The sequence below is a fragment of the Sminthopsis crassicaudata genome, chromosome 3 (genome assembly GCF_048593235.1).
Source record: "Sminthopsis crassicaudata isolate SCR6 chromosome 3, ASM4859323v1, whole genome shotgun sequence".
Classification (NCBI taxonomy): Eukaryota; Metazoa; Chordata; class Mammalia; order Dasyuromorphia; family Dasyuridae; genus Sminthopsis; species Sminthopsis crassicaudata.
In genome coordinates, this window is record NC_133619.1 from 473640924 (window position 1) to 473761896 (window position 120973).

At 35.0% G+C, this 120973-nt stretch overlaps 2 protein-coding genes across 11 annotated transcripts; one reads left to right on the forward strand and one right to left on the reverse strand.

Annotated features, from left to right (window-relative positions):
• The first annotated feature begins 215 nt into the window (after window positions 1-215).
• N4BP2L1 (NEDD4 binding protein 2 like 1) lies at window positions 216-27557 on the forward strand. Of its 3 annotated transcripts, XM_074303520.1 has the most exons (5): window positions 216-642; window positions 21832-21959; window positions 22252-22340; window positions 24571-24647; window positions 25926-27557. In XM_074303520.1, exons 1-5 carry the CDS (start codon window positions 353-355, stop codon window positions 26179-26181), a joined length of 840 nt encoding a protein of 279 aa, XP_074159621.1. In that variant the 5' UTR covers window positions 216-352; the 3' UTR covers window positions 26182-27557. The 3 variants fall into 3 exon arrangements, with proteins under 3 accessions (XP_074159621.1, XP_074159622.1, XP_074159623.1); XM_074303522.1 differs by lacking the exon at window positions 24571-24647 and having other exon boundaries at window positions 351-642; XM_074303521.1 differs by lacking the exons at window positions 22252-22340; window positions 24571-24647 and having other exon boundaries at window positions 349-642.
• An 11758-nt stretch (window positions 27558-39315) lies between these two features.
• On the reverse strand, window positions 39316-112718 carry BRCA2 (BRCA2 DNA repair associated). Of its 8 annotated transcripts, none has more exons than XM_074303525.1 (26): window positions 111997-112708; window positions 110167-110418; window positions 103099-103213; window positions 101759-101808; window positions 101610-101650; window positions 101202-101313; window positions 99272-99321; window positions 94621-94735; window positions 91707-92810; window positions 84385-89253; window positions 79435-79527; window positions 77629-77698; window positions 75118-75551; window positions 74473-74654; window positions 72058-72245; window positions 60637-60807; window positions 59758-60115; window positions 59091-59246; window positions 58111-58255; window positions 52227-52348; window positions 46492-46693; window positions 46099-46262; window positions 45861-45999; window positions 44113-44357; window positions 42872-43012; window positions 39316-40137 (listed from the first exon to the last, which is right to left on the reverse strand). In XM_074303525.1, the coding sequence occupies exons 1-26, from the start codon at window positions 112040-112042 to the stop codon at window positions 39724-39726; spliced, it is 9978 nt and encodes a 3325-aa protein (XP_074159626.1). In that variant the 5' UTR covers window positions 112043-112708; the 3' UTR covers window positions 39316-39723. The 8 variants fall into 8 exon arrangements, with proteins under 8 accessions (XP_074159626.1, XP_074159624.1, XP_074159627.1 ...); XM_074303523.1 differs by having other exon boundaries at window positions 79435-79530; XM_074303526.1 differs by lacking the exon at window positions 79435-79527.
• Window positions 112719-120973: the final 8255 nt, after the last annotated feature.

Genomic DNA, 120973 nt, shown 5'->3' on the forward strand with positions numbered 1-120973 from the left:
GATTCTGGGCAAGTCCTTTAACTTTTCTGAGCTTCATTTTCCTCTTCTATAAATTGGAATAAAAAGTTTCAAGCGATACAAAGTATTTATTCGGTACTTGCAGGGCTAAGCACCCGGGTATAGAAGGAAAGGCCAAAGATCGTCACTGTCTTCCAGGAGATTACAGTTTAACTGGGGGATAAAAAGCCGTGGGAGTCTGTGGGATTAATCGAGAGAACTACTACGAGTAAAGCGCTCGGCCCCAGTGGGCTCCTCGGAACGCGTGGAACCCTCGGCGGGGGGTCTTTCCTCCAGGAGTGGGAGGGGGGGCAGGAGGAGGAGGAGCCCGGCCGCTGCGCCCGCCCCCCGTCACATGGCCGAGAAGCCACAACAACAACAGCAGCTGCAGCAGCAGCAGCAGCATTACCAGCGGCGGCGGCCCCCGCAGAAAGCGCGGCTCAGGTACAGGGGGCCCTCGTGGGCCCCGTCTGCCCTCCCCATGGAGGAGAGTTTTCTTCACTCCTTTAGCAGCTTGAGCCTGCAGCCGCCGCCGCCCCCGCAGCCGGCGCCCCCTCGCCGCAGACCCCCGCGTCGGGGCAGCTTCAGGAAGCACCTCTACCTCCTGCGCGGCCTCCCGGGCTCGGGGAAGAGCACGCTGGCCAGGTAATAGGAGCTGCTGGGCCTGGCGAGGGGAGCCCCGGCTAACCCTCACGAGCCCCCTGTCACTCCGGTGCGCGCCCCTGCAGCTCCGCGCGCGCTGGAGCTGGGGTTCGGGGGACGCTGCGGGCCCGGCCCCCACCTTGCTTCCTGAGCGTCTCCCCTACCCCAGGGAAGTGGGGGATTGGGGGGGGGGGCGGAGGGCGGGGGAAGTGAAGGGGGAACTAGTCCTGCTGGTGCGCACTCTTCTTGGAGCGTCCCGTGGGGGTGGACCGGGGAGGAGGCCCAAGCTGAAAGGGGGGATAGAAGGGAGGGAGGACCCCCCCCCTCCGCAGGGCGAGGGACGTAGCCCCCGGAGATTCCACGGGCGAAAAAGCAGGTGGCCTAACGACTGTGGCCTTCATTTCTAAGGCCGGCAGGTTTGCAGGTCCACCCCCTTCGGGAAGGGGCGGCTGGCCACTCGAGTCCGAGGGGCTGCACTGGGCACACGTGAGCACCGCAGCCTCTAAGGTTTTCTCTTGACCCAGGCAGAAGTATTTATGAAGTGCACCACGCGGCCAGTGCTTATCTTTAGTCACATAGTCTTTTTGGAGCTTGTTTTCTCACCTGTAAAATTGGGATATATTACCGATTTTTGCAGGATTGCAGTGAGGGCTGAAAAAATAATAATAAAAGTGCCAGAAAACACCTAAAAACTGTCTTGCTCTGTAATTTGGAGTTACTGTTTTAAAATTCGGTGCCCCTACACCCACACAAGGAAGCATACAGGAGAAGCAGAAAATTGGAGGAATTTTAAGGCTTTCTGTTTACCTTCTTCGTCCCTCTGCTCTCTTCGGGGTCACCACCCAGTGACCAAATCCACTGGCTTCTCAAAACTCCTGCTTCCACCTTGACCTTTACAGCATTTGATCTTTTGCACACACCCAGGCCTTGTTATCTCTTTCCTGGACTTCCTTTTTTCTGTTACCTTCTGATTTTCCTGCTATTTCACCCCAAAGGGCTCTTTCTACACTCTCTCGGCAACTTCATCCACTTTCATGGGATTGTTATCCCTTCTAAGCAAATGACTCCCAAATCTACATCCTCAAAGAGCCTCATCTTAGCCCTCTGCTCTGCTCCTCATTTCTGGATGTCTCCCCTTCCTTTTGTATTTCCAATTGCCAGCCAGCTATCTTTACATCCATCCACTACCTCAAAAAAATCCAGTAGGGAACATTAACAAATCTCTCTGAACTGCCTCAATTCCGTTAATTACACAGCTGATCTCCTAATACTCCTGAAATCTTGGCCCCTCCGTCATACTATGCTGAATGGGTCAAATCCTGTTGCTTCTACTCCATTCCCACTGTCTTACCTGTAGTTTAGGCATTTTATCTTCTTGATTTTATTTCATATTCTGTGCTCCCACTACAACACAAGGTGGTATGCCAAAAAATAAAGTAGAAGATCTGTAGAAGACTTCACTGGTTTCCTTCTTTGTCTCTTCACTAAAACTGTTCTTTCCAACTTACTAATAATTTACTAGTCTTTCAGAACTCTGTTTCCTCCACTGCTAGAGCAATCTTTTTTATGAACGGGGTCAGTCTGATCATGGCACTCTCTTTGGCTTTACAGTGCCTACTTACATACAGTTAATGGGTCCCCAATCAAATTCCAGTCTGTCTTGTTAGCCTTATTTCACAGTGTTTTCTAATAGTCTCTCTCATTTCACCCTCCTGCCTGCAAAAGATTCCCTTCTCCTTTCTGAGATATCCTTATCCCCAAGTGTCATGTTCCCCACAAGAATATACTCAAGATTGCTTTCAAAAGTAATTCTTCCCTCCCTGAATCTCTTAGATCTCTTTTTTATTTCTCCCATGTCTTCGATTATATCTGTGCATGTCTCAGATTTTCGTTAGAATGTAATTCATTTGAGGGTAAGAGCCTTTTTTTTTTTTTTCATGTTTTAGTCTCCTGCATCTAGTTTAGCACCTTTGCATATAGAATATTCTAATAAACAGTTGTGGGCTGTAAAGGGAAGACATTTATGAATCAAGTGGTCAAGTAAACCTTCTATCCCATTATCTGTTTTAACTAGATAATAGTACAGTCAAGTACTAAATCATGGTAAACAGAACAGTGTCCCAGAGATTGAGCATGTGATGTCCTTTGAGCATCAGTGAACAGGAACAGGATAGGACTGGAATTGGGATGTCCTGTCAATTTTCATTAAAATTCTGGTTCACCTAGAAGCCTTTAAAACAAAAACATTATAATTGAACAGATTTAATGGCATTGGTGATTCAGATATAGTCATAATGGCTTTATCCCAAGAACACTGGATGCTTAGTTCCCGCTTGGCTGAGTGACCAGCTGTGTGACTTTGAACATGTTTCTTCATCCATAAAACAAGGATTTATATTAAATGTTTTTATCAGGACTTTTCTGGTTCTAAATTTCTATTTTATAAGAGACTGTGATTCAAATAATTTCTAGTCCCCTTCACTATTACTTAGAGGTAAAGTTAAGAGTTGCAGAAATAGGACTACAGGCTCTTTTAACATCTTGATGGTTTGAAGGGACACTGGTCCATTTGTAATCCTTATGAAATGTGGATTGGGGGGGAAGTAAAGGGGAAAGAATCCAAGATCTTCTGAATTTAGCTCAAAGAATTTTAATTATGGAGATGGACCTCTAGCATGACTATTTTTTTAAACTCCCAATTACTTCATTTTACAAATGAGTAGACTGAGGCCCAGCTTTGATTGCTTATCCAGAATGACAGCTAATTAATGATACAGCACAGCTAGTACTAGAATGCAGTGTTCTAATTCCTCAGAAAGCATCAGATCAGGAAACTGATCTCCAGGGAGAGTAAGTGTATGCCTAAGATCACGGTTTTATAAAAGTATCAGAGATCATATCTTTACCCAGGCCCCTCTGGCTCCCAAATTAGTACTTTTTTCCATTGAACCAAAATTCTTCTTAGTGAAGTAGTTTTGTCATTTAACACCATACTGCCTCTTGGTACAAATAAACCTAGAAATAGAAAAAGGCAGCTCAACTAGGGAGAACTAGACACAAGATAATGATTTGTGGCCAGTCTTGAAGGTACAATTGTAGGGGAAATCACTTTTGCTAAATTTGGTCATGTCTCATTTAGAAGATCAGTTTAGTTAATGGGAATAGAGACAAATTCTGAGACAGCAAAGAATCCTGAGAAAGAAAAGGCTTCTGAAGAGGGTCAGGTTCCCACTTTTGTGTACTATATTTTTATAGTCTGAAATGATTGAAAAATGGGTAAAATTCCTATTTAAATTCTAGGGATGTTGTTTAAGTCAATTGAAGTAGAAACTTGCCAGAGAAAACTTTCATCGTTGTTTCCATGTATTGAAAAGTGTAAGTAACTCATTTAGGGAGAGACTTTCAGAGAAGTATCCACAAATCAGGAAAAGTTGCTAAAAGAGAAAGAAGGAAAGTGTTTAGATTTTGGGGGGGGCATTTGTAACTTGAGGTGTGGGTCTTTATATGTGAAGATTACCTTTCTGAGATTCATCTTCCTTGGGGGATGTATTTGGAGTTTGTCCCATAGGTGAGAAAGAGATAAAGTATGTTAAACATTTTGGTAACCTTTAAGCTAGGTGTAAATACAAGCTTTTATGATGATAATTGTTATTGTTAATTCTCTTTTACAAACCTTTGAGTCTTTGTGATGGAGCAACCAAGAGGACTAGTTTTGGAGCCTGCACTCAGCGATATCCCTGAGTTCTTCTTGTCTGAGAGGTCTTCCTAGGCCTTCTCATGCTCCTTGTTCTTCTTTGCTATACTATGTATGTTCCCTTTTATGTTTCCTTCTTTTTCCTCTTTTCAAACATTCAGACCAATCAATCCTCTTTCATCACAGGACCTCTGTTTTTCTTATTTAAACTCCCTCAATAGCCTTTGAAGACATTAAGTTTTTAAGGGACATAGTTCTTTTTTCTTTTAGAATGGTAGCATATGTCATCATATATTTTCCAACTTCTCAAATGAATTAATCTTTCTGGGTTTCTTTGGACTCTTGTGTTTGTATTTCAGAATTTCTTTTCAACTCTGTTGTGGTCATCAGAATTACTTGTAAGTCTTCTCTTCCATTTTTCCTCCTATAGGATTATATTCAACTATTCAGGGTAAATTTAACTCTTGGTTGTAAGCCTATCTATTTTTGTCCTTTGGAATATTCTATTCAGGAGCTCTCATTTTTTTAGTCAATGCTGCCAGGCCTTTTGTGATCTCCATTGTAGTTCTTAGTACTTGAACCAGTTTATTTTGGAAGCTTGCAGCATTTTTTTCTTTGACAAGGGTACTGTGGATTTTGGTTATTACATTTCTGGAACTTTGGCTTTTAGAGTACCTTTTGGGAGGTGATTGGTGGATTCTTTTGTTGTTTTGCCCTCTGTTTCTAACAGAATAGGGCAGTTTTAATTTAGGATTTCTTGAAAACCATACTATTCAGAGATCACACCGATTCTTAAATAATCTCTCCACATCTTCTTTCTCATGCTTTCTTCTATTTTTCCAGTCTTTTGATTTTGTTTTAATATTTCTTGCTATTTTATGGACTCACTGATATCTATTTGGCTTTTCCCACTTTTTAAGGAATTCTGTTTCTTAGAGAAGTTTATCATTTTTAAAATTTTAAGTCACTTATTTTTTCAGTTCTTTCCTCTATAATCTTTATTTCATTTTAAATTTCTTCTTGATATTCAAGTACTCCTTGTGAAAAAAACATTTTTTTCTATTTGAATCTGCACCTGCAGTTGTTATCAAATTAGATTTGCAATGATTTCTTACACTGATATACTTTTTAAAGTATTAATTCTCTAGTCAGTCCAAATTGGGCCAGGGCAGAGCTTCACTCTCCCTTCAGTTTTGAATTAGGATTATTTGTCCTGCTTGGTCTTCATCTGGCTCTCTTGGGTCCTTGTGCTCACTTAAAACTCCAGGCACTTAGTGACATTTTTCCTCCCAACTTCTCTCCCTAACTCCTTCAAAGTATTGAATGTTCAGGGCTTTTTCTGGAATCCCGGAACATAGTGTTAGACCTCAGAACCATTGAACCCAGGACTTTTCTTTTTCCTTTTTAAAAAAATAGTTTTTCATTGGATTTTTTGGATAAATATTCAGTTTGGTTTAGAATTGCTGGAATAGTTATGTGGGACTTACTTGGTTGGGCTCTTTCTCTCCACTTCTCCTTTCTTTTCTGCTGTTCTTGCCATAGAGGATAATTTCAAAGGCTCATAAAACTTATAGGTCTGGAGCTGGGAGGGACTTGGGAAGTTCTAACTCCCTCATTTTACAGCTGAGAAAACTGAGGTCCAGAGAGGTCAAACACCTTGTCCTAGGTCACATAGGTTATACGTGACATATCGGAAACCCAATTTCTCTGACATGAGTCAGAGCTCCTCTTAGTGGGAAGATGAAAATGAGAATTTTTGGAAACATTACAGCCAGGCACAGAGAATATGTAACAGTGATGGGGTCAGCTTTCCAGGATCTACTGGGGTACTTTTTTTTTCTTTCTCAATATCTCTATTTCTTTCTCTCCTCAGCTTTTATTTTGCTATTTTTTTTTTTTTCTGTCAAGGAGCATAATCTTTGGACCATGAAGGATAAAAGTGGCTAATAGAGAAGTCAAACAGTATATAAGTGAGGACATAATTAAGAACACCCATGCCCTTGATGAGCTTATGTCACCTGGTCCACATGATCTACTTCCAGGGAACTGAAAGAATGGATGGATATAATTGCTGAGCCTCTGTCAGTGAAGGTTGAAAGAATGTGGAAAATGGGAGAGGTACTGCAGGTTGGGGAAGGATATGTGTTTCTGAACATGGAATCTGCAAACTATAGGCCAATGAGCTTGATTTTGATTCCTGGCAGAACTGTTCAGGCTCACATGAGAGAACATATTTGAAAGAAAGAGCTTTTTAAAATGCTATATTAAGTCATCTACTGGAGAAGGAAATGGCAAACCACTCCAGTATCTTTGCCAAGAAAACCCCATGGACATTAAGGTCCATGGGTACATGAAGAGTTGGACACAACTGAACTACTTAAGAAATAAAATGTCATTAGTGTTGTTATTAACAACAAATACTCATGGTGACAGGTGTATATGGTCCTGGCAGTGGACTGAGTCTGCTTTCCATTGATCAGCCTGTAGGTTAGACCTTTGGTGATGAATTCTTGAGCCATGGCAACCAATGAAACAACTACAACAAAAATACAAAATGGTCTTCAGTCCTGTGGTGGGACTCCCACTTTTCTTTCTGCCATGATGAAGGCAGAAGTAAAGGATCTGAGGTGCTAAGAATTACTTCATTTTTAGGCTGTCTTTAAACTTAAAATTAGATTCTTGTGCTTTAAATGTGTTGCCTTGGGACTGTTAGACTGTAAGCCCATTGAGGATAGGCCCTGACTTCCTTAGGCTTCATTTTCTTATTTATAAAATAAGGGGGTTGACTAGATGGTTTCTGAGGTACTTTCCATCTCTAAATAAATGATCTTTTTATTCTAAATATGATAGCTAATTACTAAGTCAAGACAAATATTTATTACATAATTACTATGTCCTAAGCCCCATGCTAAGTGATGAGGATACAAAGAAAATTTTTGCTTTCAAGGAACTCACAGTCTAATGGGGGGACACAACATGCAAACAACTGTATAAACATCATAAAAATAATAGTTTATCACATATAAGAAAATATCTTATAGAATATGTTATATTAGAAAATGACTCATTAATAATGGGAGCCATTTGTGAATCAACTATCTGTGTAGTCAGACCTTGTCTTACTATAACAAAGATAAAAAAATTTGTACAAAGCTAAGAGAATAAGTATGAGAAAGTGATGCCATTTAAATGTTATTGGTGATCAAAAATTGGGATATGAGTGGAAGGAAGGAATAAACACTTATCAAGATAATTTCTTTTAAGTTTAGAGACTCAAAGTTCCTAAAATGCTTTAGTCAGCAAACACTTGCCAAATGGAGATCTATGGTAGCCAAGGGCAACACTGGGTTTTGTATATAAACTTGTTTGTGAAATCTTAGAGAGAAGGATGGCAAAGGATTCTAAGTATTATCACCTTGTTAAACCAGTTGAGAGAAAGCTTGCAAAGAGACCCAATATAAGAAAATCATCCTGAGGAAGTTTAAGGATGACTCATCCAGGAGGATAACAAAAGAAAGAAAAGGGCTGCAAAGAATTTCAGTTCATTGGGTTTGTCAATCCAAATTTGATAAATGCCGATTAACACAAATTTTCCATATGCGAAGGACAGGAAAAAAAAAACCAATATATGAAACTACAAATCTCATGTATTTAAAGGGATTTTATGTATATGTTTAAATGGGGAAGTAGTGGTAATATATTTTTTCTGCTAAGTTTTTTATTGCAAATTCTTTTCACCATCTATGACCATGGAGCTGTAGCCAGCACATTTGTATTCTATCTCTGTGTTCCTGAACTTAGAGAGAAGTAGAAATAGTACTAAATGGTGGGTTTTGTAGGCACCAAATAATGTTATTTAGGAGAGCACCAAATGTTGGGGCTTGATCATGAGAAGAATTTACCAGCCTTTCTCTTTGGCAAAAGTAGGTTTATTTAGGAGGTTGTAGACAAAAATGAGGGATACAATAGACAACAGGAGTGGTAAATGTGAAATAGAACATATAGTTAGCAAGAAAAGTATTTTAATAATTAATGATGGAAAAAATAAATTCCTAAATGGAGCTCACAGTTATCTAGGAGAAAAGGTGTTCCCCATGAACAGTTGGGCATGCCCTTAGGTGGCAGGCTAAATCCTAAAAGGGACTTGGTACCCTAAAAGAGTTAGTTAGCTATAAAGAGGAGAGACACCATAAGTGGTTGGGGGTGGGGATAAGAGGCAAGACACCACATAGCATAGGGTAAGACACCTTGAGCCAGAGTGAGGTGGCGGACTGACTCAGAGAAGTGCAGCAAAGATGGCATGGACCACAAGCAGATTTATAGGGAAATCTAAGTTCAGGGATCTGACTGGGGTTTCTGACAAGACATTGCTGGGTTGCCCATGATCTCTACAGAGAGTGAGTGGGTTTGAAAGAACTGGGATTTCTGACTGGATGACCTCCATGAGGTTGGGACCTCGAAGCTAAACTGATATGTATGAGAGCCTTTTCCCTGCTGCCGAAGGGAACAATTCCATCAAAATTCCAGTTTCTGCCAACCACAGTCATCCAGGACCTCATCAGTTCTAAAGAGCAAAGACAGTTAAAGCAGTTAGATCAGAATAAGTGTGCCTAAAGGAGATTAAGTTGGGCACTGAAGACCAACTTACAAAGTATAAAAATCTTGAAATTTATGCCACACACAAAAAAAGATGACCGAGAGGACAACTACCAATCAAAAGACCAATATTTTCCCACTAGAAGAAAACAAGCAGACTTTCATAATTAATAATCAATGTAGATCACATCTATGCCATTATTTAGTTGACTGAAGACAGGATCTCACTGTGCCTTCTGTTATCTAAAAAACAACAACAAACCTTAAATAAAACAAAATGCTGCTGTTTCTTTTCTAGTAAGATATTTCCCATGCATACATCAAAATTATGCAAAATTCTTTGAAAGAAATAATCAACAGAGAAGACATTTTTGATCATTAATAACAGATTAAGTGTATAAAACAAGGAGACTTTTTTTTTTTAAAGTGTGAAACATTTTTATGGATAGTCAATTCAGATTTCAAGTTGAAGAAAAATTCCCTTGCAGAGGTCTCTCAAGATTTTTCTGTTCTTGAATATTTGCATCAAACCCCAGGATACTACTACTGGTTGAATAAGATCCATAACCATGAAAAAGATTTTGGATTAATAAACCTATGCAAAAAAAATCCCAAATGGATTAAAATTTATGTGTATGTATCTGTCTGTTCTTTTCCATCCTCCTTCCTTCCTTCCTTCCTTCCTTCCTTCCTTCCTTCCTTCCTTCCTTCCTTCCTTCCTTCCTTCCTTCCTTCCTTCCTTCCTTCCTTCCTTCCTTCCTTCCTTCCTTCCTTCCTTCTTTTATTTCTTCCTCCCTTCTTCCCTCTCTCCCTTCCTTTCCTTCCTTCTATCTTTTTTTTCTATTTTTCCTCAAATTCTCTCAGAAACAAAGGCCTATCTTTTAAATACCAGTATTCTGTGGCTGGTGTTGTACAACTGCAAATAATGAGTATCTCTCTGAGGGCAGTAGAGGATATAAACATACTGCATTGCATAATAAATGCGTGACTATGAAGAAGTACAAGATGTTTTATCATCAAAGAAATTATACAGTAAAAAGAAGATGAGAGCAAGATGTAACTCAAAAGCTCATATTCTCTACCAGCAACTTTGTAATATCAAGAGAAAGTTTAAAAAAAAAAAAGATATCAAGGGGGAAAAAAGCAATTTAGATGAATCTCCTATCATGAACTTAAGTGGGGACATGAAGAAGAATTTCATGGGCAGTGATGGGCAGTTGTGGATGAGTTGTTAATTGCAAAATCTACATTGATAAGTTCAAAGAACCACTTATAGTATTTGAATGTTAAAGGAATGCTTAGTGAACATCTAGAAAAGAAGACATAATTGCAAAAACCAATAAAGGCTCATTTAAGAATAGGTCATGCAAGACTGATATTGCCTTTCCCTTTTTGTTTTCAATGTTACTATACTGGTAGACCAGAAACATGCTAAAAATAAACATGAATTTTATAAAGTATTTGACCAAGTCTCCCTTGTTATTCTTGTGGATAAGCTGGAGATATGTAGCCTAGAGGATACAATTAAGTGGATTCACAAATGGTTGAATGTTAGAACTCAAAGTGTTCATAAATGGTTGGTTATCATATTTGTTGGGTTCTCTTAGAATTCCTGGGTTCTGTGGTTGGCTTTGTGCTATTTTACATTTTTATCAGTGACTTAGATAAAAATAAGTGCATGACATACTCAACAGATTGGTAGGTGATACAGTGCAAGGAAGGAAAGCTAATACATAGGATGACATTCAGAATCCGAAAAGATTGATGGGTATGAACATTGGACCAAATCTAATGGTTTGAAATTCAGTAAGGATAAATGTAAAGTCTTACACCTTGTGTCAGAAAATTAACTTTACAAATCTAGAATGGGGAAGGTATTGTTTCAACAATATTCATGGAAAAGATCTAGGTTTAATATGAGTGACCAGTGTGATATAGTAGCCAAAAAACTCTCATATTAGTCCACATTAGAAGAGGCACAATCACATTTTACTTTGATAAGTTGGATACCATCTGAAGTAGCAAAGTCAAACTAGAATTGAAATAGGGGTTCATAATCCAGTAAGCCCTTCAGGCTTAACTTAAACTTATTAACTTAATTTAAAACTTAAAATTATCTGTTTTATTATATTTTTATTTTGTTAAATATTTCCCAGTTACATCTTAATCTGGCTTGGGCTACAAAGGCTGCATCTTTGACACCTTTACCCACAAGTAGACAAACAGTTGGAAAGGATCTTGAGATCATGTCATAGAAGGATCTTTTGAAGGAATTAAGGAATGTTTAGTTTACAGGAGACTCAGAAGAAACATGGGAGTTGTCTTGACATAAACAAATCTAATCATCTGCCACGTAACAATCCTTTAAATACTTGTAGATATTTAAATTTGTTCTGCTTGATCCCAGAGGCCAGAATTAGGAGCAATATGGGGAAGAAGGTGCAGAGGCAGACTTCAGCTTAAGAGAATCATAAACTTTCAAATAGTTAGAGCAGTCTCAAAGAATATAGATTACCTTGGGAGATAGCAGGTTCTTACCTAACTTATTAGATATTTTAAAGCTAGAACTAGATGATCACTTGTTGGACTTGTAGTTGAAGGAATTGTTTGGATACAAGTTCACCTGTTTGTTTTTTTTGGAATAAGCATCCCTTCCATGAACTAATGACTATTTTTCATTGCATTGAAGTTTGTAAAGGATGTATTTACTATTTCTGCTTTTTACAGGTAAAAAAAATCTCTGGTCAATTCTGTGAGTTCCATATAGTGCTAAGAAATATGTATGTTCTTTGAATTTCCTTTTAGAAGACTCCATAAGTCTGTTAGCTCTTGTTTTACTAGCAGTTTGTTTATTTTTATCTTTTTCTCAGACTTTTCCATAATTGAAATTAATATTGAATTGCGTGCCTTTCTGTATATTCTTTTAGTACAGTTGATGTTTTCATTATACATTTAGATATTAAGGCATTTCAAGTGAATAAGTTTAATATTGATAGTGATTTGTTACCTATAGTTCCTTTCAGCATAATGTAGTTTTCTTATTTAGCATTCTTTATTTTTTAAATGTTTGTTTTTTCTTTGTCACATAGCATGATTACAGTTCCTGCTTTTTTTGGCTTCAATTGATGTGTAGTAAATTTTTTCCCACTAGCTCCTCAGTTCTATTCTTTGCATGCCTTTGTTTTTTAATGTGTTTCAAGAAACACATTGTGTGGGGTTTTATTTTCTTCAAATCCTCCTGACTCCAGAGCAGGTGCTCTATCCATTGTGCCATCTAGGTGCCCCTAGAGTTTTATTTTCTTAATCAATCTTTCACTGTTTTTCATTTTATTGGATTATTTAATCCATTCACATTTCAAATTATAAATTAGGTTTACATTTTCTTTCATTTGTCTTTAATATTGTTTTTCTTCCTCAAGTTGTAATTTTTCCCCTTCTGCATAGTACTATGCCTATTCATTTACATTAGTTTAAATCTTTTTTTTTTTTTTTTTTTTGAGGTAGCTCTCTTCTTCCTGGCTGCCTTTCTCCTCACTTCCCCTGCCTCCCTATCTATCATCCCTTTGTTTTTGAAGTTTTGTTTTAAGTTCTTTTCTTTTTTGCTTTTATCTGATTATTTCATTCACCTTTTTTCTCCTCAGTCATGTAGAATTCCTCTCTTCTTTCATTTGTCCTTTATATTAGTTTTTTTAAATTTAATTTTCTGCTCTTTCTTTCCAGAAAGGGTTTCTTTCCCTCACTTCATTATACTCCCTTTTCTGTCTACTCTAGACCCTCATTTTTTTTGTTTATAGCCCCAAAACTTATCTAGCCCCCATAGGCTTCATGGAGAAGTTGGCGATTGTACTGGATCTGGAAGGAAATGAGATTCTAAGAGGAGGTGAGGAGGAAGTGCATCCCAAGCATGGGGGACAGCCAGTGCAAAGAGATGGGAAATGGATTGCTGGATATGAGGAACAGTAAGAAGGTGAGTGTGGACTATTGGATGCTGGAGAATAATGTATAATAAGGTCAGAAAGTTTGGTCATGTGGTTCAGAGATTTGAATGTCAGAGGACTTTATTTTCCCTTCTAGAAGTAATAGGGATATGTTAAAGTTTGAATAGGGAGTAAAATGCTTCAGGGAGTTTGTTTAGCAGTTGTCTAGAAGACTGGATTGAATAGAGCAAGACCAGTTAGGTCAACAAACACTTATTAAATGCCTACTATGTGCCAGGTACTGTGTTAAACTCTAGGGAAACAAAAGAGGCAAAAAGTAGGACTTTCAAAGAGCTCAAAAGTAAGCTACTATTTATATGCATATGGAAGAATTTGTTAGAAGTTTTACCCCACTCAAGGAATTTACAATTGAAGGCAGTAAATCACATACTCTAGGGAATACATAAAGATTAATTAGTAGGTTAAATGCTATTGATGATGCTGAGTGACACAGCCTAATTATAGTTTTTAACATTGGACCTCTAGCGTGGTGACCTGAATTGAACAAGTTAAATCAGGGGTGGGGAACCTTCTTTCTGCCAAGGGCCATTTGGATATTTATAATACTGTTTGAGGGCCTTACAAAATTATCAACTTATGGACCTCAAGCAGCAGGAGGTTGTTATATATAGTTTTCAGCTCATCACCTGCCATTCTCTTCGCAAATGAGTCTTACAGGTCCCATGGGCTGGACGTTCCCCACTTCTGAGCTTAATTAAGGAGTTTCCAGGTTTCTTTCATGCCCCTGCTCTGCTCTCACCAATTTCCTATTTATTTATTTTTCGTTCATTCTTCCTTTCTAAGGCTCTATGTGTTAGTGAATGATGCTATCAAGATAGGTTTGGGTTAGTGAGTATACTTCTTTTTGGTGGGGCATCCATCCATTCATTGGCCTCTGTTATTCACCTTTATATTTTCTGTGGTTTAGTTATCTTGTTTTCTCATTTCTTCCTTTCCCCCTTCTCTTCTTTTCTTCTTGTTTAAAAGTTTCTGAATATGAATAAACAGTTTTGATATATAGAGTTCTGGTGATTTGTTGTCATTGAAAATACATGGTAGACTCCTATTCCTGAACAAAAGGGAAATTAATCAATATGTAGTGTTCTGCTGTAAGGCCAGTTGTAAGATAAAATTGAACCACGACTGAAGTTTTATTAAGATTCCCTCAGAGATGTTCAGTTGTGTCTTATTAGACAGATGCTGTAGCAAACTTCAGTCCCCAAACATTGTCCTACTGGAGATTTATAATCTAGTATTTCAACCCTTCCTCATATAATTTCAACGAAACCTTCTATAAGATTCAGTCATGTATTTCTTGCATTGTCTCTTTCTCTTCATTCCTATTTCTAGCCCCTTCTTCAGATTTATGCCAGATTAATATAAATCCATAATATTTAGAACTTGAAGAAAACAATTAAACTAATCTAACTCGCTCATACAAATGAGGAAATTGAGGTGAAACAACTAGTACAGAGCGCTATTTTTCTGGGGCTTCTGTTTGTCTCAGTTTGCTCATCTCTAAAACAGGGATTATGGCAGCAGCACCTGCTTCCCAGGACCAAAAGAGAGAATTGTAGAATGCTTAGCACAGTGCCTGGCACATAGTATACAACATCTGTTAGCTATTATTAATGTAGTCATGTTTGCATCAGTCCTCCCCTCATCTCCTGGTATCTGTTGGATACAGTCCAAACTTCTTAGCCTTGCACTCAGCCTCCCCACACAGTCTGTTGTCATGCTACCTTTCCAGATGTACTTAGTCCTTCTGTAGCTTAGATTTAATTTAAAAAAGAAAAAGACTACAGAAGTGATAAATGTGGGTGTTTGGGTACACAAAGAACTTATTTGTGATTCAGTAGAAAACTGACCTGAATGACCAGGTTGGGGGGAGGGGGAGATATTTCTGGAAGTGCCAGAGAGCAGGGAAGAGGAGGCTGGCCTCCATTCTCCTCTTCTTCCTTATTGCCTCGTCCTTGCAGGAAGATTCCTAAATGAAGGGAAAGTATTGGAGATGGAGAAGGAATTGCATCTAGAGGAAGTTGATTCTGTGACTAAGTGGAGTTAAAATCACCATATTTAAGTAAACTATATAATATCTCTATATTTCTCTACCTACTTTTGAGCAAACTACAGTTTTAGGGACAGCGTTAACTTTCTTGTCAATAGATGTAATTATAGTGAAGTCTTCAGTGTCCAGTTGTCTAAGAAAAAAAAATTTCCATTTAATAATTCACTTACACTTAGCTTTATTTTTTCCCATGGCTTTTTGTTCTTTGAGTGTAGAAACCACACTAATAATGACAGTCATTTCTTTCTCTGCCTCCATTTATTTCTTCCCAGAAGCTGGAAGTCTGCCCACCTGGCTGGCCCGAACCAGCTCTTTTTCTTATGCTTTGTACTTCTCTGGTAAATATTGTGTAAAAAAAAATCAGGAGTCTTTATCCTGCCTTCCTTCTTTTCTGTTTAGTTCCCAATAGAAAGAGTCCTCTTCTTCAGGAACCATCAGTGGGCCTCTCACCACCTGAGTTGAAGAAGGCATGAGATCAGCAGTGATTTCACATGATGAAGAGTTTGAGCAGTCCCTGCATGGCTTGCTTTTCTCAGCTTATTTTGACCACTTCCCTTCTCCCATGGGTTGCAGAAAAACAGAAAGACTGGACTGCTTCTAAAATGCTTAATACCAAACCTGCTAATAAGTTTTATAGACTTTTCCCTGCTGTGTGTGTACCTTACCTGATTGGGAATCTTTGTTTTTTCCTATTTTTGCTTTGCTTTCAATTTGCTCTCCTTTGAAAGGCCAAAATACAGCAAATCGAGCAGTGAAAAATACTAATGTTTTATATAAATTTTTTTCTATTACTCTAGGTACATTTGCAAGTAGAGGATAACTAGATCATGGGGTAAACAGAATTTTCCCAAATTTAATGCATGTTTTGAACTTTAATGCCTATCTGATAATGATTACTTATAAACACTGATGAATAGGAATGAGGAGTTCAAAAAGAAATCGAGATTATGTGGAGAGAAAGTATTGTCTGACTTTTGTTACTATAGAATCTAATCTTAATAAAACTGAAAATAAAAAGTCTTATACTTACATTTTTGGGACACAGTATGTGCTTAATTTAAGCATTAGTCTTAAATTTACATATTATGTTATCTTAGGTGACAATGTTTTATTAATAGGCACTATTTAACCAAAGTAGGCAAGCTATAAAGTGGTTTAGATATCTCATATTCTTTTATAGTTCAGAGACTACAAATATTTGCCAAATTAAGAAAATGGCAAACATTGCAGTTACTGCAGTTGAAAAGAGCTGTTTTGAAGAATTTTAAATCATATTTGCCAATCATAGTTTTAATTAGTTGTGTCAACATTGTACAAATGAAAAATAGGCTTGCCTCAGCAAAATTTAATGAGTACAGGCTTTACAATCTAAATTCATCTGGAATAGAGTACTTACCCCTATCTTAGCTAGGTGGCAGGAGTCAGGAAGACCTGAATTCAAATTGAGCCTCAGATAGTCTAGCAATGAGAACCCAGGGTAGTCACTTATCCTGACTGCCTCAATTGTAAAATGGGGATAATAACAACACTTACCTCACAGGGTTCTTATGAGGGTCAAATGAGATATTTATAAGGCACTAAGCTTGGTGACTGACACATAGCTATATAAATGTTAGCTATTATTAAGTATCTCATTTAGATTGGTACAGTAGTCATAGCATACTTTACTGAGGAATTCTGATGTATTCTTGGAGAAGGTTTGAGATGGATTGATCAGTGTATATATGTGACAGACACTTCACTTTGTGGCCTTACAGATCAGAGAAACTTAAAGGTCATCTGGCCCAGGATCTTCATTTTTATAGAGGAGGAAGCTAAGACCTTGGTATTTAAAACCAACTAGAGGCAGAAAATCTAGTTTTCCTTAAATAGGATGGCTTTTGTCAGCAAGACAAGCGAGATTATTTTTATTTTAGCTTTTAATATATCTCATTTTTATCCCTATTTTCTTTAAATCTGACTAGGTTTGAGGAGGGAGGTGTCCAAAAAATATAGGGCAACATTAAATAAATGCTTGTTTATATTAATGTGCTGAGTTTTGCTGATTACTCACTCTTGAATCACAAGTCCATAAATGATATTTAAATTTAAACCAGTTCTACAGTTGTTTTGAGTATCCAGATCACTTGAGATCAGGAACAAACAGTTTAAATATAAAGTGCCTTGTCTCTTGGATCACAAATCTAGAGTTGGAACAGTCAGAAGTCATTTAGTTTAACTTTCATATGAGGTCATAGGACGGGGGCAGAAGTGAGGGGGGGATTGTTTGTCCAAGATCAGATAAGTAAATAAGTAGAAGAGCCAACATTTGAACCTGTGTTCTCTGTCTCCAATTGTCAACAGTCATTTATTAAGGACCTGCCATGTGCCAGACATTGGGTATTCTAAAAACTAAGAACAGAACAAGCCTTATTAAGAATTTACAATCCAATAGCCTCCAGAGCCAGTGGTGTGTGTTTACTTTAACCAAATTGCCTGTTTAATGAGGATGGGTGAAATTTGGGGTCTCTGCTTTCCGCTACCTCGACTCTTCTGTTTGGAACAAACGGAGAGAAACTTTCAAGTCAGGCAACCACCTTAGTTCAGATTCCACCTCTGAAGTAACTTTGGCCAAGTAGCCCAAGCTCCTGGCCTTTCTCTTCCTTCTCCAAGACTCCAGGGTTGGATTAGATGACTCAGGAGATCCCTGCTAACTCCAGGCCCCTCTGGCCTCAGACCTAATATCTTCCCCCAACCACCCGACTCCCTTTCCCTCTGCTCCTACTTTGATCTGTTTCAGCCCCATTATTAGTCTCTGTTTATAAGAAATTATAATAAAATAAAGATCCATATGAGTGGAGACTGGAGAGATGAAAACCTAATGGGGTAAAAGGTTTTATGCAGGGCTCTCTGAGAGGCTTGAAATCAAGTTGGTGCCAGTGATTCTGCTCCAAAGACATGAGAAAGGGGCTAATGTGCAGGTCAGTGTTATGGCTGGTATCAGAGAAAGACATGATTGTTACAAAGACCTCTAAGTATAGAACCAGAAGACTTGGGGTCATATTTGCCTCCATTTCTTTCCATGTAAAATGATAAGGTTAAAGAAGCTGATTTCTAGAAGATTCCCCCCCCCCAACAACAAAACTCTCCTATTCTTCCACAAATATGGGTGCTTGTATTGTTTTTTTTTTTTTTTTTTTTTGAGTTGGGGTTAAGTGACTTGCCCCCAAGGTCACACAGCTAGGAAGTGTTAAGTGTCTGAGGCCAGATTTGAATTCAGGTCCTCCTGACTCCAGGTCTGGTGCTCTATCCACACAGAGCCATCTAGCAGCCCCTGCCTTTCTTTACTCAAAAATGCTACTCTCTTAGAATATTTCCACATTCAAATGAAATGTTATTTTTCTTTTCTTTTTTTAAAGTAATATCTTTTTATTTTCAAAATATATGCAGATAGTTTTTAACATTCAGCCTTGCAAAACCTTGTGTTCCAAATTTTTTTCCTTCTCTTCTCCTTTCCCCTCCCCCAGACAGCAAGCAGTCCAATATATGCATAACTTCTCTCTATATATTTCCCCAGTTATCATGCTGCACAAGAAACATCAAATTAAAAAATGAGAAACAAAAAACAAGCAACAACAAAAAAGGTGAAAATACTGTGTTGTGATCCATAATGAATCAGTTTTTAAAGAAATGGGACTAAAGGCAGGCCACCCAACAAAATAGTTAATAAATAAAGATTTATTAAGTATCTCCTAAATGTTAGGCACTGTGTTGAAGAAAGGCCACCAGGAATGAAGGGTCCAGGAACTGAAGGCTAGGAAATACTTTGTAACTTGAGGGCTTTGTCTTTACAGATAATAGTAATAAACATTCTGTCTCTGATAACTCAAACAGATAAAATGTGTGTAAATTAATTGGCCAACCAAACTACATAAAGTTGTACAAGCAGATCTTTTTTCTTAATCATAGAATTTTTCCTTCAAGATCAGCAGTGTTTTTTCTAAGAAATGAGCGAGGCTACAAATCAAACAGAAATGTGCTTTGAACAGCCTTTTTCTAGGAGAATCTTTTCTCCCCAGGGACAACAGAAGAGTTCATAAAAAATAAGAGCTTACATAATTTACAAAGCATTCCTCCTACAAGTCTGTCAATTAGGTACCTATAGTATTATTAGCCCCATTAAAACATTAAAACAGGCTTAGGGAAATCATGATTTGCCCAAGATTGTTTAGATATTAAATGGCAGAACAAACATTTTAACATAGTACCTTGACCAAATCCAGTGTTGTTTTTCTACTTTACAGTGCTATTAGCATGATACCTGAAAAGAACAAGAAGCAGAATGAATATTTCCATGATCACAAAGTTCAGTTCCAAAGGATTGACAGAGATTGGAGTGTCCTTGAGAAAGTAATCACAAGAGAAAATGGGGAAGATCTAGTTCAAAAATCAGAAAAGCAATCAAGATTAATTAGCAGTTTTCAATGTCCAAGATATTTTAAAAAAAATTTTTTTTTTTTACACTAGTCATTTCAGTAAATGTCCAAACTAAAAAAAATGACTGGGTATGCAGCCTTTCACAGTTGTACCTACCTTTCTAAGATGAGGGTAGTATGTTTTATCATTTACCATCTGTTCACCAAGGATAATTTTTTAAAGATTCAGTAGCAGGTCAATAATACTTATCTTACAGATTTCAAATCCAGGACTATAAAGCAAATGTGGACGTTGACTGCCAAGGTGCTTCAAAAGTACATAGACAAGTGATAATTTAACAAGCTATAGAACAAGTAGATTGATCCATGAAAGTCAATATGGCATTTGCTACTGTAACCACCATTGAAATGATCTTCAGGCATAGACAGTTTATTAATCAATATTTCATTTATTTCAAGACTTGGAAAATAAACCTAGTTCCAATGTGAGGTTTTTTTGTTTGTTTGTTTGTTTTTAGTTTAAATCATGTGAACTCTGAAAAAGTATCTGGAATAACTGTCAGCCTTGGGAGATAGTTTGCTAATAGCATAGGCTTAAATCAAACCAAATAATAATAATGAAATAGAAAGCTTAAGAATAAAACCTAGTTTCAGCAACCCTCCTTTATGCATCTTCCTTTCTTTCTCACCCACTCTTTATCTTCAAAGAGTTCAACCAAGTCATGTGCTTGAGCTTCCTGGAGAGAGTTCTTATTAAAGGAGCAGGCACTGCTTGCTTCCATTTCTCTTTATCACATGGTGCCCTCACTTGATTTGTAATAAGGTAAAGGTTTAAAGTAAATAAATACTTGAGGCAAATTTAGAAGAACACTTCACTTTTCTTCAAGTAATTCAGCGTATTTCCTCCTGCCACATATAGGATCTCAAAAATTAATGTTCCCTTTCCTGCTTGTGCCTTCCTTGGACAGGACAAAACTGGCTTCAGAAGGAGCCTAGGCTGAGGGACAGGACTGTTTGCCTCAGTGCAGCTGCCAGAGTCGTGTGCCACATGCCCTTGGCTAATACTTTGGGAGGCATGGGACCAATATACTATTCCAAATATGGCCGTGTGTATTGAACCCAGGGTTCTTGAATAGAGATTTTCCAAGATGTAGGAAATATAACCTGGGTATTTCTGGTGGAAAATTCTGTATTTTAAAATACAGAAACTTTCTCTATTGTTCCCTTCCAGTAAATAGGAGCAGATAAATGCTGCATAGATTGAATTTAAACAGAAATATAGGAAAGCAATGGCGGGAAAAACAATGGAGAAAAGATCCAATAACTATTGAGTCCCAATTTTCCCACTCATAAAATGGGAATAAGAATTGTAATTTCTATGCTTCCAAGGTGTAAGGTCCAGATTAGAAAATTTACATAAATACTTAAAAACCTTGAATCACTCTATGACCAGTAATTATGAATAAGCCTTCTTTCAGAGGAGGGACAGAGAAAGGGGAGAATCTGCCTCCCTGCTTTCCATCAGTGCTGTACTTAAGGTCCTGTCAGGTTCTTCACCTTGAGAGTGTCCTTGGCTTATCCACTAGCCAGCCAGAGTGTCTGAAACCCTCTGTTTCTCACACTTTGCCCTAAATTATTCTATGCTATTGGCAGCATTATTGTAGCATAATAAGACTGTCAGATTTGTGCTTGAATTCTGGCTTGAGGCACTGACGAAGTCCTTTTAACTTGTTGTAAACTGTTTATCTGCACAGTGGGTTAATACTACTTATAATACCTACAGAATTGTTGTGAGGAAAGAAAGCCCTTTGTGAACCTTAACCCCTGCATAATTCGCAGGGGCGAGGCACTACCTCCTTATTAACATTAACACCTGATCAGAGTAGTCCCAGGAGAGAGCAGGTCTCTTAAGAAGATGGGAGACAGGGAAGGTAAGTGTGGTCTGGGAATGGGGGGAGTGGGTAGCAAGGGTGTACCAACAAAAGGTGCAGAGTCTGGGGGATTCCTGAGAAGGAAATCCAAAGTAGAGCCAGTGGACAACAGCTCTTAGACCAGAATGAGCAAGCTATCAAGTGTCTCATGGGACAGAGAGAGGGAGTGGTAGGAATCAGTGTACTAAAAAGAGAAATAAAAAAATGTCCCAAAGAGAACTTTTCCTGACTCAGCTGTACTTGGCCTGCCCCAAGTGGGATATGTCCCAGGAACCCTGACCCTTTCCTGCCTTATTCTGAGATGCCAGTACTTTCCCATTTTAATTGAATTTTAATCATTCAAAAATCTGGGAACTGCAGTCTTGTTACAGAATCATGCACTGTTAGGATGTTCAGAGCTGGAAGGGGACTTTAGGGGGCCATCAAGATGGAAACTTCCCCAGAGGGAAACCCTTCTGTTGTGACTGTGCCTAGGATGAAAAGCAATCCATGTCCTCCCCTTATTTTCCAGACAGCTGAAACATGACTTTCCCAGGGCCTTGATCTTCAGTACAGATGACTTTTTCTTCAAGGAAGATGGTACTTACGAATTCAACCCAGATGTCCTAGAGGAAGCTCATGACTGGAACCAGAAAAGAGGTGATGAAAGCCTCCTAGGCTCCTGGGAGGCCCCCAAGTGTTTTGCATGCCAGGCAAGGAAGGGCAGCAGCTCCACTCACTGTCTCCCAGAGCGGCTCCCAGCCGACTTGTTCCTGTGGCCTCTAGGAAGAAGGGATCTCTATCTAATACAGACCAGGGTTACAAGAGAGGGCATTCAGGCTGTATAATGGCAATGTCCAAGAGTAAACAAAAATGAACCCTGTGGATGTCACTTGCCCCTTCCACTGTTTGTTGCATGTTGTTTACTGTTGTGTAACATGTTGTGTTGCAGCAAGGAAAGCAATGAGGAATGGCATATCCCCAATTATAATTGATAATACCAACCTTCACGCCTGGGAGATGAAGCCCTATGCAGTCATGGTAGGAAGAAGTATCATTCTGAATTTTCAGTTATAGACATTGGTGGGAAAGTGGAAACATTCATTCTTTCCTCTCTTCTTGATCTTCCGCTTCCATCTATTGGCAGCAACGGCCCTTCTCCTTCCTGGGAGCAAAGGGGCTGAGGCTTCATTTTGCCGCTTGCCTTGGCTGTTCTGTGGCTGAAATTTTCTGAAAATGACACCTCCCCAGCTGTTACTCTGTCCCTAGGAGATGACAGTATGACAATTTTCAAATCCTTCCTTGTTCCTGTTCTGAATTCTTTGCAGATTCTCTGTTTTGGGCCAATCTATTTGGAGGGGACACTGTGGTTCTCCCAGAAACAGAGGTTGCTGGGTCAGATGACTTAAAGGGAGAGGTGTTTGTTTGATCTCTTTCATATTTCAGTACAGACCAATTTAATTCTTTAGTAAGCCAGGGCTTTGGGTCCTATGCATGCATGCCTGCTTCTTTGCAAGTTCAAACCCCACAGAATTTTTGAGTCAAAATTAAACTGGAACAAATGCTATGATCTTATCTGTGTGATATGTATTTTGTAAACATATTCAAGTGCCTAAATTCACTTCTCAAATATCCATATTAATTATGGTGGGAAAGAATAACATGGATAATTCCAAATAATTTTCCTTTTGACTTTGGAATGAACTTTTTTTATTAATAAAACAAATCTTCTTTGTATTGATATTAAACAATTTTTCTTCCTTTCTTTTCCTCCATACATCTACTGATAGTGGGGGAAGGCATTCAGAAGCTCTTGGGGCACCAGGGAGAGGACAGACTGGCATATAACATTTACTAGCTGTGATCTCCACATGGGTAATCATGCATTGACTATCTCCAAAAAGAGACTCATTCTATTCTAATTCATTTGATTACATATTTGATTCCCATCACAAATACAAGACTCATCTATATCATATTATTATTTTTCTTTTGGCAAAGCATTAAACCCAGGTCTGCAGCATTCCTTGCTTTCTTTTCTCATTGTTTTTCATGGGTTCAGGTTATAGTGTTTGGTGGTTGGTTGAGGGAGGGTAGTCTATGCTGGCTAGTTCTAAAATGAAAAAAGAATGAGCAAGGAATATAGGGTACATGGGGAAAAGCAAAACTCAGAATTAAGAGTCTAGAAAGAACAGATTTTTGTGGAAGGAGTTTGAACTGGTCTTATTTTTAAGATTTTTGGATATCTTCAATCTTTTTTCCTTAGGATTCATTCAACAGTTATTTATGACTTTACAAGAATTAGGTGCTTTCTAGATTACCTTAATTAAATAACCCTCAAGTTATGGGAATGAATATTACATTTGAAGGAAAGGAAAATGAAAATTTGGATACCAGGCTAGTAAACAGGGAAGAAAGTGGACAAGATGTGAAGCACGAATATGTATGAATGGACATTGTTTAAAGGAATAAAGAAAATGTCTTGATTGGAAAGGGGGAAAAGTGACTCATGTTCCATTGTACTGAATAGCAGGAAGAGTTTCTTCTAGGGAAGAATGCCCAGGTAGGTTAAATGGAAATTACTATACTAAGCTTTGTTCCTAAACTGGGAAGAGGATGACCTTTCTGTGGATTCTAAGTGCCTCTGAGAGAGTTCATACTCATTGATAAGTATTCTATAACAATATAATGAAAAAGTAAAACAATACTCTGTATTCAGATGCTACAGAGAAGTTTTTTGTGTTTTACTCTAACCTTAGAAAAACAAAAAAATCTCAACTATCAAAAACATACCTAACATTCTCACTTCCTAAATGAAGGTCATGCTAGGTGACCTAGAGTAATTATAGAAGTGAATTTAAAGATCATTTAGTAATTCCGGATGTCTTTGGATAGGACTACATTTGCCAAAATAGATCCACATAGAGTAAGCTTTTACACCTTCTCTTCAAACATTGCAGAGGGATTTTATGGACTTTCTCCATCACATTTTTCTGTAAACTCTTAATACTAATAAGTCTTTTAAAAAAATGAATGTAAAGAACTCCTTTCTCAGGAACATAATATGAAATTTGAAAACATTATAAAAAGAGAATCAACTCTAGATACTGTGAAGTTATTAGCTAAATCAAGATATGATCAAGGGTTGTGAATTACCAGCAATATAAGAGAGTTTTAGAAAAGTTACAGAATAAATGTTAAGTGGCTAAATAAATAATATCAAACACATGCCTGTGTCCTCAGTGGTTTTTGCATTTTCTTTTAAAATCAGGCACTTGAAAATAACTATGAAGTTATATTCCGAGAACCTGAGACTTGTTGGAAATTCAATGTTCAAGAGTTAGCAAGGTACTTTTTTCCTTTAGTACTTCTTACCAAGTATATGTCTTGCAGTTTTCAATTATTTCAAAATGAAACAAGACTCTTTAAATGACAGAAATGATAATTCTTGAAAGTGGCTCTTAAATGATGAGTTTTAGATTTTTCAGCCTCTTGTCTAGAACTGGGTTAGAACTGGGTATCTCAGCAAAGTCTGATTCTTTTGATGATTATTGATTTCAAGGTTTGTCTTTGTTTACTAAAAGGTTTAATATAAATAAATGTTTGTTAAAGAACCAGAAAAAAACAGAAGTCTAATGAAGGGGAATGGCTAAGCAAAATGTGGTGGTATATATAGTGCAATATTATTGCACTGCAAGAAATGATGTGCATAAAAGACACAGAAGCTTGGGAAGACTATAGTAGCAGTTTTGGAAACACTTTTTTCCATTGTTTCCCTCTCCTCCCTCCATTGCTTTCCTAACTAGATTTCTGTTTAAAGTCATTTTGTGCAGCACTTAACTGCTCCCACTTAGTGGAATTGACAGAATCAAGGAACCCAAAATGGAAAAATAGTATATAGAAATGGAAAACACAAAAACAATTGAAACTAAGTACTGTGCAGTTATATGACCAAACTTAGTTCAAAAGAGATATGAGAATGTACCTTCATCCAGTCTTTGAAGAGAGGAGGGATTATAGGTCAGTTGAAGTTTTAAGTAGTCTTGTTGAACTGCATTTTTCATCCTTTCTTTGAGGGGTGAAAGGCTATCTGAGGGAGTTGGGCGAAATAAAAGGTCATTTAAAAATCAGTAAATAAAACAAACTCTGAGAAAAAAAAATCTTGTTAAAAGGGGAAATGTAAACTGTAGAAAACACACAAGCAGGTCATTTTAAAACAGTGTTCTGGAAGTGGGATTGTACATTTGTGTTTTAAAACATCCCTTAGGTAAAAAAAGATAGCTAACCTGATACTAGCTCTCATGGGAGGACTCCAATATAATAATACTTACTCTAAACTATGATTATTAATATGAAATGCTTGATGAGATCCAATGATCATCCTTGAGTATGAGAAATTTTCACTTCAATCCAAATATATGGTGCCCTTTTTGCTTCTGCTTCCTTGCACTGATGTGCAAGGCAAGAGGAAGACAAGGTTCCAGGGCAACTTAAGGGTCAGATTTTACATTTTCCCAATTAACTCTGGGAATAAGAATTATACAATTGAATCATCACACTTTTTAGCATAAGAAAATAGTCTTGACATGTTGCTGTAATTAAATTATTTCTATCTTTTCAATGCAGAAGAAACACACATGGAGTCCCAAGAGAAAAAATACATCGAATGAAAGAACAGTATGAACATGATGTGACCTTTCACAGTGTGCTTCATTCCGAAAAACCAAGCCGATTGAACAGAAGCCAGGACAGGCACATGGCGCCTTTCAACAATGCAGGATATTGGAACACCTACTCAGGGTTTCCAAACCGGAGAGTTCCCAGAGGCTTCCCAAGTGACAGCTACTTTAACAGAAGGGGGGGTTACCATAATGGATATTAAGAGTTCTATATTTTATCTTTTTGACTGTTTTAAATTTTCCTAAATCAGTTTTTACTTCAAAATTTTGTATTTTATTATCTGTTTAGTTTGTCAGAGTTCTAATGTAATTCCAAGGTAAATAATTGAATTGGGGATGTCTTTGTGCCTAAGTCATTATTATCATCAAAAGGAATGTATTAAGTGACCACATGTACTGAGGGCCTGTGTACACTGACTAAACAGGTACAGTCCCTTCCTCTGAGAATGAAATTGCGGGTGAAAATAGATAATAAGAATGTGCTCAGGTGTAGAGGACACGTGTGGCCATGTGATTAAATCAAACTGTACCAGTTCATAATGTGTTTCTATGATGGATATTTGAACATTAGTGCAACTGGTTTGTTTCTCTGTAATAGATATGGATTTATTTTTTTCACCTGATATATTTGACTTTAGGACACTTAATGCATGTCTTGTATTGTGCAGTGGGGAGTGTCCATCTCATTTTAGATTGTCCCATTGCATATGTTGTTTTAGTTAAGATATATGTGCTAGGGAGTGTATGAGTTGTGACCAAAAAGGGGATATTTTTCTTTTAAAACAAATGTAGCAAAATTTATATATCCAAACAAGTGTTCTTCCCTTGAAAATAGTCACTTTAAGGAAGATTAAATCCAACATTGCTATCATTCCAAAATATTTGGAAAGGAAACTAATTATATTAAATAATGAAATCACAGCCATAACTCCTTTTTGATCACCTCCTCTGCCCCCCCCCATCCATTGGTTTGCAAGAGCTTTAGACCACACTAGAATATAGCTAAAAGCTAACTGCACTTTAAAAGTATCTTTAGGTTTGTATAGAAACATTGTTTCTAGTTTACCAGAAACAGATCAAATTTTGGGCAACTCAGTTAACTAAGCATCAGTCATAAACTAGGTGGCTAAAAAAACATAATATCAAGACCATAGCATCATTAATATGGTAGCAATGGGACCATGCACAATATCCAAGAACAGCGTATCTTGGAAATGTCCCTTTATCTAGTTAAATCATGGAAAAGCATCCGCTAACAAGTACTGTTTCCTTAGTGCGAATTAATTAGAATTTTTTTCCCTTGTTACCTTTTCACTTTAGATAGTGATAAACCATCATCACATATAGCTTTCCATTTGCTCTTGGCTAATGTAGGATTGTTCTCTATAGGCTATATTTTCTAGTGTTTTGTAACCTCTAATTTTTAAAGTGTTTTGGACAATGGTGCTTTAAGTGGTTCTTTACTGTATGTTGTATTTATATGAATTTAACAAAGCAAATATTGAATGTAAACTATGTTTTCTGGATATGACATTCTATTTTCTTACATGGTATCAATATACATCAGTACTTAAGAACACTAATGATTATCTACTTCCTTCACTGCCCAAAATTAAAACAGTCAGTCCTCTTTGAATTAACTGTGGCAAAAAACAAACGCCTCCCATCTCAAACATACACACACACTTTGTTGATGAACTGGCCCTGTTCATTAGTCTCTTTAAATTCAGCTAGGCTGATTTTGAGATGAAAGACATTCAGTCTACTGCCAAGCCCAGGTTATGGCCACAATGCAACTATAATATGTTAGTCTAAGTCAAAAAAAAATTCCTTATTTCACTTTTTTTTTTTAGTCCTCCTGCTACTTGAGGCAGGCTGGCAAGCAAATGAAAGTGATATTTGCTCTATAAAATTTTCTCCAGTAATTTACATAAAGACATTGGAAAGACTGAGATATTAATTAGCATTCCATAATCTGGCAACATTTAACATTCACTTTATTGTAATCTTAATGCTCACTTCCAGCATAAAGATATATTTTTCTAAGTTGGTATTTCCTTTTTTTAACAGGAAGATCCCATAGATTTTGACAGATGTTGCTGTTCAAATTTGGGCCAAAGGATAACAGGCTTAAATTTAAAGTGTTATCATAATTTTACTAAACTGTAAGAGTAAACTTAGTCAAAAAACATCAGTCATGTGCTTATTATGTATCAGGCACAGTACTAAGCACTAGTGATAAGAAACAAAATTTTGTTTAAAAATCCCTGTTCTCAAGCCTGTATATAAATGGGAAGTAGGACCCACTTCTCTTTCCAGTCTTTTAAACCTTATTTTCCTTCACATGTAGCGATTTAAATACCAAACCGAAAAGGTTGTAAAGGTAATAGGGAGCCACTGGAGTTGATGAGAAAGGAGGGAACACAGAGCTATGCATTAAGGAAATTGCTCTACTGTGTGGAAGACAAAATTGCAGAATGAGGTAGAGAGACCAAAGAAGCTAGTGTAATAATTCATGCAAGAATAAAAGGTCTAAACTGGGTGGCTGTGTGAGTGGCATTCCAAAAACACTGTGAAGATTTGACTATTGATTGGATATGGGGTGAGCAAAAGGAGATCCAGGTTGTGAACTTAGATGAATGAAAGATGATGGTGTTCTTGATAAGAAAAGGGAAATTTGGGAACAGGCTTGGGTTTTCAAGAGAAAGATAATTTTTTTGAAAAGGAGAATAGGCAATTGGAAATAGTTGGAATAAAGCTGGGTTTAAAGTTCAGGGAGCTGTTTGCACAGAGATACCAAAAGAATGAATGGGAACTGATTAAGTCACCCAGTGAGTCTGTACAAAGAAAAAAGGGCAGGACAGAGCCTCTGGATGTACTCACTGCTAGTCAACATAATATGGATAATGAATCAATAGAAAACCTAGGAGCAATTGGAAAGTTAAGAAAACCAAGAGGGGAATGTAGGAGGAATATAGTCAGGAGTGCCAGACTGCTGAGAGATCATGGTCTGTTTTACTGTTATGATACATGAGCCTCCTGCCAGTGGCTGCTAGAGGTTACTCAGACCTATAGACTGTATTTCTTCATGTGAGAGGGTAACAATGATACAAGGAAACTGAGAAGCCATTGCATTGTCTGACCTCTCTCCTCTTCCCTCTGCCTCCAATTTATTTCATTCCCAGTCCACAAGAAACACCTGAGTCAGCAAAGGCTGCCCTGCAACTCCCTCAAGTGTCACAATCCACAGCTGTGGAGGCTGTTGGAGAATTGACCTGCCCCTTCACCCAGGCATGGTCCTTAACATTTTATTCTAGTCTTTATATTCACCATACAGGGGATCAATTCTTATGGAGAAATCTGCCCATCACTGTCCCCACCACCATGAAGTGCCACCAACTGCCATGATGAGTAGGTCAATCTGTAGGCATTCTCCAGATCCTAGTCCTTGAAAGCATCATAGAGGGGGTTGCACTTATGGGGATGTGACTAGGACTTTTCTTGCAGGGTTATAGGCCTGCAAAGCTGCTAAAGGATTAGAAAAGAAAATTCTTATCTTTAATATCCTTGATAGTCTCAAATGTTTCAACATCAATAGAAATGACTTCAGAAGATGCAGTACCATCTGCTTGGCTGCTGTTTCCCAGAGACCACTAGACCTTTCCATCTGACTTGCAACTGAAACCTCATATATGATATCTTTCCCATTAGAACATGAACCTGAGAGTAGATCTTTCTTTCTCTATCTCCAGCACTTATTCATTTGTAAATTAAATTAAAAGGTCTGAAATCATTAAATTTGGTAATTAAAAGCAATTTCATTTGAAATCCAAAGCTAAACTATAAGGAATTGGGCAAGAAGTGGAGGCACCAAGTGTAGACAAAATTTTTCAAGGCCTTTGGCTGAGTATGAGAGGAGAGATAAAACATATAAGATTAATGGAGATCACTCAATAAGCACCTCTATGTGTTAGGCATTGATCTAGGTATTGGGGAAAAAAATAAAAGTGAAGGAAATAAACGTTATTTGAGAATTTTTTAAGGGTGGGAGAGATGGGGCATTTTTGGAGACAGCAGGAGAGGAACACAAAAAGGGAAAAACATACCTTTATTTCTTGTGCAGCAAGTTTTGGACAGAATCCTCTCAAAAACTCTTGAGGGGTCACTATAGAGCAGCCCGATGAAGTGATTTTGGAGACCTCCCCAACATTCAGTAGCCTCCTTAATAATAATTCTATGGAAAGAGAGAGTGATGTCTAGCCCTAATCTAAATATAAAAATATTTGAGTGCTTTTTCTTACTCTTCCCCATCCCTACCTCAAGCAGTCCTGTGCTATCTAAAATCACTATAGTACTGGCTTCCCCTCCTAATTTTCTTAAACCTTATCCTTTTCATACACTTTAGGATTTAGTGACATTGGCCTCCTAACACAGGAGACACTCCCTTTTCTGACAACAAATATATTCACTGACTGTTGCCCATAATTGGATGCTCTCTCTTCCTCATCTGCACTTTCTGGCTTCCACAGGTCAAATCCTGCTTTCTGCAAGAAGTCTTTTCAAGTCCTTAATTTTAGTGTCTTTCCTTTGAAACTGAAGCTGTTCGAGTGGTCTAGTGGCTATAAGAGAGTTATTAAGAATTTCCTTTAAATCAGCCGCAGGTTTTAGGAGTGAAAGAATTCACTCATTCCCAAAATATTAACTGCAAAATGAAAGTTTATTGTTAGATAGAAATCAGTTTGCCCAGAGACTGACTTCTATAGTGACAGATCTATGGAAAATGGAGTTTTGCACTAAGAATATAGTTCCCAATGGACAGAAGGTTCTGGCAGTAAAGGGAGCTACTGAGGTCCATCTGCAAAGAACTTTAGTTGATGGAAGCTATTATATTGAGTGTTATATATATTGGGACAGCCTGGATCAGAATTAACAACACTTCAAAGGGATGCTTTTTGACCAGGATTTGTAATTGAACCAAAGGCTCTGGCATCCTGGAAAGACATTAACTTATCTAGGGAGGATATACCTCAGCCAGGAGGGGCTGAGAATCTGAAAGGGATCACAGATCAATAGGAAATAGTTTCTTAAAGGGACCACAACCTGTTTCAAAATGACCCTAGTTTATCATGCATATTTTTTTCTTTCTTTTTTTAAATTAATTTTATAATTATAATTTTTTTTGACAGTACATATATATGAATAAATTTTTTTATAACATTATCCCTTGTATTCATTTTTCCAGATTTTCCCCTCCCTCCCTCTACTCCCTCCCCTAGATGACAGGCAATCCCATACATTTTACATGTGTTACAGTATAACCTAGATACAATATATGTATGTAAATCCAATTTTCTTGTTGCACATTAAGTATTGGATTCCAAAGATATAAGTAACCTGGGTAGATAGACAGTAGTGCTAATATTTTACATTCGATTCCCAGTGTTCCTTCTCTGGGTGTAGTTGTTTCTGTCCATCATTGATCAGCTGGAAGTGAGTTGGATCTTCTTTATGTTGAAGATATCCACTTCCATCAGAATACATCCTCATACAGCATTGAAGTGTACAGCGATCTTCTGGTTCTATTCATTTCACTCAGCATCAGTTGATGTAAGTCTCTCCAAGCCTCTCTGTATTCCTCCTGCTGGTCATTTCTTACAGAGCAATAATATTCCATAACATTCATATACCATAATTTACCCAACCATTCTCCAATTGATGGCCATCCATTCATCTTCCAGTTTCTAGCCACTACAAAAAGGGCTGCCACAAACATTTTGGCACATACAGGTCCCTTTCCCTTCTTTAGTATTTCCTTGGGATATAAGCCCAGTAGTAGTATGGCTGGGTCAAAGGGTATGCACAGTTTGATAACTTTTGGGGCATAATTCCAGATTTCTCTCCAGAATGGTTGGATTCTTTCACAGCTCCATCAACAATGCATCAGTGTCCCAGTTTTCCCACATCCCCTCCAACATTCATCGTTATTTGTTCCTGTCATCTTAGCCAATCTGACAGGTGTGTAGTGGTATCTCAGAGTTGTCTTAATTTGCATTTCTCTGATCAGTAGTGATTTGGAACACTCTTTCATATGAGTGGAAATAGTTTCAATTTCATCATCTGAGAATTGTCTGTTCATATCCTTTGACCATTTATTAGGATCAATTCTCTATATATTTAGGAAATGAGACCTTTATCAGAACCTTTATTTTTAAAAATATTTTCCCAATTTGTTACTTCCCTTCTAATCTTGTTTGCATTAGTTTTGTTTGTACAGAAACCTTTTAGTTTGATGTAATCAAAATCTTCTATTTTGTGATCAATAATGATCTCTAGTTCTCCTCTAGTCATAAATTCCTTCCTCCTCCACAAGTCTGAGAGGTAGACTATCCTCTATTCCTCTAATCTATTTATGATCTCATTCTTTATGCCTAAATCATGGACTCATTTTGATCTTATCTTGGTATATGGTGTTAAGTGTGGATCCATATCTAATTTCTGCCATCATATTTTTTTTTTGTATGTGCTATTTGTATATTCTCTCTCCCATTAAAATGTGAGCTCTTTGAATGCAGAGAAAATAATTTGCCATCCTTTGTATCTTTGGCATGAAGTGGCTGCTTAACAACATCTCCTGGCTCTCCTCCCACAGACCATTCCTCAATCTCTTTTGCTGGATCTTCCTTCAGATCACTTTGTCTAATTGTAGGTATCCTTCAGTATTCTATCCTGGGCCCTCTTCTCCCGTGCCAGAAAATTGAGCAGCTTCCATTTAAATTGTCTTAGGAAGATTCTGAAGGTCACCGGGGATAAGATTCTAGACACTAAGGTCCTTTGTTAAGCTGAATTGCTAAGCATTTAAACTCTACTGCAGAGAGTGCAACTTCAGTAGAGTGGTCTTGTTTGAATGCCAAACAGACATTTGCCTAGAAGAGTATTTACTCATGTGGTGATCAGAAGAAGTGAAATAAGGATACTCTGCTTTCTTAACACTTTACTCCTTACCATATAGTCTTAGATTCAATGACACTCCATCTCCTGGATCTGGGCATTTTCTCTAGCTAGTCCCCAAGTCTGGAACACTCTCTCCCCTCAGCTTTAAATATTGACTTCTGTGGCTTCCTTTAGTCTTAATTAAAATCCCTTCTACAGAAAGCCTTTCCCAACTTGTCTTAATTCTAATACTTTCCTTTTTAAATTATTTCTTATTTTGCCTGCATTCAGTTTACTTGTACTTATTTGCTTTGTTGTTTCCCCCCATTGGAATGTGAGCTCCTTGAGGGTAGGGACTGTCCTGGGCAATTTTTTGTATTCCCACTGCTTAACACAGAGCCTGAGGTAATGTAGTGCTTAATAAATGCTTATCAGCTAATAAATGCCAGCTGACTATCCTTCCTGTTTAGATGATAAAAATTTTAACTTCTTTATTCCCTGCATTAACCCTCCCCCCAATTTCCTTAATGGACTTATCTATCAAAGTGTGAATGATACTGGGCACTGAAACGTCTCAAGCATGCTTATTAATTACCCCACACAAATGTTTAATTGGCATTAGGGGCTTGAATCCCAGTTTTGCCACTGGATTAAATTGCTTCAGTTCTTAAACCCCTCATCAATAAAATGGCTGGGAGTGGGTTGGTGGTGATGGTGATGGGGAGTGCAAGAAGGAGAGGAGGGATTTAGACTTTGTATATAAATAAAGACTGCTTCTAGATCCATGAACTGTGAAATGTTTTGGGGCAGGAAAGCCCTTAAATCATCCCTGCACAAGAAAAACAAGGCAGAGGTAGACCACCTGTGAAAGAGGACAATATTTCTCATTTCTAGGGTCACCTTTTCCTGCTGGAAAGTGGAGTGCGTCTCCTGTCCTCTTGGACCCCTTGTCCATTTTAACCTTTCTGCCAAAACCTGAGTTTGGGTGGGTCTACCAGCCAAGGGCTGTCCTGCAGCACTTGGACTGAGTCTGTCCCATAACAAACAAAGGGTTGCCATGCAATTTCCTCTTTTTATCCTTTCTGTTGCTCCAATCCCAATCCCTTCTGTTACCCCTTCAAATGGCTCTTTTTGTAAGGTTAACTCACTTTTACAATAATAGCTTCCCCTTATGTACTGCTTTAATAATTTTCTTCACAACCTTGTGAATTAGGTGGCATATTTATCCTAAACTGGGTCCTGCCTGAGGTCACTCGGTTAGCAGATGTCAGGTGTTGAGTTAGGACTGAAATCTAAGGACCTGCTGACTGACTCCAGATCCAGTGCTCGTTTATTTTCTATTCTGTACATCCTGTTGACATTGTTTTAGTTATTTGTAGACAGGGAAGGGTGCTCAACAATATTTTTTGATTACCATTTACATGATATGACTACCTAATTATTAGATGGCACAATAACAATTTTGCATTCCACTAAATGACTATTGACTTTTGCAATAAATTTTATGTTTTATGGCTACTAATGACTTTTAAATGCTTTTAGTGAATAGGGAGCAGCAGGATATATCTTGATTTTGCTCCACTCTCATAAACACTTTCCTTTGCAAATCTGCCACTTCACTCTCAAATATGCCAACTCCTTTCTAAAAATCTGTTGTTGCTTTGAGATTTCTCTCTATCCTAGATTTTCTCAGGAAGAGCAGCTTTTTCTGAAGCTTCTGGCAAACTTCACAGATAATTGAGATGATCTCAGCACCGCCCTTTCATCCCCTGGGTTTTTTTTTTTTTTTTTTTTTTTCTTTCAGTCTCAGTACCCTTAGCAAGAACATAAGTTATAGTGAAAATGGACTAAATTGAAACTTAGATTAGGCTTCAAAACCTGGCCTTTCTCTAGCTATAAGTACCTCACACAAGTTAATTCAACTTTCTAGTTCTCAGTTGTCCTATCTGTAAAATAAAAACAACACACCTAGTCTCAGGGGTTTGAGGAAAGTATTCGTAATCTTAAGATACAACAAAAATGTGGATTATTATTCTTTGAAATCTAGGAACAAACTGGGTCCAAAGTAAATTAGGCTATGAAAAATTTTAACAAAGGAAAAATAAAATCCATAAAACAAAGATGTTCAAGATTGAAAAGGAAACTCCAAAACTCTGAAAAATTCTTAAAGGAGAAAACCTCCTTCCACTCTGCCTCCGTGAGGGGACTCCACCCCAAGCACAAAGTTTCATCTTTGTTTTCTGGGTGGGGAACGGCTCAGTCCTGAAACCCATAGAATTCAATTCAAATTCTAACCCTGGTTAAAACCCAGCCAGGAGCCAACCTGGGACCACCTATAAGCCCCCTTCAGCTTGTAGCCAAAGCCCCCTATTATAAAAGAGCCAGTCTGGAGCCCTCTCTTTGCAGAGGTCCCAAACATGGCAGCCTTACACCTGGCACCAAGGATCTCTGCCCACTGGAACCCTAGTTCCGGTGCCTTCTTATCTCTACCTTCAACTTTACTAACTAGACTTTCATTTTACTTCCAAACCTCACAATAAACCTTTTATCAATCTAGGTTTTCAGGTCTGTAAATTTCTTTACAGGGGACTCTTGCACCACTACTAGACCTCATTTAACTCTGTATCCTTGTGCCAAATCCAAAGAGGTTGAGGGCAGCTCTATTTGATTCCCTGTACCCTGAACCTGCCACTAGACCTCAATTAAACCCTAATTTCATAACCCCAATTCTAGACCTTATCAAAAATCACAAGCACCAACAGAAAAGAACATAATAATAATAATACTTTTAAAAGTTAAAGTACAAGATAGTTAATCATAACTGCGGATAACACCCTCTGAAGAGTAGCAACATGACAATGGGGTAACTTCCAGTCAGTCATGCAGGAACATAAACTTGTTGCCATCAACTCAGCTCACATATCTCAAACGGAAAGATCTGTTTGAATACTAACACTAAGATTAGCTGTGAGATCTAGGGCAAGTCACTCAAACTTTACAATCTTCAACTTCTCTAACTGCAAAATGGGGATAAAATGCCAGTGCAATCTAGAAGGCTCATTATAAAGCTCAAACATGAAAACATGCATAAATCACTTTTCAAAGGGTGGAATTTAGGAATCAGGTCTATTATTTCACTGATAAAAGGAACTCCCAAGTGAGATTTCCTCTAGCAAGGCTGATAAAGAGTTTCTCCTAGTAAGCCCTAGAGGGCATTGAGAAATAAAATTACTTGCCAAGGCCACAAAATCAGCATGGTCTTTCTAAGCCTCAAGTCTACATCTTTATGCAATACCCCACAATGGCCTCTTAAGCCTTAAAAGAACTATAAGATGCCAGTTACTGTTTACTAAAATACCAAAGTTATTCCAAGAATTTGAATTTTTTTTTTACTTAATATTTTAAAGTATTATTTAAAAGCAAGCCATGCTATGAACACCTGGTACAAGAAAAACAATAAAATCATAAAGTTGCCAAATTCTTTCCATGACTTACTTCTCCTTACTATGAAGAACTTAACCTATGAGATTAATAAAAACTCATAAATCTAATCAGGGCTGCCCTTTAAGTTAGTTGTCTTGAAATCCATTCTCCTTTGTGAGAAGGTAATGATTTAAATTAAAAGGGTTTTGCCATCTAGGTCCTGTGAAAACATCAAAGGATGAAATGAGTACAGTGGGTAATAATGTGAAAAACCTGAAAAGCAGGATCTGCTGGAAAGAGATAAACATAAAGGATTAGGTTGTAAATAATCTAAGATGATACTAAATTTAATGGCTTCTTTTCCATCCTTATCCTTTTTGGGTTCTCTGAAGATTGACACTATTGATCTCCCATTTTCCTTTTGAGATTTTCACAACATTGATGTCTCCTGGGTTTTTTCTTTTTTTATTATACTTTTTTATATACAAAACATATGTATTTTGACCCTTGCAAAAACTTCTTTTTCAACTTTCCCCTCTTTCCCTCCACCCCCTCCCCTAGATGGCAGGTAGTCCTCCTGGGGTTTTTTGTACCTGTTTGATGATCCTCAATCTTCACTTATAACTTTGATGAGGTGCAAAATAAAGAGAAAGAGATCCCCTAACAGCAATGGAATCCCCTTGGCCAGTGGCAGGCTTTGCAAAAGAATTTGTAAACCCCCAATGAATACAAGCACGAGGTTTGTGGCAGAAAATGGGATTTAATTACACTAAGAAGCCTTGCTTTACACTTGCTAGGAAGACAGACTTAGTGGATAAGGAATATAATAAAGGTGGGTTACACTGAGAAGAAAATATCTTCAGCAGTAGGCAAGGTCCTGTTTAGGACATCTGTAGAGATTCAGGGTTCAGAGTCACCTTTTATTTAGCCTTCTGAGCCTTTTCAGGGTTTTCCCAGGTCCTGAGCTGGGAGTAACTGCCCAGGAACTAATCTCCAATTCAAGAGAGGGTGATGATTATGTCCTGGTGAAGATCTCCAATTGAATGAGACCATTTAACTTGGAAAGAGTGTAGTCTGGGAAAGGTGTGCTTTTCCCAGGGAAGAGCCTGAGACCCCCAATCACCCTTCTGTCACAGATTTAAAGGGCCACAGTTTCAGGGCCCCCCAGAAAGGTTAAAGGGGTCACAATTTACATCAATTTCATCTAGGCATTGCCCACAAAATTATGGGTGTCCCCGAGATTCTGTTCTGGATATTCTCTCCACTATCACCTTTTGACAATCTGGAAGTCTATTGATCTTTTCTCAGATTAATGATTTTAAATGATTGAAACAAGATCATAGTTATCAAAATATTCTTAAATACAAGTTCATGGATCTCAGATTAAGAAATTTAACCCTACTTACCATCTAGTTTAGGAATCTCATCAACTCCTGGATTCAATTAGCATTTCTATCTAGATAATTCTTCTCCTAGCCAAAGCCTATTACCTCCCCTTCCCCATAGCAACTATTCCAAAAAGTGTCTTCACTAATTTCCTGTCCTACTGTATCCCATCACCAAATGTCTATTAGAAATCTGGAACCCAATGTAAATTCAACATTTCCAAAATTTAATTATAATCTTTTCCAAACCCTCCCTTCTCCAGAACTTTCCCATTACTATCAAGCATACCAACACCCTCTCCCAGTCAGTCATCACCCTCAGCCTGTTGTCATCAGCACAACCCACATATCTCATTTTTTTGTCAAATCTTGCCATTTTTACCATCCTGTCTCTTGTACACATTCACCCCTCTCTACTCACACAGCTGCCATCCTTGTCCAGGCCCTTAGCACCACACATCTGCACAATTACAATAACCTTATGGGTGTACTGTCTTGAGTCTCTTTATTCCAATCTGCCCTCCCTCCTCTCAACTGCTAAGTATTAAGCCAGCCTGCCATCTTCCACTCTCCATCCACATCCTCAAGTCCAGCACACTTTATTTCTAAAAGCAAATAAAAGACCTCTTTGTTTTTTGTGGATCTTCACAAACTGGCCTTTCCTACCTTTCATTTCCCTTCCACTTCATTCCTTCCAAGTATTCATGGCTCCTTGCTGTTCCAAGCCTATGACACTCCTGACTGGGGCATTTCACCTGCAGCTCTCTTTCTCACCTCGGCCTCTCATCTTTCCTAGTTTCCTTCAAATCTATGATCTTCCTCTTTGTGACCTTTAGGGGCTTTTTATCATGCCTGGAATACTTTCCTTTCTTCGCCTTCACCTCCCGATTTTCTTAAAGACTAAGTGATATCTGACTTTCTGCAAGAAGTCTTTCCTGAACTCCAATGTTACCTTACATGTGAGATTATCTCCCTTTTATTCAGTATATTTGTCTATAAATTACACATAATTCTTTGGATGTTATCTCCCCCATCGGAATGTGAATTCTTTGAGGGCAGAAGCCATGCTTTTGCCTTTCTTTGTATTCTTGGTGGTTGTCACATTGTTTAACATATAATAAAAACATTTATTGGTAATGATACCTGGCTTAGTAATCAATTTCTTTAAAAATTGAAATTTTAAATTTAAGCAATAGAATATTAATTTTTGATATTATAATTAAGTTCAATTGACAGAAGGATTAAGCTGCTGTATGCTGTTATTTCTGCAGTCAGAATGCTGATGAATAAAAATTTATTTGTAAAGAAAACCCTGTTGTAACACTAACTTGCTTCAAATTCAACAACTGAAATTGGATAGTTTAAAAACAACTATAACTTCTCCCACCCCATCCCATAAAAGTATCAATACATGCATCAAAGAAATGATTGCTAAGAGGGTAATGTTTCTCAGAATAAATATTAAGAACTTATGTCAACAGAGGTTAAAAAATCATCTCTTATTGTAAAAAGAGGCTCATTAAATAGGTTTATAACAAATAACAATATAACTGGTAATAATAGCAATAACAACATAAAATAAAAAGCAGGGAAAACATGTAAACAGTGGAAAAAATACAACTATTTTAATTTAAAGCACTTTTCTCCATTAAGTAAATACATACATACATACATACATACATACTTATGAATACTTATAGAATCTTGAAAATAAGACAATTTCCTCCCATTTCACATTATTATATTTAAATTTTTAAAAAAATACATATATACAAGTACAAATTATGCAAGTCTTTACAAAATAGAATCGGAAATAAAGGATGTGATATTACTTCTTTTCTCTTTTGTTTTTTGTCACTTTGAGCTTTTCTGATAAAACTTATTTCATTTTACTTAGCAATCGTAATTTCTTCAATAATGGTTTAAGAAATATTTCCCATATCTATCAATTTTAGGACAATTCTCTGCTGGTGGATCTATGAATTTTTAGTAATTATTTACTTAATTTTATTCAGGTGAATTAGACAAAAGGGCTTGTGTATTTATCAATGCCAGTTCTTCATCGGCAATCAAATCATTTTCTACCATATTTGTTCCACTTAATGTTTTTAATGTTGTCATTGGAGGAGAATTCAATTTATTTTTCTTAATGGGCTTGCTGTAGTTGTTGCTACAGCTCCGTGGTGGCTGAAATGCTTTCTGTGCAGCTGGAGAAACAAAAGTACAAATTGGGCTAATTGGTGGAGGTAAAGGCAGTCTACTGAAGAAATCCAATGATCTTCTCTTTTTGCAGATTTTGGGGTCATCCATTTTTCCGTTTCCTTTACAGTCTGATGTTGGGGTTATTTTGTCTGAGCTAGTGGTAAGACCAGAATTCTCTTCAGGACAGCGATGACTTGGTTCACTATGAAAAGTGGTTATCTAATAGGAAGCAAAAATTCAACAGAAAAAGAATAACCCTAAGCCAAATAAATGCTTTAATAACATGTCATATTATTTAATACCTGTAAATATCAATTAATTCTTTCAGAAGGAAATATTTTAAAATAAAGGTGTTTTATAATAACATTAAAAAAAAAAAAAAAAAAAAGGGACAAAGACAGACCCAGGGAAGAAAAAAAGTAAAAATTTACAGGTTTAAATAAAGACAATGGACTTGTAAAAAATAGTGAAGACAGTATATTCAAACAACCATAACACTGTCTTGAATTATAATTCTAAAAAACACTATTGCAATGTAAAATTCCAAATAAAACTAGTTTATACTGTAAGGGAAGACGAAAAAGTCATTCCTTAAAATAACAGAACTGAAAGTAACTTAAAAATAGGTACCCCCACACAAAACATTAACTGACTTTCTATCCCTTAGCAAATAAGTGCTCACCACTCTGGATCTATTTGAGGATTCTTGGTGATAAGAAATTTACTACCTTATTAGGCAGGACTTTAAATATTTAGCTCATTGCCATTGTGGATGAAGTTCCCACATACTCAACAAATGCACTATTACTAACATCTGTCTTTTAATTCAAGTTTTTTCTACTGGAGGCAAGCAGAATTAATCTTAAAATCCACTTCCACTTGGCAACCTTTCAAGTATTTCAAGATAATTCTTCTTCTTCTTCTCTCTACCTACCCAATATTTTTTTACCTACTCCCTACCCAATATTTTCGTCTTTGGGTTCACCTCTAGTTCCTTTAACTAAGTTTGATATAGCAAAATTTTGAATCCTTTCACCATCCTACTGCCACACTCCTCCCAGCTGGGTAATCTTTGGGGGAAAAAAGTAACCACAGACTCTAACCAAGCAAAATACTTCATAGGGGGCCTAACCAGGACAGAGAATAAAGGTTACTCATCATATTTCTATTAATGTATTTTAGGCTCTTTTAACATAAAATTGACTTTTGGTAAACTCTGAGTCAAGTAAGATATTTAGATGCTTTCATCTAACCCGATTGACCACAACTGTCATAACCTATCTTGCATTGTTAATTATTTTGAACCTGTATGCAAGAACCATATGCACTAAATTTCATCATTTTGTAGTCTGACATAATTCTAGTCAAATATTTTTATATCCTAGGCATTGAAATCTGTCAAATACCCAGCATTGCTATTATTGGGATTATATCCCAAAGAAATACTAAAGAGTGGAAAGGGACCTGTATGTGCCAAAATGTTTGTGGCAGCTCTTTTTGTTGTAGCTAGAAACTGGAAGTTGAATGGATGTCCATCAATTGGAGAATGGTTGGGTAAATTGTGGTATATGAAGGTTATGGAATATTATTGCTCTGTAAGAAATGACCAGCAGGAGGAATACAGAGAGGCTTGGAGAGACTTAAATCAACTGTTGCTGAGTGAAATGAGCAGAACCAGAAGATCACTGTATACTTCAACAGCAATACTGTATGAGGATGTATTCTGATGGAAGTGGAAATCTTCAACATAAAGAAGATCCAACTCACTTCCAGTTGATCAATGATGGACAGAAATAACTATACCCAGAGAAGGAACACTGGGAAGCGAATGTAAATTGTTAGCACTACTGTCTATCTACCCAGGTTACTTATACCTTCGGAAGCTAATAATTAATGTGCAACAAGAAAATGGTATTTACACACATATATTGTATCTAGGTTATATTGTAACACATGTAAAATGTATGGGATTGCCTGCCATCGGGGGGAGGGAGTGGAGGGAGGGAAGGGATAATTTGGAAAAATGAAAAAAAAAAAAAAAAAAAAAGAAATCTGTCAAATACTAGCTATTTCTCCTAGCTTCAGTTCATCTACAAATATGACAATACAATCAACATGCCCAATAGAACCCTGTGTCACTCTCACTAGACACCTCCTCTTAGATCTATATCAGTTTATTCAATGACATTGAGTATGACTTTTGAGTCAACCAATCAATGAACTTCTAAATCCATTTCAATGTACTGATTTGTTTACACCACTTCATCTTGTCCCTGAGGATATCATTAAGATTCTGTCCAATGCTTTGAAGACTTCCAGGTATAATCACAGTATTAAGAAGAGCCTAGAATTCTATAGCACTTTAAAGTCTGTAAAGTGCTTTATATAATTTGATCTCTTTCAATCCTCATAAGAACCTTGAAATGCTGGTACTATGATTAGACCTATTTTATAGATGAGGAAACAGAGGAAATTAAGCAACTTGCACAATATGTCCCGTGTGAAGCAGGATCTTCCTACTTTCAAGACCAGTACTCTGTCCACTACACCACCTGCCATTTCCCTGAGTGACTAATAAAGGAACTGTGTTAAAAGTAATTTCAATTATTTTAAGATAGTAGCATGTTATTTCCTTAATGAAATGTAAGTTCTTTGAAGGAACTGTTTTGTTGAATGTCTTATCTATTCTTAAGGCCAGCAAAGTCCCTGCACACAGCAGGCTCTTAACAAATGGTCAACTACTAAACTGAATTCTGGAATTAGAGACTCAGCCTGCAAAGGCAGACTCCAAAAATAGTTTTGTGGTTGTTATTAAACAGTAAAACACCCATATTCCAGATTTCCTTTGCCTGATACTGTAATTCATTCTTAAATGATACTGAAATAAAAACTTGCATTTATTACTAAACATCACATAGTCACTTTGCACACGCTCTTAGTAATACCAACTTACCACATGCCCCAGGCCAAGTTTTGTTTGAGGGGATGGTGAGTCTAAATTATATTCCTTGATTGCATTTGGTTGTTTAGAATTATGTACGTTGTGTAGATGAGTAAGTTTACTTTCTGCATCATTGCAAAACAGGTCAATATTCTAAAATGACAAATTGATAAAAGCTTTGTGAAATGAAAACTCACAACAAAAAATTTATAAATTTAGAACTGAAAAGAGACTTATGAGGTGATCTGTCTGATGCTGACCTCTTCACAATCACTCTTTTCAAAGTATATTTAGGAACTAGAATCAAAGGATGAACTGAAAAAGGAGGGCCTGAAGAAATGATGGCAGCCCTAAAAACACTAAAACATACTTCAACATAGATAGGACCTACCAATGGTGGCAGATCTGAAGTCCAAGATAATCAAAGTATCTACACAAACAAAAGAAGTGTGGGAGAGAAAGAGACAGACAAAAATCCACTCTTTACTTCTTTAACTAAATGGTAGAGACTTGCCATCCTTCATTTAGATAATACAAAAAAATATGACATAGATTTAGGTAGAATATACTCCTATTCTACTAGTACAGGGTACAGTGAGGATAATTTCCTCATTCTTCTATTTAGAACCACAAACATTAAAATACCTGGGCAAAGAGTATAAAATATTGGAAATGAATCTTAAATACAAATATATAGATTACATATACTCTTGGACAATTCATAGTAGGCACCACAGCCATGTGTTGCTTCTATTCAATATGAATTGTGTCCAACTCTTCAGGACCATCCCATTTGTAGTTTTCTTGGCAAAGATACTGGAATGGTTTTCCATTTCCTTCTCCAGTTTACTTTACAGATGAAGAAACTGAGGCAAATAGAGCTAAGTGTCTTGCCCAAGGTCACACAGCTAGGATGTCTCTGAGGATGGATTTGAACTCATCTTTTCTTGACTCCAGGGCCAGTGTTCTAACCACTAAATCACAGGTGCCACTGCAGTAACAGTTGGATTGAATTCAATCTAGGTGGCACTTCAGTTTATGAGTTAAACTGAATTTCTGGTGTTTAACCTATATAGTTCATTCACTGTCTTCCTTCTTGTGGTTTCCCTTAATTAAGTTAAGCAATGTAAAGGTCACTTTCTTTTTCCTTAGCATTACTCATTGATCCTGAACAAAGAACTTTTATTTTAAAAAAAGTCTCTTGCTATTTTTTCTACTTTAAGATCTATAGTTATAATAAGAAGCAATTTTACCTCAACAGAACTTTTCAAATTGTTGAATATCTCTTGAAAATGACTTTCCTTTGGACTAGCAGAAAACGAAGAAAATTCTCCAGCAAATAAGGTAGGAATTCCTGATCTGGACTCTGTTCTCCACTGAAGGTTGCTTGCAGCTATCAATGTATTCACTTTAATAACATCCTCATTAAGGTCTATCCAGAACTTTATTGCTAGTAAATTATAATATTCATCTGACAAGTACACCAAAGGTGCAACACCTGGAATGTTTTTAAAAGAAAGAATATATTTACCAGTTATATAGGACAAATTCAGAAATGCAGACAAATACAAATGTGCCCACTCAGTTTTTAGCTTATCCCAAAGATAAAAACAAAACTGAAGAAAATAAATTTGGAAAAATCTGTGAAGTCTCTTAAATGATTTACCCCCAATGAGTGACTAAGAATTCTCCATCAATCAAAATAAGAGATTCTGTGACAGCAAGAATAATAATGACCCTAATATTTTATAGCACTCTTAAGTTTTGCAAGCCACTACCCACATCTCATGTGATCCTTACAGCATCTTTTAAGTGACTGGTCCAGGGGCACACAGGTGGTGTTTAAGGTCGGATTCTAATATAGACCTAAGTCCAGGATTCCATTGATCATACCCCCTAGCTTAAGATTGGAATTAAACAATCATGCAGTTTTTTTCATTAGCCCTATTTGGACATGAGGGTACCCAAATGAATGACAAACAATGAGAAAAGATCAAGAAAATCATTACTTCAGTGAATGAGCTACAATGAATGAGTCCCTGTTGTATATATAATAAAATGTTTAAAGACCAATAAGACATTACTTGTGGTCTAGATAATCAGATTTTGGTCTGAGCAAATACTTATTAATTTTTAAAATACAAGAATTAAGAACAACATGCAAAGTTAGCTTATTACATTAAAATCTAATTTGAAAATTACTATTCTTATTAAGAACTTATTATTCTCAGAACTTATTAAGTTCTGAGAAGACACTCTATTTGGAATCAGTCAGGAGATCCCTGAGTCTGAATCTCACTTCTGCCCTTTGGAAGGGGATGAGTAAGATCACAAGAAAATCACAATCTCTTTGAGACTTAACTTTATCTTTAAAAGGTAAAAATACTTGTAGTAATACTCCTTTCAAAGATTATGAGAAATCAAAGTAACAGAAGTAGAACACTTTGTATACCTCAAAGTACTAAATACTGGCTTAATACTGGTTTCACAGGTTACTCAGTTTAGTATACTAATGAAGCCTGCAATATTATGTACCAAGAATTTTCTCCAATCCTTTATATTAATTTTGTTTTTGTTTCAGTTCACGTCTGACTCTTCATGAACCTATTTGGGTTTTCTTGGCATAGACACAGGAGTGGTTTGCTATTTCCTTTTCTGGCTCATTTTACAGATGAGGAAACTGAGGTAAACAAGAGTAAATGACTTGCCTGGGGTCATAGAGCTAGGAAGTATCTGAAGCAAAATTTGAATCTATAAAGATAAGTCTGCTTGATTCCAAGCCTAGTGCTCTATCCAATGCACCACTTTCTATAATTAACAGTACACTGTATTTAGCTAGTATTTATAACAATAATATATGTAATAACATTATTATAACATCTAACTATTACAATGATAATAAAAAGAAAGTAAGATAAATATATAATTACTACCATTATCTAGCAGGATGAAATTCAGAATACATAAATAAAAATGCCACATTTAATCCCATTCAGAATACCTGATTTTTTGGTGATAAAAACTACAAATCCCACTATGTCTACTTCAGCAAAAGGTGGTTCAAAGGATGGATCCACCAACTTGCTCAATGGCAATGCTTCTCTTGGTTGATAAACTTGGAACAATGTTTCATGAGAGACCTACAAAAAACATTTTAAAGAACATTCTGTTTCCATAGGTTTCATAAAACTAACATAACTTTATTCTTATTGTAAAAATGAGAGTTAAAAGTTTCATACCGGCAGCTGCTGATATTGAGTTTTCTTTGTTGCTGTTAATCGGATATGAGCTCTATCAGATTTGCTTTTAGATGGTGATGCTGCCAAGTGATAGATTCTGTATCGATTTCCCTCCTTTAGTAGGGAATATATATCTGATAATGGACGCCAGATGCTCAATATAACTATTTAAAAATAATATTTTAAAGGAATTATTTAAACTTAAAAAAAAAAAAAAAGAGATAATGAAGTTCAAAAGAGAAGTGGCTTAAGTTTTAAGTAATTACATAGGCAATACAATTCACATACCAAATTCTTTAACTTGCACTTGTGATTAGCCATAAAAGAGTAATTATGTAGTTTAAAATAACTAATAGAAGATAAGCAACTCATTTATGTATAATCATTACTGACCTGAATCTGTCTCTTGTTTTCCATAGTTAACGACTCGTAACTTCCAAACCATAGTCACATCTCTTTTGGACAATCCTTGTTCTTCCATTTCAGCAGCTGCTACAGCCTTTCTGAATTCTGACTGTAACTGTGCTTGCTTTTTATCATTCAACATCTGCCTGTGATTATTCAAAGCTCTTAACTGCTCTTTGCTGAAACAGCCCTGTGACCACAAAAAAAATCTTCTTGTATATATACACATTTTAAAATGCTGATCAAGAAAATATTTAGGACAATTTTTAAAAATCTGTTTTCTGTAGCCAGTTGAGAAGACGCTAATAAGAGATTAAAATGTGATAAAAATTATTAAGTATATCTTCTTTATAAAGTGGATAATTAATTATTCAGAAATCAACATCCTTTGAAGCCATAAACTGTTATATTCTCTCAGGACCTAATGAACTTTTTTTTTTTCTGAATAAAAAAAGTTTATTATAGGTTTTTTGTATACAAAGCACTGTGCTAAACATTGGAAATACATAAAAAAACAAGACAGTCTCTACTTTTAAGGAGCTTCCATTCTAATGGTGGAAGCAATACATATGAGATTTTAGCTTCAGTTCAGATGGAAAGAGCCAGCCATCCCCTAAGGAATTTTTTTTTTTTTTTAAAGTGTTGGAACTAGAATTTGAACTTTCCCTTTTCTTTTCTTTTTTTTTTTATTTTTAAAATTATTATAACTCTTTATTGACAAAATATATACACAGGTAATTTTTCAACAATAACCCTTGCAAAAACTTCTGTTCCAACTTTTCCTCTCCTCTCCACCTCCTCCCCTAGAGGGCAGGTAGTCTTATTCATGTTAAATATGTTAAAGTATATATTAAATACAATATATGTATACATATTTATACAGTTACCTTATTGCTCAAGAAAAATTGGATTTAGAAAGAAGGTTAAAAATAACCTGAGAAGAAAAACAAAAAGCAAGTAAACAATAACAGAAAGAGTATAAATGCTATGTTGTAGTCCACACTCATTTCCCAGTGTTCTTTTGCTGGGTGTAACTGGTTCTGTTCATTACTGATTAGTTGGAATTGAACTGGATCCTCTCATTGCTGAAGATGGCCACTTCCATCAGAATTGATCCTCATATAGTATTGTTGTTGAAATGTATAATCATCTCCTGGTTCTGCTCATTTCACTTAGCATCAGTTCATGTAAGTCTCTCCAAGCCTCTCTATATTCATCCTGCTGGTCATTTCTTATAAAACAATAATATTCCATAACATTCATACACCACAATTTATTCAGCCATTCTTCAATTGGTGGGCATCAACTCAATTTCCAGTTTCTAAGCACTACAAAAAGGGCTGCCATATTTTTGCACATATGGGTCCCTTTCCCTTCTTTTAGATCTCTCTGAGATATAATCCCAGGAGTAACACTGCTAGATCAAAGGGTAAGCACAGTTTGATAACTTTTTGAGTATACTTCCAAATTACTCTTCAGAATGGTTGGATTCGTTCAAAACTCCATCAACAATGCATCAGTGTCCCAGTTTTCCCACATTCCCCTCGAACATTTGTCATTATCTTTTCCTGTCATCCTAGCCAATCTGACAGGTGTATAGTGGTATCTCAGAATTGTCTTAATTTGCATTTCTCTGATCAATAACGATTTGGAACACTTTTTCATATGCCTAGAAAGTTTCAATTTCTTCATCTGAAAATTGTCTGTTCATATCCTTTGATAATTTATCAATTGGAGAATAGTTTGATATCTTATAGAGTCAATTATATGTTATAGAAATGAGATCTTTATCAGAACCTTTCTGTAAAAATGTTTTCCCAGTTTATTGCTTTCCTTATAATCTTATCTGCATTAGTTGTGTGTGTACAAAAGCTTTTTAACTTGACATAATCAAAAATTTCTATTTTGTGATAAATGATGATCTCTAGTTCTTTACAAATTCCTTCTTCCTCCACAGTTCTGAGAGGTAAAGTATCCTATGCTCTTCTAATTTACTTATAATCTCATTCTTTATGCCTAAATCATGAACCCATTTTGATCTTATCTTAAGTGTGAGTCAATTCCTAGTTTCTGCCATACTAATTTCCAATTTTCCCAGCAGTTTTTGTCAAATAGTGAATTCTTATCCCCAAAGCTGGGGTCTTTGGGTTTGTCAAACACTAGATTGCTATAGTTGTTGACTATTTTGTCCTGTGAACCTAACCTATTCCACTGATCTACTAATCTATTTCTTAGCCAGTACCAAATGGTTTTGATGACTGCTGCTTTATAATATAGCTTTAGATCAGGTACACCTAGACCACCTTCATCTGACTTTTCTTTCATTAGTTCCCTTGAAATTCTTGACCTTTTGTTCTTCCTGATGAATTTTGTTGTTACTTTTTCTAGGTCATTCAAATAGCTTCTTGGGAGTCTGATTGGTATAGCACTAAATAAATAGATTTGTCTAGTTAGTACTGTCACCTTTATTATATTTGCTCAATCTATCCACGAGTACTTAATATTTTTCCAATCATTTAGATCTGACTTTATTTGCTTGGAAAGTGTTTTGCAGTTTTGCTCATATAGTTCCTGACTTTCCCTTGGCAGATAGATTCCCAAATATTTTATAGTATCGACAATTATTTTAAATGGAATTTCTCTTTGTATCTCTTGCTATTGAATTTTGTTAGTGATGTATAAAAATGATGAGGACTTATATGGATTTATTTTGTATCCTGCAACTTTGCTAAAGTTGTAGATTATTTCTAATACTTTTTAGTTGATTCTCTGGGGTTCTCTAAGTATACCATCATATCATCTGCAAAGAGTGATAATTTGTTTTCCCCAAGGAACTTCTTAATTATAACCTGGGACCTAGTTTAGGTAAAAGCAATCTGTTCCCCCCCCCCAGATGTATTTTATTTTATTTTTAAACATGTATGTGTGTGTATGTAAACTTTTAAAATATACATTTCTTTATGAATCATGTTGGGAGAGAAAAATCAGAACAAAAGGGAAAAAACATAATAAACCAAACCAACAAAAACTGTGAACACAGCATGTGATGATTTACTTTGTATTTTCTTAGTTCTTGTTCTGGATGCTGATGGCATTTTTTTGTCCAATCTCTACTGGGACAGTTTTGGATCACTGAACCACTAAAAAGAACCAACTTTTTCCATAGTTGTTCATCTCATATTCTTGCTGTTATTGTGTACAATGTATTCCTGGTTCTGCTTGCTTCATTCAATATCATCTCATGTAAATCTTTCCAAGCCTTTCTAAAATCAGCTTGTTCATCATTTTTTTATAGAATTATATTCCATAACTTTCATATACCATAACTTATTCAGCCATTCCCCAATTAATAGGCATCTACTCATTTTCCAATTCTTTGTCACCACAAAAAGAGCTGCTACAAACATTTCTGTACATATAAGTCCCTTTCCTTCCTTTATGATTTCCTTGGCATACAGACCCTTGGTACTTCTGAGTCAAAAGGTATGCCCATTTTTATAACCCTTTGGACATAGTGCCAAATTGCATATTTGGTACATTTCTCTCCCCAGAATCAGTATATCACTAAGTAATATTATTTTTGTCACGCTACATTACATACATGTAACTTCTTATTCTTACCAATAGCTAGTTTTACAACCATTATATTACCATGAGCATCAATTGAAAAAACTGGGGATGATTAGCTTAGAGAAATCTCTAGGAAGACAAGATAGCTGTCTTCACATATAATAATATATGATTATGTGGAAGATGAATTCAGATTTGTTTAGTTTGGTTCCACAGAGTTCAACAAGAAGCAATAGCTTTAAGTTGCAAAGTTACAAAGGAAAGTATATTATCATGACTACTACTACTATTAATAATAAAGTAGTATTTACATAATGCTTTATGATTTGCAAAATGTTTTACAAGTATCATTTCATTTTATTGACACAATAACCCTTGGAGGCAGATATTGTTACTATCCCCTTTTTATAAAGAAAATTGGTATCAGGATAAATTTTTTAAAAATTAGAGCAATCTAGAAGTAGGATCTGGGCTGCCTTGAAGTGTTTAGGACAGAAATAGGAAATTTGAAAGAATTTAGGGGAAAGATAATGGGTTTAATTTTGGACATATTGATTTTGAAGTGCATATGGAACATCTAGTTTGAAAAGTCCAGTGGGCAGTTGGAGATGTGAAAGTGAAGCCCAAAAGAAAATTGGACTACAGTGTATACCTATGGCTGTACATAAGTCTGCTAAACCTAATGGAGCTGATAGGATCACTGAGAAAATGTGGAAGGAGAAGAAGAGAGATCTTAGAATAAAGTATCACAAAATTAGGGGTTATGATACACATGATGAAGGAGAAATCAAACCATTGGGATGGAAACCAAGAGAGAGGCAGCAACATTAATATCCAGAAAGGAGACATTATTTTGGTATGAGAGAATAAGGATAAAATGAGGATAATTCAGAATGCAGAGGAGAGGAAGAGATACAGTTAAAGTATAGATAAAGAAGGCTTAGCTTTAGGAGGCAGAAGAGCTGTTAGTCACAGACTGGGAGAAAGGAGGAATGGGAGATCATGGTAAGGAATTCTGAAATAAAAAGAAGACAAGAGAGGGTTCACACTTAATGGCCTTAATTTTTTTTGGTAAAGTAAAAATCAAGTGGGGCAGGGGACAGTCAGGGGAAAGCTGGAGAAAAAGACTTCATTGCTGTAGTAAAAGCTCAGCTGAGCTGGATAATATGGGGGGGAGGGGTTTAAATGTACTCAGTTGTAAGCATACTTGTGAAACTTCTTCCAGCTGTTTTTAATAGCTCCAGTAGAAGTGGAGGAGGAAGGAGGCAGGAATAATCCAGGGTGAAAGTTTGGCCAAGATATCATTGGCAACAACAAAAGACAAGGAATTTCAAAACAGAGGACAGTGTAGAGCCTAACAATTAGATTGAGATAAGAGAAGGAAGTAAGTGAAGTCAGGTTAGGGGTAATAGCTTAAGCAAGTGATGAAAGATAGATTAGAGATTTTAATAACCATGAAGAATGGGTTCAGGAAAGGTTAGATATAGGGAAAAGTGGAGTAACGGGATACAACTCAAGTTTCTAATTCCAACTATATAGGTAAAGTTGAGATTTTGTGTGACCATTCCTATTTGTGAATAAAGTTCTACAAAGCCCGTCAAGTGATTCAAGAAGGTTGAATTGGGGTATCTAAGGGATTTGAGGTAGCATATTTGTAAATATTAGTATAAAGGCAAGAATTAAGAGGAATAGAAGATTCTGATGTGGGTATTCCTTGAGAAAAAAAGAATGACTTAAGGGCAAGTATATTACAGCCATCATAATTAGGATTGGATGAAACATCTTAATTACATAGAGGTAAAAAGAGGAAAGATGAATAAGATCTATAAGGAAATTCTAAAGTAAATGAAATTAGAGGAAGATTTATGTATAAATCATATATAGGGTTGCTATCTGGGAAAATGTTAAACAATAATTCTCTCCATCCACCTAGCCTTCCTTTCACCTTTAATTCTTGCAATCAGTCCCTGAAATTTAGCTTCTTATTGCTACCTAATTCAAGGAATTACATCATCTTTCTTAGACTTTCTAGGGGGTACCACATATTCAATTAGCATTTTAATGCATGAAGGAATGGAGTTGATGCAGTTTCCTAAAGTGCTTAGGGTTCCCAACTTAGATATTAGGGTAATTGGATCATTTAAATGACTCACCTCAATGTAAGCTGGATCTGGTGCATTTTTAACTGCTTCATAAAGGTCTGCACCATCCTGCAAAGCACGAACCTGCTGTCTTGTTAGAATACGTGATAGCCCATGCTGTGTTGCACTGTTTTCTTTTAAAAAAGACAAATAAAGTTAAAATGCCAGAAATGTACATATATTTATTTACAACTTTTTCTTTTTCTTTTCTTTCTTTCTTTCTTTTTTTTTTTTTTTTTGCTGAGGCAATTAGGGTTAAGTGACTTGCCCAGGATCAGCACAGCTAGGAAGTGTTAAGTGTCTGAGATCAAATTTGAACTCAGATCCTTCTGACTTCAGGGCTGGTATTCTATCCACTGTGCCACCTAGCTGACCCTATAACTTTTAAAAATAAACTGTAAACTAGTGAACCAAGTTACACACTGACTATTTTAAAAACTATATATACGAAAACCAGAAAATAATTCTATATTAAGTTTTCAACTACTCTAATAAAACCAAACTGTCTATTTCATTCCTTTGATAGTAATACTTTTACTATGGAATAAAAGGGAAAGAATTTATTTATATAAGTGTACTCAAAATAGCAATGATCTAGTGAGATATTTTAAACCAATGATATCGCTGTTATTTTCTCTAAGATATACAATTTAGTATTATAGGAAAAGATGAAGTGTTAAACAAAATCTTCAAACAAATAAAAAAGGTAGATAGATCTACATATGGTGGAGCATCTGCTGCTTCTGATAACTGCTGTCCAGATTTATAAACCATAAATAAATATGGATGTGGAGATTAAAAAGCTGTATAAATGAGAAATATAAGGAAAAACTAAAGAAACTACAAGTTGATGAGAGAGGAATAATCAGTAAAATAATCTCTCCTAGAGTCCTCAACCCTTCAGAAATTGAAAGTTAAGATATAGTTCAGGGATAAAGGTATAAGGACAGGAGGAGATCACTAAAAGTCAGAATGAGGAAAGAATACAAAAAAGTATTCTGTAAAAAATCTAATCAGAACTGCAGGAAGACCTATGGAATGGACACAAGCTGCCAGTGTAGCTGAAAACTCTACTGAAAGAATGAAAGAAGAGGAAATGGCTCAGAAAAGGTGGGTCCTAAGGAAAAAAAAAATGGAAAATCCAGAACTCAAAATTCAGAATTCCTTAAAGTCAAAAGATGGAAAAATTGAACAGACACACAAGAGACCGAATATCAAAAGCTATTTATCTGGAAAACAGCATGGAAAGAAAATCTAAGAGTCTTTTGGGCTCCCTCACAATGATGAAACAAAAAACATGAATATCAAATTTCAAGACAATTCAATAATTACTTATTAACCTACTCTATGTTGGACATTGTGCTATGTGAGGGGTACACAAGCTAAAAACAAAAAACAGTCTCTGTCCTCAAAGAGCTTACATTCTATTGGTGAAATGGACAGAGCACTAGATATAGTGATTATTTAGAACTGACAATGATTAGGGAAAAAAACAGAGAGGGAAGAGAAAGGATTAAGCATTTATGTTGCACCTGCAACTTTTACAATTATTATCTCATTTGATTTTCACAACTCTGAGAGATGGGGTGCTAATAGTGCCCCCTTCCCCCTTTTAAAGTTGAGGGAACTGAGGCTAAGTGACTTGCCCAGGGTCACACAGATAATAAGTGCAAAAGGCCAAGACTGAACTCAAGTCTTCCCTGGCTCTAGGACTACATGCCTCAAAAAAAAAAAAAAAAAAAAAAAAAAAAATCTATAAAACTAGAAACATATGAAATATAAAAAATATATTCACAGGATTATAAAATAAGAGCTAGGTGAGACCTTTAAATTTTTATAGATGAAGAACTGATGTCCAGAAATAGCAAGTGATTTGCCTATGATCACAAGGGTTCTATGTGGCAGAGCCAGGATTTGAATTTGAATCTTCTAATTCCAAATTCAATACACTTTCCACTATATTTTTTGCTGGTACTCTCCAAACTTCAGAAGGAAGAGGATTAGTCAAACAGGGTCTCCCATATGACTATATATCTTCTATCTTTAAAAAAAAAAATTACTCCCCAATTACATTTAAAATTGTCTTTAACATTAAAAAAATTTTTTGATTACCAAATTCTCTCATCCCTCCTCTCTGAAATGATAAATAATCTAATATAGGTTTATACATGGGCCAGTATGTAAAGCATATTCTATTTTGTGGGAGAAAGACAGAAAGATGGAGTGTAAAAGAAAGGAAGGATTCTAGGAAGGAAGAGAAGAAGGAAAGAAAGGAAGAATTTAGAATCTATCAGTTCTTGGAGGCAGATAGCATCCTTTTTGTCTTGAGTTCTTTAGGATTGTTTTGGATCACTGTTTTGCTGAGAATAGCTAGTTCATTCATATCTGCACATCATACAATGTTGTTACTCACTTCACTCTGACTCAGTTCATGCAAGTCTTTCAGGTTGTTCTGAAATCATCCTGCTTATCATTCATTTTTTAAATAATGTGCCTTCCATCTTTTGATGTGCTTGTTTCCAGCCTGATTTCCAGCTTTCTCCTGGGAAAGAGGAATAGTAGCTTCCACTTATGAATAATCATTCTCACCTGTGTGTACACATCTCAGGGATTCCAAACTACTGTAGGTCCATCGTCTAAATCCTATTCCCATCCCCTTCAACTCTCCTACCCCAAAGTCTGCCCACTCTTTCTACTGTACCCTTTGGAATATTTGTTCCAAACATCCCTTCATCCTAAATTTTTTCTTCTCTAATTCTCCATCTTCTAGCTATCACTGAAACCTATCAAACCCATTGATGACCTGGCCTCCTGGGCCACTTTTTTTCAGTACTGACTGTACCTTCACTCATTTCCCTCTAGTAGGAATAGGGGAATTGAAATAAAACTCCTTGCTCCCCATTGTCATTTCCAGGTTCCTCTTCTATCCCCAACACTCAGCAAGTTCTCATTTGAGGTTCATACTATCCATATGGATTCACCACCTAATCAAAACCTGGTAACTAGACCTCAAGGTTACTCTCCTTCCTTTCTCAATATCTCAATTCTCATTTCCTCCCCTCATATCTTTATATTTGGAAACTTCAACATAAATACTGACAGCCTCAAAGAACCTAAACACTAAGTTCCTCAACCTATTCACTTCCCATAAGATACTCCTCCACCCCTCTTCAGGCACACACAAAGGTGCTCATCCATTAGATTTTGCTATCACCTACAAATGTACCACCTCCATGTTTAAAAATTCCCAACCTTTCTCATTCTGGTCATAATCTATTGGTTTTCTGTATCTCCCTCTCCCTTCACTTAAACCCCACTCTTTGGCCATATCATGATTTTCAGTCCCTCACTCTCTAGGTTTTTTCAAGCCATTTCCCTTGTATTAGTCACTCTCTCATCTTTGCCCCAGATTCGTCCCATGGTGAACAAGTTCAATTCTACATACAGTCTTCACCTCTAGACTTTCTAGCCCTCTTAACATGTCACTGATTGGATTCTGACAAATCTCAGTCTTGGATCACTCCCATAGCCTTATACATACATGGTGGAAATGAAGGTGAAGGCAATCATGTAGCTGTCCTCAATGTGTCTTCTACAAATTTGTTATAAAACTCCAAGTGGACCTTCACTGCTATTAGGCAATTTTATCATATGTCCTTTTCAAATCACTATCCCTCTTTCCATCTTTAGAAGTAGCTCTTCTAAATTTTATCTTTCCTCAAACCTCCCACCTTCAGTTGAAAATCTTGCTTCACACTTCACAGAAGTTTATACATTTGCCATGAACTTCCACTTCTCCCCTTTTCCTTATCTCCTGTCACTCATGTGCTTTCCGTCACTATCTTTGCCTTCATCCTTCATATGAAGATGTGACCTCATTACTTAGCAAGGCTTATCCCTTTACCTAAACAAATGATCCTATTCTATCCCATTTCCTCCATCAGATTGCTCCCTCTGTAATCTCCACTCTTTCACTTCAATCTTTCCCTTTTTATTGGCTCATTCTCTAGTGATTACAAATATGCCCAAGTCTTTTTCACTTCATCTGATCTTTCCATTCATGCTATTTTCCTATTTCTTTTGTCCTTTATGGCCAAATCCCTTGAAAAGGCCACCCACAAAAGATGACTGCACCTTTTCTTTTGACTCTCAATTCCTTACAAACTGGATCAGTACTCTTTTTCTTAACTTCTGAAATCTTTTGATTTATTTATACATCTTCACTAAACAAAAATCTTCTTCCATTTCCATAACATAGACAGTTCTACCTGATAAAGCCTATTAACTTTTAACCTTTGATCTGGTTCTTTAGCTGTCTGGAAGAAATGTTATGATGGGCTCTAAAAGCCAAAAAGAAGAGTTTTTTGTTTGTTCTTTTTTTTTTTTTCTTTTTTTCTTCTTTTTCTGAGGCTGGGGTTAAGTGACTTGCCCGGGGTCACACAGCTAGGAAGTGTTTTAAGTGTCTGAGACCACATTTGAACTCGGGTCCTCCTGAATTCAGGGCTGGTGCTCTATCCACTACGCCACCTAGCTGCCCTATGTTTGTTCTTTTAAATATGACAATCATATAGTCAAACTAAGCAACTTTAGGGACAGACTTGTAAGTGAGATAACACTTAAACAGAGCTTTCAGAAAAGTTAGTCTAGGAGGCAAAGCTGAGAAAACTGCTACCTGTAGATAGTCTATACAAAGGCCCAGAGATGTACAAGATAAAACCATAGTGAATAAAAGCAGAACAATGTGACTGAAAAGTAGAAAAGAAGGCAGCCTTAATCACTGAATGGCTTTTGCTTCAGTCAAAATGAAATCTGGGGAAAACCTTAGCTTAAAAAGATCTAGGCCTTCCACTGTTTTCAGGGCCATCTCCAGTCGTCCTAATCTATATCTGGCCACTGGACCCCAAATGGCTTTGGAGGAGAAAGTGAGATTGGTGACTGTTACACAAGTTTTCTTCACTCAAATTCAATTCATTTCAAGCCTTACCTTCCTGATGTCATGAACAGTTCCTGCCAGAATGAAGGACAAACATCAAAATAAGCAATGTTAGGGGCATACTTGTAGGTGAGAGGAAAAGTCTGTGAAAGCACCTGAGCAGATCTCTCAGGAAAACTAGAGAATCTAGGAGGCGTAGTTAATAAAACAGCATACCTTGGTGTCCATCTATTCAAAGGCCTAGATATAGAAGATGAAATATCATGTACAAGATAAACCAATGCGAGCACAAGCCAAACAGTGTGACAGAAAAATAGTATGTGAAGTAATCTGATGTTAAATAACTCTGGAAAGGCCAGCTGGAATCAGAGTGGGAAGTGTTTTAATGTAAGAAAGAGGAGTTTTTATCAGATCCTAGAAGTCAGAGGCAGCCACTGGAGTTTTCTGAGCAAGGAAGAGTTATCAGATTTGTGCAATAAATACATCTCTCAGAGAATTAGTAAATTCATAATTCTCATACAAATATGACAATTTTGAACTAGCTCACTGAAAATTTTACACAGTGAATAAAGTGAAAACTAACTAGAATACTAAGAATAAACGGGACAGTGGACAGAACACTAGCCATAGAGTCAGAAAGAACTGAATTTAATTCTAGCCTTAGACTACTAGCTGTGTGATTCTGAACAAGTCATTAAACCTTGTATCCCTCACTTTCCTCATCTGTAAAATGAGCTGGAGAAGAAAATGAAAAACCACCCCAGTATCTTTACCAAGAAAACCCCAAATGGGGTCACAAAGAGTCAGAAAAGACTGAAAACAATACTAGCAAGCATAACTAGATTGAACAATTCCTAGTTGGTAGAAAAACTTACATAAAGCCTTCTAACAAGAAGAGAAATTATGTTAAAATTTAAAACTTCTAATAATATATTTACATAAGTGAAATTTTGAAATATTTACCTTCATGTTTTTCAAATTCTGCTTGTATTTTTGTAAGTAAGGCTTCCAGTTTTTTTTGCTGACATTCTGCATGCTTTAAAGCTTCCTTTTCTTCTGCTCGTTCATTACGAAATATATATAATCCAGATAATGTTTTCTCCATCCACTTGAATGTTTTACAAAAATATCTAGATTAAAATTTTAAAATCCAGCTTCCATGCATTCTATCATATTTCCAAAAGAATGTTGAAAGTTAACAGGTTTTATCAAGTAGAATTGTCTATATTATGGTAATGGCAAAAGATTTTTGTTTAGTGATGCTGTATAAATATACAGAGGATCCTCATTACTTGGAGATTCCATATTTGAAAATTCCCCCAAATCAATATTAACTGTACTTTTGCAAATATGAATAAAATTCAAAAATTTGAGCCTCCTGATGTACATCTGAAGTCAAATAAGGCAATGCTCTACATTCCTGTTTCTATACTACACTATAAATAAAAATTATTGAACTTACTTATCCTTTTTGAAGTCCATCTAATGCCATGTTTTCCACATCTTTATGTTTTTTTTTGTGTGTGTGATTTTGCTACTTAAAATGACCCCCAAAAATAATGCTAGCACAAAAAGGCTTTGATGTCCTTACAGAAGATATGTGAGTTAGATAAGCTTTGTTCAGGCAAACGCTATAGTGCTATTAGCATGAATTCAAGGTTAATGTGTTAATAATACAATCCAAAAAAAGTAAGAGGAAATTCACTGATCTGTCAATGAAATTATTCCAGAAAGTGCTGAAGTAAATGTTATGACCAAAAGTGCACAAGTAACCCAACTCTGTATTTCCCCTCAAAACAATAATTTTATATTTGCTAATCCAGTGTTCATTGTCAATCTATAGACCATGATTTCTATGAATGACAAGACATGAGTATATTTCTGTGTGCAGCATGAAGACTGTTTATATAAATTCAATTGGAAGTATCAAGCTTATGTCATACCTGGGTAGGATAAACTCTTTGAACAACTATATCCACACAGCCAACATTTCCACCTTCACTAAAGAGTGATGATAAGGGCAATGGAAACGGTCTGGGATCTGAAAAGAAGCCCAATTTGGTATACCAACAAGCAGGTCGAGTGCTATTAGCTGAAAGCTGGAAAAATTAAATGTGAATAAATTAAAAATTCTCAAAACGAAAAAGTTGATTACAACTTTTCTTTTTTCATCTATATTCAATTTTAAAAATAGACATTACACATATATTAGTTTATATAATCAAAAGTGCAAAAAGGGTGCTCCATCATGGCCCTTGGCTACTTAATCCCACTGGAGCAAAGTCTCTACTGAGGTAGCACAAGAGGAAGGAAGCTGGTAAGATGTCAGGAAAATGAAAGCCGAACTAAAACATCTGACCCAAAATTTACCATTACTTTGCTTGTTATGTTGATGGATAGTTGGGATAGGAAAAACTTGTTACTTTCCCAAAAAGTTTTAAAAAGAATGTTTAATTAGGCATTAATTGCACTCAGCTTATTGAATTTATACTTTGAGTAGGTTTTCATTAAATAAAATTTATAAACAGATTTTAAAAGCTCAATAATGCAAAACTTCTATTTAAATTTTACTAATAAATTTTAAGAAACAAAGAATAAGATTTTCTTTACCTTTAACATAAGAGATGGCGGAGCTTCAAAAGGTGTGCATGCCTCCTGAGAGCCTATCAGTTCTGCTCCATGAGTTATAATCTTCTGACCAACAGTCAATTTGCCCTTGTGTAAGAGAGCTAAGAGGGGAATGTCTAACAGTGCCTTAATTGCATACCATCCATCTGTAACTTCAATAACTGCTGATTCTTTTTTGGTGTCCACCTTACTGTTTTTACTGTTGGCAGTTATAGACATATTTGTTCCTGATGAAATTATTTCAGAAACACAAAGCACCAATGTTTTTGCAGCTGTTTCATCTCTTTCCATTATCTTTTTAATAGCTGATCTTCTGCTCTTATCAATTTCTATGTCATATCTAAAAAGATACAATATTAAAAAGTACAAGTTTTATATTTGGTGAACTGGAAAGTCACAGGGTAAAAAAACAAACAAACAAACAAAAAACAAAACAAAACAAAACAAAACAACAACAAAAAAACACCCTACATGGAAGAGCTTAAAACGCACTCAATCTGGCAATTCATATTGTAATCACATGAATATAAACATAAGTAAAAATTATACAAATTTAACCCAGTTCTGTTACCATACAGAGTCATTAGCATTGGAACATTATTTGCTAGGCTGGCCGTTCATATTCATATTCTTTTGGCATTTCAAAAGGACAGGGTTTTATAATAACTTTGAATTTTGTATCAGGTATTAGTAGTCATTGGGGGAAAGAATGACGAATGATGGGCAGTGGCTTGCATAGACAGGAAGAGGATGAGTTGTAGTGATATCCAATCTAAGCATCAATGAAACGTGCTGTCATCTCTGGCATGTATGGTTCAAATTATGAATCTCTATGAATTAACATTGCTGCTCTATACTTACCTATATTTCAGTTGGAGAAGCACCCGTTCTGGAGTTAAGCACCTACTAGCAAATTCCTTAGGAAAGGTAAATTCCATGGCTGATAGTTTCCATATAATCCATCTATAGTGGTTATATACCCAGGTTTTAGTAATAAGTTTTGGATCAACACCAGGAGTATCACATAGAGCCCTGCACATAAAATGAATAAGAAAAAAAAGTAAACAATAATTTATCTGGGTTAAAAATACAAAAGTCTTATTGTATATATTACAATTATTTTTTTTAATTTAATTTTTATTTTATTTTATCATTATAACTTTTTTTTTTTTGACAGTACATATGCATGGGTAATTTTTTATAACATTATCCCTTGCACTTACTTCTGTTCAGATTTTTTCCCTTCCTCCCCCAAATGGCAGGCAGTCTTATACATGTTAAATATATTACAATATATTCTAGATACAATATATGTGTGTAGAACCAAATTTCTTGTTGCACAGGAAGAATTGGATTCAGAAGGTAAAAATAACAGTTTACACTCATTTCCCAGTGTTCCTTTTCTGGATGTAGCTGATTCTGTCCACCATTAATCAATTGGAATTGGATTAGCTCTTCTCTATGTTGAAGATATCCACTTCCATCAGAATACATCCTCATACAGTATCATTGTTGAAGTGTATAATGATCTTCTGGTTCTGCTCGTTTCACTTAGCATCAGTTGATGTAAGTCTCTCCAAGCCTCTCTGTATTTCTCCTGTTGGTCATTTCTTACACAACAATAATATTCCATAACATTCATATACCATAATTTACCCAACCATTCTCCAATTGATGGACATCCATTCATCTTCCAGTTTCTAGCCACTATGAAAAGGGCTGCCACAAACATTTTGGCACATACAGGTCCCTTTCCCTTTTTTAGTATTTCCTTGGGATATAAGCCCAGTAGTAGTATGGCTGGGTCAAAGGGTATCCACATTTTGATAACTTTTTGGGCATAATTCCAGATTGCTCTCCAGAATGGTTGGATTCTTTCACAACTCCACCAACAATGCATCAGTGTCCCAGTTTTCCCACAGCCCCTCCATCATTATTTGTTCCTGTCATCTTAGCCAATCTGACAGATGTGTAATGATATCTCAGAGTTGTCTTAATTTGCATTTCTCTGATCAATAGTGATTTGGAACACTCTTTCATATGAGTAGAAATAGTTTTAATTTCATCATCTGAAAATTGTCTGTTCATATCCTTTGACCATTTATCAATTGGAGAATGGCTTGATTTCTTATAAATTAAGTCAATTCTCTGTATATTTTGGAGATGAGGCCTTTATCAGAACCTTTAACTGTAAAAATGTTTTCCCAATTTGTTACTTCCTTTCTAATCTTGTTTGCATTAGTTTTGTTTGTGCAGAAACTTTTTAATTTGGTGTAATCAAAATTTTCTATTTTGTGATCAATAATGGTCTCTAGTTCTCCCTTGGACACAAACTCCTTCCTCCTTCACAAGTCTGAGAGGTAAACCATCCTCTGTTCCTCCAATTTATTTATGATTTCGTTCTTTATGCCTAAATCTTGGACCCATTTTGATCTAATCTTAGTATGTGGTGTTAAATGTAGGTCCATGCCTAGTTTCTGCCATACTAATTTCCAGTTTTCCCAGCAGTTTTTGTCAAATAATGAATTCTTATCCCAAAATTTGGGATCTTTGGGTTTGTCAAACACTAGATTGCTATTTTTATTCACTATCTTGCCCTGTGAACCTAACCTATGCCACTGATCAACTACTCTATTTCTTAGCCAATACCAAATGGTTTTGGTGACTGTTGCTTTATAATATAGTTCTAGATCAGGTACAGCTAGACCACCTTCATCTGACTTTTTTTCCATTACTTCCCTTGAAATTCTCGACCCTTTGTTGTTCCATATGAATTCTGTTGTTATTTTTTCTAGGTTATTAAAATAGTTTCTTGGAAGTCTAATTGGTATAGCACTAAATAAATAGATTAGTTTAGGAAGTATTGTCATCTTAATTATATTCGCTCGGCCTATCCAAGAGCACTGAATGTCTTTCCAATTATTTAAATCTGACTTTATTTTTGTGGCAAGTGTTTTGTAATTTTGCTCATATAATTCCTGACTCTCCTTTGGTAGATATATTCCCAAATATTTTATACTATCGACCGTTATTTTGAATGGGATTTCTCTTTGTATCTCTTGCTTTTGGATTGTGTTGGTAATGTATAAAAATGCTGAGGATTTATGTGGATTTATTTTGTATCCTGCGACTTTGCTAAAATTCTGAATTATTTCTAATAGCTTTTTAGCAGAGTCTTTGGGGTTCTCTAAGTATACCATCATGTCATCTGCGAAAAGTGATAATTTGATTTCCTCATTTCCTACTCTAATTCCTTGAATCTCTTTCTCAGCTCTTATTGCTGAGGCTAGAGTTTCTAGTACTATATTGAAAAGTAATGGTGATAGTGGGCAACCTTGTTTCACTCCTGATCTTACAGGAAAGGTTCTAGTTTATCGCCATTACATATGATGTTTACTGAAGGTTTTAAATATATGCTCCTTATTATTTTAAGGAATAGTCCATTTATTCCTATACTCTCAAGCGTTTTTAGTAGGAATGGATGTTGGATTTTATCAAATGCTTTTTCTGCATCTATTGAGATGATCATATGGTTTTTATTAATTTGATTATTAATATGGTCAATTATACTCATAGTTTTCCTAATATTAAACCAGCCCTGCATTCCTGGTATAAATCCCACTTGGTCATAGTGTATTATCCTGGGGATGATTTTCTGAAGTCTATTTGCTAATATCTTATTTAAGATTTTAGCAACAATATTCATTAAGGAAATTGGTCTATAGTTTTCTTTCTCAGTTTTCGATCTACCTGGTTTAGGTATCAGTACCATGTCTGTGTCATAGAAGGAATTTGTTAGGACTCCTTCAATCCCTATTTTTTCAAACAGTTTACATAGCATTGGAGTTAGTTGTTCTTTAAATGTTTGGTAGAATTCATATGTAAATCCATCTGGTCCTGGGGACTTTTTCTTAGGAAGTTGGTTAATAGCTTGATCTATTTCTTTTTCTGAGATGGGACTATTTAGACTACTTACTTCTTCCTCTGTTAATCTGGGCAAGTTATATTTTTGAAGGTATTCTTCCATTTCATTTAAGTTATCGAATTTATCGGCATAAAGTTGAGCAAAGTAGCTCCTAACTATTGTTCTAATTTCTTCTTCATTAGTGGTGAGTTCACCCTTTTCATTTTCAAGACTAACAATTTGCTTTTTCTCTTTCCTTTTTTTAATCAGGTTTACTAAGGGTTTGTCTATTTTGTTGGTTTTTTCATAAAACCAACTCTTAGTTTTATTAATTAATTCAATAGTTTTTTTACTTTCAATTTCATTAATCTCACCTTTTATTTTTTGAATTTCAAGTTTTGTGTTTGTCTGGGGGTTTTTAATTTGTTCCTTTTCTAGAAATTTGAGTTGTAAGTCCAATTCGTTGGCCCTCTCTCTATTTTATGCAAGTAGGCCTGTAGAGATATAAAACTTCCCCTTATTACTGCTTTGGCTGTATCCCACACATTTTGGTATGATGTCTCATTATTGTCATTCTCTTGGGTGAAGTTATTAATTATGTCTATGATTTGCTGTTTTACCCAATCATTCTTTAGTATAAGATTATTTAGCTTCAATTATTTTTTGGTCTATTTTCCCCTGGCTTTTTATTAAATGTAATTTTGATTGCATTATGGTCTGAAAAGGATGCATTTACTATTTCTGCCTTACTGCATTTGATTTTGAGGTTTTTATGCCCTAGTATATGATCAATTTTTGTATAGGTTCCATGAACTGCTGAGAAGAAAGTATACTCCTTTCTGTCTCCATTTAGCTTTCGCCAAAGATCTATCATATCAAACTTTTCTAGTATTCTATTTACCTCTTTGACTTCTTTCTTATTTATTTTGTGGTTTGATTTATCTAATTCTGAGAGTGCAAGGTTGAGATCTCCCACTATTATAGTTTTGCTATCTATTTCCTCTTGCAGCTCTCTTAATTTCTCTTTTAAGAATTTAGATGCTGCACCACTTGGTGCATATATGTTTAATATTGATACTGCTTCATTATTGATGCTGCCCTTTAGCAGGATATAATGCCCTTCCTTATCTCTTTTAATTAGATCAATTTTTGTTTTTGCTTGATCTGAGATGAGGATGGCTACTCCTGCTTTTTTGGTTTTGCCTGAAGCATAATAGATTCTGCTCCACCCTTTTACTTTTAATTTGAATGTCTCACCCTGTTTCAGGTGTGTTTCCTGTAAACAACATATAATAGGGTTCTGACTTTTAATCCAGTCTGCTAACCGCTTCCTCTTTTAGAGGCAGTTTGCCCCATTCACATTTATGGTTAGAATGACTAATTCTATATTGCTTGCCATCCTATTAGCCCCTGCTTATGCTTTTCCCCTTTCCTTCCCTCTTACCCCCCTACCCAGTATTAAACTTGTGAACAGCCCTCCCTTTTTAGGCTCCCTCCCCCACCTTAAAGTTCCTCCCCTTATTTTACCCCTTTTCCTCCAAATTTCTGTATTCCCTTCCCCTTAGTTTACTCCTTCCCTTTCACTTTTCAATGAAGTGGAAGAAGTTTCACCATAAATCGAATATGTGTATTGATACACACTATGTTCATCTCCTTCCTTTCTTTCTCTCAGATACAATAGGTTACCTTTGCCTCTTCATGAGATGTAGTACCACCACTTTACACTTTTTTATGATATAATTTTCTTTCCACCTCTAGTTTCTAAGACAGATTGTACATATGTTCTTTACATATTTTTTTGGCAGAAGTATAGTTCTCAAGATTTCTTTTTACCTTTTTAGAAATCTCTTGAGTTCTGTATTTGAAGATCAAACCTTTTATGTAGGTCTGGTTTTTTCATCAAAAATAGATGGAATTCATTTATTTCGTTAAGTGTCCATCTTCTTCCCTGGAAAACGATGCTCATTCTTGCTGGGTAAGTTATTCTTGGCTGCATACCAAGTTCCTTAGCCTTTCGGAATATCATGTTCCAGGCCCTTCGTTCTTTTAATGTGGATGCTGCTAGATCTTGGGTTATCCTTATTGTGGATCCTCCATATCTGAATTGCTTTTTTCTAGCAGCTTCCAATATCTTTTCCTTCGTCTGATGGTTCTTGAACTTGGCCACTATATTTCTTGGAGTTTTGATTTTAGGGTCCCTTTCAGTAGGTGATCAATGAATTTTTTCAATGTCTATTTTACCCTCTGTTTCCAGAACGTCTTGGCAGTTCTCTTTGATAATTTCCTCGAAAATAGTGTCCAAGCTCTTTTTTTCCTCACATTTTTCAGGGAGTCCGATTATTCTCAAATTGTCTCTCCTGGATCTGTTTTCCAGGTCTGTTGTCTTTCTGATAAGGTACTTGACATTCTTTTCAATTGTTTCATTTCTCTGGTTTTGCTTGACTACCTCTTGGTTTCTCCTTGAGTCATTCATTTCTACTTGTTCCAGTCTAATTTTCAATGATGTATTTTCTTCACTCACTTTTTTTATATCTCTTTGTAATTGTCCAATTGAGTTTTTATCTTCTATGGATTTTTTTTCCATTTTATCCATTTTATTTTTTAGAGAGCTGTTTTCTTTTTCCAGCTCACTAATCCTGTTTTCCTTGGAGTTGTTTATCTTTTCCAGCTCACTAATCTTGTTTCTCAATGATTTGATTTCTTTATCCACTGTGTCTTTGAATGCATGGGATGACTTCTCCAGGCTTTCTTGCCAAGCTTCCCTTTCCTTTTCCCATTTCTCTTCCAGCTCTCTTGTGAGAGCCTTTTTGATTTCCTCTATGAGATTCTTTTGTATTGAGGAGCAGCTCATATCCCCCTTAGGGGATTCATCTGGGGACAGTCTGTTTTTAGTCTCCTCAGTGTTTGAAGTCTGCTCTCTCTCCATACAAAAGCTGTCAATGGTTAGAGCCCTTTTGAATTTTTTGTTCATTTTGTCAGAGTAGGAATCGAAGAAAACAAATTGACAAGAGACACAATAGGTCTGTTTTTGGGGGGATGGGGCTGGATGGTATTAATGGGCTTCCTCTACAGACTGGGGATAGGGCAGCAGAGAGCCACTAACAGAACAGCAATGACTGTACTGAGTCTGCACTCTGAGGCTCTGAGAACGCGCTGAGTCAGTCCAGGTGAGGGTTGGGGGTGGCCGGGTTCTGAGAGACGCTGGCTTTCTGGGGTTTTAATCTTCACCTCCAGTGTTTACACCCTCTCCGCTGCTCCTAGCTTGCTGCCAAGATGGAGTATCCACACTGGGGAAAAAGTCTTTTTGCAGAAACGGCAGAGATCGTACCCTTTCCCCTCCGGTCTGAGCTGTGTGAGCTGCCCTGTCTTGCCCTCAGTCTGCGCCCAGTCTGATAGACCCTCCCCCGAGCAAACACAGACCTTTTCTGGCGACTTTCAAGGATGTCTTCTCTTGGTGATTATTTGTGGATTTCTTTCTGGGTCAAACATTAAGTCTGAGGCTTGTCATGAAGTAAGTTCTGAGAGAAAATGAGGAGCTCAAGCAGCTGTCTGCCTCCACGCCGCCATCTTGGCCGGAAGTCGTATATATTATAATTATAATAAATAATTTAAATCCAGAAAATTATTTAGCACCAGAATACTGAGCAAATAACTATTTTACTTAAGCAATATAACTATTGTTGAGTAATATTCTTATTGTTGAAATCCTAGAAATAGGAAACTGCAGTTATGAAGTCAATGGTCCTTGACCATAGAGAAAACAGGATATCCAGCAGATAATATGGAGTTCTAGGGGTCATAGGTTCAAGGCCAGATAAAAAGAAATTTGGGCCAAGGAAGGTGGAAGTGAGAATTGACTCAGTGAGGAACTACTGCCAAAAGATGTGGGTTCCTTAGTGTATGTATGGCCCTAGTCCCAAGGCTATAAATAGTTTCAGACTGAGGATAATTTTATGTTAGAGAGTAAAAAGTTTTGGGAGCTTAGCAGTCTGTAGTTCAAAATTACTAAGAAAAGTAGTGTGACAATCTCCATTTAAGACAAACTTAGCAAATTAACAGAAAATATGTGGGCTCCCATGATCACACAACACTGCAGGCTTTCATGAAGATTCACTTCAGAGCTTGCCACCAATGATTGTTCTAACATTTATAATGTTTTCCTTGGGAACAAATTAATACAAGGATAAGGGAATGGATCTAAGTTCATATTCTGCTTCAGATACTTCTGTGACCCTGAGCAAGTCACTGAACCTCTCAGTCTTAGCTTTCTCATCTGTAGGATAAAATGCTTTATAAATCTTAATGTTTCAGCTTTCTTCTCGAGAGCTGTATGTCAAAATAAAGGTATTTCTTTTTTATATTAAAAAAAATTTCACATGTGAAAGTAGGTTTTTGCAAAAAGTTGTCTTTGGGTATTTTTTCAAAGCTGGAATTTTAAAAGAAATGAAGATGATCTTAAAAAAACTAACAAAATTCAATTGTTAATGGATTTAAATCAAATAACTTTTAGACTGTATAAAAAATATAAAGTGACATTTTTCAGAGTTAAACTAAAATTTAAAGTTTTTTTTAGTATTATTTAGTATTTTTTGCTTACCAGAAATATATAATTACAGTGATATATTGGTACTGAATTATGATAACATGGAATAGTGAGCAAATATTTGTAGAATTTAATATTTCTACATAAAAATTTAGTTTAAAAATAGAGTAAAACAAACTATTCTAAAACCCTACACAAATACAAATTTTGGAAGGATATGCAGAGGCTAAGATGGCTATACTAAATAAACATTATCTTCTGTCAACCATTAGGCAGAACATACACAAAAATTCAGAAAAATAAAATATTCTAACATAATACACTAAAATTTAAAAAATATATATATATATTATGCACATAACATAATACAGTAAGAATAATCTTTTAAATAATTAAAAATGAAGACAGGAGAAAATTTCCCATTCTTGAGATAAATAAAACTTTTTTATAGTTACCAACAAGCACAGTGGAATCCTTCAGGAAATTGTATGAGAATTAACAAGTGGCTGTTTGTGAAACATTATTAGTAAAAGTCATCTTGTTTCCATCTAATATTCTCATTGGGAATGCCCTTGATATGTGTAAATTATTCTCATAAAAATGTGTTGTATATATACACACACACAAATAGATAGGTATTTGGGACAATAGTTTTAAGTTTTTAAGTCACCTTTTAAATGGAGAAAAAGATCTTAAGTTTTTTTTTCATATCTTTAGGATTTTTCTCCTCCACATATCTTGAGAATCAAACTTTTGACACCTTTCAACACCTTTAGCATAGACTTCCTTCTTTGTTTTACTGAGATAATTCAGCTACTTTTTGTTTCCTTCAGGACCTTTTTTCACTTCATTTAGCCCAGAATGATATTAGGCTCAAGATATGGTCTCTACACCATCACCAACATTTGAGTTCAATTTGCAAGTCTTTTCCATATTTTATTCTGTTGAGCTTTAAATTTCCTTAGGATGACTATTTTTTGGTCTTCATCAATATTCTTTAAATCTCTTTGTTTTGGTGAGGTGGTAATGTTTATAATCCTTTACTACTCTCCTCTATAACATGTTACAAATGAATTTATATTCTAAATGGTGCTGCTATTGGCTGCCATCTCTCTTTTTGGCAACTCACTCAAGTACCCAATGAGAAAGTTTTTTTTAAGGGACTCTTTTGATTTCTTCTTTATAGCCACTGATGGATGTCTTTCAATTTCTATAAAAAATTTTTAGTCAACATTGATATACTTTTCTCTATCCATATCTCATTTTTTAGCATCAATTGCTTCTTTAAAAGGTCAGACTTAAAAAGGTTTTAATTACACTTTTAAACTTTCATTTCCCCTCTAGATATTTATTAAAAATAGCTAATTCAGAAATGACTCCTACAAGTTATTTCTTGTCTATTAAAAACAAGCAATTTCATATTTTGTGATGTTATTTGGGTGTTTTTCACATTCTGAACATTTCTTGAAGAAAAATATCCATAATGGATAGGATGTGAAGTACCTAGATAGTCTACAAATCTTTAGCTATCCTCATTTCTTATTTCTGAACTGTATTTTTCAATACAAAAAGTTGTAAATTACTGTCATGGTGCTCTTTTTGCAGTGCTGGAAAACCAAGTCTTGTAAAATGGTGTTCAACTCTGCTGGCACCTTTATTTGCTTCTCTAAAGAGAACCTGAAAGTCATCCTCCTATTCAATAACAATTTCCTTTTGTCTTCTGCTTTCATTTATTATGAGAATGCCAAGATTGGTATGATTCACTTACTTTAGCAGTATCTCAGTTTATCACAGGACAAACATCTCACATTTTTTTTTTTTATTCATTTTTCCAAATTATCCCCTCCTTCCCTCCACTCCCTCCCCCCGATGGCAGGTAATCCCATACATTTTACATGTGTTACAATATAACCTAGATACAATATATGTGTGTAAATACCATTTTCTTGTTGCCCATTAATTATTAGCTTCCGAAGGTATAAGTAACCTGGGTACATAGACAGTAGTGCTAACAATTTACATTCACTTCCCAGTGTTCCTTCTCTGGGTATAGTTATTTCTGTCCAACATTGATCAACTGGAAGTGAATTGGATCTTCTTTAAAACATCTCACATTTTGAGAACCAATTGTGAAATTCATATTTATAGGTCTAAAAACCGTACAATTCTGAGTTCCCATATACTATACTTTGCCATTCTGCCTCCATCACTACTGAAGATAAAAGCAGTCACAGAAAACTAAAGATTACTTTGTTCTTTTCTCTGTGTCTGTGTCATGGACAAAAAAATTAATCAGGTCTACTAGTGATAAGATGAGCTTCTCTATCTTGAAAAGTCTGTCTGCTTCCAGGACCATATTTGAAAGCCTTCCTGCATGACAAAAATTATCAAAGCATGTTTTACTGGCATATCTTGTGAACTCTGTCTCACCTTCATGCAATGTTGAGGTACTGGGCTAGAATTTTGTGAAAACTTGTTATTAGTACTTTTAAAGCATGTTGACATTTTGCTTGGATTTTAATAGCTCCAAATGATATCCTAATGCTGTCAGAGTTTACATATGTATATATATTCCAAGCATTATTTAATAAAGAATTAATTCATTACATGTATATATACCTTCCCCCCAAATGCTGTACATGGAATCCAAACTCTATTAAACCTGTGAACTATCCTGTATAAAAATACACACACCAATTTGGATCCTACTTAAAGAAAATTCAATACAAGAAAATACACTTATTAAATATATAAAATAGAAAATAATTAGCAAAAACAACAACAAAATAAGAGTTTTAACCACAGAACTATCATATACATTAAGTGTCAATGCTTTCAAAATTATTTAATGCATTTAAAAAAAAAACAATTTATAGTCAATTTTGAGGTTTTCTTTAGGTTTTTTTTTTTTTTTTTTTTTTTTTTTTTGGTCATATCTATGATTTCGGTGGTAAAAGGATTTTAGGGAGAAAACTTCCACTATTAATTCAGACTTATTCCACAATTTTATAATTTTTGAAAGTTATTAAGCCCCAAGAGGTTAAATAAATTCTTCAGCAGTATGAATGACAGAAGAGATGACAGGAATGATAGTCCTTGACTGAAGAGAGCTACAGACAAATGTAGACCATGATGACAAATTCAAAGTTGGAAGGGACCTCAAATGCCTTCTGGTCCAGCCTCTCAATTTATAGAGAAACCCAAGGCGCAGAGCAGCTTAAGAAAGTTTTGTGCTTAGGTCTTAGGAATTTTTTTCAAATATGGGTTGGGCTATAATTATTGAGTACTTAGTGCTAAGGAAATAAGCATGCACCAGTTTCCAAACAGTTCCAAAAATTCACTTAGATATTAGTTGTTTTTAGTTTAGTAAAATTTTTATTAATTAAATTTCAATCCTTGCTTTCATAGAGCTAAGTCTATAAAAGAAATAAACATAAAAAAAATGAAAGAGATAATGTAATAGGGAAATTGTTATAATTTTATAAAAATATCTATATCTATACATCATATATGAAAAATAGATACAGAAGTAAAATTGTGACAACACCAATTAGTCCACCATTCTTAACCTTGATAAAGTCTGTATATGATTTTCTAAGTGACATCTGGGCCTCAGGGTGAAATGGGTAACAATATATCTAGAGTCTACCTTGAAATGTTATGAGGCTCAAATTTTGGCTACTTTAAAAGCATTTTGGATATTTTAAAACTCTACATAAATAACAGTTGTTGTTCTAAGTAACAGAATGGTCTTCTGATTGCAAATTTAATACTCTTAAGGTATCATACTGCCTTTCTCATGGTAAAAGGAGAATCCTCTACAAAATTGAAATACCTGTAAAATTCTTCTTTTCCAAGCTTTCCTTCATCAGTTGGGATAAGCCACCCACCGTCAGCCAGTTGTATTCCATTTCCATCCAACAAATACTCCTTACTAAAGTAATCTTGACTGTGAAATTGGAAAGACTCTGCATTTTTGCTGTTAATTCTTGAGCACTGTTTTGAAACCCCATACATATACAACTATTTAAAAAAAAAAAAAAAAAGGTTAATTAGCAAGATTAGAATATGGAAGATTTTTTAAAATTACAAAAAATTATAGCAAACAAAAACTAAATTTACAATAAATATTAATATATCAAGTATAAAATCTTCATTCATAAAAAAAAAAAGTATATATAATGATCACAGAAACTCTACAGGAAGACTGACTCACAAACAGCTACATTTACAAAAAAACTGTATCCCATTGTAAGTGGTTTAATTTCCATGGGAATACAGCCAAAAAACCAAAAAAAAAAAAAAAAAAAAGTAGAAACATTAGGAGACCCAAACTCAGAGGTTTGGCTTTAGTGGAAAGGCTGAAATGCAAACATGATATGCTTCACTGAAAGCATTGTCTGTGGTACCGCTTATTTTTTTCCACTTGACTTTGTTCCACCAAACATTTTATTAATTAGAAATTCATTTGAGCTAACAAGCAATTTTTGTAGTTATCAGTTATCCATGCACTGAAGCATAGTTCCATCAGATTGTCCAGAACTTGACTAACACAGCTAGCTATACAGAAATAATAGAATTATGATTAAGGTCTTGTCAGTTCTGCCTCTACCTTCAGCTCTTATAATTTTTCATCTCTTTTTATTCTTAAAACAATAAAAACTTCTCCATTCTTATGACAAACTTCCTGGATTATTGCAATATCCTCATCCTTGACTTCTCTCTCTTTTCAATCCATACCACACACACACACACACACACACACACACACACACACACACACACACACACACACACAAACACACACAGAGTTTTTTATTAAAAAAAAAAAATTACTAAACTAAAAACAATCAATGTCCAAGTGAACTTTTGGAAATGTTTGGAAACTGGTACATCCTTATTTCCTTAGCACTAAGTATTCAATAGTTATAGCCCAACCCATATTTGAAAAAAACTCTCAGCCTAATATACAGAGCATCTAGGCATCCAACCTCTGTTTGAAAATTTCCAAGGATGGGGAGGGGAAAAAGGGTGGGGAGTGAAGGTGGGGGTGAAATACCTCTCCAAGAAGACTTTTCCACTGTCGAAAAGCTGATTTTGTAGCAAATTCTTTCTAGCCCAATTTGCTGTTCTGTAAAATCCATCCATTATTTTTGGTTGTTTGCTGGGGTTAAACTGAATAAATCAAATCCCTTCTCTATGTGGTAGCCTTTTTTTTTTTTTTTTTTAAAGATAACTTTTAAGACCCTATTGAGTCTTCTTTTTTCCAAACTGAATGCCCAGTTCCTTCAATGTATGATTATAAGTATATACTCAAGGCCCTCAACCATTCTGCTTGTTATCCTCTGGACACTGTCCAGCTTAACAATGTTTGGGTTTTTTTTTTTTGTTTGTTTGTTTTTTTAAAGATCATGGCACAGGAACTGACATAATTCTCCAGATAAAGTGTAGGGGCAATGGACAGTGGAACTATCATTCTGGAATCTATGTCTCTCTTTAAAGCAGCCCATGATTACATAAACTTTTTGGTTAGTATATCACACTGCTGATTCATATTAACCTTGCACTTCATTGAAATTCCTGTATCTTTTTCAGAACTACAGTTTTATCTTTCATCTTATACTTAGAAAGTTTACTTTTCATACTCAAGTTCAAGACTTCCCATTTATCCTTACTGAATTTCATCTAATTCGATTCAACTAAATGTTCTACTTTCCCAAAATCTTTTTGGATCCCAAGTCCGTCTTTCAATAAGTACTAGTTATCTTTCTCAGCTCAAAGTGATCTGCAAATGCAATGAACATGGTATCTATGTTTTTAAGTCAATGACAAAAATGTTAAATAATACAAGACACAGTAGAGATCCTTGAGGTACTTTGCTATAGACTACAACTGAACCATTAACAGGAACTTTTTGTAGCAGTTCTGATATCCAAAAGTTCACCTAACTATATCACAGTCTAGTCCACATCTCTCCTTCTCAACTATTTGTAGAGATTTATTTGAATTAATAATCTTATTGTACACATTTAAAAGTGACCATAGAATCACATGAAGCAATAAAAGAACTAGAAGAAAATCCTTAGACCGCCAACTCTCATTTCCTTATTTCAAACTTAATTCTGTTTCTTCAAAGCTTCAGTTATAATTAGATCACAGTTAAGTCTAGATGATTCCCAAATTAAAACAAATAAATCTTTAATTTGCTGATAATCATATGAAACTATCAGCAATGCAGACAAAAGCATACCTGTTTACTGGAATAAGTAGAGGGAACTCTGCCTTCTACTGCTACTTTGAGAGAGATTCTAGAAATGGCAGATGTTTTTGTAAGATACAGACTGCCTGCCTGTGGATGAATCTGTTGTGTCTGTTTCTTTTTAATTCTCATAGCTTGCAACTCTCTGGCATTCTGAAGATTTTTAATCATCTCTATTAAAAGAAAAACATCAGAAAAAAATCTAAAATGATTTTCCAATAAGAAAACAATCTTAAGTTTTCATCTATATTAATATCAAAGATTATCATATTTTAATATCTTCTTAAAGAATAAACATATTTTTAATAAATTTGAGCATCTAAAATCTCTAACATTTGGATTGGTGAAGAAAGTTTAAATAAGTAATCCCTACAAGGAAAAAATATATATCTGTATTTCAATTTGGACAGAAAATTCATAGACTGGTGAACAATATACTTAAAAGTTTCAGTTGGAGAATTTCTATATTGATGCTTCATGATCAAAATTTTAAAAATATAGCACAATTAACATCTTAACAGTGGGAAAAGCATAGAACTCCATTAACACTGTTTGAAAAGAAAAAAAAGATCATATTCAGAAAAATATCTAATTAAAAAGCAAAAAACCAAAAGCAAAACCATCCACATACAATACCTAGAGTTGAGTTCCCGTACTCTTCAAAAACATCAGTTGTTGCTTGATTGGAGTTATCTTTGTCAGTGAGATAGTTTTCATTATTTTCATTGTCTCTAGTATTATGTCCATCTATATATTTTTGCTTCTCATTTTCTTGTATGTACTCTTTTACCTTCAACTTAAGTCTCTTATTGACATACTGTTCATCTGTGAAAGAGTTTGACTTAGTTTTGAAAGGTGGAACAAAGACTTTGGAAGGCCTGCTTAGAACAGTATTGGGTTGCATCTTTCCATCATTTGTAGGGAAAATTTTATATAATGGACTTCCCAAAAATGACTTATAGCTGGAATTTCCCAAAGTCTGGTGTTTTAAAAAAGGAGATTTGGATGTAAATCCTTGATCTGGTGCAGTAAAATTGGGATGCCGCATTTCTTGTCGTTCCTTAGTTGTGCTACACAGAGGGAAAATATTTTTGTTTTATTTTTGTTTTTCAATTTTATTGCTACTTTTTGCTTTTAACAATATAGTAATTTCCTGTAAGGACTTCAAGTCAAAATGGATGCCTGAAATAGGAAGAAGAGTTCCTCTTTGCTCTAGAAAAGTAGAGACAATTTTTATATTTCCAATTCCTAAACAATATGTTGAATATAATAGACATTTAATATGTATTTATTGAAAAATTGTTTCATAAATATTTGTTCAGTGCAATTGAAACTAAATTGGATATCTAATAGAATGAGGTTTAATTTAACATTATCTAATTAGTGAAGAAAAGTTTCCCTTTTATACATAAGACATTTTAAGATTTAATTTTTTGGGGGGCAGCTAGGTGGCACAGTGGATAGAGCACCAGCCTTGAATTCAGGAGGACCAGAGTTCGAATCTGATCTCAGACACTTAACACTTCCTAGCTATGTGACCCTGGGCAAGTCATTAACCCCAGTGGGGGGGGTGGGGTGGAGGGTGGCGGGGGAATTAGATTTAATTTTTTTTTAGAGAGATATATATTCTTTCCTTTTCAAATTCACAACTTGACAAAAGTAAGCGAAATTAATATTTTCTGGATTTTTCATAAACAACTTATATAAAGTTAACTCTAATGAAGAAAGCAGCTACTGAATCTATTCAATGATTCAACTAGCTCTGGACAAATCACAACCTCTGTGAGCCTGAGTGATTTCAATTGTTAAATGGGTAAAAAGATTGGTTCCCTAATATATCATATAGTCATAGGTTTTTCCACACATTTTCTACAAATATATTATAAATTTGTGAACTGAACATTTCTCTCAGATTTATTCTAAAATTATCTCCACATTAAATCCTAACACTAACTTAACTAAGAGTAAAAAGCTACATGTATGTAGCACTTATTATATCCCAGGTACTATGCTAAGCTCTTTACTAAGATGATCTCACTTAATTTTAACAACTCTTCAAGGTAGGTGCTATTATTATTATTATTATTATATATTATCTCCATTTTACAGATGAGAAAATTCAGGTAACATATTATGTGACTTATCCCAAGGTCACGCAGCAAGTTCTTGAAGTCAAATTTGAATTCAAGTCTTCCAGACTAGTATTCCCATCCACTGCACTCCCTAGCTGCCTTAGCATTCCCTTTTGGCAATGTATCTTTAATAACAAAAGGAACATAATATTTCCAGAAAAATTAGAGATAATACAATATTGTCTCCCCATACCCTGTTAATGACAAGAGCAAGAGCATAGAAAAAACTACACTGTATTATTTCCTTTTTTTTTTTTTTTTTTTTTTTTAAAGAAAAATGATACAATGAAGGTTATGGAATATTATTGCTCTGTAAGAAATGACCAGCAGGAGGAATACAGAGAGGCTTGGAGAGACTTACATCAACTGATGCTGAGTGAAATAAATAGAACCAGAAGATTGCTGTACACTTCAATGCTGTATGAAGATGTATTCTGATGGAAGTGGATATCTTCAACATAAAGAAGATCCAATTCACTTCCAGTTGATCAATGATGGACAGAAATAACTATACCCAGAGAAGGAACACTGGGAGGTGAATGTAAATTGTTAGCACTACTGTCTATCTACCCAGGTTACTTATACCTTCAGAATCTAATACTTAATGTGCAACAAGAAAATGGCATTTACACACATATATTGTATCTAGGTTATACTGTAACACATGTAAAATGTATGGGATTGCCTGTCATCAGGGGGAAGGAGTGGAGGGAGGGGGAGGATAATTTGGAAAAAATGAATACAAGGGATAATATTATAAAAAACAAATTACTCATGCATATATACTGTGGAAAAAAATTCTAAATTAAAAAAAAAAAGAAGAAAAAGAAAAATGATACAGAGAGACTGGGAAGTGGGGGAATATGACCAATGAAAGAATTTGTTTTGCTTGCTTTCTCAAAGGAGAAAAGAGAATGTAAGGAGAATTAGAATTGGGAAGAAAGAAAATATTGATCTGAAAAATTAAAAAAAAATTACCTGATTAATTTTCATTAAAAAAAATTATACTTCTTACCTAAAGGGATCACAAATAAGTGGCTTTAAGGGAATATGGTGCATAAACATTCGCCTATCTTTCATTGTGCCTAAAAGAAAAGTATTAAAGTAATGAAAAACCAAATGATTAATTTTACTGATAACTTATTTCTTTACTTTTATTATAAATGCTTACTCATGCTAGATTTCCTACCAATAGCATTGATGAATAGAAGTTGACTCACAATAGCTAGAAAAATTTTGGCTTTACAAAACTGTTTGAATTACTTAGATATAATACATACTATTGGGTGGTGTCAACATTTAACATATTTATATGAATTTTCTCAATGTCAACATAAATTTCAAATAATTCAGTCAATTAGCCAACTACATAAAAATCATAGTTTTTAGAGACTGAATTTAAATTTCAGCTTTATAGTTGTTTTGAAGTTATACATTGTTTGAATTAGTTTTATATCTTCTTAATTTAAAAAAAAAAATACAAAATGTAACCATAAGAAAATAAGATAGATTCTTAACAAAAATACTAGAAATTAAGTATTCATATGAATATTGTGACCAAATCCTCCCTCCATCTCACATAAGCACATCTTAAGAATTATCACACTAATTTCAACTACATGACATTGCTTAAAAATATTCTTAAAACAAGTGTTCTGGTATAGATTTCCAAGTCTTTATAGTATTCTTTTGTATATCTTAAATGATATAAACTTTCAGTATGAGAATGAATTGAATTTTTGAAAAAGGTCAGTAGGAACCAAGTCTAGTGAATAAGTTTTTAATTAAATTAACTTTGCCATTTATTACCTCTGACCTTAAGCAACTCACTCAACCTCACTGACCCTCAATTTTCCTTATCTACAAAAGAGCCCTAAACCACATTATTTTAAAAAAGAGTTCCTTTTAAAAAATTACTTACAAAATGATGAAACATGGTTTACTGTGAGAATTAGAAACTAGTAATAAGAGCCATTTCAACAGCTTTTGAAGTAATGACAGAATTGGAATATGTACATAGCTTTTATAGGCAATTAAAGATAAAAACTATCAGGATGCACAATTTCTAGTAATTTTCCACACCTATTAATTACTAATCAGAGTGGTAATTAGTTATTCTGGTACCTGAAAAGGACAGGGGGAAGGAAAACCCCGGGGTGTCAATACACCCTAAGACCACTGCCAAGGAAGGTATCGACTAGTGGGAATGGAGGGGAAATAGGAATGAGTGACTCCTTTTCATAGTGTGGCCTATGCCCTGATGGCATATCCAATAATGCCTAAATATCCCATCTCATGGAAGAAGGTAGAGGTGGAAAGGAGGGTAGCAAGCAGAAGGGAATGTAGGGTCAGTTGTCTTCCTTAATTTGAATGTTATGGGAGCAGGAATATTGAGCTGGTTACCAGATAGCAGGATAGATGTAGAAATGGTGAGAGGATTCAAGCCAAGCAAAAGGGCAGAAACAATCCCATAACAAACTGGAGGTTGGGGTCGGGAGAGAAAGGATCTGAGAATAGTTGATAAGCCCATGCATAAGACAGGGGAGAAAGGTATCCCTAGCATTTGACATGCCCTGAAGAAAAGCCTCAGCCATTTCAATCTTTTTATATCTTTTATATCTATTATGCACTAAGAACACTGCTATGTTAACAAGGAATAAATATTTCAAACAACAAAAAGAACAAAGAATGTTTTGATTACAGCAGTCTACAGAATCTTCCTCCAAAAAAATCTATATACAACCTTAAAGAAGCAATATGATGATAACCTACATAGCAAAATAAGCAAGCAAACAAACAAAAAACAAAAAAAGGTTTTTACCATCTGGACTGCTTTTTGAAGGTTTTAAAGATTTTTCTTGATTTTCCACCACTCTGTCAAATTCATGTAATAATTTTCTTTTAATTGGGGGTTCTCCTAAAATGAAATAAATGTCTTAAGAAAAAAAAAACCATACCTATTACGTCCTGTATCTTTAAATTATAAACCCATCTATCTTTAAGACTAAAGTACTCTGAATGTTATTCTAACTTAAAATTATAAGCATTATAAAAGTCTTCCTTTTTCTAGTGGAAAGAGATAGTTTTCCAAAGTCAAATGTACCTAGCACTTAAAGAAATACTTCTCCAAACCCTACTTTGATGCTCTAACCTGAAGGATCTGAAGTCATCTGAAAATCTCAAAATCTATTTAAGTATAGAGTAAATTCTGGCATGCCTTCTCCACAACAGAAAGACAATGAATACAGGATTATTTCTGAGAACTACCCCAATTAAGTTCAGAAAAGTTCACCAATCATTATAAGGTTGGTCTTGCAGTTTACTAAGATTAAAAACATAAAGAAACTTAACTGTGTGGGAGGTAGGAATGTCCACATTTAAAAACTTGATCTTTACAACTATTAAGTATAAAGAAAAGTAAATAAAGGGACAGGCAACAAGCATGTGTGCATCCCTGCATATATAAACATAAAATAAATAAATATAAATATGTACAAAGTAATTGTATGCAAGATGGTTTAGAAAAATCTACCAATGTATTAGAAATCAATATGGTTTTGTTGCATACTTTTTCATATTAGGTATCAGGGACCTATATAATACCTACTCAGACTATACATTTTGCCCTCTTTGGATATGATCAATATAATACTTTTCCTGTTCATATATTTATTTGATGATAATTTTTGTGACATTTTAACATAAATGTGATTAAGACAAACTCTGGAAACAAAAGTGGGTGAATTATAATTGAGGAATGGCTAAACAATCCATAGTACATGAATTAAAGCAAGGTCAAATAAATAAAACTTGAAAAATAAGAACAATACATACAACAAAAATGTAAAAGAAAACATTAAAAGGAGAAAGAATTCAAATTGATACAATGTCTAGTCATGGTTTCTGAGAACAGGATATAACCGTGTTTCTCTCTTCTTAGTAGAAAAGTAAGAGGATTAAAGAACATGATACTGTATAAGAGTATGCTATTAATATTTAATATTTCAATTATATTTCACTTTCTTTGCTGTGTTTATTTGGAATGGGTGGTAGTAGTGGATAATTGTAAATAAGAAACATAATAAGAAGCATCAATAAAACTTCAAAAATAACAGTCTACCTGTGCCTACCATGTTTTTTTTTTATCCATTCCATCTTTTGGTTCACTCACAATTGTGATTCCTCAGAGAATACAGTATTATAGGATTTACAACCTCACAGCATTAATAGGAAAACATATTCATGTTGAAAAGATGTTTGCTCTGGGGAAGAGCTTCAGAACCAATGAAAGCCTTGTAAAACTTCCCTAAATCAATCTAGCTCACTCTCTTCCTCCCATTCAGTTCTGGATTCACCTTACTGTCTATTGGCAATGGATATATCAAATGATTTAGTTGTGTAGCCATTTAGTTATACAACCATTTGGACAATAAGAAATTTTCATATATTTTGTTTCAATCAATCAATCAATCAATAAGTATCAATAAGCACCTACTATGTGTCAGGAACTGTGCTAAGTATGGGGATACAAAGAAAAAATGAAACCATTCCTTTGATGAAAGTGTTTCTGTTCTGTGGTCAGGAATGGTATAAAACACATGCAGTCAAGAAGAAAGGATATGAGAAGCTAGGGGTCGGGTGGAAAATGGTTCAATCAGGTACAGAAATGATTCTTAAGCTTGGTGTTGAGGGATTCCATGAGACAGAGGATAGAGTGCATCCTAATATGTGGCAAAGGCTGAGATGGTAGAGTACTATGCATAAGGAAGAGAAAGAAGACTAAGTAAGCCAGACTGTAGTTTTTGAAAGGAGTAATGTATAAGGAGGTTGGAGCTAAGTTGCAAAGAGACTGAAAAACCAAACTGAAAAGCTATTTTAACCTGGGACAACAGGAAGGTCAAAACAGTGCTTAAAGAAAATCATTCTGACATTTGTCTGGAGGTTGTATTGAAGAGGGAAGAGATCTTAGACAGAGAAACCATTTAGAAGGCTATTGAAATATGTCAGGTAGGAGATAATGAGAACCTAATGTGATGACTGTGACTAGAGAAAAAGTTCAGATGCTAAAGATACCAAGGTAGAAACAATAAGATTTGGTAAATGACTGGATAAGAGAGTGAGGAATCAAGGACCATGTCAAAAACTAGCCCTGCAATGTTTTAATGTTTGATAGGATTTAATCTGCCAGAAACAGGAGTATAAAACTTCATTATCTGGATCAGAATACTTCATGAATGGTGAATACCTTAAAGAAGCATGTATTTCCCTGTTATGAAGAAAGTGAATTTCAAACTCGAGGAGAAACTGCAAAAGGCATATTTAAAAAAAAAAAAAAAAAAAAAAAAACTTTTATGTATGGGGAACAGCTAATAAACCAGTTTGGCTAATACAGACAGCACAGAAAGGCGAATGATATAAAATCAAGACCAGAAAGGTAAATTGGAAAGTTTGAAGAGAGAAGTTTGTGGAAGAAGTTAAGTTTCATTTTGTACACATTGAATTTCGATGGATGCTTGCGGGACCAGATCTCTGTAGACCAATATCTACCTAGCAATTAATAAGTAATAAGGACTAGACCAATAAAGAAAAAAGGGCAGAATATATAGATTTGGGAGTCATAATCACAAGAGATAACTAAAACCACAGGAGTGGGACCAGGGCAAGATAGCCATCTCACAGCACTGAAGGATTGCCTTGGAGGGGGGTGAAGAGTAGTAGGTGGAAGGTTTTTCTTTTATTTTGTCTCCAGAAGGCAGAGCTAGGAGAAATAGATGGAAGCTCCAAGGAGGCAGAGGACTAATGTCAAGAAAAACTTTCTAACACTCAAAGTTGTCTGAAAATGGAATAGGCTGCAATTGTCTCTGAGAATAGTGGGTTTCCTCTCATTCATGGGTCTGCAAACAGACCTTTTCATAAAGGAATAGGTTGATAAGAGACCTTTCCTTCTCAGGGAAAGGTTAAACAAAATGAAGGATCAAAACTGCTGCAGTATTGAAACCAAGGAAGAAGAGATTGTTGAGAGTGGGGGGAATAGTTGTCAGCGTTAAAAGCTGCAAAAGCTTTGTAGCCTTGGAATCATCATTGACTTTTTATTCTACCTTATCTGCATATCCAGTATTATGTCAAGTCTTATTCATCCATTTACTTCACAAATTTTTTCTTTTAAGAAACAGAAAGATTTTATAAGGAGTTAGAATGAAAAATAAATGAAATTTAAAACCAAAAACTAAGCCTTACTGCCCCCAAAATTTTATGTATTAATTTTGACCAAAACTGTATTTTAAAATCAAGATGACTTCTAAAAAGTCACTGGAAGGATGGGGTGAATGAGAAAGTAGCTTTAAAAAAGATCTTCTGGATCAGATGTGAAGAAAACACAAGAGTAATTTGGAGGAAAAAGGCTATATGAAGAGTTAAGTAATTAGAAGAATACTTTTCAATTGTGATTAGCAAATTACTACCTTAAATTAATAACTATAGTGTGATAAAAACCAATTATGATACTGTATCAATTACCATGTATATAAAGTATACATTCTGTCTCAAGCATTGCGCTAAGGTCTGATTTATTGGTGGGAGGGGAGTAAGAAAAACAGAAAAGCAAAAATAACTTTTAAAAAAGAATTAAGAGAATGTTTTAGATAAAGAAAAAGGAAGGAGAGTGGAAAGGAGATTATTAGAGATAATATTTTGCATTTTTAAATTTTGGGAACAGATACAAAAATAACTGGTTATCTAACAAAATGAGTAAGAATGTAATGAAGAATAGTAGGAGATAAGACAGAATAAAGAAGTGCTAGAATGTAAGTGAACTGAAATGTAAATGGATTTTAAAATGAAAAAGGGTAAGAAAATGACTTGAAAGCAATATCCAACAACATGTTGTTTATAGGAAATCTATCTAATGCTCAAAGATATAAACAGATTTAAACTGAAAAGACAAATCAAAATTTATCATGCTACAATTACTTGGCTTTGCTATGATTTATAACAAAGCTAAATTCAAATGGGACAGCATTAAGAACTAAAAATAAAGAAATATGTTTAAAGGGGTAACAAATAAAAAAAGCACATTATTTTGAATATGTAGGTACCATATATTGTTTATCTTACATCCTGCATACCAAATAACATTTGTAAAGGAAAATTGCTAATTATAATAGATTTTTGAAGAGTTGAACCACATACAAGAATTGTATTCTCAATTGCAGAGAAGTTACAGGTAAATTTGGAAAGGCAAAAATTGTAAACACTATATTTATGGACTAAAACAACAAGCTATTGTAGCTATGAGTTAAACTATTGGAGGGAACATTCCTATACATGAAACTTTGATTTACTATATAATATGATGTGATATAATGAGATGATTCACTGGAATTATTTATATTTTCTCCTAAAATCAAAATGTTAGTGGTCCAGAATTCAGTTTTATCTGATCTTTTTTCACTTTTCTAAAAATGCTACAAGATGGGATGAAATGAACCTGAACACTCCATATTCTTATATATTAAATGTTATCAAGTAGCCTTGTAATATTCATATAGATACTACACTGTAAATACAATTATTTTGTATTATTATAAACTACTGTAAAAATACAGGTATATATATATAGCTCCTTTTGGGATTTACTATTTCATGGACTCAGAATGAGTCAAATTATTTTTCCCCAAACATAAACTACATCCAAGTCTAACACAATTTGGTTAGATTAATAACATCAAACAAGGGTTTTACTCTACACTGAAAAAATAATTAAGAAACTTACCATATGAGGCACGCTTTTCCATTCTTCTTTTCCCAAATCTTGAATTTAGCTGCATGCATTTTTCTTTGTTTTTATAAGTAATAAAGTTCTGATTGGCATTATGAGGCAATTCAGAATCTGTGAGTTCATCATGCATAAAAGCTTTGGCAATTTCCATTGCTTCTCTTTCAAGAGAATTTTCTGGGGCTTTGGAGCCAGAAGAACAAGCTTTGACAAGAAAATTATTTAAAGTTTTGTCTCCTTCTATGTTCACATTCTTAGGGCCACCTTGTTTTTTCTTCAAAAATGAAAAATTTTTATCAGGTATCAAATTGGTTTCTAAAGGTGTCTGCATCTCATCTTGCTTAAATTGATTATAAGAAACTTTAGTAGTGGAACAATTTTCCAAATAATTTGTTTCAATGTCACAATTATTTGAGAAATTAAACTCTTTATTACAAGTTTCTTCATTTTTGGAATTTACAGCATGTTCTGGGTTTTTACTACCATCAATACAATGGATAGGAAACAAAACTTTTGGTGTAACATTTTGTGTAAATTCAGGTAAATGCTCTAGACATTCATTTTTCATTAAATCAAATTCTACTAACATACCTTTAACTTTCTTTAGTGCATTTTCTGAGATTAAAACCTGTTTTCCACTTGCTGTACTAAATCCAGAGTTGTTATGTGAATTTACCATATCACTTAAACAGTCTTTCTTTTGTGATAGGTTAGTTTTTGCATGTAGCATTGTGTTTTCTTCTCTGGTTAATGTTTCCATCTGGCTTTCACTATTTTTAAAGGGTGCCATGGAAAGTAATTGCTCAGAGCTATTTTCTAATTCAGAAAATACTTGTCTGGCTTTCTTTAATGAATTATCTGATACTTGTACAGGTTTGCCATTTGCTGTACAAAAAATCCCAACAGATGAGCTACACTTGGGCATTCTTTCCATAGATTTAGACAAATCAGAAGTTTGGGAATTTATTTTATGATGTGACAGTTCAGAGTTCACTTCTAATCCAGTACTTGTAGGCATACTTTCTAGTTGTGCTAGTTCACTGCATTTTGTATTTGAAACAAAAATATCAGCTGTAGATAGATTCCTTTTTTTGGCTTCAGACTTAAGAGAAATGCCTTTTTTGTTTTCCAATGTCTCAGAAAAATCATTTACCACTTCCATTTCATTATTTTCTAATTTTGTCTCAATGTTTGGTTTAAGGACCTTATCACAACCATTTATAAACATTTCTCTTGCTTTCTGTACTGCTTCATTTGAAATGTGAACTGCCTTGCCACTTGCTGTAGTGAACGCAGGTGGTCTTGCCTTAAGACTCAATATTTCTTTATCAGAGATATATTCTGGGAAGAAATCTGCATTATCTGAATGATAAAAACCAGATCTTTTAAGGTCACATTTTAAATTATGTTTAATGTTTGACACATTATTACTTAAATTAACTGAATCTTGCTCATCAGAGATACAATTTTTGTCACCTTCAACTAATAATGTCTCATTTAAAGGCACAAGGTTCTTTACATGATCATCAGAGTTTCCTTTTAAATATATGGCCTCATCAACAGAAGAAACAAAAATACCTGAAGCTTCAGTTTTTCCTCCTAAATCTTGTAAATCTCTGTCTCTAAGCCATTTTCTTGCTTTCAATAATGAAGTCTCACTTACAGAAACACGTTCACCATGTCCTGTGTAAAATCCCAAAACTGAAATTTCAACAGGCAAACTAGTAGACTTTTTTGTATCAGACAACAAACAATTTTCTTTACTTTTCTCATTTTCAGATAATTTTCTTTCAAATAAAATATCATTTGAAGATTCATTAGAGAGAGCACTATCAAGTTTTTTAGACAGATCTGCAGTTGTAAAAGAAACAAGGGTTTTTTCATCATCGTCTTGGTAATTTGGCATGTCTTTCCAAACTTGGGCATTATTTAACTCAACCATCTCACAAGCTTGTCCATGTTTTTCATTAGCTTTTTCTCTTTCCTGAAAAAATTCTGAATCAATATTCTTAATGTCAGTAACATTTTTCAAATTTTCCTCAACAAAAAAGTGCTTTACTTTAGCCAAAGATTCCTTTGAAATTGTAACCTTTTTCCCACTAGCAGTATGAAAACCCACCATACTATGGTCTTTACATTTTTTGTTTTCAATTTTTGGTCCCTGTTGAATAGAAACCAACTGATTTTTAGTACTACTAAAAGGCATTTCTTCTGTTTCACTTTCAAGTAAGTTTTGTTCCTCTTTTACTAAAAGTTCTGTTAATTTATCATGGGCAACATTTGGCACTTTTGAATTCGAAGGAAATGAAAAATCATTTAATTCTTTTACTGAGCATTCCTTGGCAAACAGATGTGCAACTTTATTGAAAGATTCCTTAGAGACCATAATATTTCTACCACTAGCAGTCTGAAAATGCTGCAAGTCATGGAAGTTTGCATTTTCTCTAATTTTTTGCTCCTTTTGATTAGAAACCAACTGCTCCACTTGACTTATATTCAAAGTAAACATTTCTTCATCTTTAACAGTTTCTCCCAAGCAAGTTAAATCTAACAATTCTTCCTTAATTTGGTAATTTTCTTGTTCTATAAGTTGGTTAGACATTTTCAGATGTATATTTTGTTGGCCATTCAATGACAAATCATTTATTTCTCTATGACAGTTATTATTTGAATTAGGAACAACAGATCTTTTAAATTTACAATTATCTTTATGTGATAATAGACAACTACTCTTTATATTTTCTGGGTCTCTACTGGTTAAGTTTTCCTCAACAAAAATGTCAGTATAATTCTCAATGTTGTTTTGTGGTTTGGATACACATTTAGCATCTTTCCCTTTAAAATCTTCATTATTATTATGATTTGCAATTTTGAATGTAGGAACAATACTAGACTTATTACTTCTTTCTAAGGAACCGTTCCTAAAATTTTGCAGAGGCATTTCCTCACCAATTTCCTCAATATCACTAAATAATTTCAGAGCTTTTTGTAAAGCTTCATTAGAAACATTCATCTTTCTTCCAAGAGCAGAACAAAATCCTTTAAACTCCATTTCATTTTCAGTGAAAGTATCAGTGGAGTTGACTTGTCTAGAGAGAGCAACAGTTTTTTGCTGTATATTTATTACCTTTTCAGAGTTCACATTTAAATCAGGAGTTCTGCTATTACCTATCTCATTTTTTGCTTCAAAATATCCATCAAGTTCAAAAGTGCGCTGGACCTCATAAGTATTTAAGTTGTCTACTTGATTTCCTTTTTTGTTGGTGGATATTTCAAGTATCTGTATTGTAGGACTTTGTTTTCTGAACTGTGTAAATTCAAACTGGCTTCCAGTTTCTTCTAATATTGTGGAAAGCTCTGTAATTTCTGCTTTTTGGCTAGCTGTTAAACTATGATTAAGATCAAGATCTTTTTTAAAAGCTAAATCTTCCAGAGTTACATCAGTATCTTTCTTATTAATAACAAATATGTTATTCTGTATATCCTTAGATATAGTATGGCCTGCCTCTGAATTCCAAGCTGAGATAGAATTCTTAATTTGGTTTTTAGTATCTAAATCAATCTTGACATTTTCTGCTATTGAAGTATTCATGATTTCTATGGAAGAGCAATTGTTATAGTGCTGTTCAATATCTTTGAAAAAAAGTTTCCCTTTATTAATATTGCTTTCAGAGAGTATTATTTCCTTATTGGAAGCTGTTTTGAATCCACTACCAAAATTCTTATTTAAGTCAGGATCGAAATTTTCTGTCCATTTTCCCAAATAATTATCTTCATTTGTCTTTGATTTAACATTAGTATCAATAGTCCTTTTTGAACAAAGATTTTTATGTGGTGGTGTACATTCATAAGTCAATTTTGGAGCTTGGTTTTCGTTCTGGTTGTCCCCTGTAAATTCAGGGATCACCTCTAATAAAAAAGAGTCCTCTCTGCACAACTCTTCAACTGTCTGCTTACAATCTATTTCTGTAGAATTCTCAGAAATAGGTTCTCCTAAATAACAGAAATTAGTTTCAAGTTCTTCAGAACTGTCCATAATCTGCATGTGTTTTTTTTCTATTGTTTCAAAAAGGAAATTACTTTTATTCAAAGGCAAATGTTCCTCAGGGTATGGTTCTAGAGCTGTTTTTTCTGTAAGCAGGACAGTTTTTTCTTGATCTTTCAGACTTACAAAGAGGTCAGTATTTCTGTTGACCTGTGTCCCCAAAGAAATTGATGCTATTTCTTTGCATTTTTCATATGACATTTGTTGAGATTCTCCTGAAATTTGATTTAAAATGTCAGTTTCTCGATTCTTCTTAAAGTGGCTGTTAGGAAAGTTCTCTGTTAATTCAGAACTAACTTTATTTGTGACAAAAGCTGAATCAGAGTTTCTCCTAAACCTTAGTTTTTGTTTCATTTTACATAAAGGTTCCTTTTCTTCATCAGTCACAACAGAAAATTCTGGAGGATCCTGAGGAAGTTGAGTTAAAGTATTAATAATAGAATTAGTGGGGCCACTTAAAGTTCTATTTTTTGTTGTTAGGTGAATATTCTGTCCAATATTCCCCAATTCTATTTCTGTATATTTTTTTGCTAGGAGATGAGCTGCAGCCAAGGCCCGTTCTTTTATATTTGAAACTATTGGATTTTTTGAAGCATTGTTGTGATCTTTTTTTTCAGCTTCTGCTACAGATGACTCTAGATCCCCTTTTTTTATTTTTACATCTTTAAAATCTATACCCTGAGATGTTACTTCATTCTGAGGAAAACTGCTTTCATTAAAATATTCTTCCAGCATTGTTTTGTCACAACCAGTTAAGGAGACAGTCTGTTCTTCAGGATTAAACTGTAAACACTTTCTTTTGACAGAGGAATCCAAAAAATCTAACAACAACAACAGAGAAGAGTCCAATTTAGAAGCAGTGCTATAATAAACCAAGTTAAAAAACTTAGGTTAAAAAAGTCAACTTCTAAGAAAATTATTACATGATGAGCAAAAGGCCAGTTTCAGTAATTTAATATCGATAGCTCAAACCCTGAAAGTTAAACTATTCTCCAAAAAAGAAAATGAAATTAAAACAGTTTATTTTAGAAAAGCAGAATAAATTGCCCTAGAACTTGTGAAAGTCTTTGAGTGGCAACATGAAATAATGGGGAACAAACTAACTTTAGAGCCAGGAAGACTTGGATTAGATTCTTGACTTTTGACACATACTCATTTGTGGAACCCTGGGAAAGTCACTTAATCTCTCAGCATTCTAGGTAACTTTCTACAGTTATGACTACTAAACTACCATTTAAGTAGTGTCTCAAGGTTTACAATATGGTTTATAAATATTATCTCATCAGATCCTCAAAATAATCCTTAGGACTTGACTGATATTTACAGAAGAGGAAAGTGAAATAGGTAAAGATTGAATTACATGCCCAGGATCATACATTAAGTGTCTGAGGCCATATTTGAACATATGTCTTCTTGACTCTGGCCCAATACGCTATCTAAAGGTAACTTGCATTTTTTTTTCTTATCCTAATAAATCCCCATACCAATGAAATCATAGGTCCCTCTCTCTGTTATATGAAATGTAGTAAATTTAATCTATAGTATTATGATCCCAAGATATTGTTCACACAAACGTAAAATATATTTATTTTACTTGACCATTAATTTATTAATTAATATAACATCAAGTAAAAGGTTAAAAATTTTAAGAAATTCCCCCCTTCCTAATATTTTTGTAAGTTTTGCAATTTACAAATATAGACTTGTGACTTTACATGTAAACTGCCATGAAGAGCGTCACAATAGAATAGTTTGCTTTGTTTTTGCTTTTTTTTTTTTTTTTTTCCCCTTTAAAAAGCTACCCTTTTTTGGAATTTGAATAATTGATCATGGAAAGTTAAGCAAATATTCAATGAACAAACAAAAGACATATTTGTCTAAGATGACAATTAAATTATTATACAAATTGCCAGATATAGCTGATGACTGTAATATTCTGTAAATTCTAATTTATCTTTAGGAGTTCCAAAGCTATTAATTATCACTGGAGAAATTAACAAAATAGTTTTAACTTTGTGCACTATAAAATCATGTCACATAAACCTAGCTATACTGCTTGACTACAATTCTGTTCTCCTTTTATTTTGTTTTTGAGTACCTTTTCCCCTCTCTTATATTCTGATTATTTCAGTGAGAACATTGAAGTTTCTCAGCATCATTATCTACTGATTCCTTTCTTCTGATCATAGAAGATTAAGTATTCTAATTCTCACTAAGGTTAGTACTTCTATTTACATCCTTAATTCTATCCTCTCTTGCCTTTTCCAAGACTTAGCTTTAGCAGTTTTTCTTCATCTCTCATTGAATGATTCTTTCCTATCCATTTACACATAGGCTTAGATTTCCCCAATCCAATCCTGTCTTTCTTTGATCATTTTACTCCATTAAACTGCTCTCTCACAACTCCTCTTCCATTCACATTTCTAAATTGGGAGGGGGAGAGGAGAAAAGGGAAGCAAAAAACCCTTTCTATTCAGTATACCTCCACTTCATTAACCCCTTTCTTCCCAATATCTGACTATCAAGCTTCTTTTCCTGACATTCTAATAAAACTGCTCTTTAAAAAGTTAATACCAAAGGCTATCTAACTGCAATAGTTGTGACCCTGCCAATCATTCATGTTTTTACAAAGCTTATCCACTGTTCTGCAAATAGTCTATACAATCACAAGACAATTTATGTATCATAAAATATACACAATGGTCCTTTCATATCTCTTTCTCTATCATTGGTACTGCTATCTTTAGAAAATAAAAAGACAAAACAACACAAAAAGCAAAAATAAAAAGTATTCCTTCATTTTAGGCCTGTATGAAAAACATGATTGGTATACATATGTGGGTATACTAAATAATCATATTAAATGCTTCCCATTTAAACTCAGAAAAGCAACTGCACAGTTATATAATTATATTTCAGAAAAATCTATGCAATGAGCTTTAATATATTTAAAATAAAGCTTCTATCTTAAATGTAATACCAGCATAAAGTTTTTATGAAGGTTTATTTAGTTTATGAAACTCTTACTCTGACTGAAAATATACATCTATCTAAATACAGAGGTCTAATTAGTTACTAGTCATAAAAACCACAAACTAATTAATTATGTAATTACAAATGGTCTGACTTTAGACAAAGCATAAAATAGATGTTAAATTGATATCAATGTTATTTCTGTATAATTTTAAAATTCATTTTATATAGCCAATGCTGAATGTTTAAATTATGATAGGAAGAAAATCACAACTAATATCAGTTTTAACAATATAAGTACCTGAAACAGCATCTGTGAATTCAGGATATATACCAGAAGAACTCAATTCTAAACAGGATGATTTAGAATAGTTCATTGATTCTATTTCTTGAGATTTTTGTATATTTTCACCTTGACAAGATGAGTCATCATTCACCACATAAATAAACTTTTTGGTCTTCTTTTTTAAATGAGATATTATACCTGTACTGTTCAAGGATGATGATTTACATTTGGTAATTGTTGGACAGTGTCCTTTACCATCTGTATTTGGAGATAAGAAACTGTGCTCTCTAGGACAAACATCATTTACAGAAGAGTTGGGATTTTCCAGTTTATTTCCAAGAATTTTAGATTCTGTAGTACTATCTGTATTGACTGTGCAAAACGAAGAACAATCCATGCTGATGGTTTCTTCAGATGTTTGTCCCATCTTGAATGGGGAACTTTTTCTATTTTGAGATAAAGATTTCAAGGGAGAAATTTTAGGGGATGACTGTTTTAATAACAGAACAGTTTCTTTCTGAGGTATGGTAATTTTCCCTTCATCCTCCTCACAAACTGATATTTCCACATTTTTAAAAGTAATGAGGTTGGAACATTCACTGTCTGAATTTGCTGATCTTTCTCCTGAATCTTCGTCACAAAAAGAAATATGTGGCAGTGGTGTTTTCTCTATCTGTGTTACATTTAGACCAGAAAGATTTAGTTGAGACCATTCTGTTGCTGAGGATGGAACATCATACTTCACCAATTCTTCATTAACATTCTCAATGGGCTTCTGAATTTCATTTTTTGTAACTTTTGAAATAGATGGATAACAGTTTTCTAGTTCAGTTTCAGAAATACTTGAATATCTATCCTTATTTAATTTTTCAGTTTCTTCACATTCATTAGTTTTCATTTTAAAATATTTTTTCCTGGTCTTGTCAAGTTTTACTTTTCGTAGACTTCCTATTTTATAATCAGGAAAACTAAATAAAGCATCATCTTCTACAGGTGTATCAGTGACTGGACCACACACTTCATCTTCCATAACATTTGGTATATTTTTCATCATCTTTCCATCATGGTCTTCAAAGTTATTTCCATCACCAAATGAATCATCTATCATTTTTTCCAGTTCTGTTAAATTAAAAATATACCATTATAAAAATCATTAAAAGTACCATTCACACAAAAATTATATGAAGCTATTTTGTTATTTCAAAAATATCCATGTACGTATATATACATATAATCAGTTAAACAGAGAGGGGAGGGGAATATCTTTATCCAAATTATAGGAAAGTAATAAAATACTAAACATTTTCAAGTTACACAGCAACGACATTGTATATAGCAACAAGAAGATTATGTGATGATCAACTGTGATGGAGTTGGCTCTTTTCGGGACAATTCCAAAGGACTTGTGATAGAGAGAGCCATCTGCATTCAGAGAGAGGACTATGGGGACTGAATGTGGATCACAACATAGTATTTTCACCTTTCTCCTTGGTAGTGGTGTTTGCTTATTTGTTTTTTATTTTCTCATTTTTAGCCCCTTTTGATTTGATTCTTTTTGTGAAGAATGATAAACATGGAAATATGTTTAGAAGAATTGTACATGTTTAACCTATACTGGATGAGGGGAGGTGGAGAGAAAGAAAGAAAAATTTGGAACATAAGACTATGCAAGGGTGAATGATGAAAACTATCTTTGCATGTATTTTGAAAAAAGATATTATGAAAAAAATTAAAAAGAAGAAAGTTCAGTTACTATTGTTTCATATTTTCATGTTTCTCATATTTTTAGCAGTACGACTGAAGCTAAGCACTCAAAGGCAAAACCAAGGTAGTCCTTGATAAGGGCATTGGGGAATTACTTATAATATCTGTTTCATCAAACTTAAATATTTATGAAGTATCTAAAAATTTGACCTTATTAAGTATCTAAAGAATATTCATGTTTTTAGTTGTCAAATTATTCAAAATGCTTTTTATTCTTAAGGATATTAATCCTTAGTGTTTTCTATTCTTTTTTTCCCTGAGGGAATTGGGGTGAAATGACTTGCCCAAGGTCACGCAGCCAGGAAGTGTTAAGTGTCTGAGGCCAGATTTGAACTCAGGTCCTCCTAACTTCAGGGCTGAAGCTCTATCCATTACATCAACTAGCTGCTCCATTTTCTATTCTTTTTAGAAAGGCAGCAGATATAGTGGAATGAGAACTGGGCTTTGGAATCAGGAGACAGATTCAAATATTAATAACTAACATACTCTATGAGCCAGTTGTCTCATATGCAAAATGAGGCATGTAAAGGCACCTATCCCATATCTATTTTGTTGTACCTTGTCAAAAGAAGTAACTGTGCAAAGCACTTTACAAAACTGAAAACTCTTAAAAAACAAACAAACAAAATGCAAGGTAGCCCAAAAATCATAGTTAAGCTTTATTAAAGTTTTAAAATGCATTAAGACTTTTGGAATATCCTGTATAAATGTGTGCCACAGATTTTTTTACCAAGGAGAATCAAATCAAATCTCCTTTTTCCCCCCTCTTTTATTCACTCCTCAAGTAAAATGATTAAACTGAGAGAATTTTGATAAATCCAAATACTCACCTTAGAAAAAAACAGAATTGTAGCCTAGTATTGGGGAATGAACATTGGACTAAGAGATGGGAAAACTAGGATTCAACCCCAGGGACTAGTGTGATCTTGGGCAAATCCTCTTCACCTGGAGGAGCTCTTGTTTATTACCCAAGTATAAAATGGGAGTAGGAATACTTTCACTAATTACATAAGGATGTTGGGAAACAGGGATTACCAAGGAATTTACTAAAGGAATGATCTTAGGCAGATTTTTTATGTCTTTTCACTTAAGGTGGCAAAAAAAGCATCTAATTGTAGACTAATGGTAATGAGGCTGAGCAAATCAGTAAAACACAGATTCTTACCCTGGCTTGTGACAGAGTCTTCTGCATGTGTATTTTCAATATTTGGCACAGAAGAGGTGGTCCTATCAAGTCTCTTAGGACTTTCACCATGCTGAGATACAGATTTTTGCAACATCTGCAAAAATTAAAAATAATGATATAAAAATTTCAAGTCTTACATTTTTACATGTTAAGCACCTAAATTTTAATAAGTCAATGATATAACCTATTTCTAAAAGTAATGTCACAAATTAAAGAAATTTTAAATAAATAATTTATTAGGTATAGGAGATTGTAGGTGAAGAAAAACACCACAGACAGTGGTGTGGGAAAAATGGCATAGGAAGAGAGTAATGTTATGGTATAAGACAGATTCATATGGGAGGCGAAGTCATAAAGTAAAATTTCAGCTTAGATTAAACAAAAAGCAAAAACTGTCAAGTATTAAGGATAAATTTTATAGTAGTGAGCAACAATGGAGATATGAAGAACAAGTCTCAATTTCAGCAGTCCCTTCCCCAAAAGATTGTTGCTGTTGTTTGAATATTGTTTAAAGCTATAAAACCAAGCCTTAGTTTTTAATAATTCTAAAAATAAATTTTTACCATGTCTGCTTCTCTACCACGTATATTTTACTTAATGAGTAAAGATTACTTAGACTTGTATACCTTATCAAACCAAGCAAAAAAAAATGCTACTAAACTAAAAAGTGTTGGAAGAATGACTAGAGGGGAAGGTTCTATGCAACTTAAACTTGAATGTGTTATTTGGTAATTTTCCCCACATAATAATCATTTGAGAGGTCTTGTGTCACAGACATCCTGGAATCAGGAGCACCACCCAGAGTTCAAGTCCCATCTCTGAAGCAGAGTGGTCTTGGGTTCTGGACAAGTCACTCACCCTCTCTGTATATCACTAACACTCTATACTGCAGAATCTTCATTGGTGGAGGGAAAGTTTTCATGAGGAGTTCCCAGTACCAATAAAATCAGGCCAGAAAAATAATCACCTAGAAATGATTCATATTATTAATAACGTATAATTTTTTGTTCCAGATTTTGACTACAGATTGCAATCAGTCAGCTAATATGAGTGTCCAAAATGAAAGGACATGGGAGAATCCTCATGGGAACAATCTCCAGTTAGACCATATCTAGAATATTATGTCCAGTTCTGGGTATATTTGGATATTAATGAGTTAGAGAATATACCAGAGACAGGAAACAGGATGATGAAAAGTTTTGAAACCATTACTTAATAATGATGAAAGGAACTGGGAAATATTAATGGTAGTAAGAGCTGTCACTTACATAGCACTTAATGGATTGAAAAGCACTCTATAAATATTATCTTCACAATAACCCCTGGGAAATAGGTACTATTATTAACCCATTTTACAGAAGAAACTGAAGCAGACAGAGGTTAAATGACTTGCCCTGGGTCATCCAGTATAAGTATCTAGAGTAAAATTTGAACTCAGATTTTCCTGATTCCAGGACAACTGATCTTTCCACTAAGCCACCTCTCAGTCTGAAATGATGGAAAGATCTCTTTCTCTTCTCCATACCTGGAGAATTTAGACGTTAAATGTATAAAAGTCTAGGTTGGTTATAAAAATACAGTACTAATTATAATTCTATTAATTTTTATCATATATGCATTATTACCAACCATGCACCATAATATTGATTATATCATTAAGTACATGAATTTAAGACTAAATTCTGTTGATTTATGCATTGTTCTTATTGTCAAATTACTTGATGTATACAACTTATTTATTGTACATAGAAAGTTGTTTGGGAAAAACCTATAAATTATTAGATGCCTTTAATTCATTTCAAATAAGTAATGTCCCAAGTCCTAATCCAAGTCTTCTCTTGGAATAGATGGAGTAGAAGACTACTTGCATGCATTAATTAAGGCTTTACAAGGTTCCAGGCACTGTTTGGTGCTGGAGATACAAATGCAAATAATTAAACAAGCTTAATCCTCAAGCATCTCATAAATTGCATGCATCATACTCACTCTAATCTAGAATTCAGGGAATCTTGTCCAAAAAGATGATCACTAGGCAACTAAGTAGCAGAATACTTGAAGAGCATATTAGACTTGAAATCACAAAGACCTGATTTCAAATCTTGCCTAAGATACTTTTTAGCTGCGTAATCCTGGACAAGTCATTTAAACTGTTTCTCTCAGTTTCTCCATCTATAAATTAGTGATAATTATAACAACACCTATTTCCAAGGGTTGTTGTAAGGATAAAATGAGATAATATCGTAAGCATCCTACAAAATTTAAAGCACTCCATAAATGGTATTGTTATTATTATTAAAAATTGCCTAGTAGGAACAATTGGGGATATCATTGCCATCTCTCCATGGCAAGTTTGTTGCCAGGTGAATATGTCTTTTTGATAGGAATAGTACCTGGGATGGTAGGATTGGAAACAAATTTATGCCTATTGATTTCTATCCCTACGGTGTCTACATGTCCTGTAATTTAATCTTGATTTCAATGTTTTAAGAATATACTATTTTAATAAGGCTTGAAGCTCAACCTCCTACACAATGCAAGAGCCCCTTCTCAATTCACCAAAATACTGCTTAAGCACTATCAATTTTGAAAGATCTCTACTCAAACATTTAAAAAAAAAATTAAAGCCAATTAATAGGCCTTTCTTCCTTTGACCTCCCAAATCATTTGGTTCAAACTATTTTTCTGCACTTATGTATCATTTCATATTCTTTAACTATTTGGTACTTTTTACATGATAGCAGAGGAAAAAATTGAATGTCAACCTAAATCCCAGGTTCACCATTTCAAATGAAACAAAACAAACAAACAAAAAAAACAAAAAACAATGACAAAAAATTAAGAGAAAAGTGAAAAAAGATGCAGAAGGCTATATTACTACCATCCAGCTTATCTGCTGACAAGTATACCCAGTGCAGCAGTTTTATGGAGTCCTCATTCTTCAATCAGAAAAAGCTTAGGCAATTTCTGTCCAACTTCCTTGAAATTTCTTTTTTGGTTATGGACCCAGTCTGAACTCCAAAATCTCTTCTCCCTTTAATGGGGGAAAAATATATGGAGCTTGCCAGGCCCGCCAATGAAGAAAGCAATTCTGACTAGAGACCACAACTGAAACCCAAGTAGGAGACTTCATGAATACTGGAACTAAGAGAAAGGAACTCCAACCCTGAACTAAAGAGCAAAAATAAGGAACACAGTAAGAGGGGAACTAGAAATCAATAGCTAATAAATATACAGAAGTCAATGTAAAAGTCTGAAACATCAGGAAAAGGGTATGTTATTTAATCAACATATTGCTTATATTTGGAAATTGCTTTCCATTGTAGTGAAACTTCTATATACCTTAAACAATTGTTCATGTTCTTATAAAATGGACAAAATAGGGAGATGGCACAGCATGAGAGAAACGAGACTATAGACCAGAAACATAGTCTCTAAAATAAAAACTCACAGTAGCATTGAAAATTCATTAGCAAGAAAAAATGAGGAAATCAGAATAGACAAAAAAAAAAAAAAAGAAAAAAAAGAAAAAAAAAGAAAAAAAAAAGAAATAAAAACCCCCACTTTTTGCAGATCATATAATGGTTTAATTAGAAAATCCTAGAAAGTTAATTTAAAAATTAGGTGAAACAATAAACAATGTCAACAAAGTAGGAAGAAATGAAATAAATACACATAAATCAGCATTTCTTTGACTTAGTAACAAAACCTAGCAGGAAGACAGAAAGAGAAACCTTGCTTAAAATAACTATAGTACATAAAATACTTGGAGTATACCTTTGAAGATACACAGGAATTATATAAGTACAAAGCATTCCTTTTATTAATAGAGAAACCTAAATAATTACAGAAATTTTAATTGCTCATAGATAGGCTAATTCATTATACTAAGAAAATTAGTGAAATTAATTTACTTAATCAGTGATATGACAGCCAAATTAACAAATAGGAAGTTTCTCTGATAAAAGGTTAAGACCTTTCTCTAAGACATAGGGAACTAATTAAAATTTATAAAAAATTTTCCAACTAGTAAATGATCAAAAGATTGAAATTCTGATTGACTATATTTGTTATGAGTTTTGGGTTTTTCCCTTTTTAAAAAGAGGACTAAATAACTATTTATGTGAATTAAAATCTATTTTGATACATTAAAAACCTTTTAATATTTTAAGAAGTTACCATTTAAAAAACTGGTCAGAAAGCCATTTGGCTAGCTATACTTTGTAATAAACATGTTAGTTAAATAAATCTAAGCTGACAAAGAACTTTTGGATACAGAATGCAGAACGGGACATCACCAATGGAGTTTTCTTTGTTACAAGAGTTTTGTTTTAATTTTGTTTCTCACATTAGGGAGGGGAGAGAAGGGAAAGAAAGTTAAATTTTTGTTCACTGGAAAAAATAAATAAAAAAAATTATTTTAAAAAATTTTATGAAACTGGTCAGGAAACTATTTGGCGAGGAGTTCTACTTTGCAACATACATATAAATTAAAAGTTGATTGATTGAGAATTTGAATGTTTTCAAAGCTGGGCTATTGCTAACTTCTTCATAATTTAATTACTAAAAATTGAAAGTATATAGGTAGTACAAAATAAAACAGCATATCACAGATTCATAAAATTGTACTTACAATTGTAGTATCATTAGGAATCCTAGCTCCAGAAGTCTGACCATCTCTGACTGAAAACCAAAACAAAACAAAACATTAAATTTTATATTATATAAGACTTAATAGTCAGAAAAGATAATGTGGATAATTGTACTTATGGTTTAATAACAGCCAAATCTTTTTAGCATTCTTCAAGTACTCAACTATATCTTGATCTCACACATTTACAATGGATAAATGAGCTTTCTTTCTTTTTAAAATATTTTTTTTAATTATAGCTTTTTATTTACAAGATATATCCATGGGTAATTTTTCAGCATTGATCCTTGCAAAACCTTCTGTTCCAACTTTTCCCCTTCTTCCCCCCCCCCCCCCTTAGATGACAGGTAGACCAATACATGTTAAATATGTTAAAGTATAAGTTAATACAATATATGTATACATATCCATAGTTACTTTGCTGCACAAGAAAAAACAGACTTAGAAATAAGATAAAAATAACCTGAGAAGGAAATAAAAAATGCAAGCAGACAAAAACAGAGGGATTGGAAATGCTATGTTGTGGTTCACACTCATTTCCCAGAGTTCTTTCACTGGGTGTAGCTGGTTCTCTTCATTATTGAACAAATGGAACTGATTTGGTTCATCTAAACGAGCTTTCTATTCCCTAAGAATGAGACTCCAATTTCTTAGAAAAATCATCCACTAGAATGTGGGTGACCCTGGACAAGTCACTTAACTCCTATTTGCTTCATCTGCCTCATCTTATCTACCTCCCAGAGTTATGAGCAGCAAATTAGATAATAATTGTAAAATACCTAGATGCTATATAAATGTTAGATATCACCACTCATTCTCTCTTTTCCTACCAAAAAAAAGTTTCCTTTTAAGGCACTAAGGCAATGTTCTAGTTTTAAAACCAATTCTTCCTCTTCAAACATCTGATATTTATAAGACATTTTACAGTTTATACTTTATGAACAATCTATCACTTGATATTTTCTTCACTCTCTTTGCTATTGCTCCTTTCCATCTACTTTTAAATAACGATCAGGTCTCCTTAATCCTAGAAAAAGATTTTTCTTGAATCTAATTCTATTTTTTTATTCTCTTTCAATGCTAAACTATTTGAAGATGCTTTCTACATCCTATGCCTCCAATAAAATCTATCTCTTCTCAACATCCTAAAATTTCACTTCTGTTCCTTCTTTTCTACTTGGTTTCTAGAATGCACTTCCCTCCTAATAATTCTAAAAGTGTCTACCAAAATTGCCACAGAGATCCTAATACCAAGTCATCAGTCTTTTGGTTTAACATACAAGCTCCTTGACTTTCCTTCCCAAAGTTTTTGATACCAATGAGAAGTCCCTTCTACTAAGAAGCTTCCCTTCTCTGGTTTTAGACATACCACATTCTTGGTTATTCTACTTGAAGTTTCTGTTTTTAACACCTGTAAGGGATTTTCATGTCTTTCTTTATTGTCTTCTTCTCTCTTTGCACTCTCTACCCTGACTATGCTCAGTCTCAGTCCCTTTTAAAATCCTTAGGCCTTTATAATTTGGTTTAGACTTTAAACAGCTAATAATTCATATCTCTCTCTCTCTCTCTGTATATATATATATATCAGATCACATCCTTTGAGGCTTATGAATTAAGAAATAAATGTTCAAATTTAGTGCCTATTCAAGAGTCAAAATAATGTTTTTCATTCAATTAATATTACAGGTAACATTCCCCATTTGCCTAGAAAATTCCCAAAAGATGCAGAGAAATGCCTTGCTAAAGGAGGCAGAATTGGGTTATAAGCACTAGTTTGACCATTTAGACAGAGCATTACTATGTTTTTAAAATTTTATTTGCTTTTTTTTTTTTTTTTTGGAGAGGGAAGGGAGAAGCATTACTTTGTACTCAATCTATTTTTCATCATATGATATATTTTTGATAACATTACCTATTAACACAGTTGAACTGAGGGTGGGAGGAGTGGCCAAAGAGCTAGTCCAAGACATATCTGGATCCACCTCTGCTCCCAGACTTTCAGAAATGTGTTTTGGTGTATTAACCTGAAAATGAAAAAAAAAAAAAAACCTTACACATACATACATACATATACACATACAAATACAGTGTTTAACAGACTCTCAAGAAAAAAGAAAAACAGAGTCTTTACATGCCACTCAATCTTGGTGTACTTGGTTTCACAATTTTAAGATGAAACACATTTGCTTATTAAAAAATGACAGTTAATTTACAGAAATGCAATGAAGATTAAAAACATTTGTATGGAGAATCTCAAAGCAAAGATACAGTATATAAAATTTTCAAAAGTTTCTATTATTACAATTAAAATAACACTTACCTTCATTAGTTTAGGAGTATAAAATAAATTTCCATATGCCACTAAAAAAAATGGAGTGAAACTCAGTTAAGCCACCAGATATCTTAACAAACATAAAAATTAAGTATGATTTAAAAAGAATACATACATAAAAATAAGACTATTCATACCAGGCTTTTCCCTCTGTGGAGTTCTGTATGTGCCTTGTAGAATGACTGGACTAAAAATATGAAAACACTCAGATTATTCAATAGACAACTAAAAAAACATGACATTGTACAATATTGAATTATGACAAAATTATAAGAGAATAGCTAACAATTTAAATTTTAAAAGATTTAAGAAGCCTAGATATAACAGCTGTCAAATCTATAGTACTGAAAAACAGAAATAAAAAACTGCACCCAACAAATAATCAGAACTGACCATGTTCATAAAACAAAGTCTGGAGGTGGCAGCATCTTTCAAAATAAACCTTCTCTAACTGTGGTTGGTCATTGTGTTCAGAGTCCCTAACTCCTTAAAAATCATTTATCTTAACAATATTGTTTCGATAATGTGGGAGTGATAATTAGTGTATGATGAATTGAGTCTTACTAAACTTTCTACTCTATTTCAGTGGATTTAATCAATTTATTATGTATTAGTTGGGTCCCTTTGTTGAATGAGTCTGAGCTCTATAAGCCTCTAATTTCAGTTGCCTTTTTTCACGCTTATAATTTGCCATCTATATCTTGCCAATTGCCTGGCAACAGAGGAAAACAATTCCAGATGTCTCATTCTTGGTTTAACACTTTAACAATTTAGCTAGTCTTGTGGGTGTAAAGTAGTATCTCAGTTTTTAAAATATATAATTCTCTAATTATTAGTGATTTTTATTTAGTTATTAATAGCTTGAACTGAATTGGCTATACATATCTTTTGACCATTTATCAGTTGATTATATGGCTCATTATTACAAATATCAATAAGAATGCATTAGAAAGGAGATCTTTATCAAAGAAATTTACTACAAAGGTTTTTTTCCTCACTTATATGTTCCTTTTCTAATTTTAATTGCATGTTTTTGTTTATTTAAAACTTTTTAAATCTCAAATAATCAAAATTGTCTATTTTACTTTTAGTGATTATCTCTTCTTTGGCCATGACACTTTTCCCTCCAAAGATGCAAAGGCAAATTCTTCCTCTAATTTGTTTGTCACTCTGTATATCTAAGTCATTTATTTAAATCAATTTGACTTGGTTTAAATTTGGTGTCAATTGTTGATCTCTATGTAGTTTTTGCTAGACTGCTTTCTAATTTTCCTAAATATATACATATGTATATTTTTATCAAATAGTGAGGTATTTCCCCAATAGCTATGCTCTCTGAGCCCATAAAATTCTTCAAAAATATAACTTTAGCACTCTATATGCTGACTAAAATGTTAGACAATCATGTACAAAACAAATTAAATCAAATGCAGGAAAGCACTTCATTCTATATTCATAGCTTTTAAAAAAATCATACCTTTCACTGAGACAAGCACTGAGAAGTGGACTGGTAGCATCATTTGCTTGACCTAATTTGGTCTTTATTATGCAATAACTTTTCCTAAGTTCTTTATCAAATGCATTATCCTTACCTGCAATAAAACAGAGTAACTAATAAGTATTGCTAAGAACTGTTAATTTTTATCTCTGGGATTCTTTACACTAAGGAGAAATTCTCATTTATTTGGAGTGGTTTGGATCCAGCACAAAGGCAGAGGAATAGAATAAAGACAATTTCTGAAGATCACTTTAGACTTCTTGACAATCTGAATAAAATCTGGCAGCCAATACTTGCAATGAGTTGCCTGGGAAGGTGTGTGAAGTGATTTGATTGGGGGATAAGAGAAATCATTTTGGCACCATGTGGAGAACAGAATGGAAAGGAGACAGAAGTCAAAGAAACCAGCCAGGAAGCACTTACACAATAACCCAAACAATTATGTAGTACATAGGACATGCAGTAGGATAATAGCAGGAGTGGAAAGGTAGGGACTGATGATACATATTAAAATAAAGAAACATCACAGGACTTAACTACTAAATGAATATGAAGGAGGGGGAAGGAAACAGGAGAGTAAAAAATGGCTGAAGTTACAAGCCAAAGTCAATAGAAGCACAAAAGTACAAAAACCATAAAAGTTAAAGTTGAGAAGTTTTAGTGGGAATGATGAAGAGTTTAAGTTTTGAGGAGAGGCTGACAAGGGAAGAGATAACAAAGGTCTTGGTAGCAGGAGTGTTTGAGCTACATTTTGAGGAAACTAGGGAATCTAAGAGGCAAAGGTAGAGTGAGAAAGTACTCCAGACCTGTGAAACAGCTGATGCAAAGACACAGAAAAGAACCATAGAACCACGCAGGAGGTATAGCAAGTGGTCTCATATGATCTAGACCAGAGAACTAATGGAAGCAAGGGCTATACCCAAGAGTGGAAGAAAGGAAGGGGCCAGGTGTGGAGAGCTTTAGGAGTCAAACAGAAGAGTATTATATTTGATATCAGAGGCCACATGCAACTACTGGAGTAGGAAAGCAGTGTGACGGGCAGAACTAAAACCTGGAAAAATCCCTTTGTCAGCTATATGGAAGAAGGACTGGAGTCAGGTGAGATGTAAGCCAGAGATATTAATACAGTCAGCTCTGCTACAGTGCAACCTATACATTACTAAGAATCATCATGCTATGCAAAACTGCATAGTTTTAAAACTTATGGGAAAAAGGGAATTAGGAGCACAACACTCAAAAAGTTCCATCAATGACCCATTTTTAAAAAGACAGAAGATTAATACAAATGGTAGTACAGAATTTCCAGGGACAGAACCAAGATGGTGGGATAGAGAAGCATTTGGCCAAGCTTTCCCAAGATTCCCATCCAAACAACTTTATAATAACCTCTCCAATCAAATTCTGGAATGACAAAATCAACAAAGAGTTAGAATGAGAGTCTTCCAGTGCAAGACAATACAGGAAGAGAGGAGACCTGTATATAGGGGTGAAGGCTGGCCTTGAGCCCACATGGATTATATATCAGAGACAGGATTAAGTGGTGATGATGGAAGCAGCAGCAGCTTCAGATACCATAAGCCAAATACAATAAGGAAAAGTGGCAAATGGTAGGAAAGAGTTTCAAGGGATCTCTGTGCTAGCACTGGGTTTAGGGACAGCTGCTATTTGGCAGCTCCACTGTTTATACCCATTTCTAGGTTGTAGTTCAAAGGTGGTGAGTTATATTTTTGATCAAAAGGCAGCAGAAGCACTGAGAGGCAATATCACTTCTAGTGATTAAGGACCCTGAAGAATTATATCAATTGTAATCCCAAGGAATCAGGGTCTTTCCTACTTCAGGACCCTCAGACGCAGAGTCCACAGATATGACATCTATCCCAAGAAGAACTGAAAGCCCAATATATACCAAAACATTTATTGGTGCATTTTTAGTATGAGCAAAAAACAGGAAATGAAGCAGATGTTCTTTGAAGGAGAAATAACTAAAAGTCAGTCAAATAGGATTTATTAAGTGCCTTCTATGTGCCAAGCAATGGAAATATAATGAAAGGCAAAAGATAATTCCTGTTCTCAAAGAACTTTATGGAAATAATTATGTACAAACAAAATATATGCAGGATTAATGGGAGATATTCAATGAAGAGAATGTCCTAGCATTAAGGAGGAACAGGAATATAATGAAATGTTATTATACTGAAAGAAGTGATAAACAAAATGAATAGAGAGAAATACAAGATATATGAACAGATGCAAACTAAAGTAAATACAATAAGGAGTATAATATACACAATGTCAATGATAATTTAACTCATACTAAATACTCTAAAAATACAATGAATAAGCTTGTCCTTAAAAGGTATTCCCTACCCTCCAACCTTCTTTATAGACAAGGCCTATGAACACTGCAGTTTTTGAGGAAGGATGAGCCAATGCTGTACACTCCTTTTTATGGAGTTACTCTCTGGAAAAAGGAGAAGGCAGGAATAGATTGGAAAGCAAAATAAAAGGTGAAATAAAAGCAAAATATCAAAAAAATTTACATTTAAAAAAGTAAGTTTATGAAATTAGTTCTGTAGTCAAAGGACAACAGTCAAACTAATAGCTTCAATGTTGTATTTATATTTATCAAGGTGAAAAAGAGACCCAGAAGACATACTCCTGCATCTTCAATTGATCCTCTGAGTGGGATTTATAAGAAGACAAAAACATGAAATGAATCTATGAAAAGTTATGAATGGGTTATGACTATTTCATCTTCACATTTGCATAAGCAGTGCTTGACAGTAAGTACCTAAATGTGGAGGGAAAATTCATTTATGTCTCCACAACAAATTGTAAACTCCTTCCTGTGGGCAGGGCGAATATTATTTTTGTGTTTGTATCCCCAGTGTGTTGCATATAGTAAGTTCACCTATCGAATTGTTCTTGTCTTTTTTCAAACTAGTCTTAGATTATTCCCACTATCTACTGCATTCATTCCTTCTTTCGGGTTGAACAAAGCTGGAGAAATCCCTAATTCCATGCTAACTGGATCTACTACAAATTTGTTAGATGATCTCAGCTGAATCCTCATTGTGGCCAGGCAATCTTTTTACATATCCTAATGTTATTCTAGGGATTTTTTCCAAGCCTTTCTCTCAGCATCTTAACTAAGAATCTTGCTTCGTATTCACTTAAAAAACAAAAACATCTCTGAAGTTATTTAGCAAGAATTCTCTTATTCCTTATTTCAGATGCTTTCTGACATTATCTCCCTTGCCTATTTCACATGTTAAACTAGCCTTTTTCCTTTTTAACCTAACCCCCCCCCCCATACAAGTGATTCCATTATATCCCATCTTCTCTACCAGACTGTTCCCTCTAATATCCTCACTCTCTCACTAATCTTAAATTGATCCTTGTTGACTGATTGCTTCCTTCCTGCCTGCAAATATACCTATCTCTTCCTCATCTTCAAAAAATTCTCACTTGATCCAATTCTTCTTACTAGCTACCATGCTATATCTTTCTCTCTTCCCTTTTATGATTGAACTCCTAAAGAAGGATAATAGATGTCCCCACTTCCTTTCCTCTCACTCTCTTAACTCTCTACCATCTGGCTTCTGACTTCACTCAAATGATGCTCTTTCCAAAGTTATTAATGACTTATTAATTATCCAATCTAATGGCCTTTTCTCACTCCTCATCCTTCTTGATCTTTCTTCAGTCAATGACAATGTCAATCATGCTCCTAATGATATTCTTTTTTCTCTCATTTTTATGACCCTGTTCCTAATTCTCCTTCTACCTGTATGATCCCTCCTGTCTCATCCATGTCATGCCTCCTAATGGTGGGTGTCCTGTATAAGGACTCTTTTGGCCCTTTTATCCCCCCCCCCAATACTATTTTTGTTTAGTGATCTCACCAGCACCCATGATTTCTAATTATCATCTCTATATAAATAACTCTTAGATTCAATGGTCCAGTATTAACCTTTCTTGCCTCACCAACTGCCTTTCAGACATCTTAACCTGGATGTTCTATAAACATCTTAAATCCAACATGTCCCAACTGAACTAATTTTTCCTTCCTAAACCCTCCACCTCTCTTTCTAATTTCCTTTTAACTTTTGCAGATACCCTTTCAATCACTCTAGCTTATAATCTAGACGATATTTTTAACTCCTCCTCCTCTCACCAATCTTCTCATATTTAATCAGTTGTCAACTCTTGACATTTCTACCTTCACAATATCTCTTGTATACAATTCCTTGTGCCCTGACATTGCCAGTAGCCTGGCAGGCCCTTTCCATCTCTTATCTTGACTACTGCAATAGCCCAATGGTGTTTCTGCCTGCCTCACGTTTTTCCTCAATCCATTCCATCTTTCACCCAGCTATCCAATTGATTTTCCTAAAACAAAGGTCTGACCATATCACACCCGTATTCATTAAACTCTAGTGACTCCTTATTACTTCCAAGTTCAAATATACAAAATCCTTTTTTGCTTCCAAAATCCTTCATAATGTGAGTCCTTTCCAGACTTTTACAGAGCAATCCAGTGATAATGGCCTCCTCCCTATTCCTCAAACATTCCCATCTTCAGACATTTTCTCTGGCTGCCTACCATGACTAGAAAGCTTTCCCTTGTCATCTCTGCTTTCTAGCTTTCTTAGAGTTTCAGCTGAATTCCTATCTTGAAGAACAAACATTTCCCTAAAGGTAAGTGGTGACATAGTAGACAAAGTGTTGGGCCAGAGTCAGAAAGATCCACATCAAATCCAGCCTCTTACTAGGTCATTTAACCTGTCTGTATCAGTTTCCTCATTTGTAAGATGGGAATAACAGCATCTATCTCTCAGAATAGTTGTGAGGATCAAATGAGAATATTCTTAAAAAGATCTTAGCACAGTGCTTGGCACAAAATAAATGCTATACTACCAGCTTGCTTTCCATTTTCACCTTGCCTTTCCCTCCCCTTCCCCAGTTCTTCTTTACCCTCCAAATTCACCTATAATTTTTCCTATATATATTTGCTTACACACAGTTGTTTGCATATTGTCTCCCCTATTAGAGTGTGAATACCTTGAAAGAACTATTATTTTGTTTTGCTTTTCTTTATATCTCCAGCTCTGAGCATAGCACTTGGCACATAGTAGGGATTTAATAAATGCTAGTTAACTAACTGCATGTTCCAATGCTTTGGGCTTCCCATAATTGTCTGCTGCTTATGTACAAAGGCTATGTTCATATTTTGCAAAATCAGTAATATGTAACATAAGGCCTTACATTCAGACAGGCTTCTGAATTGCAGAATTTTAAGAGTAAAAGAGACCTTATAAAACATCTAGTTTCCTTTTACTGAGGGGAAACCTACTATTTCTAGATAGATCTAATTATTGGGGTCTTACATAAGATCTAAATTTACCTCATTCCAACTTCTACTAATGGCTGCTAGTTCTGCTCTATGAACTGAAACAAAATAAATCAAATGCCCTGTGTTTTTCTTTTCATATTAAACATTACAGTTTCTTAATCTGAACCTCAAATAACATGGGCTCAAGGAAATTCACCATCCTGAAGAGTCCTCTGGATACTACAGCTAAATGATGCCCTTTCTAAAGTGTAATGTTACAGAATGTAACATAATAAAAAATTGAACATTTATTAAATATGTACTACATGCCAGGCACTAAGGATAAAAGGACAAAGAAACAATCACTACTTACATAGAATTTCCAGCCTAACAAGAAAGACCCAACTACATGTGCGTGTTTGTGTATATACACACACATAAATTTATATGTATGCATATGTGTATGAACACAAATAAAGTGAATAAAATGTATACAAAGTAATACAAGTAGCTTAGAAAGGAAGACACTAGCAATTGGAGGAGATCAAGAAAGATGGTGCTTGAGCCACATTATAAAGGAAGAAGAGGGATTTATGAGAAGAGAAGGAGAGACTACATTTCAAGTACGTGGAAGGTGCAAAAGCACACAGATAAGAGGTGGACAATATTACATGTAAGAAAGAGGGAAGATTAGTTTTGCTAAATCACAAAGTTTGGGAAATGAAGCAATATCCAACAAGATTGAGAAGTCTGGGCATGATCCTAGAGGCAATAGATTCCCAATGAAGTTAACTGAATAGGAAAGTCACATGTTCATGGGCAGATCTGTGCTTTTGCCAGCTGTAAGATGGATCAGAGAGACTTAAGAGAGTGTCACTGTTGCAATATTCTAGTCTCAACTGGTATCTGTGTGAATAGGGAAAAACTATCGAAAATGAAGCAAAATATATTTGAAAAGGAAGCAATATCCAATGTAGCTGTGAAATTAAGGTAGATCAGACTGTAAAGGGGCTTTGAAAGTTAGAAGGATTTCATATCTGATTCTAGAGACACTAGGATTAAGTGACTCACACCATCAATCCTGTGCAAAAGACTGTAGAGATAACTCAATATTTTAGCAATACTCTAGATATGATCTAAAAACAATATAATTACTCTCAAAAGCTATTCCTCTCTTCCTGCATCTCAAGACATGTTCCCTTTTTTGGATAGATACCATAGCATACTTGGACTAAGAATGAGTTTTTAATCCACTAAAATCCCTAGATCTTTTAACATAAATTACTTTCTTACCATGTCTTTAGACATCTTGTACTTGTGAAGATGATATTATGAAATATAATACTTTCTCTACATTAAGTTTCACATTACTGATTTAATGTAATATTTTACCCCACCAGGATCATTTGGGATCTGCTTCACAATTCTTTCTTGTCAACATCTCTCCCAGCTTAGTGTCAGCTGCAAATCTGATAAGGATATCATCCATTCCTTTATCAAAGGAACTGATAAAAATGATCAACAACACAGAGATAAGTACAGATCTTTCTAGATTAACTGACAACTCTTTTTCTCCCTTATATGATAACATACAGATGTATCATAGTTTGGAGCTTTTTTCCCTTTGGATATATATGATCAAACAAAACACAACTTTTAATATAAGAAAAATTTTTTACCCTTGTGAGTATATTTAAAGAAAATTCACTCACCTAAGCCTAATTTACAATGATCTGGTCCTCTTAAAGGAGAGGGATACAAGGAAAAATTTACATTTTGTTCTTTGAAGATTAATGGTGTTGATGCCAGCTGATTATAAGTAAAAGGTTTTCGCTGTGGTGTTTTAAAAGAATTCAGCTCAATAATTTCAGTTTTACTTCCAAGGTCTTCTGAAATTTCATAATTATGGGGTGGAGCTTCTGAAGTAAGTTCTTCAAACCAGTTAAGACTTATTGGCCCTAAATCTGTGAGAAAACACAAAATACTTTACTTGTTAAGCTTTAATCAATGCCATTTAAATGTCCAGAGAACTAGATTCATGATATGAGATTTTACGGCTTTCATAAAGAAAAAAATGGTAAGAATTAGAATGGGAATGTTTTTAGTTTGTGGGATACAAGTGAGAAATTCCTAGAAGAGCTATTAAGCAGGTAACAAACATGTCTACTGACCTGTGGTAACACTGGAAAAATGATCACTAATAATGTAAGCTTAATTTTTCCACTCCAATATTCCTTTTCCCCACTATCCCTCCCCCCACTATTCTCACTTCTATCAGTAGCTTTCATCTATTAATTATTTTCTATTTATCCAATAGAAGGTTTGCTTTGTATGTATCTATGTTTGTCTCCTCCATTAGATGGCAAACTCCCCGAGGGCAGGGACTGTATTTTGCTTCTTTAGATATCCCTTTAGATGGGGGGTTCTCAAACTACTTCCGTGGGCCAGATGCCACAGCTGAGAATGTTTATTCGAGTTATGGCAAATGGGCAGAGGGTTGGAGACAGAGTGTGAGTTTTGTTTTTATTACAGTCCGGCCCTCCCACAGTCTGAGGGACAGTGAACTGGCCCCCTGTTTAAAACGTGTGAGGACCCCTGCCTTTAGATATAAGTGCTTGATACACAGTAGGTACTCAATAAATATTTTTTGATTGATTAGTTCACTATGTATAAAAATTGGTACAATTTATTTCTGGAACTTCGATACAAAATGTTTACTTTGGACAGCATTACTTTCATTTTGATAGGCAAATGAGGCAAGACTAAACAACCACAACAAGATGCTTAATAGATGCTTGCTGTAAGAGAAAAGCTGATTAAGTTTTGGGTAAGTGACTTTTACACATGTTTTTACATCTCTGATTACAAGCACTGTATAAGAGACATTGATGGATGTGCAAATGACATGAAGACAGCCCTTAGAGTACCAGACACATAGCAGACACTAAATAAATGTTTACTGTAGTGAATGTTCAGTCATCAATTCTTTCAAGACTGACACATACCGAACAACCCAAGTCACAAGTCACTTACTGTAATAATTAATGTGTGTATTAAAGTTATTTATCTGGCCAGTTAAATATTCGTTAACATTACACCAAATAGAGGGGCAAAAGAAAACCCCAGTTTCTCCTTAAAGACATACAAATTATCTCTAAAGTGTCTTGCACACAAAGTTCCTAGTTGTGAATTTTCCACGGAAGCTGCCAGATTTCACACAATTCTTCACGGGGTGCTCTCTGGAAAGACCCACATACACTTTACACAGGATTAGTTAATGCAAAAACAGTATCTGTTTACTGGCGTGTGGGGGGCAATGCTAAGGAGAAGGAATAGAAAAGTGAACAAGACAAGCACCGTCCTCAAGAGGATAAATAATGTTCTGAAAGCGGGGGAAGACATAAGGAAGGGGACGGGGAGAGGGCGTTTTTGGCTAATTTAATGCAAATAAATATTAATGAGAAAAGCATGGGGGAGGGGTGCTGAGACTGGTGAAAAACATTTCTGTTCTAAAGTCTGAACAATGAAACAAGTCGTCCTACCTGATTCGCTGCACTGTGTCTTAAAAACTTCAAAAAAGGATGGCATTTTCTTGCTCCCAGAAACATTAGTCTGTCAAAGAAGTCTGTAAAGTGGAGGATTATGAAAAAAAAAAAAATCCTGGAGAAATAAGGGGGAGGTTATCAGTGAATGTTAGTACCAGACAGAGGCGCAGCTACGCTGTGGGCCAATCTTCCCATTGTACGGATAGGTAAACTGAGGCCGCGGAAGATTCAATTCGAATCCTGTTTCTTTCAAAATTCCAATCCTTAGGTCAGCGTCGCGAGAACTGGAAGAGGGAAGGGCTGTGACCTTGGTCACGCCTCACACCCGCCCTCAAGCTGACACTAACCGGGTCCGGAGCTGCTGCCCTGCACCCGAGCAGGCGAGAACTCCCGGAACTGAGCGGACCGATATAGGGGAGGTTGAGAACGAAGGGAGACAGCTACGCAAGCTTACGTGCGCCGCCCAAATAGGGGCTCCGACAACTAATCTAGTCTGCACACCAGTTCAGCAAACTTTCAGGTTCTCGCGCCAAAAGCCTGCCGGACTGTCACGTGACCACGTGACGTACGAGCGTAACTTCCGGAATCGCGATTCGGCGCAGCTTTGGCTCCACCCATTGCCCCCTGTAGGGCTTTCCCGGAATTGGAAGACAAATCTGAAGGATTGGGCGGGGACTAGGGTGAACTTGACGTCTCACTCCCACCCGCCTCTCTAGAAAAGGGCCTAAAAATATGTCTTTTGCGCATGAGCATGTGCGCTCCTGGGCTCCCCTCTTCCCCTTTCTTCGGGAGCACCAGGATGCTCAGTCTACGTCGAGGAGGGCGTGGCCAAGCGGGAGGCGGGGCTGCGCCCTTTGCGTTCCAGTGGGGGGGCGTGACCACGGCGACATCCCTTAGCGACCTCCCTGCTCTGTTACCTCTTTCTTCACTCCCAAGATTTTAAAAAATAACTTTAAGGAAGCTAGATGGCATAGATACGGAAAGACCTGAACTCAAATTCCATCCCCAGGGGGAGCAGGCTAATTACTCCTTTTCTGCCTCAGGTTCCTCTTCTGTAAAATACGATTAAGGAAAGATGAGCAAACATTTCTAGACCTTGTCCCTGCCCTCACCCGGTTCCCCGCTCCCTCAAAAAAACCAAGCCTTTTTGTTGTCTCATTTCTCTCCCAGCGCCCCCGCTCCTCCAGGTGCACAAGCTAAAAGCCATGGCCCTATCTTCCTCAGGGACCCCATCCAGTCGGCCAGCTGTCCTGGGGATCACAAAAAGGGCAAAACAGCCCCGCTCTCCAGGAGCTCACGCGTTAAATGGGCCGACGCGGGTAGCGTTAGGTACAAACTGGGGAAGGTGCTGCTAAGTGAACGGAGGTCGCCAAGAGACACTTTATGTAACGTAATGTTTCTGGAGACAACAGCACATTACGTAAAGTGTCTAGTATATCTCGTTCCCTTCCCCTTTGTCTCCTCCATCTTATGTTCTCATGCCAGATTAATATTTATTTTAAAAAAATTTTAAATGTCTTTTATTTTCAAACTATATGTAGTTCACTCTAGCAAAAGCCTGAATTTCAAGTTTTTCTCCCTCCCTTCTGTTCACTCTCTACCCTAGACAGCAAGCTTTCTAATATATATTAATCATGTGCAATACTATACATATTTCCATATTTATCATGCTGCACAAGAAAAATCAGACCAAAAAGGAAAAAAGGAGAAAAAAGCAAGCAAACAGCAACAACAACAACAAACGGTGAAAATACTATGCTGTGATCATATTCAGTCCCCACGGTCTTCTCTCTGGGAAAAATGGCTCTCTCCATCACAAGTCCATTGGAATTGGCCTGAATCAACTCACTGTTGAAAAAAGCCACATCCATAAGAGTTCATCATCACACATAGATTAATATTTTTAAAGCATTAATATGACTGTGTCAGTGTTTAGTACTCTGCACCGTCACCATTCTTACAAACAAACTCCAATATTCCCTAATGTCAAGGGAATACATTTTTGACCCCTTAGCCTGTTATTAGGAGCACTTTACAATCCTATTTTTCCAATTTTATTTTCTACCATTCCTCTAGAAACACCATAATGGCTGTCCAATTTAACTCCTATATGTTCCCCAAACAGCCTTTTTCACACCTCCATGTTTCCTTCCAATATAATGAACTGGATACAGGAGTGTGCTGGAGCTAGCAAGTTTTACACCTCTGAAATTGGTATTATTTTGTTGACTGTCAACTCTAGACTTTAAAAGTGCTGGGGAAATTGTTAATAATGCATAATAATTCCAAACTCCAGTAACCACTAACTTAACTCACACACTTTGTTGTTAAAAAGAAAATTCTTTTTCCAGGCTTTTGCCCACGTAAAGAGGCAAAACTTGGGGAAAAGAGAATTAAAAGAATTTAATAAAAAAAATCAAGTTAGCCAACTTGACAAGCTAATTACTAGAAATCAGCCAGAGATTCAGGACAGAGGCAGTTTTTATCAATAATTATCTTAATAAGATAGACAATTCTGACTAGTCCATAGCAGCAAAAGAGGGTGGGCTATTGAATCTCAGCTTCTCAATTGCCTGTAAGTGATGCTTAACAATTAGAGATATGTCTGGGATAGCAGGAAATCGAAAAACTACAGATGGTTGCCTTCTTTTAATATTGATTGACAAGCAGGACTGGAAACAATGAGTTCCAGAGTCATCATAACTTTCAATGCTATCTCTCCATCAGAGAAGCATATTGGTGAGATAACATTGCTTCCTGAGTAACAAGAGGAAAAGCTGAAATACTAGTAGCAGTAAAAGAAAATTCAGAAGCTAAAATTGACATGCAGTTGAATTTCCAGAAAGAGCACCAAACTGTCAAAAAACCTTGATTCCTTTCCCAGGTCTGTTCCTGATCAGCAATATAGTACCTAGGGTCCTTCCTTCCTCATCTATTCAGATTCTGGACTAGTAGCAATTGCCCCACTGGAGATCCAACTGGTCAGTTCCAATTATGTAATCTCTTCCTTATTTCCTTCCTTCCTTCCTTCCTTCCTTCCTTCCTTCCTTCCTTCCTTCCTTCCTTCCTTCCTTCCTTCCTTCCTTCCTTCCTTCCTTCCTTCCTTCCTTCCTTCCTTCCTTCCTTCCTTCCTTCCTTCCTTCCTTCCTTCCTTCCTTCCTTCCTTCCTTCCTTCCTTCCTTCCTTCCTTCCTTCCTTCCTTCCTTCCTTCCTTCCTTCCTTCCTTCCTCTCCCTCTGTCAACAGGGGAAGTCATATCCCTACATATGGGAATTCTGCTCACAGGAATATAAATTTTGATTGTTTAAACTTCTCTAGGTATCTTGGGGTTTGTGGGGATAGATTTTTTTTTTTTTTAAATTCTTTTCTTTTCCCTTTGGCCTCTGACAAAGCCCATTGAAATTCAAATGGAGCTACTAGACTATAGCTTAAACTCCAAATAATTCTGGCTCTCAATGACTGGTCTGACTTAACTTGATCATTGTTTGGGTTTTGATAGCTCAGAGTGAGTGAAAAATAGTAACTGTTTCTGTACTGGTCAGAAACTAAGGATCTTCCCCCTCCCATATTAAAAAACAATTTTTTTTTAAAGTTGGTAAACTACGTTATCTTTTGCTTCATTTATTATCTAGCCTTAAATCACCAAATGTGTGTTGCTCTCAGAAAACTGAGACCTGGAAAAGACTTTAATTTAAAAAGGCCAAAGTCTCTTTTTGCATCTGGGGCCATTTCCAGTTGTCCTAACCTCTGTCATACTGTTGAACTCAGTTGACTTCTGGTGGAGTAAGGACTTTGCACAGACTGCCTCACTAAAATCCAATTCACTTGAGAGTCATGACATTACCCTCTTGATGTCATTAGTCCTCTTGGGAACACAACAGATCCTGGAAAAGTAAACTCAAATCAATAACTCTGAAGCCCTTGTCAATGTGTTTACTTTTTTTCCTTAGTCAGTTAAAGGATTTTGTAAGGCTCAAATGAAATAATAAATGTAAAGTGCCTTGCAAAACCTTAAAGCATATATAAATGCTAGTCATTGTCATTTATTATGAGCTTGCAGTCACTTGGTTTCTAGTCTGGTGATAATTTAATTTCCAGAGACTTCTATGCTATTCTGACACAGTTTAACCAGTGTTTATAGATCAATACTAGGGTGTGTTGATAAATAGTTAAAGGAGGAGGGGATCTATATACATATACACATATACACTTTTAAGTTTAATCTGCATTATTAACATTTTCATAAGTCTAGATAATCACCAAAACAATAATTCAAGTCTTAATTTGTGATTTCTGATGTGTAAGTGCTCACATTGAAAATTTAATAAGTAAATTAGAGCTGGCTCCAGAATATAGCTGATCAAAAGACATAGTTCAAAGCAAGGACAATTTATGAAATAAAATAGGGAGATTAGTAATAGCTTGTTTCCCTTATAAATACTGGGAATATTCTTCCACAAAAATACATACTATCAGTGGGGAAGCAAGTATTCATAATGATCCTGTGTGAAGGGGTCTCTCACAGTCTCTGCTGGACTCATCAGGCTTAATAAATTTATAGGTATAGAGCATGGTTCCATTATGTCATAGAGCCTGTTCCTTGCTAAGTATGGAATATGCCTGTCTTGCCATACAGTTTTTAATGGTACTTTCTGCTTGTCACTTTCTCAGTATTTTTTTGTGAGATATTATTTTTTATTACTACTTTTTAGGCTTTTTTCTTCCAGGACCAGCCAAGCTACCTCAACATCAGTTTATTATATAGTCTAGGTTTCCAAAATTTTTTTTGATCATACACGTTTCTTAAGAAAAACAAAAAGCTCCTTAAACTTTTGAGTACTGATATATGTATATGTATATATATGCACATATATATATATATATACATACATACACACTATAATATATACTATAGACTATAATATTTAAACAAAGATATGTAAATATATAAAAATTTTATGCCTATTCTATTGTACTAATCACTAACGTACATTAAAAAGCAAAAATATAAAAGATGAGAGTGAAAAATTTCACTTTATGAATAGTATAAAATTCATTTTTGGATTTTGAGAACAAGGTCACTGATTGCATAGAATAGCAGTGTTTTATAGGAAAAAGTATGCTGGATTTGTAGTTTGAGCACTTGGGTTCTAGATACTGATCTTGCTATTGTCAACTTTTTTCAGTTTGGTCTAAGAAAGACAGACTTAGGTTATATCTGTGTATTTATTCCTCTTAAGAAGGCAGATGTGTGTGTGTGTGTGTGTGTGTGTATGTGTGTGTGTACTGAACTTGAGGTAGACTTAGGCAGTAAGGCTTATAGAGACAAAAAATCACAGGCCAGAGTGTCCCTGGCCTAGGCTGTTTTTCAGAAGCCCTATCATGACCATATCAGGTTTGACCACTGGACTAGAAGTGACATGAGTCAGTCTAAATTGGTTTTGTGGCATTGAAGGAGGAGTTTGGGGTTTAACAAGTGAATTTGTTAACTAGGGATTTCTGATGTGCCCAGCTTAAAGAATACTCCTAGGCTGATTCTGATTCCCAGGTTAGTCTGGCCTCATCTGAATAGTAGAGGATTTTAAGCAAAGTGGTTAGTCATTAACTGTCTCAGTTCCACACTACTTATTAGCTGTGGGATCATAGGCAAATCACCTAGGCCTCAGTTTCCTCATGGTAAAATGAGGGGACTGGACAAGATGCTTTTAAGATCCTTTCCAGCTCTAAATTTACAATTCTTAGAATATGCTTCATTATTTTGACATTTCTTGTAGCAGGTGGATGACTCAGTGGATAGAAAGCTGCACTCGTAGTCAAGAAGACTTGCATTTAAATATGATTTCAGATATGTACTATCTACTCTGGACAAGTCATTTAACTTTTCTTTGCTTTGGGTTTTTTTTAGCTGTAAAACGGGGTTAACTATCTTGCAGAGTTGCTGTTGAAGGTTGAGTTATTTGTAAAGTCCTAAGCATAATTCCTGACACATAAAAGGCACTATATAAATGCTTATTCCCTTTCTTTAACAGTAAATATTAAAGTGTTTTAGGAGGAGTCCTATTTCTTTATCTGTAGATATTTTATATACATAACGCAAAAAGAGACAGTTAATTGACTGTAGTGATTGGGAAAGACTGAGCAAATTTTTAAACTCCTCTGTCTGCCTTAGTTTCCTTAAATGTGAAATGGAGGTTCACAACTTCACAGGTTGTGAGAATTAAATGGCATAATATTTGTATAGCACTTAGCATAGTGCTTGGCACATAGGAGGTACTTCCTTCCTTTGAAAAATAACAAGCTATGCTTTTTTTTTTTTTTAACTTTCTCATTTTTTCTTTTTGTTTTGATTTTTTTTGTGTGCAGCATGTGTCATAATAAATGATAATGACTAGCATATATATATATATTTACAAGGCACTTTACATTTATTATTTTTGTGCACAGTAAAACTGTAGCAGTTTTACAAAAAAATTATTTTTGTGCAATAATTGCACAGCAACTATTATAGAATAAATTCTATATTTATTCCTATAAATGTAGAAATATGTTTAGAAGAACTGCATATGTTTAACCTATATTGGATTACTTGCTGTCTAGGGGAGAGGGAGTGGAAGAGAGGGAGAAAAATTTGGAACACAAGGTTTTGCAAGGCTGAATATCAAAAACTATCTTTGCATATATTTTGAAAATAAAAAAAACTATTACTAAAAAGAAAAGAAAAAAAATAATAAGAGTCAATTGTCTCTGATTCTAGAATGTTTTCTGTCTTACAAATTCTTCTTCTTCTTTTTTTTTTTTTAAATAAAGTATGGCTCTGAAAGAGAACTTACATTTTAAACAGGATTCCTAGGCTAGCCATGTTTTTATTCTTCTGCAAGCTGGACTCTTGACTCTCTGGACTTTCTCTATCAAGCTCCAGGGTATATAATCTTTTCCTACATTTTCATCTTTTCTGTGTTGTCTTTCCTCATTAGAATATAAGCTTCTTGAGGGCAAGGACTAGCTTTTTTTTTTTTTTTTTTTTTTTTTGCTTGTATTTATATTCTCAAATATAGTGTTTGGAATATAGTAAGTTCTTAATAAATGTTCTTGACTCCACATGATTGTCACTTTGTATTAATTAATACAAATTTTACCAGCTTTCTCTGAAACTATTCTTTTTATCATTTCACATGGCAGAAATATTATTCCATTATATTAATAATCATAATTTGTTCAGTCATTCCTCAAATGATGTACATCTCCTCAGTTTTAATTCTTTGTCACCATGAAAAAAGCTGCTTAATATATTTGTAAAGATGGATTTTCTTTTTTTGAACTTTTTAGATTTAGACCTAGAAGTGTTCAAAGGATGCACAGTATATCAGCTTTTGGGACATGTTTCAAAACAGCCTTCCAGAATGGCTGCTCTAATTCACAGTTCTAACAACAGTGTTTTCCCACAGCTCCTTCTGCATCATTTTAGGCAAACTGATAATACTAGGTGGAACCTCAGAGTTGTTTGATTTTCACTTATCTAGTTATTAGTGATTTGGGGCATTTTTTAAATTGCCTATTGGTCACTTGGATTTCTTCCTCTAATAACTGCCTATTTATATCCTTGGATCTTTTATCAATTGTGGAATGACTTATTCTTATACTTTCTTATTCTTTATATAAATATATATATATATTCAGAATGTAATCTTTATCAGAAAAAAAAAGTTATTACAAAACTTTCTCTACAATCTCTGCTTTTCTTCTAATTTTAGCAAAGCAATCTGGGTTGAGCAACTTGCCCAGGATCACATAGGTATTTAAGTGTCTGAGGCGAAATTTGAACTCTAGTTCTCCTGATTCCAAGGCTGGTGTTCTTTCTATCCTCCGTTCCACCCACAAGGCAATTGGGGTTAAGTGACTTTGCCCAGGATCACACAGTTAGGACGTGTTAAGTGTCTGAGACCAGATTTGAATTTAGGTCCTCCTGACTTCAGGGCTGTTGCTCTATCCACTGAACCACCTAGCTGCCCAAGCTTTTTTTAAAACTTCAGCTGACACATGATAGATTTTGCTTTAGTCCTTTATTATAACTGAATCTATCTCTTTCAAGTGAATTTCTTAAGAACAGCATATTGATATATTCTTCTTCCTAAGTCATTCTTTTATCCTCTTTTGTTTTATGGTGAGTTGATCCAAATAACATTCATACTTATAATTATTAGTTGTGTATTTCCCTTCATCCTATTCTCCTTCAAGTTTTCTTCTTTTTTATTTCTAGCCTCTTCTTTATAAAGAAAAAAAGTGGTAATAATGAAGTGTGCTTATCACTATCAGTCTATGCTTGATGTAATATACTTCTGTTCTTTTTTTTCCTTTCCCTCATCCAGGCCCAGTCATAAGTTCTTTTTCCTCCCTCCCACTCTCTCTCTTTCTTTCTCTCTCTCTCTCTCTCTCTCTCTCTCTCTCTCTCTCTCTCTCTCTCTCTCTCTCTCTCTCTCTCTCTCTCTCTCTCTTTATCTTTCTTTTTCTCTCTTTCTCTCTTTCTTTCTTTCTTTCTTTCTTTCTTTCTTTCTTTCTTTCTTTCTTTCTTTCTTTCTTTCTTTCTTTTCTTTCTTTCTTTCTTTCTTTCTTTCTTTCTTTCTTTCTTTCTTTCTTTCTTTCTTTCTTTCTTTCTTTCTTTCTTTCTTTCTTTCTTTCTTTCTTTCTTTCTTTCTTTCTTTCTTTCTTTCTTCTTTTTCTCTTTCTCTCTTCTCTTTTTCTTTCTTTCCTCCTTTCCTTTTATTTTCTTAGTCCATCTGCTGCTTTAACATTTATTTTTCTTATGATGAATCCGTCTCTGCTACTTTTCTACCTCATATGATTTCCTTATATCTACCATCCTCCCCTTCCAAAAAATTGCTCAACAAGAACGAATATTTAGTCAATATTAGATGAATTAGTTATTATTATCAAGTACATCTAATGTACTAGTGGGGACTATGTATCAAGTCTCAGTT

Coding starts and splice junctions, on each gene's coding strand:
- N4BP2L1 (XM_074303520.1), top strand. CDS start 353: ATGGCCGAGAAGCCACAACAACAACAGCAGCTGCAGCAGCAGCAGCAG. Junction 22,341..24,570: donor TGAAGCCCTATGCAGTCATG/GTAGGAAGAAGT, acceptor TTTTAAAATCAG/GCACTTGAAAATAACTATGA. Junction 24,648..25,925: donor AATGTTCAAGAGTTAGCAAG/GTACTTTTTTCC, acceptor TTTTCAATGCAG/AAGAAACACACATGGAGTCC.
- BRCA2 (XM_074303523.1), bottom strand. CDS start 112,042: ATGCCATCCTTTTTTGAAGTTTTTAAGACACAGTGCAGCGAATCAG. Junction 75,552..77,628: donor CTTATTTGTGATCCCTTTAG/GTAAGAAGTATA, acceptor CCCTCTGTGTAG/CACAACTAAGGAACGACAAG. Junction 74,655..75,117: donor GTACGGGAACTCAACTCTAG/GTATTGTATGTG, acceptor TTCTTTTAATAG/AGATGATTAAAAATCTTCAG.